This window comes from Felis catus, chromosome E1 (assembly GCF_018350175.1).
Source record: "Felis catus isolate Fca126 chromosome E1, F.catus_Fca126_mat1.0, whole genome shotgun sequence".
In the NCBI taxonomy this organism is placed as follows: domain Eukaryota; kingdom Metazoa; phylum Chordata; class Mammalia; order Carnivora; family Felidae; genus Felis; species Felis catus.
The window spans coordinates 22772567-22911001 of NC_058381.1; the positions used below are offsets into that span (position 1 = coordinate 22772567).

The following is a 138435-nucleotide window of genomic DNA, read 5'->3' on the forward strand; positions in this document are numbered from 1 at the left end:
CATGTTATTAACAAGGATCTGAAGATTAATTCACCCAAAGCCACACAGGTAGAAAAAGGCTAAGTTGAAATTTTAAACCAGGTCTTTCCACCCCCAGGAACTCATGAAAAGACTAGCCTTCTAGAGGTCTCCTACCCCTAAATTAAATGTGCTCATCTTTTTCCTACCTGACTATATTCGTAACTTTCCTTGATGGAATTCTGTCCTCTCTGCTTCTCTCCAGGGCTTTAATTCTCCCAGTGAAGGCATTTATTGTCTCTTATTTTCCCCTCTCAGGACATTGTTCATCTTCATTCTGAAATGGATTTGTGACCTGTGATTAAGGCCCAGTATTCTCCACCTGATCTCTCCTTCTCTCAGTGTTAATTATAGTCATAGAAAGTTAATAGGTTCAGAGCAAGGATAGGGTGAGGCCCAGAGATGTTTTTGTAAGCTCAGTTTACAGGCCGAATGCTCAGTTCCAAAGGGAAGTGTGCTCAATCCATGGGTTAGAGCCTAGATTCATAACATCCTATAGAGGTCATTTTTTTCCCAGGGCCCTCTGGTCCATATTATAGCTAAATCATTGGAATGCTGCTAAATAATGTGCAGATCTCTGAAGCAAGGAGGTCTCAGAGCTGCATTTACCCACACTCCTCATTTCTCCACCTTTAGCATTATCACCATCACTATTTTTCATCTTTATCGTGTCCTTCTGCAGAGGCACTCAATAATGTACCCATTGTGCAAGTAATCTAAAATCCTTTTCGGCAAGCAATAGTATTTAGTAGTAATAAAACACTAATTTGTCTATCAAGTGACATATTTATAGGAGCAGTTTACTTTGACATATTTTTATTATTTCTACTCATTTGCTAAGTACTTTCCAATACATATTTATGAAGCACATGCCTTTCCCAAAACAGTAGTGAAAAAATAAATCATATTATTTCTTTTATTAGTAGCAGCATGGTTTGTAAGTTCTAGTGCCCTGATTTTGTTACTTCTGGCAAGAGCCGAAAGAATTAATGGTGATTGAGCACCTACTAGGTGCCAGACTCTCTATGGAAGGCATTTTGCATAGATTATCTGTTAAATTCCCCTGAGACAATGTAATTTTACCAATAAGGAAAATATAATTCCCCCACAACATAGATTTTACCAATGAGACAGACACCTTACCTTGCCTGAGTAATTTGGCTAGAAAGAGCCCCGCAGCATTTTGAACCTGGATCTTTTCCTTATCCAAAACCCCAAATCATCATTCTACTTCATCAGACCCCTCTTAACTTCTCTGAACCTAGTAAATTATGTAAAATATAAAGTATTCCTTTCTGAAAGAGGCCATGTAGAATACCCCAGAATGGAACAGAGATAAGACACAAGATGTTAACCCCAATTTTTCTATAGGAGGTAACTCTCTAAGGGAGTTATTCCCTAAGAAATCAGTGGTAGGGTATTTTCCAAAGGGAAGGGCCAGTACAAGAGTTCTACTCATTGCTGGGGACAGGACTGGTTATGTAGCTTGCAGGGCACAGTGCGAAATATGGGATGCTTGTTCCAAAAGTATTAAGAATTTCAGGATGGCAACAGTAGAATATAAGCACAGGGCTCTGTGCAACTGCACTGGTCATACTTCCTTGAAGCTGGCCTTGCCCGGACAGAAGGAAGCTGTCACTAATTATCTCCCAGGCATCAGAAGCCTCATAATAATAATATGAGGTTAAGTCCCATTATAGGCCTGGAAAAGTCTTCAGTGCTTTACGTAAACCATATGAACCTAAAGCAATTATAAGCAGCAGGTCTTATTTTCCCCATTTCACAGATGAAACTGAGGCTTAAGGAGTCTAAGTCATGCAGTCTCTTGTAAATTCCCTAGTGGAAATTGGAAAGAGCTAATAAAGTAGATCTCTGATCCAGCTTTTTATGGTGAACTAAGCTGAAAAGAGCTCAGAATGTATATAGCCTTGGCTGCTCTCTGGGAAAAATATGAAAAATAATCTTTTTTTTTTTTTTTTTAGGATTTTATATTTAAGTAATCTCTACACCCAACACGGGGCGCAAACTCACAACCCCTAGATTAAGAGCTACATGCCCTTCCGACTGAGCCAGTGAGGCACCCCAACAAAGAGTTTTATCAAAACGTTTACATATTCACTGCTGAAGGCAGCATGAGGATGGACAGAAGAGTTTAGAATGAGACAGACCCGAGTTTGGATTCTGTTGCTATCACTTATTAGCCTTATGTCCTTAGCCTTGCTGGGCTCCTATTGTCTGTACAATGGAAATGATTCCCCATGCTAGAAGGGTGTCTGTTCTAAGATCTAAATGAGATGTGTACAAAGGGCCTAAGCACATGAGAGCCTTGAAAAACTTGCCTTCTGGACTTGGGGCTGCCCACTGGATGTCTAATTCCTCCATGCAACTCCCTCCTTTCTAGTAGTGCCCCATTTCCCAGAAGGCCACAGCATGTGCTTAAGAGAAGCCTGACCCCAGCCCTAAGGCTATTTTCTTGTTGGTCTCAGCCAATCACAGACCCATTTCCCTTGCCATGATTTAGGTGTGGGCTATAAGAAAGCAATTCTGTGCTAAGGTATGAGGTAAATCTGCTCTGGCTGGAAGTTGAATTTTCCTGGTTCTTAAAAGGACCCAAGGCCCGGGTTCCTGCCTATAGATACTGTCATGTCTGGATTGATGCTCAGAATGGCCACATCCAGAATTTAATGAGGAAAATGAGCTTGAAGACAAAACCAACACAAAAGGAAGGCAGAGTGGAGAAATCAAAGAGGCCTTATACCCCTTCACACTGAGCCACTGAACAAGCCAAACTCGGACTCCTTGTAACTGGAGATAATGTCCTTATTGTTTAACCCTCTTTAGGCCAGGTTTTGTTACTTGCAGTGGAGAGCAGCCTCAAGGAGACATGGACCTTTTTTTGCCTGAGAGTCTCTGGGGGCTCAGGTGCCTGACTTAACGTCATCAAGTGCCAGCCCCGGAGTAGGGACTCAACATTAATTTTTTTCTAATATCAAACCCAGGACATACAAGAATCCTCCGTAGAAAGCTCTATAAAAAGCTACTCTGGGGAATCAATAACTATCTAGATCTAGAGAAAAACATCCCTGCGTTCCTCATTTGCCATCTTTAAAATGCATTAGAGCCCACCCATTCATATAGTTAACCATTACTGAGCTCCCAGACTGCAGAGAGAACAAAAGGAAAATTGACATGGGGGCTCTTAAAATGGATCTTGAGCTCGTGGGCAGACAAGTGAACAGAAAGAGAGGCAGAGAGGGGTTATGATGTCTATCTAGACAATACTTGCTGCATAAAAAAGGGAGGATGTCAGGGTGAGTGTGCACCTGACACAGCAGATACATAAGCAAAGGGAGCAAAAGGCACTTGGGCAAAAAAGCCAGCCTGGCCCGAGGCCTGCTAGGCCAACGCACCGTGCAGCCTGTCCAGAATGGAGTGTGCAGTGGCAGCACGCAGGGTGAGGTGAAGCCCTGGTCTGAGAGCAAGATCCAGGGAGGAAGCAAGCTTGGGGGTTGGGGGGGCAGGATCCTGCAGGAATGTCACAGGGTGGTCTGGAGCAGCAGCGAATGGGGCAGCTTCCCGTGGCCAGTGAGGCCACCTGGGTGATGGCTGTGGCACCCTGAGTTGCAGTGAATTGTCCAGGGGAAGAGAAGTATGCAGATGGGAAACTAAAGGTAACAAGGAGACCCAAAGGTCTCTGGGGTCCTGGGTGCCCGCTCCTGTTCTGCCATGGGACCATCACTCCTCCTCTTTGGGCCTCAGTTTCCCTCTCTGGTTGGTCGAGACTACTTCGACTCCTGAGTTCCATAAAAAAAAGAACCCTTGAGTGATTGGGGAGACCGCTGTGCAGAAATTACCTCTGTGGGCTCAAAATGCCCAAATGTCAGGAGCGGCAGGGATTTGCAACTCCTAGCTTAACGTATTTTTCCCTGCTATGGTTGCAGAAATGCGCCAGCCCCTCAAGGTGTGAGGATACCGAACATTAATTTCTCCCAGGGTCCTCTCTGCAAGCAGCAGTGCCGGGCTCCCCCTCATCTTAGGCTCACCAACCCTGTCTTCGTTCAGGCAGATACCCCGGAGCCAGCGTGCTGCTCGTTCCTGGTCCTCCACGCTTCCTGCTTCTGCCTCGGCTACGTTCATCATCTTAATGTCCTAGCTTCCCCCTGTAACTCTGACCCCCCTTTTCCTGCAGCCAAGACACAACTAATTAATTACATGACAGGCTCTCTAACCAAGAAAGGCGACCTTCCTTTAAAAAATGTAGTCAGTAAACAATTCTGATCATTTCTCTACTTTGCCTTTTATTATTCTTTCCCTGGTGTCCTCCTCACCACCCCCTGCCCACCCCCCCAGCCATGGCTACAGCCCTCAGATGGATGGCCACAGTGCCAATAACAGACAGGGGGGTTATTTCATACACTAGGGCACCAGGCTGTGGTATAGCTGGCAGGAAGAGAAGGGTAATTATATTGCATCTCGGAGCCACTGGCAATGAATTTCTGCATAAAGGACTAGATTTGCCATGTATTATTTACGCCAGCATCAATTTTCCCAGCTGGCTCTATTTACTGTGCAAATTCTCCTCTGTCTGTTTATGGGCAAGGCCATGGTTCAGCACCTTTGGCTACTCTATACTGTAGAGGGGCCCTGCAAGGCACCGTGCATAATAAACAAGTAGCTGGATTCACTGTGGTCACATCCTCCCTTCCTGTTAGATTATATCCCTGGGACTGCAGGGAGTTCACAATCTCACCTAGTCATGGTGATGCATGCAGGTGTGTGAAACCAAATCGGCAAGAGGGAAAAAAGGAATAACCGTTCTTTGGAACCTCACTAGGAGAAAGTGAAAAACAACCTTCTGGGGGGAAATTAGGTGGCTTTGGGGCTCAGGGAATTTCGTCTTTGTATTTTTCAGAACATGACATAGATAAAGGTTTTGCATTTACAAGGGCACTTCCACCTAGTACCTCAGAGACAAAGCTAGGGGAGCTCCATCTTACGGATGGAAAAACAGAGGCCAAAAACCCCCAAACAAAAACAAACAAAACAGACAGAAGCAGGGGCAAGCCGGAGGCTTCATGGCTCAGTCACTGTGTAAGGATGGAGTGCAGGCCCAACGATGACACACAGGGTTCTGCTCAGTTACTAGCATGCCTCTTCAGAAATGCCCTAAGCCAGGGTGAACTCAGCTCCCACTGGAAACATACATGATAGAAACAAGGAAGAAAACTTGGCACCGGCATGGATTTCTGGGTCCTTCCACCACAGCACCTCTCTCGCCTGTAGCTCTGTTTCCACAGAAAGAGAGGCTGCGGAAACAGAGATGCCTCTTCTGTCCAGCCCAAGAGCTTCGACTGGAATCCCAAGCGCTGGATGGCAGTGAACAGCAGGTGTTACTGTGCACAGAGTTGGGGGGCCCATGATGGCCCTCCCTTTCCCAATCAGTAGAACAGTCACATCTGATCTCCCTGTGACGTGGGGCTCTGCTCTGGAATCCCCCAGGTTCCAATGTCTACCATCTCCTGGAAACCTGTTGGCTGGGAGAAGACAGGAAGGAAGGGTAAGTTTTTGAGTGAAGCAGCCCAAGCCGGTGGCCACTTTGGTTGCAGGGTCTCAGCATCCAAGATGTCTCTATAAGACATCTGGGCTGATTCCTGGCTTTCCCCTGGGGCTGGCTCACCAGACGGGGAGATTTGGTCAGATAGGCCCTGCGCCAACTGCCTGACATCCCTGCCCCTTCCTCAATGTCCAGGAGAATCCGGGTGCTGGGTACAAAGCTCCAGGAGCGTCCAAGGGCAGGTTTGAGCTTCCCACTGTCCCTGTCTCGGGTCATGTGATTGGTCACCTGGGAAGAAAGCATCAAAGACTTAATGCAAGTGTAGAGGACATCAGTTCCTACTGCTTCATTCTACAAGTGGTAAAACTGAGGCCTCGCACAGAGAAATGACTTCCCCAAGGCTCCATAAGTTAGTAACAGCAGGTCTTGCGTTAAGAACCGTGGGTCCTCACTTGTGCTCAACTCTTTCCATTAAATCACAATGCCTCAGGCTGGACTTGGACAGAAGGTGATGGGGCACGTGTCTGGGAAAAGCAGTGTTGTCTGTACTTTGCTGAAGGGAAGCCAGCGGCGGGCTTCCCCGACCCAGCAGACAGGCATCCTGAGACTACGTCCACCCAGCCTTTTGTGTCAGGGAGTGCCTCTGTGTGTGGGGAGGTTGGGGGAGCTTTAAAAGGGAGGTCGTAATCTGGTCAGTCCGTTCTACTTTGCCCAGGATAGTCATAGGTAGGCGACCTGAGCCTCACGGCATCCTCTTAATAAGATTCTCCCGACCAGACCCCAACCAGGGGCAGGGGATGTGGCTTATTCGTCACCGAGTCCCCACTGCCTGAGCCAGAGGCGCAAGCAGGTGATCACGTGCATTCTAAAGTCAGGAGAGGGAGGCCCTGGGACTCAAGAACACTGCTGGTGGGTGTAGAAATGAGAATACCTCCCTGGAAATTAGTTGGCATCTACACATTTAAAAATGCACACACCCTCGGGGTGCCTGGGTGGTTCGGTTGGTTAAGTGTCTGACTTCAGCTCAGGTCATGGTCTCATGGCCCCATCGGGCTCCCCGTCATGCTGTGTTGACAGCACAGATCTTGGAGCCTAATTCAGATTGTGTCTACCTCTCTCTGCCCCTCCCCTGCTTGTGTGTGCTCCTTTTCTCTCAAAAATAAGTAAATAAACATTAAAAAAAAAAAAAGAAAAAGAAAATGCATGCAACCCTGACTCAGGGAATATACTTTCAGGAGTTCGAGGAAATAATATGAAATGTGCAAAGAGATCTGGGTATCAGCGTGTTGTTCACTGGCGTCTTCCTTAAAATAAGAGGAAAACCAGGAATGACCTATAGGCCCCAAGATCATTATGGTATACGAGGGGCTGGCAAACTAATACCCAAATGTGGCCCAAAATTGTTATTGAAAATCAAATGTGACTGGAACATAGCCATGCCCTTTTGCTCAAGTATTGTCTATGGCTGCTCTCATGCTATCTAGGCAGAGTTGAGTGGTTGTGATGCAAACCGTATGGCCATAAAGCCTCAACTATTTACTGTGTGGCCCTCTACAGAAAACTTTGCTGACCCCTGTAACCTAGGTATTAGATAAAATATATAACTGCTAAAAATGGCATTCTTAAAACATCTAAATACATGGGAAATGGAATGAGTTTTTTAAAAAAACTGTTATGTATTATGAGAGAGAGAGAGAGAGAGGGAGAAAGTGAAGCCCAAGCAGGCTCCACACTGTCAGCACAGAGCCCAATATGGGGTTCGATCCCACAAACTGTACGATCATGACCTAAGCTAAAATCAAGAGTCAGACGCTTAACCAACTGAGCCACCCAGGTGCCCTGAGTTTTTTTTTTTAAACAAGGTTACAGTTTAGTTGGAAAGCTGGTTAAACGTATAGGTATATATGCAGAGAAAAAAGATCCTATGGAGATATACAAAAATATTAATATGATTTCTGTGGATGTGGAGATTTATTGCAAATTTGATTCCTATATTTAACTATTTTGCCCTATGAGAAGCATGCAGACTTAAAAGGCAAAACTATTGAGATAGAAACCAGATTGGTGGTTGTCTGGGGCTGGGTGACCTTTTTGGGGTGACCAAAATACTTGAGATCTTGATTGTGCCAGGGTAACAAGACTGGATACATTAGTATCTGTTAGCCAAACTTTAAATGAGAAGAGAGTTACTCTGTGTGAATTATACCCGAATAAACCTGTCTTAAAGTAAAAAGAAAAACAAGACTGTCCTTGACCCCTTGGCTATTTACGTCCAATCCCATCAAAATCCAGTGCTCGATGACCCAGGGAAGTTGGGCCAGGACCCTTTCCTAAAGGGCCACTTTCGGGTTTCAGAGGCTGCCATTTAAGGGAAGTAAACAGCCTAGAAACTGAATTATAAATTGAATTCATGTGCCCCCTTGGCAAAGCCCTGGGATCAGACACAAAAGCAGCAAGCTGGCCAAGCCCAGTTCCTCACCATTACCGCCACGCCAACGTCCCGGGCCAGGGTCTTCAGCTCTCGAGCCAGCTGCATCATCAAGGCCAAACCTGGAAGAGAAGCAAAGGGTGAGGGCAGCAGGGCACCCGGGACTAGGCTGGATGGGGACTGGATTTCAGAGCTGGGAGGCAAGGTCATGTCCCGGACTGTGGGCTCTGCCACACCTCTTACCTTCCCTCTGCTGACCTCCCAGAAGTGGGGAGACCACGGCAGTGACCGAGTCCACAACCACCACCTTCACAGTCGCTGAGGCACTGCTCACCTGGGGAGAAGTAGGTGCCATGAACCAGTTAGTCTCTAGGGGGTGTCCATTACAGGACAAGATTGCTCCTCTATCCGGAACTGGTAAGAAGTAAGTTCCCCAACCCCAAATATTAGCTGTGCAGGTTTCACAGACTTTCAGTTCCCCCACCCCACCTCCTATGTAGGTATGAGAGATTTTACTGAAGACTTGAGTGGAGAGAGAGGTTTTAAATCAAAGGACATCACAGATATACCAAAATATATTTGCAAAATCCCTGTTCCAAGTTCTATAGCCCTAGCCATGAATTTTCTTTTTCTTTTTTTAGGATTTTATTTTATTTTATCTTATTTTTTACAGAGCACATACACACACGTGCGAGGGGGATAAGCAGAGGAGGGAAGAGAGAGAATCTTTCTTTTTTTTTAATGTTTATTTCTTTTGAGAGAAAGCATGTGAACAGGGGAGAGGCAGAGAGAGAGAGGGACAGACAGAATCCCAAGCAGGCTCCCAGCTGTCAGCACGGAGCCCCACACAGGGTTTGATCTCACAAACTGTGAGATCATGACCTAAGCCAAAATCAAGAGTAGGGTGCTTAACTGCCTGAGCCACCCAGGTACCCCGAGAGAATCTTAAGCAAGTTCCATGCTCATGTGGAGCCCAACTCAGGGCTCGATCCCACGACCCTGGGATCACAAGCCGAGATGAAATCAAGAGCTGAACGCTCAATCGACTGACCCACCCAGGCACCCCTTAAGATTTTATTATATTTTTTAAGTGTATTTACTTATTTTGAGAGAGAGAGAAAGAAAGAGCGCATGAACAGGGGAGGGGTAGAGAGAGAGGAGAGAGAGAATCCCAAGCAGGCTCAGCATTGTCAGTGCAGACCCTCATGTGGGGCTCAGTCCCGCGAACTGTGAGATCACGACCTGAGCCGAAACCAGGAGTCAGATGCTTAACCGACTGAGCAACCCAGGCACTCCTTAAGATTTTATTTTTAAGTAATCTCTATACCCAACATGTGGCTCGAACTCACAACCTTGAGATCAAGAGTTACATGCTCTACTGACTGAGCCAGCCAGGTGCTCCAGTCCTGAATTTTCTTAGCAGCCATCTTTCTCCTGATGGCCAGCCCTCCACCATCTTTTCAGGTCCCTCTTCTCCCTCTCCTTCCTACTCCCCAAATTCCTAACTTCCTGTGCTGAAGGGTTAGCCTTCTATTTACTTCACTGTCTCTTTCCAGATCATCATGCCTCTAGGGCCTCATCTTCCGCATCTGAAGTGGTTCTAAATATAGACTATATAGACAGCCATCTGTTAAAACCATAAACTTTTGTCTTTACACAAGCATTAGCATCTTGGACCTAACTTCCCTTACTCCTTATATCCAAGTCATTTGCTGATTCTATTTCTACAGCTTTCTTTCTCACTTCATGCCGACCAGATCTTGGATATTCAGCATTATCTGGCCTGTCTTTTGCATGTCTTCGTTCATCTTCCAGTTTCTGACTCTCGGCCATCAGCTTGTCTAAGAGAAGACGGCAGAAGAGAAGCTAAAGCTGAAATCAGCTTAACTCTTCCTCACTCTGGGAGAGCAGGTTGAAATCTCTGGCTAAAATGGGGACAGCCAGGCTCTCACAACTGTCATCCGTGGCAGACAAAACCTAAAGCAGCCCCTTGACCCCCACCTCCAGGTGTACAAGCTCTCATATAATCCCCTCCCCCCAACTACAGGTGAGTCTTATGGCTTGCTTCTGACTAATACAGTGTCAAAGGTGTTGGAACGTTACTCTCTTGTCTAGGCTACGTTATACGGCAAAGGTAATGAAACATCACTCCCAAGATTACATTATGTTATATGAGACTGCGTGTTGCTCTCATTCTTGTGCTGTCTTGAAAGCAAGTGGTCATGCTGTGAACTGCTTATGGAAAGGGCCACATGGCAGACAACAGGGGGTAGTGTGCCAGCAAGAAACTGGACCCCACTAGGAAATGAATTCTGACAACAACATGAGTGAACTTATAAGTGGATTCTCCACCAGTTGAGCCTCCAGATAAGAACACAGCCCAGCTGCCATCTTGATTACAGACTACTGAGATCCTAAGCAAAGGCCCCAGCTAACTGTGCCAGACTCCTGACCCATAGAAATTGCGAGGTAGTAAACATGTGTTGTTTTAAGTCATTAAATTTATGTAATTTGTTATACAATAATAGGATACATACTATCATAACGGTCTTCCAGTAAAAAATACAGTCATTTGACTTGGGAGTTGAGAGATTTGGGTTATTCACTTAGTTCTTATCCTTATTATGTGGTGACTATAAATAACTTACTAAACTTCTCTGGCCCTCACTCTCATCTCTAGAAATAGAGGGTTGGATTAGATCAAGGCTACTTGACTTCATGTCTCAACACACATGGGTCATAATCAGCAATGGCTCCTATGGCAAGTATCTGTTCAGTACATTCTGAAGTTTGTAAAAATGATTTACTTTACATGCACATGTTATGCTTTGGGGTCAGAGTTTAACATGAATTGAGCTATTCTTTTTTTTTTTTCTTTTTTTAATGAATTGAGCTATTCTAAGATGTCTTTCTAAATCTAATAGCTCATAAATCAGTGCACCAAATCCTAAGTACCTAGGCAAGTATAGTGCAGTACCAATCCAAATGCCATTCTAAATTCCTCTTCTTTGTTAACAGGATTCTGAAGGTTTTCAGGTACTGGGCAAAAATCTCCTGACATCATGGAAAGTGGGCCCAACTCCTAGTCTGAGATACACATAAAACTCTGTTTTGGCCAACTAGATGTAAAGCAAAGTCTACTAGTGGCTTCTGAAGACAGATTTTTCTTTCCTGATAAAAGGAGAGAAGTGCAGAAAAGGGGCCATCTATTACTGCCCTGAACACCGGGGTTGATGTGTGAAGACATAAGGCTTAGAGCTATAGCAGCCACTTTGCAATCATGAGGGGAAAGAGCAAGAGAATCAGACACACCAACCTAGAGCCCTGATACTGTGGACCAGCCAACCTCCAGACTCATGTGAGATAATTAAATGTCCTCAAGGTTCATGTGTCTGTCAGGCAGACTCTATCACTTGCAGCTGAAAGTAATCCTAGCTGATCCTGTGGGGGAATGAATGCAGAAATGAGTATGACATGATCCTTGCACTCAAGGGTCTTACTGTTTAGCGGGAAAGATGGGCATGTAAACAATGAGGTACTCAGGAATGGATTTAGCACTCAGGAGTCCCATCCTGGAAGTGGCATGCACAGCTGGAGTTACCAGATTGCACATCTGCATTTCCAAACAGTCTGTCGTAGGGCACCTGCCCACATACAGATCGCCCTGGCAAGTTGGGTGAAGCAGGAAGGGACAGAATAGCAGGCTCACCTGCTGGGACATAGCGCCTCGGAGGTCCTGCAACACGTCCAACATCTGGAAGATGTCAAACGCACGAACCACCTGGATCCTCTGGAGAGCTCCTGCCTAAAGAGGTGAGAAAGAGAAGGAGGGGCTTTCAATAAGAGGGAGCAGGGGATCAAGCAAGTTAAAGAGGGATTTTAAACCTGAGCAGACGCATCTAGACATAAGGACTCAAGTCCAAGATGGCAGATGGGTTTTGTCTACTGGGCCAGTTCTCACACTGGTGGTTGCCGGGTGCTGACCTACAAAGCCAAGTCAGAGTGCAGTCGGGGAAGTATGACTGGCAGAGCTGGTTAGGAACGTCTGCTGAGGGCAAGCAATAGGAAGGAAACACAGATGCTGGGTGTTTGCCAGCCATGACTTAGGGTGCGCAAGGGTTGGATTACCTGGGAGATCAGTGCGGTAGCATCCCAGCTAGGATAATGTCATAACAGGGGAAGCTTGAAGAGTACAGGAAGTATTAATAGAAATGACTATTAATCCAAATGACCATAATTCTTGCAGTATAAGGGATACTTGGGTCTTTCTGTGTCAGAACCTCAAAGGAACTCAACCCTCCTACCCCTTACCTGCTCCTCCTCATCTGGGGTTCTAGCCTGAAGCAGCTGGAGGAGGCGGGAGGCTGTCAGTCCTCCATTGGAATCAACGTATACAACATTCTGCTGCAAGCCATAGGCCACATTTGCAGCCACACAAAGACATACCTGAAAAGACAAGGCATTGGGAGAACTTGAGCCCCCAAAATGAGAACTCCCCACCAAATCCTGTCCAAAGCCCAGTGACACGATCGAGCCAAGTTCAAGCCCCACTCCTCATCACCCATCCTCTCTCTTCCAAGTTCTGAGTCACAAGCACATTGGCAGAAGCTCCCTCAGGGATACGGAGCTATGCACCCACCTCCCCCTGTCCTCCTGGCTGCTGGCCGCACATGTACCTGGGTTTTGCCGCTACCTGGGCCTCCTACAATTTCAGTCACTTCTCCAGTGTAGAGACCAGCATCAAGCAGTTTGTCTAGGCTGATGAAAGAAGAGGAGGAAGGATGAGAATCAACCCAGGGGACTGGAGGGACAGAGGGGAGTAGGAACCAAGAAGAAAAGGAAGACATTCCTTCCCAGCACTGGTTCTGCCCAGACGATCTGAACATCTCTGGGGAAAGAGGGCACGGCTACAAGATCCTGCTTGAGGCCATCCTCATCTGTTCACTCTCAGCCTAAAGATCACTCCCCACAGAGGTCTCCGCTGCCCCATCAAAAGGTCCTCCTTCCTGATCTGAATCTCAGTCCCTTGTGGGTTTCCTTTAAACTCTGAAATAATTATAGATTCATTAGGAAGTTGCACAAAAAAAATCGTACAGGGGTGTTGCATGTACCCTTCGCCTCACTGTCCCTAACGGCAGCCTCCTGCACTGTAAGATACACTGTACCACAGTACAACATCGCCAGGCGACCCTAGTGCAATCTGCAGAGCTTATCCAGATATCCCCAGTGTTATGTGTGTGCGTGTACAGTTCTATGGAATCGTATCACACGTGGTTTATGCAACCACCACAATCAAGACACAGAATGTCTCCATCACTGTAAGGCTCCCTTTATAGCCACCCTTTTATAGCCACACCCCTCCATTCACCCCCTACTCCCCTAACCCCTGGAAACCACCAATCTGTTCTTTATCTCTATCATGTTGTTTCAAGAATGTTATGGACATAGAATCACACTGTATGCAGCCATTGTGGCTGGTTTCTTTTGCTCAGCATCATTCCCTTAAGATCCATCCAAGTTGTTGTATCCATAGCCGTTTCTTTTCATTGCTGAGAAGGAGCCCATGGTAAGGATGTACCAAGTGTGTTTAACCACCCACCCATTGAAGTCTGTTCTAGCTGTTTCCACTTTGGGGCAATTATGAATCAAACTGCTATGAACATTTGTGTACAGGTTTTTTTGTAAACCTGTTTTTGTTTCTCTGGAATAAATGTGTAAGAAAAGAACTCCTAGGGGCGCCTGGGTGGCTCAGTCGGTTGGGCATCCGACTTTGGCTCGGGTCATGATCTCACAGTTCGTGAGTTCAATCCCCACATCGGGCTCTGTGCGGACAGCTCAGAGCCTGGAACCTGCTTCGGATTCTGTGTCTCCCTCTCTCTCTCTGTCCCTCCCCCACTCGCACTCTGCCTCTCTCTCTCAAAAATAAACAAACGTTAAAAAAAAAAAAAAAGAATAGAACTCCTAGGGGGTGCTTGGCTGACTCAGTAGATCATGCAACTCTTGATCTTGGGGTTGTAAGTTCGAACCCCACGTTGGGTATAAAGATTACTTAAAAATAAAATGTAAAAAAAAAAAAAAAGAATACAACTTCGGGGTTGTGTGGTAAGCATATATTAATTTTATAAGAAACTACTAAACGATTTTCCAGAGTGGCTATGCCATTTTACTATCCCACTAAGAATGTACGAGTAATCCAGTCTCTCTATATCCTTACCAGCATTTGGTATTTATCACTGCTTTTTAAATGTTTGTTTATTTTTGAGAGAGACAGACAGAGCATGAACAGGGGAGGGGCAGAGAGACAGGGAGACACAGAATCCAAAGCACGTTCCGGGCTCTGAGCTGCCAGCACAGAGCCTCATGCAGGGCTCAAACCCACTAACCGTGAGACCATGACCTGAGCCGAAGTTGGGACAAACTGACTGAGCCACCCAGGTGCTGCTATCACTACTTTTTATTGTAGCCATTCTGGTAGGTGTGCAGTAATATCTCACTGTGGTTTTGTTTTGTTGTTTATTTTTTTAATGCTTATTTATTTATTTTTGAGAGAGAGAGGAGAGAGAGAGAGGGAGGGAAGGAAGGAGGGAGAGGGATCATGAGTGGGGGAGGGGCAGACAGAAAGGGAGACAGAACCCCAAGCAGGCTCCGTACTGTCAGTTCAGAGCCCAGCACAGGGCTTGGACTCACGAATTGTGAGATCATGACCTGAGCCGAAATCAAGAGCCAAACGCTTAACTGACTGAGCCACCCAGGTGCCCCTCATTGTGGTTTTAATTTGCATTTCCTTAATAACTAATAATGTTTGACATCTTTTCATGTGATTATTTGCCACCTGTATGTCCTCCTTGGTGAAATATCTGTTCATGTCTTTTGACCATTTGCTAACTGGATTGTTTCACCATTGAGGTTTTTTTTTAAGTTTATTTATTTATTTTGGGAGAGAGAAAACTAGTGTGCACACGTGGGAGAGGGCACAGAGAGACAGAGACAGAAAGAGAGACAGGCAGACAGACAGACAGAAAGAGAGACAGAGAGAAAATCCCAAGCAGGCTCTGTGCAGAGACTGAAGTGGGGCTCGACATGGTTCTTGAACTCATGAACCGTGAGAGATCATGACCTGAGCTGAAATCAAGAGTCAGATGCTCAACCGATTGAGATACCCAGGTGCCCCTCACCATTGAGTTTTAAGAATTCTTTATATATTCTAGATGCAAGTCCTTTGTTGAATATGTGGCTTGCAAATACTGTGCCCAGTCTATAGCTTGTCTTTTTGTCCTCTTTTGCAGGGCAGAAGTTTTACATTTTGACTAGTTTTTATTTTTTACTTTTTTGATTAAAAATTTTATCTTTTTTTAATTGATCACACGTTTGGTGTCACATCCAAGAACCCTTTGCCTCGCCCTAGTTCCAGAGATTTTCTATATTTTGTTCTAAAACCTTGACAGTCTTAGGGCACCTGGCTGGCTCAGTCGGAGGGTGCAACTCTTGATCTAGGGGTTGTGAGTTTGAGTCCCACGTACAGCACAGAGATTACTTTAAATAACATCTTGAAAAATAAAAATAAAGATAAAAGCTTGACAGTTGTACACTTAAGTCCATGATCCATTTTCAATTTTTGTGTGAGATGAGGGGTTTAGGGATACTTATTACCCCATGAGGCCCACCAGCTCCAGCACCATTGTTGAAAGATTATATCCTTCCTCCACTGAAGTGTTTTTGGACCTTTGTCAACAATCAGTTGGCCATATCTGTGAGTGTACTGCTAGGTTCTCTACACCACTCCGCTGATCTGTGTCTTTTGCGAGGCCAGTACCACACCAGTCTTGATTACTGCTTTATAGTAAGCCTTAGCATGTGGCAGACTGATTCCTCCAACTTTATCCTTTTTTAAAATTGTTTTAGTGATCCTACATCATTAGCTTTTCTGTTTAATTGTTAGAATAAGCCTTATCTCTGCCATCAAAAAAAAATCCGCTGGGACTTTGGTAAGAACTGCATGAAGTTTTTAGGGCAGTTTGTGGAGAATTGCCGTCTTTACTCTGCTAATCCACGAATATAGTGGGTCTCTCTATTTATTTGGGTCATCTTTCATTTCTTTCATCAGCAAGTTTGAATTGTCAGCATACAGCTCCCATACCTGCTTTGTTAGATTTAGACCCAAGTATTTCATTTTCTTTGGGGCAAGTGTAAATGGTATTATGTTTTAATTTTCCAATTCCACATGTTCATTTTCAGTATACAGAAATGCAATTGATTTTTATGTGCTGATCTTGTATCCTGAGGCCTTGCTGAACTCACTCAGTTCTAGGAGCTGGTAATTATTTTCTATGTGCTTGTTTTTGTCTGTCTTCCCCATTTGGCCCAGAGCACCCACGGGCAAGGACTAGGCTCCGACACTGGCATAGTACCAGAAACACAGGAGATGAACAATGAATGTTCCCAGAGAAGCAAGTGATAGAAAAGTACCAATTAGTTCCTATATTGTCAAAACCCTGGCTGCAGAAGCCTTGGGATAAACTCAAGACACAGCCAATTCCTAATCCACATCCTGTCCTTGAACCACGATGAAACAGGTCACTAACCACTTTCCACTCCCTGCCCGACCTGTGGGCTGAAGCTTCTCTATTACACCACAGCCCATACTAATGGCTCCATGTCCTGACCTCATGCATCCCTTTCCCAGCCCTGCAAACCCCTTCCCAGGCCCCAGTACTCTGCAAAGGTTCTGGAAGACCTCCCCTGACCCTCCTGTGTACTCCAAGCATCACCTCAGTAAATACCCCATCTGTTTTGACTCCAAGGACTCCATGACTATAGGCACACGTCCCTGCCAGTCAAAATGCTCTTATCACCACTCCAGTAGCCTGTGGCTTCTCCCGCTGGGACCAGACAATCCCTAGCTCCATCACGGCACCGGCAGCGGTTCTCCTGGGATGGTCCCCAGACCAGCAGCAACAGGGTCACCTGGGAACTGGTGTGTAATGCAAATTATCAGGCCCCGCCCCACATCCGCTGCATCAGAAACTGGAGACTGTATCTGATTTCAACAAGGACTCTAGGTGATCTGGATGCGTGCACATGTTTGAAAACCACCAGGCTTGACTAGTGATTCTCAATCCTGTCTGCATATTAAAGTCTCCAGAGGAGTTTTGAAAAAGAGGCCTCTGTCAGCAGTTCCCAGACTTGTCCGCACAGTGGAATCACCTGGGAACTTCAAAAACGACTGATGCCTGGGGCACCTGGGTGGCTCAGTTGGTTGAGCATCTGACTTCAGCTCGGGTCATGATCTCGCAGTTTAGGAGTTCGAGCCCCAAGTCGGGCTCTGTGCTGACAACGCGGAGCCTGGAGCCTGCTTCCTATTCTATGTCTCCCTCTCCCCCTCCCCCGCTGGTGCTCTGTGTCTCTCTCTCAAAAACAAATAGACATTAAAAAACAAAAAGTGTTAAAAAAAAAAAAAAACCTACTGATGCCTGTGTCCCATCCCCAGAGAATGTGATTTAATTGGTCTGCAGGAGGCATGGGCTTTGGAATGTTTAAAGATTCCCCAAGTGATTCTAATGCCCAGACATGTGTGGGACCCACTGACCTAGAGTAATTAAGTCAGAATTTTTCTTAACCTCCCATTTGATTCTAACGTGTAGCCTGGGCTAAACCACTGGTACTGACTCTCCAGACAAGAATCAACCTCATTCTTGGCCACGAGGACCACGCTGCATAAGGAATTCTCAAATCCCCCTCTCTGCTGACTTCTTAGCTGTGTTCCTGTGTTTTCATTTCATGCCTCCTACTGCCCACAGGACTCTCCTACCGAGCACTTCTTTTTTTTTTTTTTTAATTTTTTTTTCAATGTTTATTTATTTTTGGGACAGAGAGAGACAGAGCATGAACGGGCGAGGGGCAGAGAGAGAGGGAGACACAGAATCGGAAACAGGCTCCAGGCTCTGAGCCATCAGCCCAGAGCCCGACGCGGGGCTCGAACTCACGGACCGCGAGATCGTGACCTGGCTGAAGTCGGATGCTTAACCGACTGCACCACCCAGGCGCCCCCCGAGCACTTCTAACTCGGGGCATGCGACGTCAGAGAGAGACACCTCGCCCCGCCTGCCTGGTGCAGCAGAAGCACACCCTGCTCTTACGACTTGCTTTGAATCCGAGTGATTTCTGGGAGTTAGCCTCCCCCTTTCCCTTGGGATTGGCTTTTAGTCTTTTCTTTTCCGGCCGTTCATTCCAACATGACCTCAGTACCTCACCATTTCTTGAAGGTCTTACTCTAAAACGAGGGAGATACAGAGACACAGAGAGACCTAGCTCCAGCCTTGGAGATACAGAGATACAGAGAGACCAGCCTTCAGGGAATCACCTGTCTCCCCCAGTCAGTACAGCTTCTTACAAGGTCCACTTCACTCTCTATTGTCCTTGTAAAGACTGACATTGCACATCAGGCTCTGAGATGGCCTACAACAAAGAAACTCATTTAATTTGGGTTAATGAAGCATTTCCTCAGCGTGACAACAGAACTCCCCACCTCCCTTTTAAAAGTTACATCCATCCGTTAACTGTCCAGAGAACGTTGTGAGGAGGGCAGAAACCCAGCATATCATCTGATTCCTCACAGCCACATCCCACCAGGTAGCAAGGCCTGTTGCGCATCTTTTCAATGTGTCTCCTGCTGTCACCTGCTCTCGATGGGACTCACGCGCTCCACCGCTACTATCTCGGTCTTGGCCTCTCTCCTGCGAGCCTCCCTAGTCCGGTCCACCCTGCACACCTCTGCCTCCGTGCCCACAGCTCACTTTCACATCACGGCCTCCCTCCTGGAGGCAGGCAACAGGACAGAGCAGTCCGAGTCAGAAGTGTGACAGGTATGGCCTCAAGGGCCTGGTCTGCCACTTATTAGTTGTGTGAACTTGCCCACGTCACTTAACCGGAGTTCCGGTCTCTTCATCTAGCCAATGGTGGTTTCACCTGTGATGTGGCCATTGGTGGCCGTGGAGAACAAAGGAAATAATGTGCTGTGGAGTGCTAGCATGGTGCCGGGTTCTTGGTAGGCACTCAGAGAAGGCCCATACGTTCCTCAATGCCCACAGCCTGCCTCTGCCTCAGAGCTTTCCAGAACCACTCTGATTTCCTTTTCTTTTAAAAAAAATTTTTTTTTACATTTATTTAGTTTTGATATAGAGAGACAGAGCACAAGTGGGGAAGGGGCAGAGAGAGAAGGAGACACAGAATCCGAAGCAGGCTCCAGGCTCCGAGCTGTCAGCACAGAGCCCGACGCGGGGCTCGAACTCACAAACGGGGAGATCATGACCTGAGCCGAAGTCGGACGCTTAACCGACTGAGCCACCCAGGTGCCCCTCTGATTTCCTTTACAACACCCCACTGCAGCCACAGTCCTGACCATTTATGACTTGACTTCTCCCTAAACGCTTCCTCTGCCCATGTTGCTTTTCTAAGCTAAGTCCAGAGGCCAGGTCTGCTTCCGGTGAATCGCTCCCTCCTTATGCTGCCTCCACACATGCGTACACCTCTCTTCTGTTCACCTGCTCTCCTATCTACCCACTACACCACACATTTATTAAGTGCAGGAGCCACGCCATACTGGGACACCTATAATCCGCATGTATCTGGCACCTAGTAGGCATGCAGTCGGTGCTTGAGGGGTAAGAGACTCGGACCGCCAACCAGGAGGAACAAGCACCATGCTGTATGAATCTTGCCAAGAGAACGTGTTAGGGAAACAGCAAGGGCCAAACCAATCCAGAGACCTTTCTGGTGGCAGAGTTCCTCATCAAATTCTGCACGAACAGGCCAGGAAAGAGGTCAGACTCCCTCGGCCAGAAACTGGCTGTGGTCTTCCAACTCTTTCCCTTCCACAACCACGCAGCAGAATATAACTACTCCTCCACAGAAGCTCCCTTGGCCCCTCTTGCTGCAGGGTATGGGGCACCCACCTGGCTCCGATCAAGTGTCTCAGGGCTTTTCCCACCACTCCATGCCCCTCAATCTCTAGGGCTAAACTCAAGCTTGCTTAATCATCACTAACTCACAGGGTCACTGAAGAGATTACATAACCTAATGTCAGTGGCTGGCATGCAGGAGGCACTCAATGAGTGTCAGTCTTGCCATGTTCTCTTGCCCTATCCTTTTTGTTTTATTTATCTTTGAGAGACAGAGCACAAGTGAGAGAGGGGGCAGAGAGAGAGGGGGACAGAGGATCTGAAGCAGGCTCTGCACTTACAGCAGAAATCCTGATGTGGGGCTTGAACTCACAGATAGTGAGATCATGACCTGAGCCGAAGTCAGACGCTCAACCGACTGAGCTACTCATGTGCTCCTTGCCCTGTCCTTCAGTGAAATGGGAAGCAGGGCCAGAGAAGAACTGCTTTGCTCTGCTGAATAATAATGAAATACTGACATTTTGTGTGATAGGATAGTGGTTCTCAACCAGAAGCAATTGTGCCCCCACAGGGGTCATTTGGCAACATCTGGAGACATTTTTGATTGTCACAACATGGGGAGAAGGGAGGTACCACTGTTATCTATTGAATAGAGGCCAGAGATGCTGCCCAAAATCCTATAATGCACAGGACAGACACTCCCCCACCCCCCGCCCTGGGGCAAATAATTACAAATCCCAAAATATTAGAAATGCGAAGTCAAGAAACCCTGTCATAAGGTAAGACAACTCAGAAGTCCTGGCCATCTGCCCATGCTGCCCTCATCACAGCTTGAAAAACCCTGCTTTCTCTAGATTCAAGAGTGAAAGGCGGTACCGGAGGCAGCCCGGTCCTCCAGCCTCTCACCTTCTTCCCCAAATACAAACCTTCCGATGCCAGTGGACAGGATGGCTGTGGAGGTCTTTAGTTCCTCGTACAGATCAGCGCCATTGAAGGGGAAAGCTGAGAACTGAGCCAGCAGCACCCTTCTCAGGGCAACCAGGGCCTACGAAAGGGGCGGGGGCAACTCAAGATGGGGCCTGGATCGCTTCAACCCAAAGCAGCCCGGAGCACACAGCAATGACCCGCCAAGGGAGGGGGCATCCCAGGGTCTCATACGCTGCTGCCACCCCAGTTTTCAATCTCTGGGAGCCCTTTGCTCCTTTGACTCAGGGTTGAGCATTTAGAGACACCCAAGTTTGTAGCGTGGAGATAGCTCACCTTGTAAGACAAGCCACACTTCTGGGCTACATCCTCCAGGTCTGCAGAAACCAGGTCCACCACTGAAAACAAAGCACACGTGGTTGATTGGCAGGAAGGGAGGCGCCGGGCTTCCCACACGTGGCTTTTCCTCTTCTGTAAAGCGAGGTGACGGACGGTTCTACCCCGGGGCAGGCAGTCCCAGGCGGCCTACGTGACAGCACAGAGCCGTGGGGCCTGGCGGGGCGCCTGGCACCCAGTAGGGGTTCTGCCCTCCCCAGGGGCTCGGTTGGCCCCACTCCCGCCTTCCCGAGGCTCTGCAGAGCGGTGCGGGGCAGAGCACAGGGGTGCGGGGAGGACCCCTCCCGGGTACGCCTAGTCCGCGCTGTGCCCAGCTGGGTGGCGCGCACGCGGTCACCTGTCTTGATCCCGCGGCTCCTCAGAAGCTGGACTGTGTCCTGGGTGAGGCCCGGGCACAGCCCGGCCCTGAGAACGCCCATGTTCCCTGGGGGTCGGTCCGGGTAACGCCGGGCTCGGGGCTGGTCGTCCGCGGGCCTCCGCGGGGCCCTCTCCCTTCGCCCGGCGGCACCCTGCTGGAGAAGGGGCGCAAGGCGGCAGCGCGGAGGGGGCGCGTCCCACCGGGTCTCCGCGCCTCAGCCCAGCTGCTCGCGCCACGCCGCGCTTCCGCCTTCCAGGCGCCAGGACCTGGCTTGCAGCGCCATCTGCTGGCCGTGCGGCGACAGGGCGGTTGGGGCGGGAGCCGGCCCCCAGTCCCCAGTTCCCCGCCCCACGACGCTCCACCCCGGTGCTCCCCGGCGCCCGCCGCGCGCTGCCTACTGGACCCGCTCTCCGCCCGCCACGCCCCGCGCCCGCACACGCCTCCACCCGCCTCCGGGGGCGCGCGCGCAGGTCGTGCGGCGCGCCCCCGGGCGTCGGCTTCTGTTCTAAACGCTGGGCCGCGGAGTTCGACCCGACGGACCATCCCTACCCTCAGGCACCTACGTGTTAGTGGGGAGGACAGTGAAGAGGAGTCCAAGATACCGGGTAATTACAGATTTCTATGGTAGGTGCTCAGAAGCAGCAGAGAGGGCATCTGCGGCTCTATTTTTGAAACAACACTTTCTCTTTTGGGGGATGAATTAACAACAAAAACCCTGATGATTTGGAACACAGAAGATATGATTTGGCGTTTTTAAATATCCTTTGCTTTGCCTCGTCCTCTGGGAAACATAAAACAACTTTACAACTCCTCACAATCCAATAAGGCGGCTGCTGTTTTTATCCCCATCTTCCAGAGGAGGAAACTGAGGCTCAGCGAGGTGAAGTCACTTGCCAAAGGTTTACACAACCTGTAGGTGCAGAGCGGGACTTAGAGTGGACAGATCCACATGTGAGTGCAAACCCACTCTAACCACTCCCGGAGTTATGTGTCGGTTTTCCTACGGTAAGGTGGTTTCCTTGAGAACAGAAACATGTCTGGCCCATATTTGTATCCCTGTGCAGCATCCACCGTTGTCACTCAACACACACAGACGCTCGGGGTGAGGATGTGGCACATTTAGAGTTCTAGCAGCAAAACCTGGCTGTATGTGGGCTGTGAACCCCATGAGCCATCTGGACTTTCCCTGTGCCTACTGACATAGTTGGGGTTTGCTGCCCAGAATTTCTGGATATAGAGCCTCAGCATTCTGGAGACAAACTCCCCCCTCCCAGAGACCCATTTCAGTGCTGCCTGTCTCCCAGGGCCCCTGCCGACTCCCACCTGCCCCCGGGAGGCTTTCTCTTACCACCTGCTCCTCCTTCCCAGAGCAGCTCCAAAGGGAACAGGTGGTAAGCATTTTGAGATCTTCAGAGAAGAGAAGGACAGGGTTGCTGTAACCGCAGAGCATTAAAACTGGAAGGGGCCCAAGGGATGATGTAGCCTGTCCCTTGTACCCCACTCCCAACACTGGCCCTGGGCGGCAGCAGCCTCCGATCAAGGGGGAGGCTGGCCCCTAATTGTTACACTCTGCCGTGATTATGAAGTCAGTTCGTTGCACCCCCAGCCCACACAAACTAAGGGTGGGTCCACTGCCCCCAGTTTCTCTCTGCTTCCTGTCAGCTGTGTGGTGACGGCTGCGGTCCCCAGAGAGACAAGATGGCATCAAAGGCACTGTGTAAAGTGGGAGATGGCGGGGAGGCCATGCTGAAGAAGGAAAACCTCAATGTTCTGAATGCACTCTATCAAATGTCGAAGCCTTTTCCAAACCCCAAGTCTATGAACAGGACCGTCACTACCAAAGGACTCCCACTTTCCACAAGAGGCAGTTTGGTTAACTTCTTGGAGGAAGATACCATCAATCTACCGTAAGACACAAGTCTGGTCCTTTCCTTCTTTCTAAGGCCGGAGCTGAGGGGCAAGGAGAGGGTCCCGGAAAAGCAATGCTGCTTCCTTGACCTGTCACAGCTTGGTCCCTGAACTCCCCGGGAAGAGCACGGCACGTGTACAGGTTGCACTTTGGATGTCTGACCCCAAATCAGTTCTTGGAGGCTTGGAGGCCTCCTGCTCCAAAAGGCCTTCGAGGATTAGAGTTTTGTTGACGGTACTTTTTATCCTGCTTTGTCTAGCTGTGGTCCTCCCCACTCCCACACCCCCATACAGACACCCCTAGTCCATTCCATTCCCCATGGCTCCTCTTCCTCAGTCCCCCCTTTTGGGGTGCCTTTGCCTGCCTGATTATGTTCCCCCAATAGTCTGCCTGCTGTCAGCCTGAAGTTTATTGTTCTTCCTCAGTGATTCTGGGTTCTCTTTAGTTTGTTCCACAAAATTCTCTGAGCATCTCTAAGGTATCTGGCCTAATGTCAAGTTCTAGGAATGCAGAGTTGAAAAACCCAGCCCCTGCCTTCAAGGAGCTCTCAGTCTGGGGTGTGTGTGTGTGTGAGTGTGTGTTTGGAGATGTTCGGCAAGAATCAAGAATAATAAGCCCAATCTGTGCTATGACAGGACACCTTGAGGAACCAGACAGGGCTATCACTGTCTAGAAATTCTTAATAATTTTGAAGAAGTGGCCCCATGAACTGTGTAGCCAGTCTTGATTACATGAAAGGGATATGACGTCCAGTCCCTAAGGGACCTATAAGTAAGCAGGTGTGGCTAAAGTGACAGATACTTGCAGGAAATGTCATGTGATATGACAGGAAAAGCTTGGGCTAGGAGCCCAAGTTCAAATCCAAGTTCTATCACTTAAGATACATGACTATAGACTAATTAAGATCAGGGACCTTCAGTCCCTCATTTGCAAAATGGGGCTAACACCCATCCAGCAGAGCTGTCATGAAGAGCATAAAAAATATTTGTCCAGCATATAGCTCAATACTTAACTACTTTCTGTGCCCACTTCAGCACTGCTCTTTTGAATAAGAGAATCTAAAACAGATATTCTTGGGGTGCCTGGCTGGCTCAGTCGGTAGAGCATGTGACTCTCGATCTTGTGGTTGTGGGTTCGATCCCTGTGTTGGGTGTAGAGATTAGTTTAAAAAATTGCTTTAAATCTTATAGCTAAATATAGACTCATTAGGACAATCTGAAGTATAAGTGACCTAAATACAAGACTCCAGCCTACAAAGGACCTTGATGGGGGAGTCACCTATGGCAAATGTTCACCAAAGGCTAGCATAGAAGGTTTGGGCTGATCAGGATTTCTCAGGAGGTAGTCTTTGGGGCTGGAACTCAAGGAAAAGTTGGCATATCCATCAGCCACGAAGCCAGTGGTTGGCCTGGAGTGAGGGATCCGGGCATGTGTATTGATTGCTGGATCTGTCCGGAGCAGCTGGGGAAATGGGGTAAGAAGCAGAGGAGAGGAGCCAGAATGCACCAGAGGCAGATGAGAGCTGTGAGGCATGGGACCCAGGAGATCTGGGTTCTGGTCCAACCTCTGCCTTCAGCTCACCTTGTGACCTTGGTTAGGGTACTTGGTCCCCAAAGGCCCAGTGACTGCTCCTGCTATACCACTGCTCTTCAAAATGTGGGTTGTGGCCCATTAATGGGTGAGCAACTCATTCTAGTTGACAGAGACCAGGATTATAAAAATGAAACAGAAGAATAGAAAATTCCAGAGCACATCACACATAGAGTAATTACCGGTTCGTGAAATGTGTTTCAGTTTTACATGTATGTATGAGTATACCAGGTTTCCAGGTAGTATGTATTTCTTCCTTTTGGTCAAGGAAAAAAAAAAAAAAAGATTTGAGACCCAACCTTTTTGGATTCTGGACTACATCAGTAAAAAAAAAACCAAACAAACAAACAAACAAAAAAACAAACTAAGGAAACATGTACAAGGTTTTTCTTTGTAATAGCAAAGAATTGGTAACAAGACAAATGTCCATGTAATGGAAAGTGTACAACAGTTAAAATGTCTGAACCAGAACTGCATGTATCAATACAAATGAATCTAAAAAAACCAATGTTGAATGAAAAAAGCAAGCTGCTGACGGATATGACACCATTTATTTATATGAAGTTTTAAAATATGCAAAATAACAACTTGTGTAAGGATAGCGTACACATGTAACAAAGCTTTAGAAACACACATGAAGAATAAACACAAAATTTGGAATGTGCTGTACTGGTTACCTCTGAGCGGGAGGATGCAGACTGAGGAGGGGGACACAAGTGTCAGGGGCTTTAACTGTACTGCTGAGGCTTTAGAAGGTGTACATGATTTGATACGTGTGTGTATTATGAAGTGATTATCCCAGTAAGTTTCATTACCATCCATCACCACACGTGGTTATAGACTTATTTCTTATGATAAGAACTTTCAAGTTCTACTTTCTTAGCAACATTCTTCTTTTTGTTTAAAAAAATTTTTTTTAATGTTTATTCATTTTTGAGAGACACAGACAGAGCATGAGTGGGGAAGGGGCAGAGAGAGGGAGACACAGAATCTGAAATGGGCTCCAGGCTCTGAGCTGTCAGCACAGAGCCAGGCGCGGGGCTCGAACTCACAGTTCACAAGATCCTGACCTGAGCCGAAGTCAGACGCTCAACCGACTGAGCCACCCAGCTGCCCCTTTCTTAGCAACTTTCAAACATACAATATAGTAGTACTAACTATAATCACCATACATTATTATATATTAATATATTATTCTTGATATCTCGTGTATGTCTAAAATATTTCATAATTTAACAAAATTAGAATGGAAGAAAGGTTTTTGAGCTTTTACCCCAATATATTCATATTTACGTGTACTATTGTTAACTTTACATGCTACATATTAATAAATATTGTTAAATGTTGCAAAATCTAATTAGTAATTACTGTTCAACAGTAGCAAGTATTAGTAAAGCTTAATTATTTTTAATTTAGACACTTAGATATTTTTCCATACCCCACTAGATTGGTTTGGGCATTCCCCAGGGTATTTGCACCCTGCTGTGGAAGGAGGACTTAAGATTTTAGCAGTGTTTCTCAAATTCTGGGCCTCAGAACACATGCCTCAGAATCATCTGAAGATCTTATTAAAGATACTTTAGTAGCTTCCCCAGTCCCATCCCAAAGCGGGGCGGGGGAGGTGGGGGCAGGGACCAGGAATCTGCATCTTTCAGTAAGTGCCCTGGTGGGTTGAATGGACTGCTGCAGGGTGATAAGGATGTTCTGAGCTATTCAGAAGCATCTGGGGTTACTGGCGAGTCAGGCTCAAGGCCTGCCTTCGGGGAGCTTCCCAGCTGCATGGGCTGGGGTGGCCTCCTTCAGTGGGCTCACCTGTCTCCCTCCCACTCAGGAAGCCGATGCCAGTGGAGGATTCTGAATGCAGCTCTGACGACACCAGCATCTCCCCACTCTCATCCACCTTGTTGAATCCCATCAAACTGGCTGTGACCCAGCCCAACAGCAGCTTCTTTGCAGGGATGCTAGAGGGGGAGCTGAACAAACTCAGCCTCTCCTCGATGGGCAACGACACACACAAGAGGGACCTGGCTCTCTGCCCCCGTCCATCGAAATCCCAAATAGTCCCTGGGGGCCTGCTGGACCTTGACAACCCTGAGCTGGACACAGACACCTCCTCAACACCCTCAGAGTCCTCTGTGGTCATGGATGTGCCGGAGGCGCCCTTCATCTGCGAACACACAGTCAGCGACTCCACGGCTGTGGTGAGTTTCCCTCTTCGTGCCTTCAAGTGCAGGCTTACTGGCCGCCCCCGTGTGCCAGGCACTGAGCTGAGCTCCACAGGGAGTGCGAAGATGCCTACCACCTGCATCCTGACCTCACGCTCCTGGCACAGGAGAGAGAGCCCATGTCTGTAAAGCACTCCAGTGCAAGCTGGATTGGATGCAGTTCTATGGGCAGAGTTCAGATCAAGTGCCACCAGGAATTCAGGGGGAAAGAAAAATTACTTCCAGGTGTAGGAATAAGCTTGGTGGCTTTGGTAGCGTTTAAGCTGGGATGCAGAGGTAGGATTTAAACATCCAGGGATGGGAGAAAGACATTCCATGGAGGGGTTCACACCAGCAACACCTCACAGGTGGGAAAAAGTGGGAGCAAACAGCCAGGTCCCAATGTAGGGCTCTCGCACTTTTCTGTGCCTACAGAGCCAACCGTCTTCTTAAAAATGAGATTCCTGGGCCTCATCCCTAGAGATTCTGATTCAGTAGGTCTGGGGTGGGGCCTGAGAATTTGCACCACTAACAAATTCCCAGGTGGTGCTGATGGGCCTCATGTTGAGTAGCACTGTTCCAGGTCCAGGACAGGGAACAGAGTGGGGGAAGTTAGCCTGGAGTCATTTTTTTGGAGGTCCTGCAACGTTAGACTACTGTATAGATTTTTCTGTAGAGAAACAGTTTTTTGCAAAGCCTTCTATCTGGTGATATAAGGTGATATTTGAGCTGTATTTTAGGAAGATAAATCTGGAAGTCCCAGATGAGCAGTGTCTCTCCAAGTGTGGTTCCCAGACCACCAACGGTGTCAGCATCGTATGGCAACATGTTTGAAATTTAAATTCTCCTCTCCTCCCCCTCCACCTGGGCCTACTGAATCAGAAACTGTGGGGGCCAGCAGTCTGTTTTAACAGGTCCTCTAGGGGGTTCTGATGCACACCCAACTTTGAGAACCACTGGCCTAGATGGAGGAGAAATTGGTAATGGGAGACCTGAGAGAAGACAGCATGGCCAGGAATCTGCAGTGTTATAAAAACTCCCCCAGCTCCTTAGCCAGGCTTGGCAACCACTGTTGTAGCACAAAGTATGTGGGCTCTGGAACTACTGGTTTGAACTTTGGCTCTGTCACTCTGTGTGACCACGGGCCAGCCTCCCGCCTTCTCTGAACCCGTAATCTCATCTGCAAGGAGTGAGGTGCACAAGATGATCTCTAAGGTCCCTCTCAACTAGTCTAGAAGAAATATGGGCTGGGGGCACACCCTGAGGTGGGTGGGGCTGCCCAGGGAGAGTTGCAAGTGCTACAGGCCCGTAGCATGCCTTATCCCTTCCATCAGACCTGCCTCAGCCCCAAGGAGGGACAGGGGATGGGAGTGGGGCATTCGGACCCATGGTTGGGGGTGGGAGGTGAGGGGAGGACAGCCTGGAGCAGGTCTGAGGAAGCCTGGTGGCGGGGGGTCTCTTCTTCTAGATTTCCTGGACGTATTCCCTGGGCAAGCAGCAGGTCAGTTTCTACCAGGTCCTGTTGCAGGAGGTGGTCAAGACAAAAGACAATGAGCCGCCCAAGACAAAGAATCGCCCGTGGATCTTCAACAAGATCTTGGGCACCACTGTCAAGCTGATGGAGCTGAAGCCTAACACGAGTTACTGCCTCACCGTCCGTGCGGCCAACACAGCCGGGGTGGGGAAGTGGTGCAAGCCCTACAAAGTGAGCCCTGGGAGAAGAGGGCCGGGAGGTCAGGGGACTTGGAGGCAACTCATCTTCTTGCTGGCTGCCTTTCTGCCTGGGCGGATGAGCATGAATTCCAGGCTGCTTCCTTCTGGGAGGTTTAAGGATTACACCACTCTGGGGCCCACTGGGAATGCAAACTAATATATTCACCAGCACCTGTAATGTTCAGCTTCCAAAGCCACTACTTTTGGGATTCTTCAACTCATAATAATCGTGAGTGGGCCAGGAAGTTAAGGGCACCGAGGGAAACACAGGGAAGAGGCGAAAGGGGGACGAAGAAGGGAAGGGAGGTGGGCAGGGGCACGGGAGGAGAGGCCCAGACGACTGTGTTTGGAAACCTCACATGACAGAGAAGGCACTGGTTTGTACCTGTTTCTGGAGTCCGTGAACAGGCGGTAAGGCTACCTAAGATCCCATTTGGCAAACAACAAGGGGGTTGCAGAGATGAAGAGCTGAGCTAGGGTCAGGTCTGGGATGGAATTCTGAGGAGTTTTGTTTTATTTCAGTTTGCAACCGTGGCCACTGACTTGAACAGCTTCCCCGAGAACAACCCTATCCAGATCACCGTGCAGCGCAAGGAACCCCAACGGAAAACCGTCTCCATCGGGTTGGAGGAGATGCGGAAGCTGGAAGATCTGGAATACCTATTTCCCTACTAAGGAGGGCCCCGGGAAGCCCCTCACCTATCTTCAGCCTCAGCCCAGGGCTCTCAGGAACCAGAATCGTGAGATGTACCACCAGCACCATGCCAGGGAACTGCTGACCACCCTGCCCGGAGCCTGGTGGCGATGCTCCCAAATCTACACTCCTGGGCCCGGGCCTAGGCTAGATAGGAGCTCCATTCACCTGGAGATGCCACAGGCCAGGTCTGGTCAGCTACTGCCTACAGCTGCTCGGCATCCTCCTCCCCAGATCTGGGCTGGGTCCAGTCCCTTATTAAAGCACTGCAGGTCACCCAGCATACCGAATTGTGCTTCGTGTTGACAGCCGGGCTGGCTGCCATTCACCTTCCTAGCTTCTGCCAGGACCGAGAGTCTGGGTCGGGGGCTGGGGGGATATGGAACATATCCCCCTTTCCCTGGGGGAGGAAGAAATGTTAAAGACTAAAACGCACATACACTGGGATAAACAGCAACACTGGACAGAGGTGGTGGCAGCTCGTTGATTGTCAACAAGCTCTGGAAGGACGTGGCGCAAAGTGCACAGGTTATGGGGCAGGGTCTGCTCTAATCCTAGTTTTTCCTGGATGTGAGGGCACGGACAAACCATCTAAGATTCCTGGGCTGTTTCAGGGAGGTGAGAACCCTACGGGCAGGACAGTAGGGGTCCCATGAGGATCACGTGAGCACATAGAACGAGTGCACAGGGTAGGAACTCCGCCACTGGTGGCCCCCTTTGCCCTTCCTGCAGCCTCCCTGCAGAGACACACAAGGTGGAGACGGAGCACATCCAGATGATATGCAAAATCACAAAGGCATGGTGGGCAGGGGATAAGAGGTTAGAAATGCCGTGGCCTTGAGCAGTCCGTACAAGAATCCAACTGCCGGAGCATTGAAACGGGACAAAGGCAGGATGCATGGGAGGCAAGACTTTGTTCAAGCATTTGAGGACATCTGGTGGGGATTCCTTTCACTGTGTGACAGTCCTTATGGGGCAGAGAACCATCCTCCCATGTCACATCACACCCACTTCTGCTAGAGCCCTCACCACTGCACGCTGTTAGAGGGAGCCCCCTGGGACAGCGGTCACCTTCTGCTCTGTACCCTGAGAGCCCGGCACAGTGCTTGGTGCACTGCAGGAGCTCAGTGTGTTGTGTGAGAGAGGGGCAGACAAAAGAAGCCCTAGAACAACACTGGCCCGCACAACTCCATGGGCTGGTGAAGGTGTTCTCCATCTGTGCCGTCCGGTGCAGTGAGTAGCCTTCAGCTAGCATCACAGAACTGCACTTCTAACCATGTGGAATTCTGGTAAACACAGCCACATGTCGCTAGCATCTGCCACACTGGACAGCACAAGCTCACATCATCCTCTGGCCACTATCCTATGGCTTCCACCAGCGCCCCCAGCCCCAACGAGCCTCTCCCTTGTAGGCACAAGAGAAAGAGAAGAAAGGCCACCTCCCAGCCAGTATGGCTTTGGTATAGCCCAGAGGGAAGGGTTAGACAGACTGACTCAGCACAGCCCTTGGGTGAGCCTTGGGGACAAGGAATTAACCCGAACACACAAAATAAAAGTTATTTATTTGGTCACAGGATCCAGGGTCTGATGCTGAATAGAGAGAACATTCAGGAAAGGAGGAGGGGCAGCAGCAAGGGTCTGGTCACTGCCTGACCCCCCCCCCCCCGCCCCGCCCCAAGCAAGGTATGGAGTAACGGCCAACGTCTGAGCCCAGTGATATTTTCCCGTAACTTCGACCTCCTGCTCTGGGGAGGGACCTCACTGGGATCTGTCCAAGGACAGCTGACCACACTGGTTCACAGGGGCACCACCCTGGCCTTTGGTCTCTGTCAGGGTGGGCACTGGCAGCAGCTGAGTCCAGGTAGGAGTCCAAGAACTTGGGATTTCTCATCTCCTCCATCTGTGGAAAAGGGGAGGGAACAGCATGGGGATCCTATCTTGGGAAGGGGAGACTGCCATATAATCCCAGGAGCCCACTACGGGGGAGAACCTGTATTCACTTGGTCATTAAGAGACTGGCTACCATTTCTGCTCTGGCCACCCAAACTCACGCTGGGCACCCACTGCCTGCCCCGGCCGAGACCTCATCCCAGGGCCTGGCCTCTCAGATGCCCACCAAGGTCATCTGATAGCAAACAATGACAACATTTACAAGTACACGTGCTTTGGGTTCCCAAGTGTGTTCGCCTCCTATCTTTGATCTTCCCATCTACTGAGGCTTGACAACTCTCAGGAGGCAGGTGAACCACGCTCTTCAAAACCGCACAATGAAAGTCGGAACCAGGATTGGAACTAGGTGTGACGCCTTCAAAACCCAGTGTTCTAAGAACTACTGCCTCATGCTGGAGGGACTCTGGGCTCACCCTTCGGAGAGCACCGTCAGGGTCTCCCATAATCACTGTAATTCTGCAGTTCTCCCTCTTAACCACCGAGAGAACGTGGCACCACACGCTGTCCTAGGTACCTGGAGAACCCTTAGAATTCTACGCCAGAAGGGAAAGGTGCAAGGAGTGGCCAACTTAAGGGCAGGAGAGCCAAGCACACCAACCGCCACCTCCCCAAAACTCACATCCGGAGGCATTTGTCCTTCCCACCACTTGCCACTCTCTGGCCATCTGGACTCCAGTCGACAGCATATACCTAAACGGAGGTGGGGATGGGGAGAAGCAGGTAAGGTGTGGGGGGGGGGGGCAGCAGGGCCAGGCTTCAACCCCTACCTGCCCCACCTTTGCTCACGAGGTCAGCCATACCTCATCTGCGTGGCCTGGAAGATCAGCAGCCAGCTTCTGGCCCTTCACATCCCACACCTTCAGCGTGCTGTCACTGCTACCACTGACCAGGAGCCGGCTATCGGCTGACCACGCAATCTGGTACACAGCAGCCACGTGGCCACGCAGGGAAGCCAGGTACCTGGGCCAGGAAAGTGATGATGGGTATTAGGTCTGAAGGGGCCCCTGTGCCCTCCGTATCTGGACAACTTTGCATGACTTCGAATCCAGTGTAGTCCCTGCTCAGCCCATCTGCCTGATACCCCCCTAACACAAGTTGCTTGCTGACAAGTGGCATGGAGTAGTGAGCCAGGCTCACCTGGCACTTCCAGGTCAATACAGATTAGCTATGTCTATTTGGACAAGTCATTAGGACTTGTCATTTTGGACAAGTCTCTGAGACTCAGTTTCCTTATCTTGAAAAAGAAGGGAACGACCTATTTCAAAGACCGCTATACGGAAACCCACAATGGCCGAGACAGCAAGGCCCCAGCAAGGGTTTCCCTCGTCCCCTTTCTCTTCTTGCCCGTGCCTTTGCCTCTCTGCTGACCTGATTAACCTCAAGGGCACAGTATCTCGTTATACTGAGGCTTCTCAGACTTCAACGGGAGCAGAATCAGCTGATGACTTATATTAAGATGCAGATTCTGATTCTTAAGGTCTGGAGTGGGGCCCAAGACTCTGATTTCTATCAAGCTCCCAGGTGATGCTGCAGCAGCTGGTCTGTGGACCACACTTTGAGGGGGGCCGGAAAATGACTGCAGCTCAAGTCTACACTTCTGCTGCAATCCCGGCTGTCTTAAGGTCATTTCTCTTCTTTGATACAAAAGGAACTAGCACTTCAGTGCCCATTTATTGCCAGTCCTAAATATACCATCTCCCTTAGTCCTTGTAACAAAGCTGAGAGGTAGGTCTGCATATTACAAAAGAGGAGACAAGGCTCAGAATATCCAAATGCTTGCCAAGGCCACGCAGCAAGTAAGTGACACAGCCAAGCTCCTTCTAGAGGACCAGTGCCCTTCCTCTCCCTCCCCATGCCTCCACTCACCTGCCTGTCCTGCCATCCCACAGTTTGATGGACTTGTCAAAGGAGGCACTGGCGATGATGCGGGAGTCAGGGGAGAAGAGCACCTGGTTGATGAGGGCCTGGTGTCCCGTCATCCGTGCGAGGGGCTTCTTGTCCTCTGCTGGGGACCACAGGAATAAGGTGAAGTCGTCTGAACCAGACACTAGCCTCTCTGGGCCCTGGCCCTAGGAGAGGCAGAAAGCACACCGTGTTGGGCACGGTCTCAGACAGGAGAGCCCGACCTGGGCAGCAAACGCACCACTGACTGCCCAACACCAGCACGGAGGCCAGGACTAGGAGAAATGAGGCCCGGCCTGCTACCAACTCACATGGGACCCCTGGCAGTCACTTCCCGCAAAAGGAAATGTTATGCACCTGGGATAATTTCTAAGATACATAATCACAAGAAAAAGCAAGGTACAGAATAGTGTACTAAAAAAGGGAAAGATTTTATGTGTGGGTTTGTACACACGTGTATGTATGCTGCATCCTGTGTACACATACACGTGTATGTGGAGGTATGAAGTCTCTGGAAGGAAAGACAGGACACTAGTAGCTCTGGATGTTTCCAGAAGGAAAGGATGGATGGGCAACAGAGACGGGAGACTTCTTCACCATCTACCTTTTTGTGTTCTTTGAAGCCTCGACCATATGAATGTGCTACTTAAATTAAACACAATAAAAAATACAGAAAATGCAATAAACAGATAAGCAAGTGAACACAACAAAATCACATGGTCCTATACATTAAGATTTCAGGATTAAAAACTAGGATTTTCATGAAGAACTTTCTGGAAGAGGAACGTCTGAGCTAGGCCTAGAAGGGGGAGAGGACTGAGTGCCTGCAGAGGGTTTGAGAGACCAGTGGAGGAAGAGTAGGGAGCCGGGCATGCTGGCGGCAGGCACACACTCACCCGCACGAGGCTGTATCGGCTCAGAGCCCTTTCCTTCAACTCCTGCACTGTGGCCAGGTACCAGAGGGGAGAGGAAGAGATGAGGAACAAGGCTGATTAGAAAATCCAACACAAATGGCAAACACCCCCGGCCCAGGTTGCACACTAAGCCCAAGAACCGGCTCCTTCCCAGGTGGCCCTCTCCCACGCACTCACAGGACCCTCGGAGATCTTGGGCGTTAACCGAGGCCTCAGCTGGCTCGAAGGCGCCCGTGCGCAGGGCGTAGTCAGTGCTGAGTGCCATGGTGTTCACCCAGTGGCCGTGGCCTTGCAGGGTCCGGCACAGCACACCCTAGGGCAGAGGAAGACCGGTCAGACGCATACCCACCCTACTCTCCACCCTAGGGAACTGGTACCCCCAGATTAGCCCCAGAAGACAGCGACATGGGACTCAGAATTAGGTCCCTCGTTCATTGTGATCTTAATCAAATCTCACCGCTCTGGGCTGAAGTCTCTCCTCACTTACAAAATGCAGGTACTGGCCCAGATTGTTGTTTCCAAAAGTATGTTTCATGGAAAGGAACTTAAGTATGTGAGAAGAAAAGGGTTCCAGTCAAGTAACTATGGGATGTGGCAGGTTTAATAAAGTTAACAACAGGCTTCCTGAAGCGGCAATTTCTGAACCACGTTAATGAACACTGGAACCTCCACTATCATGCAGCACCAACCACAGGAACCCACTGTTCCTGAAGCACCTCCTGCCACCCGGATCCCAGAACACACTGGTCAACATTCCTTCCAGCCCTGGCATCTCATGGCCCGAGATTTCCCCAGGTTGCTCTCTGGACCCTCCCAGCTCTTACATCGTGAGCCCTCCAGACTTTGATGGTGCGGTCCTGGGAGGCAGAGTAGAGAAGCCCGTCCCCTCCCCACCGGAGACAGGTGACTGACTGTGTGTGCCCGGTGAGGATGCGCTCACAGCGGCCCACAGTTGTATCCCAGACCCGCACGCTGCCATCCTTGGAGCTGCTGGCCACATAGCGGCACTCGGGGTTCCTGGAGAGGGGAAGGGAGATGTGGCCCCACTTCTGATGTGGGAACAGCAATAGCACCACCCCCCCCTTCTTAGCTCAAAGGCCAGGGACAATGACTCAACAGCTTCCTGACTCCAAGACCCAGCTGCATTGCAAGGCAACTCTCAGGGCCTATGATGAACAGCCCCCTCTCAAGCAGCAACAGATTTGGAAGCCCTAGCCCACTGCCCGCCATGCCAGTACTGTCAGTCGGGCTGGCCATCCCACCCCCTGAGGCAAAACCCCTCTGCATCAAGCAAGGGAGGAGACCACCTTGAAGCCCTGGCTCCTCACTTCCCCCAGTTCTGTGAGCATCACTTACACGTGGAGGGGCTCCCAGCTCAGGCCTGTGATCCACTTGCTGTGGCCAGCGAGGGGCCTGCCCACCTGCTTCCCTGTGCTTGGGTCCCACAGGAGAATCTGAGGGACAGAAGCTTACTGAATAACCCTCTCCATCCTGTCCCTAGGTCCACCAAAGTTCCCGCCCACTGCCCCCAATCCATCTTTCCCTGAAGGCCCCAGAACCTCACTTGACCCATGTCCTAGGAAGGAAGCCCAGAGTCCCTGACTGGTTACCATGACCACCATCTACCTGGCCATTCTTGCAGCCCGAGGCCAACTTCTTGCCATCTGGGGACCAGGATATGCTAAGGACCCAGTGTCTGTGTCCTAGGAAAGCAGGGGAGGGAGAAAGCAAGGAGCACATATCTGTCTTTATCCCCAGTACCTAGCACGCCTGACACGCTGCAGAAACTCCTCAACTAGCCCGAGAATAAATGATTGGTCAAACCAAAGGGGAGACGCAGTTTTCTAGGCAAAGGAAGAATTCATCCCAAGTGCTACAGCCGTGCATCCTGCTGCATAGATAGTACTTCCGCTAATAATTCCTTCCATGATACGTGGTATAAAGTTTCAGATCCTTTTTTTTTTTTTTTTTTACCTTGACCAAAAGTAAGAAATGCATGCTACGTGGAAATCTAGGATACTCATACATACACATGAAACTAAAACACATTTCACCAACCAGTAATTACTCTACGTGTGATGTGCTCTGGAATTTGCTTAAGGGTATGGAGCAAAGCAAAAATTATTCCCAATTTTCCAGATGACAAAACTGAAGCTTAGGGAGCAGGCCCTACCCACACAAGGTCACCCAGCTAGTGTGACCTAAAACTAGCAGCATCAGCACCAGCTGGAAACTTGAAATGCAAATTCTCAGGCCTCATCCCAGAACTAAAGAGACAAAAACTCAGGGGTGGGGCCCAGCAACCTGTAGGTTAACAAGCCTCCCTGCTGATTCTGATGCTCAAGTTTGAGAACCACTGTGGTGGAGGTTGGATTTAAGGCAGGTTCTCCTTGCTACTCAGCACAACTCACAACCCCACACTGACTCTCTGGTCCAGTCTCTGGAAGTGGCTGGCTGGGTTCAAGGATAGCCTCTACCTAGAAGCAGGCAGCTGCTAACTGGGTTAAGGGGTTGAATTGGCTCTGGGCCTCCTCAGAAACTAAAGAGCTGAGTAAATGATCACCCACCTACCACTGGGTTAAGACCCTCCCTCTAAATGGCTAACTGCATACTGACCCTGGCATGTGAAATGCGGTGTCTCGGTGCTGAGATCCCAGAAGCGCACAGTGGTGTCTCCGGAGCCACTGGCCAGGTACCTGAGGAAGAAGAGAGGACACCTGACCTCTGCAGTGGGGACAAGGGGTAGGGCTTACACCAAAACAGGGCACATGTGCATTCTGGCTGCCTATTCAATTGTCTTCTGCGTGTACAGTCTGGGACTGGACTTTTCTCCCTCCCCTGAAGAGAAGTATAACACTGATACCATATGGGAGAAGAACCCCCTACCTCAAGGCAGCCATATCTCTCTTCTTCCTTTCTAAAAGGAATGGCCACAGCCATAATCAGATTTAGAGTTTCTCGTTATCTGTGTAGGATTGCGAAAAGCAAACAAACTCAGTTTCACAGATGATGAAATAAGTCAGAAAGTGATTTGTCTGGGGCACACAGCCAGGAAGCCTACAGTTCAGCTCTCCTGAGATCAAGGCCAAGAAAGGCCCTTCCAAGATGGGTGTCCTTCAAAACCAAACCCCACTGGGGAAGTCCTCTACCTGGAACCCGTGCCCTGAGCTCAGGTCTATGATAGGCAGCCTGAGGTCCCATTGATTGTTAACTTGGGGTATCTGCCCCACCCCAGCCAGAGGCTGTACCCCCACACTCTATTCCACGATTCTGCAACTGTCCTTACTTTCCTGTGGGGCTGAAGGCCACAGAAATGACTGCCTCGCTGTGACCTTCCAAAGAGCTGGTGCAGCGGGTCACAGCACGGACCCTGAAGATAGCCTGTGGCTGGTAGATGATGTCAAGGACCTTCTCTGTCTCCACTGCCTGTGACTCCAGCGTCTTCCCCAGTGATGAGACGATCTCAGCATCGTGGACAAAGAAAGCCAGCGGCACGGGATCCTCCTAGAGGGCAATGGCAAAGGGCAACTCCTCCATCAAAGGATAGGAGCCAGGGGTGCTCCCCAGTGTGCTGTGGCCAGGTGAAGCTTCATTCTCTCCAGCCATGGCGTGGGTACCCCCACCATGCCCACCCAAAAAGGCCTCTTTTATCCTCCAAGAGCAACTGCAAGATACTTAAAATAGTACTTTAAAATCCTTTATCTGCATTTCACAACAACCCTGGGAGGCAGGCATTCATATTCCCACTTGACAGATGAAAAAACTTGAGGCTCAGAGCAGCTAATTAACGCAACGTCATATTGGTAACGACTAATCCAGAAAGAAAACTGAAGTCCAGAATTAGTGTCAGTATACAGGATCATGCGGCGTTTTCTAAACTGCTACACCATGATGTACAATGTGTAAGAAGCATCCAAAACTCTGGCTGAAAACACAGACTCTGCCTTACCCCAGGGTCTGGTGTAGTAAACCTGGGGTGGGGTCTAGGTATTATATTTTTAAGCCCCCAGCCCCCCACCCCACCCCACCCCACTATAATGATGAATGGCCCCACTGATTTAGAAGACCACGGGTTTTGAACCTGACATTCGGGTTCTAATTCCCAATCTACCACCTACGACATAGCATCGTACAAATAATTTACTGCCTCTGGGCCACACTGTCAGATGGGGATATTAACGAGGAGCTGCGTCGCGGAATCTGACGAGGTACGTTCAAAACGCGCGGTCTCTCTTCCCAGGTGGACCTCGCAGGTCGAAGCGTAAAGCGCTGTCACACGAAATACATCTCCTGACCGTCCCCCGACGTAGGTGGCACTGCCACGGACGCGCGCCAGGGTGGTTCTCCCAGTGTCGGCGAGCGCTGGGACCCCCGAAACCCCAGACCTTGGATCTCCCGGTCCCCTGCAGGCCGGCCCAGAGCAGGCCCTCCCGCCCGGGGGAGGAAAGAGGCGGCCGGGCCGCCGCTCACCTGGGCCAGCAGCGCGTTGCACACGAGCTGCAGCTTGTCCGGGGTGATGTCCACGGGCACGTCGAACGGGGAGCCCAGCAGCTGCCCGCCCTCATCCTGGAACTGCACCAGCAGCCGCTGCACGTCGCGCGCCGCCGCCTCGTCCTGTGCCTACAAGCGCCGCGGGGGTCAGCCACGCCGCCGGGCTGGAAGGCCCCCACTGCCGCTTCCCTCTGAGCTCGGGGACCCCGGGCCGGAGCGCCCCCACTCCCATTCACTCACACCCACCGCCGCCGCCGCCGCCATCCCGCGTTCGCACGTGGAGGAAAAAGACTCAGGCGGGACGGAGCGCCGCCCCCGGGGGTAGGGCGGCGCTGCAGCCCGCGACAGCGCCCTCTGGTGTGGCGGAGGGGACGTGTCACGCCGTGCCGGCCAGGCTTCGGCAGTGGGAGCACCTGGTACCTGCTTCCACAGCCCCATCTTGGACAGGTGGCTGTCACCCCGACCCAGTCCATCCCAGTGTCGTGCAGGATACAAACAGCCTTTTGTCTCTGCAGAACAGGGATTTTTGCCCCACTTCATAGGTGGGGAAATCGAGGCTCTGAGCGGTTGACTTTCCCCCAAATCAGAGACCGGAAATGGCAGAAGACTAAATTGGGTTGGCTCTGACAGCAGCTCCCCTGCATGGGTGGTCTAGGAAACTAGAGACTGTTGGGTTACAGGCAAGAAATTATTATTCTTTTTTAAATGGACCAAATCGATTCATAATTCTTGAGTACAAAAGCAAAAAATGTCTGCAGTTTTCAACACTGCAAAACAATAACAATAATGATGATAACGAGAGCAGTGTGTCAGGCATTGTTCCAAGCGTGTCACACATAGAACTCGTTAAATCCCCACCTTCCTCTCCCCACATTACAGATGAGGAACTGAAGCGCAGACCCACTAACATGAGGGCTCTTACCAGAAACCTGGGGTCTTCCTTGGCAGCTCTCCCCACATCTGGACGGTATCATGCTTGGTCAGGCTGGCCTCCTTAACCTGTCCTGAATTTGTTCTCTCCATCTCCACTATTACACTTTGGACTGAGTCACCGTGGTTGCCTACAAAAGCCTCTTCACTTGCCTCTCTGTTTCCACTCTTGCCTCTTCCGATGTATCCTCCACACTGCCACTGGGGTGACGTTTTCCAACCAAAAATCTGGTCTGTCACTCTCCACCCTAAAACCCTACAATGTCTCCCATAATAAGCAGGACAAAAATCAAACTCCTTATGATGGCCCACTCAGCCTTACTTACCTCTCCAGCCACTCCTCTCTCTCTCTCTCTCTCTCTCTCAATTTTCTCTCTCTCTTTTTAATGTTTATTTATTTTTGAGAGAGAGAGAGAGCACAAGTTGGGGAGGGACAGAGAGAGAGGGAGACACAGATTCTGAAGCAGGCTCCAGGCTCTGAGCTGTCAGCACAGAGTTTGATGTGGGGCTTGAGCTCGTGAACCGCGAGATCATGACCTGAGCCGAAGCCTGACGCTTAATCAACTGAGCCACCCAGACACCCCACTCCTCTCTCTTTAAGATTAAATTCTTCTGGCTTTTGCTTAGTTCTTCTAAGGTATGACCCTTCTTACATCGGTGCCTTTGTATGTGCAGACTTCTCTGCCTGGAACTTTGATGGGCAGAGTTGTGTCCCTCCTCCCCAAATTCATATGTGGAAGCCCTAACCCCCAAGGTGACTGTATTTGGAGAGAGGACCTATATGAGAGTAATAAAGGTTAAATGAGGTCATCAGGGCAGGGCCCTAGTCTGATAGGACTGGTGTCCTCAGAAGGAAGAGATACCAGATATTACCTCTCTTTCTATTTCTCCTCCTTTCCCCTCTCCTCACATGGAGGAGAAGCCATATGAAGACACAGTGAAAAGGTGGACATCTACAAGCCAGGAAGAGAAGCCTCACCAGAAACCAATGTTGGTGGCACCTTGATCTTAAACTTCTAGACTCCAGAACTGTGGAAAAATACATTTCACTTATTCAAGCCATCCCACCTGAGGTGGTTTTTTTTTTTTTAAGTTTATTTATTTATTTCGAGAGAGAGTGAGAGACAGAGAGAGCGCAGGAGTGGGAGAGGAGCAAAAGGAGAGGGAGAGAGAGAATCCCAAGCAGGCTCCACCCTCAGTGCTGAGCCTGATGCAGGGCTCAATCTCATGACCTCCAGATCACGACCTGAGCCAAAATTAAGAGTCAGCCCTTAAGGTACTGGGCCACCCAGGCGCCTTCTGCCTGTGGTATTTTGTTATAGCAGCCTGAGCAGCTGAAGACAGGGACAATTCCTCATTCTTCAAGTCTTGCCTGAAATATACATGCATTCATTCAACAAATGTCTCTGCCAAACATTGTTCTAGGAACTCTACATATATTAATTCATTTAATCATTCACTCAGGAAGCTTTCTCTGAAACAATGCCATGTTTCCCTATTATGTGTTTTCACAACATCCTGGTATTCTTTGTATTTAGGAATCACAGATCCGTGGAATTATTTCATCCATTTATTCATCGAATATGGTTGAGTACCTACTATGTACGCACTGTGATAGCCACGTGAAATATGTAAGTGAACAAAATAGACACAAATCCTTGCCCTCATGAGTGGTCTCTGCTTTCACTGTCATTCACAGTTCCTGCTACATAGTAGATGCTTACAAATTGACATGGAGTGAATTACTGAATCAGGATTTGAATCTAAGATTCCTAGGACCTAAAGTCAGAGAACCTCAGTTTTCTTCCAGTGGCAGGATCCTTTATTCCATTGCTTCATTACTACAAGAGCACTTGCCCCACAAAGGGGCCCAGGGTTTAGGACACCATGATGGCAGGGAATCCCTTCCTCCATTCATTCCTTCATTCATTTATTCAGTCAACAAACCTGCAACAGACAAATATGCATCAGAGCTGGGCCTTGGGTCCAGCAGGACAGCAGAACTTGTCCACAGTCATAGCTGTGTGTCCAAGGTTACCGATCAAAGAGCAGAATCTTCAGTGCGTTTCTCTGCCATGGTCAGGTAGGTTTGAAGATGTATGGGGAGAGGGGGCAGAATTGTGGTAAGAAAAGCATCAACAGGAAGACATCATTCATTCATTCATTCATTCATTCAGGAAACCCGCGTTGGGCACTCACTCTGCCAGCCTCTGTGCCAGGGTACGTCAAACTTGCAATGAGATGCTGTCTTTACCCTGTGGGAGGGAGCTCACAGCCTAGGCTTGGAGACACTGGGAGGTGAGAGAGTTCTGAGTCCAACTAGGAACAGACTCAAATTTGTCTCAGGAACCCTCAGTCAGATGAGAAGAAACAAGTCCTGCCCCAGGGGAGACCTGTTTTGTTCTTCCTTCTTGTCCCAGGAAGACCCTCTTTTGATGAGGGAGACTCAGCTGATCCCAGGAGAGGTCCCAGGTGGGGGGGGGGGTACGGTCCTCGGGCTCAGGGAATTCCAGACTGACCTAGCTCTGACCAAGAAGAAGCCTATAATCTAGTGGGGGACATTAAGAGCCCACCCTCTCTGTCTACTGGGAAGGGTAGGCTGAATGCATCCACTCCACACGGATGGGGGACACAGGAGAAGGCATGCAAACCAAAACAAAGCACCCATTTCCACTAAACTTGAACTAGTAAGCCCCTCTGTCTTTCAGAAAAGGAGGGACATTTCAACAACGAGTACTGGAGGGGTTGGGGAGTTGTGGGCAAGTGGAAGAGAGGGAGGAACTCTCCTCCCTCCAGAAGGGCATTTCTGGAAGTCTCCAGTTGGTCCTGGACCTGGGCAGCTGCTCTAAGTCTGCCAGCCCCTCAGCTGTCACTCTGCTCCCAAAATAGCAGTGATTGGGGGAAGGGAGGGGAGATTGTTTATCTGGGATGGAGGGGGAGAAGGGGCATTATAGCTGTGTCTCCCTCCCTTCTGGATCTTTCTCTGCTCTTTGTGGTATGAATGCCCGAGTCCAGGACTGCCCCTGAGTAGGACGCTGGGGCATAGGTTAGTCAGCACTTCCAGGTGACTAATGACTATCCACTCTGGGGAGGAGGAAGGCCCTGAGTATCAATGACAGACTCCAGGGACACCTGACCCTGTGGCCAAATATGGTCCGGAGCTACTGGCTCAGGCGATAAAACCTCTTGGGTGGGGGAGGGAGGCAGATTAAGGCTTGGTGGCCAGGGGGTGGCTCACGAGGGAGCTCAGCCGAACAGCATCACAGGAGGACAGACCAGGAGCACCGTCCTCTGAGAAAGTGAGCCCGCGTGGAGAGTTCCTCAGACCGGGGAGGGAGAAGAGGGACTGAGAAGAACTTTCAAGGCTTGCAGTGAGAATTCAGGCCTCCGGCGTGGTGGCTTCACCCGCCCAGCTGGGAGGGAAGGAGAGGGAGGCACGGGGGCTCTAAGATTCCTTCAGCCATGCTCTTCTGCAAGCAGGTGCTATCATGTCCTTCTGAGCAATGGATTTGGGGGTGATAGGCATGGGTCCTTTCCAGGCAGAACCCTCACCTTCCATCCCAGTAGAAGGAGGCCCTGGAGCTCCAGACCCGAGGCCAGGAGTCTGGAGTGGGGGACTGGCCCGACTGAGCTGCTCCTGTCCCGACAGATGGCAGAGGCAGAAGCAGCGCAGCTGAAGGAGGAAGGGAACCGGCATTTCCAGCTCCAGGACTATAAGGCTGCAACAAAGAGCTACAGCCAGGCCCTGAAGCTGACCAAGGACAAGGCCCTGCTGGCCACGCTCTATCGGAATCGGGCAGCCTGTGGCCTGAAAACGGTCTGGAGCGGGCAGGGCGGGAGGCTGAGGGCCAGCACTCAGAGGCAGGGGTGAAGGCAGCCCCCCATCTTGCTGGGTATCAGACCCTTAAGCCGCCTTGTCCCAGCCCTTTCTGCTGGAGCCCTCAGGGCAGAGAAGGGCACCTCCCACTGCTTTCCTGGGCCCCCTGCCTGACCCACTCCTCTGGGAGACAGAAATTCCTCCAGTTGGGAATCAGCCTAATGGGAACTGGCATCACGCCGGGGGCTTTTTCCATGTTATTTCGCAGCATCTTACTAACAGCCCCGTGAGTCGGCTGCTGTTGTCGTGCCCATATAGCAGATAAAACAAACTCAGGGCTCGGGGGGCTTAGTCACTCACCAAGATCTCCCAGGTCATTAGTAGCAGAGCCTGGATTCAAACCCAAGTTTGCCTAATGTCAGAGCTCATCTGCTCTCCCATGCCCAGCCGGGGGTCCGCCCTTGGTTCCCTGACAGCCAGCAGCTCCCCAGCAAACCCTGTCTGGTTGTCTCTGCGTTGGGCCTGCATTAACCCCGGCTGCTTCCCCTTCTCCATTTCTCAGGAAAGCTATGTTCAGGCGGCGTCAGATGCCTCAAGAGGTGAGTTCCCTTTCCCCAACCACTCCCCCACCCCCAACCCCAGCATCCCTGTTTTGTCTAAGAGGCTCTTTGTCAATTGAAGAAATGACAGATTGTGGAAACGCCATCCTAGGCATTGTAGGCGGGGCTTCGGATGTCCAGAGAAGCCATCCCTAAATTGCATTTTTGCAACTCGAATTATATATTAAATCATAGGTTGAGGGAAATTAAAATTTTTTTTTCAAAAAAAATTTTTTAATATTTGGTTTTGAGAGAGAGAGTCAGAGCGTGAGTGGTGGAGGGGCAGAGAGAGAGGGAGACACAGAATCGGAAACAGGCTCCAGGCTCTGAGCCATCAGCCCAGAGCCCGACACAGGGCTTGAACTCCTGGACCGCGAGATCATGACCTGAGCTGAAGTTGGACGTTCAGCCGACTGAGCCACCCAGGCGCCTCTTAAATTTTTTTTTTTAATGTTTATTTATTTTTGAGAGAGAGAGAAAAATAGAGAGAGAGAGAGAGAGAGAGAGAGAGAGAGAGCAGTGCGAACCAGGAGGGGCAGAGAGGGCAGACAGAATCTTAAGCAGGATCCAAGCTCTGAGCTGTCAGCACAGAGCCCGATGTGGGGCTCAAACCCACGAACTGTGTGATCATGACCTGAGCCAAAGTTGGATGCCTAACTGACTGAGCCACCCAGGTGCCCCTTGGGAGATTCTTTTATTAAAAGATGTTTCCAGAAATCCTCGTGTCTTGGTAATGACACACCCTCTGTTGTAAATTAGGGTATGCTCATCCTGGGGCTCCCCAGTGGTTCTGGGCATCAGCCCATTCCACTCTGTGGGATCAGGCTTCCTGAGAGGAGGAGGGAGGCAGTAGCCTATTGCACAGAGACTAGGGAGAGAAGAACATTAAAACAAAGCAAACCTTTAAATGTAACTAATTGCAACTTGCGCTTAAGTCAATGTTGACTTAAGCGCATTGTCAAAATGGGAAGTCTTTTCTTGGCTGCAAGTGTTGGGTTTTGATCTGGGCACCATTCTTTTAGGAGAAACAGAGACAGTGTGAAGTGAGCTCAGAAGGAAGGGAACCAGCTGGAGATGGGCCTGGAAATACACCCTGTGAAGAGCAGTTGAGGGACGTGGCAATATTTAGCCCAGAGAAAGCAATTCCCAGGTGGGATGGAGAGCTGCCTTCAAACACCTAAAAGGCTGTCACAAGGAAGAAGGATCGGATTTCATCTCAGGGGTTCCAGGGCTGAACTTAGGATAAAAGGGCAAAGTTACAGGGAGATATATTTCAGGTCTGAGGAGGGGAGGGCTTTCTTGATGGAGCTGCCTGGCTGCTTTGAGAAGGAGGGAGCTCCCCATTGCTGGAGGTATGCAAGTATCCATTGGATGCGTGCTTGGCTGGGATCATGATGTAGCAGAGACTGAAATATCAGGAGCTAGACGCGATGACCCTTAACCTCCCTTGAGACTATGATTTTTACTGCCTCCCTCACAAAGAGGGAGCCCGGGGCCAGATAGTCCACATGGGTGGATAATCTCCAATGAAGACACAGTGGCCCTGGAATTGGGGACAGTGGCAGGGGAGGGAGGAAGGCGATCTGCAGCCCAGGCCCCTGAAGCCCCGTCTCCCTCATTAGCTATTGACATCAACTCCTCGGACATCAAGGCTCTCTATCGGCGGTGCCAGGCGCTGGAGCATCTGGGGAAGTTGGACCAGGCCTTCAAGGACGTGCAGCGCTGTGCCACCCTCGAGCCACGGAACCAAAACTTCCAGGAGACACTGAGGAGGCTCAACACCAGTATCCAGGAGAAGGTGAGCCGGACCCCTACCCACAAGCCTTGGCTGCCTCCTCCCACTCCTAGTGGACGAGTTAGGGAAGCAGGACACCAGAGCAGGTCTAACCCTACCTCCACACTCTTGGGTGGAGTGAATGCATGGCACAGGCAGGTGCCAGAGAACAGCCGAGCAGAGGCACCCATCTTTGAGTGATCGGAGATGCTTGTTCCAGGAGACAAGCCAGCCAGGACTAGAACACGGGTCTTTTAAATTCCAGATGGAGGCTTTAAAAAGAAATTGTAACTTAGTATGTATGCGACATGATCTTCTCTTTCTAGGAGGACAAAAGCAGTACTGAGGTTAGGGTACTGCTGGATGATAGAGCCAGTAGGGAAATCTTTTCTAGGAAAACGAAGTGGGGTGGAGGAGAACTAGGATCAGAGATGAGAAATTCTACACCCTAGTCCTGGCTTAGTTGCCAATTTTCTAAGGGATCCCTTGGGGTGTCAGTTCCTCCTCTGTAAGAGCAGGAGGGTAACTGATCACTAAGCTCCTTGCTCCAAGACTCAGCGACTCCTCTGTGTCTGGGGCAGCCCCATGGTGGGACCACAGTACACTTCCAGAGTGCAGACTCAGGGGCTGAGTAAACACAAAACTGAGGAGTGACCAGAGAGGGGGTGACAAATGAGAGACCCACTGGGAGGAAATGAGCCCCGATGGAAATAGGCAGGACTGTGGAGGAGCAAAGCAAAGTGGTGGGAGGTACGGAAGGAGCTGGCAAATGGTGGGAGTGGGGCGGTGGGGTGATGGGTGATCAGTTAGGTCATTTTATGGTAGATTCAGAGCACTGGGGTTGGGGGTGGGGGTGTGAGGGATGAGACAGCCAAACGTAATGGTTAAAATTTTTTTTTTAATGGTTATTTTTTTGAGGGAGAGAGACAGAGCATGATCAGGGGAGGGGCAGAGAGAGAGAGAGAGAGAGAGAGAGAGAGAGAGAGAGAGAGAGAGACAGAATCTGAAGCAGTCTCCAGACTCTGAGCTGTCAGCACAGAGTCTGATGTGGGGCTTGAACCCACAAACCACGAGATCATGACCTGAGCTGAAGTCGGCCGCTTAACTGACTGAGCCACCCAGGTGCCCCCAATGTAATGGTTTTAAATTGAGTGAAGAGGTGCTTGAAAACTGCTTCAGGTTTCTGATCTTAGAAATCGAGTTCTATTTTGGCCCATTTTTAAAGTATGTGATAGCTAATTATTTACTAGGCTGCCAAATTTGGGTGATGATCCAAGCCCTCCAAGTTAGCATAGCAAACTTAACTAGACTGTAAGCTTTCTGGAGTGAGGACTTGATTTTGTTCACCATTCTATCCCCAGCATCTGCAACAGTATCTGGGATGTAGTAGTTATTCAGTAAGGGTTTGTTGAATGAATGAATGAATGAATGAATGAATGAAAAAGAAAGAAAGAAAGAGAGAAAGAAAGAAAAAGAAAGAGAGAAAGAAAGAAAGAAAGAAAGAAAAAGAAAGAAAGAGAAAAAGGAAGAAAGAAAGAAAGAAAGAAAGAAAGAAAGAAAGAAAGAAAGAAAGAAAGAAAGAAAGAAAGAAAGAAAGATAGTGTAGGGGCCCAGAGTAGATACCGTAATATTTACTGAGCCGCCTGGAACGTGGACCCCTGCCTACCTCCTTCCCCACTCCCTCCTTTCTCCTCAGCTTCGTGTGCAGTTCTCCACAGACTCAAGGGTACAGAAAATGTTCGAGATCCTCCTGGATGAAAACAGTGAAGCGGACAAGCTGGAGAAGGTGAGTGCGGGACAAGCCGGCCACCAGAGGGCGCACTCAGGACCCCTCCTTCTCCTCCCCCTCCCCCTCCCCCCTCCTCCCCCTCCTCCCCCCTCCTCCCCCTCCCTCCCCTCCCCCCCCTCCTCCCCCGCCACGGCCGATCTTCCGCTGCTGGCCCCACCCGATCTCAAGACAGTAACGCCTTGACCGGTCGCGGAGGAAGAGGAGGGCGTCTCCTTGAAGAACGTGGACACAAACGGGCCAAAGATTAAGCACTTTAGAAAGCACCTGGCTATAAGGGCCAGGACTAGGGTGAGACCAATGAGGGCAGGGTTGGAGTTTTAAATTTTTGAGATTTTGTTCACTATGATTTTTTTTTTTTGCATTGCATTGATTTTGATATTTTAAAATATTGCATTAGATGTTACTCACCTTGATTGCCGAGGTTTTCGGTGTCCCTGTAAATGGTGCACCCAAGGCAAGTGCCTCACTTGCCATACCCAGGTTTCCACACTGAGAGCTGTTGAAAACAACATGTTAAAATAATGTTCTAGTCCATTATAAAATATTGTAAAAGGTCATCCTGAAATATGAGAATAGTTGCTCGTAATACCATCCTCTTAGCCAAATTTGTTGCCTTTTTTTTTTTTTTTTTAATGTTCCCTTCTGGTTTTTCTTCAGGGGGAAAAAAATTGAACATCTGAATGGTTTTTGTTATTTGTTTATTTGAGAGAGAGAGAGCTGAGTGTGAGTGGGGGAGAGGGGAAGAGACAGAGAAAATCTTTAAGCAGGCTCCATACCCAGCACAGGGTCCGAAGCGGGGCTCAATCCCACGACCCTGGGATCACGACCTCAGCTGAAATTAAGAGTCAGATAGATGCTCAATCGACTGAGCCACCCAGGTGCCCCTGAATATTTTATAGTTATAAGAATTGGGCAGACAATGCATGGAGAATTTTTGTTAGTTTTATGATCAATAAGTCCATGTAACATGCAAATACCTTTTATAACAAACTGATGTGAGGACTTAATGAGTTGCTACAGATAAATGCACTTGGCGAGTAAATGCACTTGGCGAGTACACAGCCCTTGACTGGTAGAGTGTTAGTGGTCCTGATGGTACTTGCCCGGGAGTCTCTAATCAGCCTCATACCCAGTGTCCCACTCCCTCTCTCTTTGCTCACCTTCTCCTTTCCTTCTCTCTCATGAGTTCTTCCCCCAACTCCAGGGTTTCAGGTTTTGCTGAGGCCTCCTCCCCTGATCTGGGGCCATTTAAGGTATATGTATCCTCCTCAAGGTTTTAGGGTGGGAGGACACTGGAGAACTTTCTAGCTCAACTGCCTAATTTTGCGGTCTGGGACCCAGAGAGGTACCATGACTGGGCCAAGGTCACACGGCTAGCATACAGCGGAATCAGTCCTCATACCCAGGACCCTAGAGACTCCTCTCCTCCGCTGTCTGCCCACCAACCACCACCTCCCTGAGAACGCCTGTAACTTCAGATTGCCCAGAACAGGTAAACAAGCAAACCCAAAATGCTGAAACCATATTCAAGGGAAAATTTTTAAAAGAAAACAATTCACTTCTCTTAAAAGGTAAACCGTGGCATATTCATAATTTTCAGGGTTTATTTGGGCAAAATTGATTCAAGTGGGGTAGCAGCAAAACAGGAAGTGGTTAGGAGCATTGTACCTACAGGAGCCAGGGGAAAGGCTTACTAGAAAGACATGGGTGGAAAGAAAGCAATGCAATTATTTGATTGGCTATAGCTTAAGCAGTTACATTGTTTGGGAAAGCCTAGTTGGCTGTGATTGACTGTTCTTAAGTTTCGATTTCTTAACCTTGAGACATTACAGGCTTCCATTTGGGTTTGCTTACATTAGCTACTAGGGCATTAATGCCACTCAGTCTAATGGCCTTCTTGTTTAAATAATTAAAGACTTCAATACCTTGGTTTAGTACTTATCCGTAAGCATACATACACGGTTTTGTTTAATGTAAGTGCAATCAGAGTGAACCTACTTCCTAATGTTTTTTCCAAGTTGCTGGGTGATCTCGTTTATGGCTTCGTGGCTACAGTATATCTCATCAAGTTGGGCTGTATGTCAGTTACTTTGTTTCTTCTGTTGTGTCATGTTCCTAGGCTAGGTCTCTGGGAGCAGGATTGTAGGGGAAGAACCCAGTATGAAGATGTTTTGGAAACCAAGTCCTCAACCAGCCCCTGCACTTGGCCCCTGCCTGAGGCCTTGGCAGCCAAACCTCCCCCCCTCCCCCTCATCGTGTCCTCCCTCCTCAGGCTGCCAACAACCTCATCGTCCTGGGGCGTGAAGAAGCAGGGGCTGAGAGGATCTTCCAGAACAACGGAGTGGCCCTGCTGCTGCAGCTTGTGGACACCAAGAGGCCCGAGCTGGTGCTAGCGGCTGTGCGGACCCTGTCGGGCATGTGCAGTGGCCACCGAGCTAGGGTGAGGGCCTGGGTGTGGCACAGGTGGTTGCCAGGCAGAAGATCTGGAGGGCGACATGTGGACAGTTAGTGGGTGGCATAAATAGACCCAGATGCCAGGTGGAGAGTGTCCCCCCACCCCCCGCCATCCTCGATTGTATGGTCCCGGATCAACAGAGATTGATCCTCTGCATTTCCCTTTGAGCTGGAAATGCATTTATGCAAAGATAAGGCTAGTGAAAGTTTATGAGGAAGAGCTGAATGCAAAGGTTATGACAGTTTACACTGTATCGTCCTAAGTCTTCCAAAGCCCCTGTATATTTTACGCGTAAAGCGCATCTCAACCTAGACTCACCACATTGCAAGTGCTCAACGGCCCCATGTGGCAAAGTGGCTACTATATTGGACGGCCCAGGCTTAAACCTCTGGAAAGGGGCCTGGCTTGTGTCAAGAGCCTGCCTAGACCATGGGCCCCGTGAGGCGTGGCTGCCTGGGCTTAGTTCCCTACTGCAGGGGCATGGTGGGGATGGACGTCACCCACTTCCTAACCTGCATGGCAGCTGGAAGAGAGGGGCAGGCAGCTGACTCGTTCTTGCTGGGGGTATAGGCCACAGTGATTCTCCATGCCGTCCGGATAGACAGAATCTGTAGCCTCATGGCCGTGGAGAACGAGGAGATGTCTCTGGCCGTCTGCAACCTGCTCCAGGCTGTCATCGACTCTCTGTCAGGAGAGGACAAACGAGAACATCAAGGGAAGGAGGAAGCGCTGGTCTTAGGTAGGAGGCATTCTCCAGGTTTTTTTCCACGGGGTGGGGGCCAGGGAGAGTCGGTTGCCACCTTAGACGGGTCATTCCCTGTAGGTGGAGGTGGCCTGGTTTTATTTTTATATTTATTTTCTAATTAAAAGAGTGTTAGAGGCATAGGAGCATCATTTTCAATAACTGAAAGGTGGAAGCAACTCAAGTGTCCATGTGCGGGTGAATGGATCAATAAAATGTGGTACGTCCACACAACGGAATAGTATTCAGCCTTAAAAAGGAAGGAAATTCTGACATGTGCTACAACATGGATGAACCTTGAGGACGTTATGCTAGGTGAAATAAGCCAGTGACAAAAAGATAAGTACTGTTTGATTCCACTTATGTGAGGTATCTAGAGTAGCCCAAATCATGGAGACGGAGTGCCTGGGTGGCTCGGTTCGTTAAACTTCTGACTTGGGCTCAGGTCATGATCTTGAAGTTTGCAGTTTGCATTTTGATCTTGCAGTTTGAGCCCCACATCCAGACAATGCCTCCCTGCCTGCCTCCCTCCCTGCCTCCCTCCCTCCCTGTTTGCCTCCCTCTCTTCCTCCCTGCCTGCCTCCCTCCCTGCCTGCTTCCCTCCCTGCCTCCCTTCTTGACTACCTCCCTCCATGCCTCCCTCCCTCCCTGTCTGCCTCCCTGCCTGCCTTCTTCCCTCCCTTCCTTCCTGCCTGCCTCCCTCCCTGCCTGCCTCCCTCACTGCCTGCCTCCCTCCCTGTCTCCCTGCCTCCCTGTCTCCCTGCCTCCCTGCCTGCCTCCCTCCCTGCCTGCCTTCCTCCCTCCCTGCCTCCCTGCCTCCCTGTCTCCCTGCCTCCCTCCCTGCCTGCTTCCCTCCCTGCTTGCCTCCCTCCCTCCCTGCTTGCCTCCCTCCCTCCCTGCCTGCCTCCCTCCCTGCCTGCCTCCCTCCCTGCCTCCCAGCCTCCCTGTCTCCCTGCCTCCCTGCTTGCCTCCCTCCCTGCCTGCCTTCCTCCCTCCCTGCCTCCCTGTCTCCCTGCCTCCCTGCCTCCCTGCCTGCCTCACTGCCTGCCTTCCTCCCTCCCTGCCTCCCTGCCTGCCTCCCTCCCTGCCAGCCTTCCTCCCTCTCTGCCTCCCTGCCTCCTTGCCTCCCTCCCTGCCTGCCTTCCTCCCTCCCTGCCTCCCTGCCTCCCTGTCTCCCTGCCTCCCTCCCTGCCTGCTTCCCTCCCTGCTTGCCTCCCTCCCTCCCTGCTTGCCTCCCTCCCTCCCTGCCTGCCTCCCTCCCTGCCTCCCAGCTTCCCTGTCTCCCTGCCTCCCTGCCTGCCTCCCTCCCTGCCTGCCTCCCTCCCTGCCTCCCAGCCTCCCTGTCTCCCTGCCTCCCTGCCTGCCTCTCTTCCTGCCTGCCTCCCTCCCTGCCTGCCTTCCTCCCTCCCTGCCTCCCTGTCTCCCTGCCTCCCTGCCTCCCTGCCTGCCTCACTGCCTTCCTACCTCCCTGCCTCCCTGCCTGCCTCCCTCCCTGCCAGCCTTCCTCCCTCTCTGCCTCCCTGCCTCCTTGCCTCCCTCCCTGCCTGCCTTCCTCCCTTCCTGCCTCCCTGCCTCCCTCCCTGCCTGCCTTCCTCCCTGCCTCCCTGCCTCCCTGCCTCCCTCCCTGCCTCCCTCCCTCCCTCCCTCCCTGCCTTCCTGCCTGTTTGGGATCCAACCTAGAATGAGAACAAAAATCCCTAAGATGCAGGGAAGTCAGACAGGGCAAAAGCAAGAAAAAGCATTTATCTTTTAATCCCCCAGCAGGTGGGGAAGACCTGGCATCCCTTCTGAGGCTTGAATGCAGGCTCCCAGCATGCCTGAATCTACAGGGAGTAAGATGTCTGTAAGGAGTATAAATTTCTTGTCTGGAAAACATTTTGTTAAATCAGTTTATAAAGAGCTACATGAAGTGTCCCTGGCTCTCTGCCAGTCATGCTTTGGAATAAAGAACTTTCTAAGAACCGGAGCTATTCAAGGATGGCATGGGCTGTTATAAAAGTCAGTGTGCACAGTGGCTGGAGGGCCACTGGGGGGTAATGTTTAGGGATTTGTCTCCTTTTTGGGGGGTGAGATGGGCAATTCTATACTCTCCTGGGAAATTCCAACATCCAGGATGCAGGGGATTCCATATTTCCAGAGTCCTTCTAGAAGCCTCTGCCGTTCTTGGTCCTATAGACCTGAGATTCCCTACTCTCTATTTACCCCATCCTCTCCTTCCTTAGATACCAAGAAGGACCTAAAGCAGATAACCAACCACCTGCTTGACATGCTGGTCAGTAAGAAGGTGTCTGGCCAGGGCAGGGACCAGGCCATGAACCTGCTCAATAAGAACGTCCCCAGGAAGGACCTCGCCATTCACGACAACTCACGCACCCTCTATGTGGTGGATAACGGTGAGGAGGTGGGAGGGTCTGGGGCTCACTCCAGCCTTTCACGTGGGCACCAGAGTACCTGGCACTGAGCAGATGGCAGAAGAGGTGTGGCCCTTGTCTGGGAGAAGTCTTCAGTCCCAACTGAAAAGCCAGGAAAAGGCGCTAGCAGTTAGAACCCACCAGCAGGCTGGTGGGGATACCAATCAAGACTGGGCTCTTAATTTGGGGCCCGAACACACCCGAAAACAGCTGGGCAGAGTTACCTGACAAGCGGGGGCAATGCCAAAAGCAAACAGGACCCCACCAACCATAGGATAACGTTCCTGAAGTCCCTTGGTTGGCAAAACACAGGCCTTCTGGAAGGGAGAATTGGCATCTACTGTCCCATATATAGGTTCTAGCAGATGGCCATTATATGTGTCAGCTCTGGGGGGGGGGGTTACCCTTCTCCCAAGTCAACTTTAATTGTTCAGGAATCACACCTATGGCTTTATCATCTACTGTGACGAACTCCCACAGGTTGGATGACATATAGACCATCCTTTGATCTACAAGGTTCAAATTAGCTTTCACCGGCTTGTCACGTATCCTCTTGTGATATTGTGCTTCCTTGTTTGGTTTGCACAGATCTCAGCAAAGTGCACTTTAACAAATGACTCTAGTGCTTAAACCTTCTCCCTCAACACTTCCCCTCCCCTTCCCGGTTCTGGTCTTTTCTGCATCCATTACAAAGGGTGAACAGCAGACCTCTTTCTCTCAGCGAGAGGACCTGCATCCAACCACAAGCTAATGGGTAGGGCAGGTGGGAAGTAGTATTTGTTATTCCAGGCACCAAAATAAGTAGCTCTTGGGTAAACAGAACATGGATGTACAAATCCTGTCACACTAGTGAAAAGATGCCTTGTTGAGGTTGTGTGTTGTACAAGCTGGTCTGGGAGACCTGCCTTGGGAACCATCAGGACATCCAGCCGAAAGTGAGCGTTTGGGTTCAGGGAAGGGCAATGATGGATGAGGAAGAGGTCCAGAGTGTCCTAGAGGAAGAGGAATGAGATGCTCAAAGCATGTGTGGGAATGGAAGGGAAGCGTGGGGGATGGGCATTGGGGAGGTGGTGGGAAGTGAAGCCGGTGCATTCAGTGGCTCTCTTTGAGAGCCGGGCTGGGAGTTTGGGTTGGTTCATCAACTGCTTCCCATGACTCCCCAGCCCTGCCGGTGCTTTTGTGCGGGTGGTAAAGTATGCAGGTCAGAAAACATACTGCTGACATTTTTTTTAAGTTTATTTATTTTGAGAGAGAACGTGCATGCATGCACACACAGGGCAGAGAGAGAGAGAGAGAGAGAGAGAGAGAGAGAGAGAGAGAATCCCAAGCAGGCTCCACGCTCAGCACAGAGCCCAATCTGAGGCCTGATCTCACAACAGTGAGATCATGACCTGAGCTGAAATCCAGAGCCAGATGCTTAGCCAACTGAGCCACCCAGGTGCCCTTGAGCACTTTTAATTCCCTCCTAACATCCAGAGTTTCACGCCTCCCAGCATCTACCTCTTCCCACTTATCTGCACCAGCTAAGGTCTGGAGAACTCCTAGCCACTCCTAAAACCTGGCTCCAAAGTCAAGCTCTCAGTTATCCCAGAGGCAGCATAACATAACTGTTAATATCATGGGCATTGAAATCAGACGTTGCTGGGAGAGCGCTGTTACAATGTCACTTGCCAGCTGGAAGTTGCTTTTGGGCAACTTAGTTGACTTCTCCATGCCTTGGTTTTCTGCTCTGAAAAATGGGAATTATGATTTGTAACCAGTAGTTTTTTGTTAGGATTAAACGGGGTAATGTGTATGAAGCTCTCGGCACATAGTAAGTGCTCAAAATAATTTACAACTCTTTGTTGGAGCAAATCACCCCATCTGCAGTGTTAACCACTCTGTCTTTATCACACCTGCTGTCCTCATTACACCTTACTATAATCTTTATGTGACTGTTCCTTATTGCATTTTGAACTTTTTGAGAAGAGGATTGTGTCCTTTATTTCAGTATTCAGTGCCTAAAAATTGCCCGTTGATTTATCCACTTAATCATTCATTTATTCAACAAATACGCAATGATCGAATTAACCTGATGGGTAATAGGAAGTCACTGAAGATTCTTCCACAGAAGACAGAAGAGATAGCGATCATAAATAGCAAATGTAGCATTTACTAAATAAATAAAAAATGTGTATTGGGTGATAATGATGTGTCTGGATTGGCCCCAAATGGTTACCATACATCACCTCACTGAGTCCTCAAAACTCTCTGTGGTAGGTAGCAGTGTTCCCATTTACAGAAACTGAGACCTAGGGAAGAGAGAATATCAAATAGTATTTGAGGAAGGCTATACCATCGAATGTTAACACTGGTACTCAGTCCTCTGAGATCAACTACCACAGTGGGAGGTGGATTGCTCACCTAGGGGCAGAGTTAGGTGTAGAGCCCGGGCCTCTTGGCCCCATTTCAGTGCCTTCACTCTGGATAAGCCATGTGCTGTGTAAAGGCAGGCTGGAGAGAAGGTAGCGAATGAGAGGGTGTGTTTGTGAGGAGAGACCCAGCAGGAAGCTGACATTTGCCATCATCTGCCCTGCAGGCCTGAGGAAGATCTTGAAGGTGGTGGGGCAGGTTCCAGATCTGCCATCCTGCCTGCCTCTGACTGACAACACCCGCATGCTGGCCTCTATCCTCATCAACAAGCTCTACGATGACCTGCGCTGTGACCCAGAGCGTGATCACTTCCGCAAGATCTGTGAGGAGTACATCACGTGAGTCTCCTGGATGCCCCGCGGGGTCGGGCTCTGTATTAGTTATCAATGGCTGTGTAACAAATCACCCCAACATGGAGCAGCTTAAAATAACAGCAACTGTTTATTATCTCACAGTTTGACAGCAGTTTGGGAGTGGGTAGGCTGGGTGGGTCTGGCTGTGGGGCTCTCACGAACTTACAGTCACATGTCGTCCTGGGCTGCAGTCATCTGAAGGCTTGACTGAGGCTGGAAGATCTGCTTCCAAGGTGGTGCACTCATATGGATGGCATGTTGGTGCCGCTTGTTGGCGGGAGGCCTCGGTTCCTCCCCGTGTGGACCTCCCCGTGTCATTACCACGTGGTAGCTGGTTTCCCCTAGAGTGAGTGATTCTAGAGGCCGAAGCGGCGATGTCTTCTATCACCTAGCTTCAGAAGTCACACACGATCACTCCCACCACATTCTATGCATGAGAAGCAAGTCATTAAGGATGGTCTACATTTAAGAGGGGGGGAATTTGGCTCTACCTTTTGCACAGAAGAGTGTCAAATATTTTGGGGCTTATTTTAAACCTACCACAAGCTCCTGTGGTTGAAGGAACAAATGTCCGCTTATCAAGGAGGGAGCGAGACCGGGCTCTGTCAGGTTTAAGCGCCATGTGGCCTTGCAGAGACTAGACAGGAGCCTGGGACTCTCAACAGTGGAATTCTGGGTCTCCCTACTGTCACTCAACCATCATTGTGACTCAGATGCTCTCTCTGCGTCTCCGTTTTTTTTTTTTTTCTGTGTGCCCTCTCCCATTCCCTCCCACTGCTACACGGTCTTTTAACCCTTTATTCCAATGATCCTCAGACTTGTAGATTATTCAGATTTCTGGGACCCTACTTGACTCAGTAGTCTGGGATGTGGCTCAGGAAGTTACATGTTTAAAAAGTATCCCAGGTGAGTCTTGGGAGAGTGGAGCCACTCTACTTTTCCTTTCTCCCCTCCCGGGGTTGGCACAGTTCTCCTCTAAAGGGCTGGAGGAAATATTTTATATTTGCTGGGATGTGCAGCCCTCTAGTGTATACTTTAAAAAAAAAAACCCTTTAAACCACGAAAACCATGCTCAGCCTCCTGGACTTGGCCAAGCAGCCAAGGTTTGCCAGCTCCTGCTCAATCCCGTCGCTTCACCTGACCCCCGAATGTTTCCCTGAAAGCTCTTCAGGGCTTCTCTGGTCTTTCTCTACCTCAGCTTCAGCTTTGGCAGCTAACTTCTTGAGTCTCTCATGAGGTCCCAAATTGAGTTCCAGTAACTGTCACCCAGCCAGACCTTGTGAGGGCAGAGGATTTTGAAGGAGGGCCCCTCCCAGCCAGCCTGTGGAATGTTGCCTCTGCACAAGCCTGCCCCTGGACCAGCCACCAGCCCCTGGACCAGTCATGGAGGTTGAGTGAGTCTCTGAGGCGCCTGAAGAGACCTCCCCTCGCCCCCCAGCACAAAGGGTGTAATCCCTACCCTGCTCTGTCAGGGGCCGGGGTGAGTGGAACCAGCACAGAGAGCAGACCTGACTGATTGTGAAAGGCTCTGGCTTCCCTGGCTCTGAGTGGAGACAGGAGGTACAGGATGCAGAATGTCAGAACCGGAGGGGCTCTCGGAGCTTCCAAAGCTGCCTTCTCTCCGACAGGGACTTGCTCAGGTCATCCAGCCTCGCAGAGGCAGATGTGGGACCAGAGCCCGGGTCTCCGACTCCTGCTTGATCTGAGGTTCTCCTGCCTAGTCCGGGTCGCCCTCTTTCTTTCATTTGTAACAGCTGCATTTCCACTGTGCCCGTCTGCCCTGATCCCTCCCATCAAACCAACCGTGGCAGATCACCGAAAGATCAGAGGACTTGTCATGAGTGACATCCCCATGCAGAGATTCTCCCACAGGGTAGATGGTCGTAGATTCCAAAAGCAAGGCAGAAGCCTCACCCACTGGGGGAAGGGACTGGGACCAGACGGGGGAGTCACCACCTCCGGCTACTGCGTGACTTGGTCACATCGCAGAGTGATGCAGTGTGCCGGGCTCCACGGTAGGCCCTTTTGTGTTGTTGTGGCTGCTGTTCTGTCCCACTAGACGGCCCAGCTGCTGGGAAGCCTGTTGACTGACAGCTGTCACCCGCAACCTTTCCTTGGGACTTGCCTCAGCTGGGGACAGCCGCTTCACCCTTCCCAGAGTGGCCAGCATCCAATGACTTGTCCCTTCCCCCCCCCAACTAGAAACAGCCTGGGTGTGTGTCCCAGCTGTAGCACTCATTACAGGCGGAGGTTTTCTGGTGACTGAGTTGCAGCCTAGCATGTCCCAATGCTCAGTCTTGCTTCCTTCCCTTCTCCCCCATGAGCTGATCCCAAGAACTCTCCCTAATAAACTTCTCACATGTCAATCCCCATCCCTCTGAGTGTGCTTCTTGGGGGACACAGCCCATGGCACGTCTGTTGTATCACTTGTCCTCATCATAACTCTGATAAGTAGTGAGACTACTACTGTCCGTTTATGGGTCAGGAAGCTGAGCTTCCGTGGATTGCCCAAGGTCACCTGGCACACGAGTGGTGGATCCGGGTTGTGAATTCAAGTCTGTCTGCCCCTCAGATCCCACACTCTTCCCACCCACCTTCAGCCAGTTCTCTTAACCACCTTCCCTCTATTTTAGGAGCAAGTTTGACCCCCAGGACATGGACAAGAACGTGATTGCCATTCAGACAGTGTCAGGGATCCTGCAAGGCCCCTTTGACCTGGGCAATCAGCTGCTGGGACTGAAAGGTGTGATGGAGATGATGGTAGCCCTGTGTGGCTCGGAGCGTGAGGTAGACCAGCTGGTGGCCGTGGAGGCCCTCATCCATGCCTCCACCAAGCTCAGCCGCGCCACCTTCATCATCACCAATGGTGTATCGCTGCTCAAAGAGATCTACAAGACCACCAAAAACGAGAAGATCAAGATCCGCACACTGGTGGTGAGTGTTGGTAGCAGGCTTCGTGCCGGGGCACCAGGGGCACCAAGATGAGCGAGGGGTGGCCCCATCCGTGAGAAGACCGTGCAGTAGGGGGCGCTCAGCCCTATCCATGGGCCCCCGCAGAGCAGGGTGATAAGTAGGAGGCTGTGAGAATGGAGATGCAGGAGGGTGGGCGCTGCTGTTTAACCCTGGGGACCTTTGCCTCCACGCTTTTCAACAACGCTGACACCGAGGAGCTTCTGTCCAACCGGTATTTTCAGAGCAAACTCTAAAAAGTCAGTTTGTTTCCTTAATCAGTTTCTAGGTGGCACAGATGACCGGCTTCACTTTTTCCAATTTCATTTAACAGAAAGTATTTTCGTGGGTCTTTTACTTTGCTTGTAAACCATTACAGTGAGGATCGGAGTCATTGATCTGTTTTGTGGTGGTTGTTTGTATCAGTTTTTAAAACAAGCTGGTTATAGCTTCTGCCACCGTGAGTTTTCTCTTACAGAAGGCCTGTTTTCCCAATAAGAGTGCAGTTTCTCCCTGAGGAAATTCTGCACGTCTGAGTTTGTTACATACAAGGTCTGTCTGCCAATATCTTTCACCATTGCAGTTTCTGATGAGATTAGTATTGTCTTGTGCTCATTTTGCAAGACAACAGACACAGAGCCATCTGTGGGGTCAAAATGGTGGTGGAAAGGGGCAGAGTAAAAACTCCGGCTTTTGGGAACATCTGCCCTATCCTGGAAGCCTCAGGGAAGGCATCTTGGAAGAGGTGACCCCTGAGCTGAGGTTTGTAGTATGCACAGAGGTTTATCGAGGCAAAGAAAAAGGGGCAAAGGGACGAGTTTGAGCAAGGCCTTGTCCCCAAGTGTCTCTGATTCTACCAGCGTGTCCCTTCCTCCCCAGGGGCTCTGTAAACTCGGCTCTGCAGGTGGTACAGACTATGGCCTCAGGCAGTTTGCTGAAGGGTCGACAGAGAAGCTGGCCAAACAGTGTCGCAAGTAAGGGGGTCCCATTTCCCTGGGCCCGCCATCTCCTCTCTGGGGTGTGCTCTAGTGGGGCCACATTGTGAAACGCTCCTCACCTGCTACCCACTAACCTGAAATGGCTCCACCATCTTGACCGGAGCCATGGCACTCTTCCCCAGCGCTCTTCCTCCCCGATGTCCAGGTGGCTGTGCAATGCGTCCATAGATACCCGGACCCGGCGATGGGCAGTGGAGGGCCTGGCCTACCTCACGCTGGATGCTGACGTGAAAGACGACTTTGTCCAGGACATCCCTGCCCTGCAGGCCATGTTTGAGCTAGCCAAGGCAAGCGTGGCCCTGACCTCTGGCCTCAGGAAAGGTCTACTGGATTCAGGCTCACAGGGTCCTCCCCTGAGCCTGGGAAATTGGACTCCTGTGTCTTTATCCTGGCCCTGCCCCTACTGCCCACATAAACCAGATTGGTTATTTCCCTCTGTCTGGCCCTCATTTTACCTGACCATAAAATGGGCTCATGATTCTTTGTGGCTGCCAGGCAGTGGGAAGATGAATAAGAGGACGGTGAGGTCCTGAGGGACTGACAGCCAGTGGCTAGCCCTTTCTGGGCCCCTCCCTCCTTCCCAGCGCTGGGCCAATCCCTGGCTCTTTTCCACCACCAAAGGGAGAAGGAAGTTATCACCAGGGCCAGACCAGAGGAGTCTAGCCCCCACCCCATCCCATGGCAAAGCGTGTTGGACTGGGCTTTTGAAAGAGGCACAGAGTACCAAAAGGGTGTCCATTTGTACCCCCAGGGGTGCTGTTGCAGGTGCAGGAGAAATTTCTGCCCACCCTGCTTGAGTAGAGCTGGTTCCTCCTCCCTCTGTGCCGCCTGCTTGCCTCCAAGCTGGGCAGCACCAGCCATATTCCTCCCAAGCCAACTCACCAACCAGGCCAAGGGACCGTCTTGGAAGCAGAGATTTGTTCTAAAGTTTCCTTTCTGCCTTTCCCCTCCTTCCCCTCACCCGGTAACTCCAGACCACGGACAAGACTATCCTGTATTCTGTGGCCACCACCCTGGTGAACTGCACCAACAGCTATGATGTCAAGGAGGTAATCCCCGAGCTGGTACAGCTTGCCAAGTTCTCCAAGCAGCACGTGCCTGAGGAGCACCCTAAGGTGAGGATAGGGATGATGCTGGAGGGTCACCAGGCCAGCTGAGAGGTGGAACCGAAGGACAGTGATGTCTGGGTGCTGTGTGTATGTGCTTGGGAGGATTTGGCACAGGACACAAATAATTTGAAGATGATCATGGCAAATCTCTCCCATTAGGTGACGCTCATTTCCCCCTTACTTAAAAAAATGTTTTTTAATGTTTATTTTTGAGAGAGAGAGAGACAGAGAGAGAGCGCACGCGCGAGCATGAGCGGGGGAGGAGCAGAGAGAGAGGGAGCCACAAAATCTGAAACAAACTCCAGGCTCTGAGCTGTCAGCACAGAGCCTGACGCGGGGGGCTTGAAGTCACAAACCACGAGATCATGACCTGAGCCTAAGCAGAAGGTCAACCGACTGAGCCACCCAGGCGCCCCTCCCCCTTACTTTTAATGTTCTATGGGGAGTGGGGAGTGAGGATCCAATCATTAGTCTGAAAAACCAAATGGAGCTACGATGAACATTTTGCAATTTATGTTGCTGGTTTCATGAACATCAGACCGTATATTTCATGTTCCCAATAATTACAGAAATTTTGTTTCCTGGGATATCTGGCTTTGGGGATCTGGGTGTTAAGTAGAAATAATGAGACAGGGGAGAGAGGCCTGTCAGCGGTAGCCCAGATGTTACAAAATCTCCTTGGGGCCCTCCCCAGTGATTCCCTGGACTCAAGCGTATGCTTTGTACATGGTTTGAATATGAATGTATAGATATTTCCAGCCAGCAAAAGATTTAGATTTTTGTAAATCTGTCAGCACAGAGCTCAATGTGGGGGTTGAACCCACAGACCGTGAGATCGTGACCAGGGCCGAAACCAAGAGTCGGACATTCAACTAAATGAGTCACTCAGGTGCCCCCTCCTTGCCTCCCTCTTATTGAGACCCTCATGATAATGCTGGGCCTACCCAGATAATCCAAGATTATCTCCCTATCTCAAGATTCTTGATTTAATCACATCTGCAGAGTCCTTTTTGCCATGTAAGGTAATATTCACAGGCTCTGGGGATTCGGATGTGGACATCTTTGGAGGTCATTATTCAGCCTGCCATAAGCAGTCAGAAATGCACCACCTTTAGTTCCAACATAGATTGGCCTGGTGCCTGGGCTCTTTCCCCATTGCTACCCTTTTGTCTCCCCAGGACAAGAAGGACTTTATAGACATGCGTGTGAAGCGGCTTTTGAAGGCTGGTGTCACCTCTGCCCTGGCCTGCATGGTGAAAGCAGACAGTGCCATTCTCACCGACCAGACCAAAGAGCTGCTGGCCAGGTGGGGCTGCAGTGGGCCAGGGCTGGGGTCTGAGGGAGCTGGGGATGAGAGGCTGGGCAGGGAGATAGAGATAGCAGGGAAGTCAATGAGGGAATGAGCCATTGGAGGGATCTGGAAAGGAGACGGAGGAGATCGACATTGGAGAGTGATGTGGCAGGGCAGGTCATCCCAGGTGGAGGTTTGCATTAGGAGGAAAGAGGTCACTGTCCATCCTGGTTAGCTGCCTCCCAGGCCCCGAGTGGGACCTGCTATTCCAAAGATGGGGAGGCAGACAGGCTCACAGGTACAATACGATGCATCAGGTGCCATGATGGGGCAAATACAAAGGGTTGGTTGGAGCACAAGCAGTGGCACCCACCAGCCAACTGGAGGGGAGGTGGGAGGGCAGCCAGGATAGGCCTCTTGGAGGATGTGGTAACTCAATGGAACCACGAGGTGAGAAAAGGAGCCACCTAAGTTCCAGGGAGGAAGAGTTCCAGGCAGAGGGGACGGAGGGAGAAGGAGTCAGTGAGATGAGATTCTCCTGCAGCATGTCTGGAGCATGGAGAGCACAGGAGGGAGCCATGCTAGTAGGACCAGAGAGGGGGATGAGGGTCAGATCACAGAGGTCCTGGGCTGCATCTGCACTTAAGAGTTTCTCCTGGTTGATGGGCAGCAGGGAGCCATTTGTTGCCTTCCCAAATAGGGATGGGGGCTCTTTGCTGCCTCACTTGGCTTTACTTTCTCCCCAGCTCCTTACATCCATGGCAGTATCTTGCCAAGCTGGCTAATGATGGGGCAGGTGCAGCACTTTCCAGGGCTTCACTGGGTCTGACTGGCTGGCCTGCTGATGCCTGGGAAAGGTTCACATGATGTGTCCTTTATCCTTGCCCTACAGGGTATTCCTGGCGCTGTGTGATAACCCAAAAGACCGAGGAACCATTGTGGCTCAAGGTGGTGGCAAGGTAATTGGTGGGATAAGGTTCTTGCCATCCTAAAAGATGATCCACTGGGGAGGAGCAACGGTGTGTGTGTGTGTGTGTGTGTGTGTGTGTGTGTGTGTGTATGTGTGTGTGTGTATGCTCTTTGCCTGGTCCAAAAATAAAATATGCTTGCTCCAACCTAACCTCCTTGGAACACTGTCATTCAAGTATCTGTCCTGTCTGTGCTGATGGTCCCAAATCAACTTCTGCCTGATTTTACAGTGTGTCATGGGATTTACTGTGGAATCCCATTCATGCTCCTTGCTATGGGAAGGAAGCAAGGTACAGATACACAGACCGTGGATGTTGCTGTAGAAGACTTGTCTTTGGGTCTTTGCTTGTCCCCTTTTTAGCTGGATAACTTTGGGCAAATGACTGTCTCCCTGAGCCCCAGTTTCCTCATCTGTAAAATGGGAGGGGGGATCACACATTCACTCTGCAGAATGTCACAAGGATTACAGAAATACTCTTAAAGTATTGGTTCATAGTAGGTGCTCAGTAAGTGTCTGCCGTGATGATTAGGTTTGACTTAGTCAGGAAGTAAAAAGTCAGTGTGTCGATCTATTTATTTTTCCAAAAACAAACAGTATGTATGGATGGGGAATGTGGGGGAAGACACCAAAGTGTGCTGGGAGGCAGGGGGAACCATCCATGGTTACATATTTAATCGTTTTCTGTGATGCTCAAGGGTTGTTTATGTTGTAGAGTCTTCCTGAACTCCTTTTTTTTTTTTTTAAGTTTATTTATTTTGAGAGAAAGAGAGACGGGGCAGACAGAGAGGGAGAGAGAGAATCTCAGACAGCCTCTGCGCTGTCAATGGGGCTTGATCTCATGAACCATGAGATCATGACCTGAGCCAAGACCAAGAGTCAGACACTTAACTGACTGAGTCAACCAGGCGCCCCTAGTTGTCCTGAACTTCTAATGGAATAGGCAGACAGCAGCTAGAGGAAGAGGATGGGGAGAGAGGTCTCTGGATGTCTGTGACCAAAGAGTGACCATGCCCTCTCTTGCAGGCACTGCTTCCCCTGGCTTTGGAGGGCACAGATGTGGGCAAGGTGAAGGCAGCCCATGCCCTGGCAAAGATCGCCGCCGTGTCCAATCCAGACATCGCCTTCCCGGGGGAGCGGGTGGGTGCTGGTGCCGGGGCAGCGGAGGGGTGGGGGAAGGGGGCATTGGAAGAAGTCTTCTTTGCTCCTAGGGGCCTTTGCACCCTACCCCAGGCCTGGGAGGGGGCATGGTGTTGTCACAGAGAGGACAATGAGTTGGAGGTGCCTGGCTCTGCCTCTGACTAATGGGACTGTCCTCTTGGAAACTCAGTTATCTCATCTGCAAAGTAAGGAAAGTAATCCTGCCTCTCAGGGTCATTGTGAAGCCTGAGTCAGTGGGTGGGCAAGGAATTTGGAAATTCTAAAGCCCAGCATCTATTGATGTTTGGGTCTGGGGGAACGCGGTCTCCACCCAACTCACTCCTTAACCCCTCCACACAGGTGTATGAGGTGGTGCGGCCCCTCGTGAGTCTCCTGGACACACAGCGGGATGGGCTCCAGAACTACGAGGCTCTCCTGGGCCTCACCAATCTGTCTGGGCGAAGTGACAGACTCCGGTGAGTAGGGTGGGGAGAGAGCAGCGGGGAGAGATGTGCCCCTTGCAGGGTTTGGTGGAAATTTCGTGTACACACCCTGTGTGCTTTCCTCTGAGGACAGGATTGAAGGCAATGGGCAGAAACAACAGTGGGAGGGTTTCGAGTTAGCACATAGTGAATGTAGGAAGGCAAAGGATATTATTTCTTTCTGATGGAAGTAGTAAAAAAAGATATCCAGATGGATGGGTGGGGATAAAACAGATTCCTTCTTGGGAGCCAAGGAGACGGTGGAGAGCTTTGGGTTGAGATTCTTTCAGTTGGTTGCAAGTGGCAGAAAACTCAACTCAGAATGGTTTAAGCATAGAGGGGATTTAAGGACTCATGTATATAAAAAGCCTGGGGTGACCAGAAGCAGGTGCAGCTTGATACAAGGGTTACAAAGCTTCCCCACCTCCCCACTTTTTCTTTACCACTTTCCCTACTTTTCCCACGTTCCTACTTCTGTCCACTTCTGCCTGTGTTGTCTTAATTATCAAATGGGCTCTTCCCCTCGATTGTGATCACAAGGGTTGCTCCAGACCTCACATCTTCTGGGCTTCATAGCCAGCAGGAGAGAGAGAAAGACTCTCTCTTCTGCACCAATAATACAGGAGAATCTCCAGCCTGGTGACATGTTCACCCCAGACCCCATTGCTATGGCCAGGATGTTATGCTATCATTTAGCTTATGCCCTTTGGTGCCTCTCCTGGAGCTGGGGGTGGGATCGATGTTGACCAAACCCTGATGAGGGCGTGGGAGGGAACCACCAGCAGGGTGGAGTGGCCCTTGGATGGCCCAAAACTCCAAATGCTCACTCCAGAGGACTCAGTCGCCTCCCTTCCTCCACCTCTCAAACCCTAGGCAGAAGATCTTTAAGGAGAAGGCCTTGCCAGACATTGAGAATTACATGTTTGAGAATCACGACCAGCTGAGGCAGGCGGCCACTGAATGCATGTGCAACATGGTATTGAACAAGGAGGTGAGGCGGGCTCAGGATGGGAATGGGGCAGGTGAACCCAGGAACCCCTGAATCTCTCCCAGATTGCAGTCCTCTTCCCCGTAGGGACTCTGATTGGAATATACGAACCAAGGAGACAAAGAAAAACACACAAAGTAGTATTATTCCTAGCTGGGGCTTTGACCCCACAGTTTGGGCCAGCTAAGGTGGAAGGTACCATTTCCCTAAGTTATTTATGTCAGAATAATCTCATAACAGAGAAGAATACAAGACCAGGGTCTTTTAGAGATCAAAAGAGGCTAGACCACTTACATTTATTGAAGCTCCACATATATATAAAAAAATGAGAGAAAACACAGTTGTACAAACAACTTTAGAATATTTTAAATGTTAACAGTTTAATGAACTATTGCTGTTTCTATGGAAATTGCAATGCACTATAACTGTGTTCTTCACAGAGTAATTACAGGATTTATAAAAAATAAAATGAATTCAGAACATGCCAATGGCTTCATGGTCCAGTAATGGAGACCAATTATAACCATATGGTAAATGAATGCCTTCTTTCCATCCTGCCAGAGTACTGCTATGCCTGTAGGGATAACCTCATCAGAGGTAACAGTAGGGCCAAAGTCTGAGGCCCTTCATGAACATGAGGGCCAGGCCATGCGTGAGACCCCTGTTTTCCCTTGATTCTTAACTCAGGTCTTGGATCTTCCCACTGGTATACTAGGAAAACCCAACCCATGAAAGACTGTTGAAGTAAAAAATAAATTTTTTTTCAATATATGAAATTTATTGTCAAATTGGTTTCCATACAACACCCAGTGCTCATCCCAAAAGGTGCCCTCCTCAATACCCATCACCCACCCTTCCCTCCCTCCCACCCCCCATCAACCCTCAGTTTGTTCTCAGTGTTTAAGAGTCTCTTATGCTTTGGATCTCTCCCACTCTAACCTCTTTTTTTTTTTTCCTTCCCCTCCTCCATGGGTTTCTGTTAAGTTTCTCAGGATCCACATAAGAGTGAAAACATATGGTATCTGTCTTTCTCTGTATGGCTTATTTCACTTAGCATCACACTCTCCAGTTCCATCCACGTTGCTACAAAGGGCCATATTTCGTTCTTTCTCATTGCCATGTAGTACTCCATTGTGTATATAAACCACAATTTCTTTATCCATTCATCAGTTGATGGACATTTAGGTTCTTTCCATAATTTGGCTATTGTTGAGAGTGCTGCTATAAACATTGGGGTACAAGTGCCCCTATGCATCAGTACTCCTGTATCCCTTGGGTAAATACCTAGCAGTGCTATTGCTGGGTCATAGGGTAGGTCTATTTTTAATTTTCTGAGGAACCTCCACACTGCTTTCCAGAGTGGCTGCACCAATTTGCATTCCCACCAACAGTGCAAGAGGGTTCCCGTTTCTCCACATCCTCTCCAGCATCTATAGTCTCCTGATTTGTTCATTTTGGCCACTCTGACTGGCGTGAGGTGATATCTGAGTGTGGTTTTGATTTGTATTTCCCTGATAAGGAGCGACGTTGAGCATCTTTTCATGTGCCTGTTGGCCATCCGGATGTCTTCTTTAGAGAAGTGTCTATTCATGTTTTCTGCCCATTTCTTCACTGGGTTATTTGTTTTTTGGGTGTGGAGTTTGGTGAGCTCTTTATAGATTTTGGATACTAGCCCTTTGTCCGATATGTCATTTGCAAATATCTTTTCCCATTCCGTTGGTTGCCTTTTAGTTTTGTTGGTTGTTTCCTTTGCTGTGCAGAAGCTTTTTATCTTCATAAGGTCCCAGTAATTCATTTTTGCTTTTAATTCCCTTGCCTTTGGGGATGTGTCGAGTAAGAGATTGCTACGGCTGAGGTCAGAGAGGTCTTTTCCTGCTTTCTCCTCTAGGGTTTTGATGGTTTCCTGTCTCACATTCAGGTCCATTATCCATTTTGAGTTTATTTTTGTGAATGGTGTGAGAAAATGGTCTAGTTTCAACCTTCTGCATGTTGCTGTTCAGTTCTCCCAGCACCATTTGTTAAAGAGACTGTCTTTTTTCCATTGGATGTTCTTTCCTGCTTTGTCAAAGATGAGTTGGCCATACGTTTGTGTGTCTAGTTCTGGGGTTTCTATTCTATTCCATTGGTCTATGTGTCTGTTTTTGTGCCAATACCATGCTGTCTTGATGATGACAGCTTTGTAATAGAGGCTAAAGTCTGGGATTGTGATGCCTCCTGCTTTGGTCTTCTTCTTCAAAATTACTTTGGCTATTCGGGGCCTTTTGTGGTTCCATATGAATTTTAGAATTGCTTGTTCTAGTTTTGAGAAGAGTGCTGGTGCAATTTTGATTGAGATTGCATTGAATGTGTAGATGGCTTTGGGTAGTATTGACATTTTGACAATATTTATTCTTCCAATCCATGAGCACAGAATGTCTTTCCATTTCTTTATATCTTCTTCAATTACCTTCATAAGCTTTCTATAGTTTTCAGCATACAGATCTTTCACATCTTTGGTTAGATTTATTCCTAGGTATTTTATGCTTCTTGGTGCAATTGTGAATGGGATCAGTTTCTTTATTTGTCTTTCTGTTGCTTCATTGTTAGTGTATAAGAATGCAACTGATTTCTGTACATTGATTTTGTATCCTGCAACTTTGCTGAATTCATGTATCAGTTCTAACAGACTTTTGGTGGAGTCTATCGGATTTTCCATGTATAATATCATGTCCTCTGCAAGAAGCGAAAGCTTGACTTCATCTTTGCCAATTTTGATGCTTTTGATTTCCTTTTGTTGTCTGATTGCTGATGCTAGAACTTCCAACACTATGTTAAACAACAGCGGTGAGAGTGGGCATCCCTGTCGTGTTCCTGATCTCAGGGAAAAAGCTCTCAGTTTTTCCCCATTTAGGATGATGTTAGCTGTGGGCTTTTCATAAATGGCTTTTATGATGTTTAAGTATGTTCCTTCTATCCCGACTTTCTCAAGGGTTTTTATTAAGAAAGGGTGCTGGATTTTGTCAAAGGCCTTTTCTGCATCGATTGGCAGGATCATATGGTTCTTATCTTTTCTTTTATTAATGTGATGTATCACGTTGATTGATTTGAGAATGTTGAACCAGCCCTGCATCCCAGGAATGAATCCCACTTGATCATGGTGAATAATTCTTTTTATATGCTGTTGAATTTGATTTGCTAGTATCTTATTGAGAATTTTTGCATCCATATTCATCAGGGATATTGGCCTGTAGTTCTCTTTTTTTACTGGGTCTCTGTCTGGTTTAGGAATCAAAGTAATACTGGCTTCATAGAATGAGTCTGGAAGTTTTCCTTCCCTTTCTATTTCTTGGAATAGCTTGAAAAGGATAGGTGTTATCTCTGCTTTAAACGTCTGGTAGAATTCCCCTGGGAAGCCATCTGGTCCTGGACTCTTATTTGTTGGGAGATTTTTGATAACCGATTCAATTTCTTCGCTGGCTATGGGTCTGTTCAAGCTTTCTATTTCCTCCTGATTGAGTTTTGGAAGAGTGTGGGTGTTTAGGAATTTGTCCATTTCTTCCAGGGTGTCCAATTTGTTGGCATATAATTTTTCATAGTATTCCCTGATAATTGTTTGTATCTCTGATGGATTGGTTGTAATAATTCCATTTTCATTCATGATTTTATCCATTTGGGTCATCTCCCTTTTCTTTTTGAGAAGACTGGCTAGAGGTTTGTCAATTTTGTTTATTTTTTCAAAAAACCAACTCTTGGTTTCGTTGATCTGCTCTACAGTTTTTTTAGATTCTATATTGTTTATTTCTGCTCTGATCTTTATTATTTCTCTTCTTCTGCTGGGTTTAGGCTGCCTTTGCTGTTCTCCTTCTATTTCCTTTAGGTGTGCTGTTAGATTTTGTATTTGGGATTTTTCTTGTTTCTTGAGATAGGCCTGGATTGCGATGTATTTTCCTCTCAGGACTGCCTTTGCTGCATCCCAAAGCGTTTGGATTGTTGTATTTTCATTTTCGCTTGTTTCCATATATTTTTAAATTTCTTCTCTAATTGCCTGGTTGACCCACTCATTCTTTAGTAGGGTGTTCTTTAACCTCCATGCTTTTGGAGGTTTTCCAGACTTTTTCCTGTGGTTGATTTCAAGCTTCATAGCATTGTGGTCTGAAAGTATGCATGGTATAATTTCAATTCTTGTATACTTATGAAGGGCTGTTTTGTGACCCAGTATATTATCTATCTTGGAGAATGTTCCATGTGCACTCGAGAAGAAAGTATATTCTGTTGCTTTGGGATGCAGTTCTAAATATATCTGTCAAGTCCATCTGATCCAATGTATCATTCAGGGCCCTTGTTTCTTTATTGACCATATGTCTAGATGATCTATCCATTTCTGTAAGTGGAGTGTTAAAGTCCCCTGAAATTATCACATTCTTATCAATAAGGTTGCTTATGTTTATGAGTAATTGTTTTATATATTTGGGGGCTCCGGTATTCGGCGCATAGACATTTATAATTGTTAGCTCTTCCTGGTGGATAGACCCTTCATTATGATATAATGCTCTTCTTCATCTCTTGTTACAGCCTTTAATTTAAAGTCTAGTTTTTCTGATATAAGTATGGCTACTCCAGCTTTCTTTTGGCTTCCAGTAGCATGATAAATAGTTCTCCATCCCCTCACTCTCAATCTAAAGGTGTCCTCAGATCTAAAATGAGTCTCTTGTAGACAGCAAATAGATGGGTCTTGTTTTTTTATCCATTCTGATACCCTATGTCTTTTGGTTGGCGCATTTAATCCATTTACATTCAGTGTTATTATAGAAAGATACGGGTTTGGAGTCATTGTGATGTCTGTATGATTTATGCTTGTAGTGATGTCTCTGGTACTTTGTCTCACAGGATCCCCCTTAGGATCTGGATCTCTTGTAGGGCTGGTTTAGTGGTGACGAATTCCTTCAGTTTTTGTTTGTTTGGGAAGACCTTTATCTCTCCTTCTATTCTAAATGACAGACTTGCTGGATAAAGGATTCTCGGCTGCATATTTTTTCTGTTCAGCACATTGAAGATCTCGTGCCAATCCTTTCTAGCCTGCCAAGTTTCAAAAGAGAGATCAGTCATGAGTCTTATAGATCTCCCTTTATATGTTAGGGCACGTTTATCCCTTACTGCTTTCAGAATTTTCTCTTTATCCTTGTATTTTGCCAGTTTCACTATGATATGTCATACAGAAGATCGATTCAAGTTACGTCTGAAGGGAGTTCTCTGTGCCTCTTGGATTTCAATGCCTTTTTCCTTCCCCAGTTCAGGGAAGTTCTCAGCTATTATTTCTTCAAGTACTCCTTCAGCACCTTTCCCTCTCTCTACCTCTTCTGGGATACCAATTATGCATATATTATTTCTTTTTAGTGTATCACTTAGTTCTCTAATTTTCCCCTCATACTCCTGGATTTTTTTTATCTCTCTTTTTCTCAGCTTCCTCTTTTTCCATAACTTTATCTTCTAGTTCACCTATTCTCTGCCTCTTCAATCCAAGCCGTCGTCGTTTCCATTTTGTTTTGCATTTCGTTTAAAGCGTTTTTCAGCTCCTCCTGACTGTTCCTTAGTCCCTTGATCTCTGTAGCAAGAGATTCTCTGCTGTCCTCTACTGTTTTCAAGCCCAGCGATTAATTTTATGACTATTATTCTAAATTCACTTTCTGTTATATTATTTAAATCCTTTTATATCAGTTCATTAGCTGTTGTTATTTCCTGGAGATTCTTCTGAGGGGAATTCTTCCGTTTGGTCATTTTGGATAGTCCCTGGAGTGGTGCAGACCTGCAGGGCACTTCCCCTGTGCTGTGGTGTATAACTGGAGTTGGTGGGCGGGGCCACAGTCAGACCTGATGTCTGCCCCCAGCCCACCGCTGGGGCCACAGTCAGACTGGTGTGTGCCTTCTCTTCCCCTCTCCTGGGGGCGGGATTCACTGTGGGGTGGCGTGGCCCGTCTGGGCTACTTGCACACTGCCAGGCTTGTGGTGCTGGGGATCTGTCGTATTAGCTGGGGTGGGTAGGCAAGGTGCACGGGAGCAGGAGGGGCAGGCTTAGCTCACTTCTCCTTAGGTGATCCACTTCAGGAGGGGCCCTGTGGCAGCGGGAGGGAGTCAGACCCGCTCCCGGAGGGTTGGCTCCACAGAAGCACAGCGTTGGGTGTTTGCGCGGAGCGAGCAAGTTGCCTGGCAGGAACTGGTTCCCTTTGGGATTTTGGCTGGGGGATGGGCGAGGGAGATGGCGCTGGCGAGAGCCTTTGTTCCCCGCCAAACAGCTCTGTCCTCCCGGGGCTCAGCAACTCTCCCTCCCTTTGTCCTCCAGCCTTCCCGCTTTCCGAGCAGAGCTGTTCACTTATGACCTCCCAGATGTTAAGTCCCGCTTGCTGTTGGAACACACTCTGTCTGGCCCCTCCGCTTTTGCCAGCCAGACTCGGGGGCTCTGCTTGGCCGGCAGGCCGCCCCTCCGCCCCGGCTCCCTCCCGCCAGTCCGTGCAGCACGCACCGCCTCTCCGCCCTTCCTACCCTCGTCCATGGGCCTCTCGTCTGCGCTTGGCTCCAGAGACTCCATTCTGCTAGTCTTCTGGTGGTTTTCTGGGTTAGTTAGGCAGGTGTAGGTGGAATCTAAGTGATCAGCAGGACACGCGGTGAGCCCAGCGTCCTCCTACGCCACCATCTCAATAAATTTTTAAAAAGCTAAACGGGGGGGGCGCCTGGGTGGCTCAGTTCGTTAAGCGTCTGACTTCGGCTCAGGTCATGATCTCGCAGTCCGTGAGCTCAAGCCCCACGTCGGGCTCTGTGATGGCAGCTCAGAGCTTGGAGCCTGTTTCAGATTCTGTGTCTCCCTCTCTCTGACCCTCCCCCGTTCATGCTCTGTCTCTCTCTGTCTCAAAAATAAATAAACGTTAAAAAAAAAATTTAAAGCTAAACAGGATCCACCAGGGAGCTGGCCTAAGGCTGGCCTGGAGGGCTGGCAGCCATGTGGGAGAAAAGAGTGTATCCAAAGAAAGTCGGGGGAGGGAGAGTGGGGGAGAAGGAATAGGCTTCCCCTGGGAACATCAGCTGCTGTGACACCCCAAAATCAAAATATACAGTGCTCCCACCAAGAGAGAAATTCATTTCTCACTCACCTCATTTCTTGCTTCCATTTGGATCTGCTGGCTTGCTTCTAAGCAATGACTTGGGATCCAGGCTTCTTCGACCATTGAGAACTAGCCCCCCAACTGAAAAAGAACTGTCTCCCTCTCTGCCACTCTGGGAGTGGTCTCCATTTGAACAGGGAGTGAGCCTCTGGGAAAGGCACCTGTGGTACTCCGCCATGGTGGCCTGAAGTGACACGTATCACTTCCTCTCACATTCCATCACGAGCACTGGCTTATGGCCACATCGGTGGGGAATATAGCTGCTTCCAATCACCACTGTGCCCCACGAGAGGGGACTGCAGTGACTATCTCTGCCATACTCTTGCCTCTGAGGACCTCTGCCCCAGCTTCAGTGAGATGCGGGTCATAACCTGGGCAGCTGTGACCGACCTTAGACCCCTTTCAGAGCTCTACCTCTAGGAAACCTGACCCGACAAAATACCCTTAAATTTGACCAACTGGATTTTACTGTGGAGCAGACGGTGGGGGGGCCAGTGAGCTCTGAGACATGTCAGGGCTCTGAGGCCCAGGAGGCTCTTCTGGCTTTAGGGCCCTTGGGAAGCTCATCCTTCACCCATTGAATGGTACAGCAGCTCTTGCTCTGTCCCCTGCCCTTGCCAAGCCCCTGTACCTTCCGGAACTGCAAAGCCATTTTATGGCAGACCCCGAAGGCCCATCTGTTGTGGGAGAAACATTCCAGGCTTCCCCAAAGGGAAGTGAAACACGACTCTTTGGGCAACACCTACCATCCAGGAGCCTGTGCCCTTTCCCCTGATGTGGATAGCCAAGTGCAAACAGAGATGGTGGCACACGCTCTATGGGGGAATCCCTTAGTCTCTTTAACCTTTTAGCTGGAGGAGTTTATAGCCCCTTTCTCCAGTTAATCAGAGAAGACTTCCTGGGGGAGGTGGCATGGGTGAGGTGCTCAAAGGAAAGCTCCAAAGGATCTTAGGTCAGAGAACACGGCTTCCAATGCCTCTTTCCCTCTTCACGCTGGCAGGTGGGGGCGTTTTTTTCGTTTTTTCTCTGAGCCCTGTACCTGCCTCCCACAGGTACAGGAGAGGTTCCTGGCCGATGGGAATGACCGGCTGAAGCTGGTGGTGCTGCTCTGTGGAGAGGACGATGAGAAGGTGCAGAACGCGGCCGCAGGGGCGCTGGCCATGCTGACAGCAGCACATAAGAAACTGTGCCTCAAGATGACCCAAGTGGTGAGAGCGGGCCCTGGGGGTGGAAAGGGGACTGTCTTGTGTGGTCCTCTATGGGGAGGCCGGCCTCTGTGGTAACACTTCCCAGGCCCCTGGGTACCTGTTCCTACGACCTAAGAAGGAGCGTCTATACCGTCTGGCCCCCTACCTCCACGGCTGGGACTCCCGGGTGTGCTAACTCAGGTCCCTCCCACTGTACCTTCACCCACTGCCTTTGGTGGTGCTTACAGCTCATTAGTTCAGAATGATGACGAGGATGGCCACAACACTAACTACTGTGGGGGAGCCCCCGAGCTCCCCGAGAGGAGCATGGATGTGGTTGGGGTGCCACAGGGAGCTGGCGGTTGGGCAAAGAGATGGCAGATTCTCTCACGTGAACGCGGTGATCAGATCCTTCGGTGGGACTGTGGCCATCTCAGCAAAGTGGTATAAACACAGCTGCGGACCCGGCCACGCAAGGTGCAGATGTCTTTAGCCCACCAAACAACCTAGTTTGTAGACGTCATCTCCACTGAAGGCAAAAGCTGTAAACGTCTTGGTTCAAATGTACTCAAGTCTGCTTTAAAGGAAGGCTCTTTTAGACAGTTTGTGGTGGTGGTGGTGGTGTGTGTGTGTGTGCGTGCGTGTGTTCCACAGGCGCTTATGCTGCCTGGCACCAGGGAAGGGTCTCTCAGCTGGATGGAGCTCATCCTGGTTGGTCCTTGGGCTTTAGCATTTCCCTGTAAAGCAAGTTTCTCAGAACTGAGAGGTGTGTGAGTCACCTGGAGGGCTGGTCAAAACGCTTTCCCTAGATATTCTGCATCAGTAGATGAGAGATGGGGTGCCTCCAGCCTGAGGACCACACTTGGAAACCGCTGCCCCGAGGTGGCCTCTGCTGGAGTCACTGGTCACACAACATCTGTCAACAGGCTCCCACAGGGTGCTCTGCGACTCGCCCGCTTACCGTGCTGCAGACACTCCTCTAAATGTTTACATCGATTAAGTTGTTCCATCCTTCCAACAGCCCTGTGTGGTGGATATGGTTATTATTATCCCCATTTACCGGTGAGTGCAGAAAAGTAACCCACTCAAGATCACATCGCCGGGTAGTTGGGAAGGGATTGGAATCCTTCAAGATTGCTGACCCTCTCCCGGCCACTTCTTCCTTCCGAAATCTTGGCTTCATTTCTGTGCCCGGGGAGCACTGGCACCGGACCTGTTATCAGTTACCCATCAGCATTCAACCTTCCCCCTGAACTCTACCGCAGCTAGCTGAATTTTCCTTTCCTTTCCCTGTGGTGCGCTCGGTGCAGAGTTTACCAAAATCTGCTTAGAAGCCGAAGAGCCAATAATTAGTCTGTCCTTTCCCCCTGTGCCTGTCTCCCCATCTGTGAGTGGTGCCTGTGGGAAGCTGCCCCCATTGACAAACGGAGGGTGAGGTAATAAGTATACGAGGAAGCAAAGGGGAAATCCTTGGACTACTGCATAAAATCATAATCCCCATCCACGCCTCCTTGTTGAGCACTTTACTGTGCTCCGGCCACCATGCTAAGCAATTTCTTGCACCATATCACTGCATCAGAACAATGTGAAGAAGTAGGTATATTATATGACAGAGGGGCTCTCGAGACTTGGAGAGGTTCAGAACTTACCTAAGGTCACATTTGGTTAAGGGGTTGAGCTGGGACCTGAACATTGATCTCTCTGACTCCAAGACCCATACCAATAAGTCTCCTACTCTGCTGCTCATGTGTGTCTGTTGAATGTTGTAAAGTCAAGCCTCCTGGTTCTATGCTTAGCTCCAACTCTGTCTTCTGGGCCGATCAGAATGGTCTGGAGTCCTGTCTTCCCCACGCACAGTAGTTGGGTTGCTTCACAACCAGGAATGGAGGAGAGAGATAGAGGAGGGATGGTGGAGTGCAAGCCCAGGGCATGCCTGGTGGTCATATCTCTAAGGGCACTGGGTTAGCAAGGGGTGCCTGGGTGGCTCAGTTGGGTTAAGCATCCAACTTCAGCTCAGGTCATGATCTTACAGTTCATGGGTTCAAACCCTGCGTTGGGCTTTGTGCTGACGGCTCAGAGCCTGGAGCTTGTTTCAGATTCTTGCGTCTCCCTCTCTCTCTGCGCCTCACCTGCTCACTCTCTCCTTCAAAAATAAATAAACATATATAAAAAAAGAAAATATTGCATTCTTAGCAACTATAAGAATATTTGTGGTAAGTTATGCATTGTTCTGAAAAAATTAAGAAGCCTATGTAATGACCTGATTCATGCAAATATGAGCCAGAGGAGAAAAGCAGACAAAAACCAAAATTTATGCCTGGGTGGCTCAGTCAGTTGAGCGTCCAACTTCAGCTCATGTCATGATCTCATAGCTCGTGAGTTCGAGCCCCACATCGTGGTCCGTGCTGACAGCTCGGAGCCTGGAGCCTGCTTCGGATTCTGTGTCTCCCTCTCTCTCTGTCCCTAACCCACTCACATTCTGTTTCTGCCTCTCTCAAAAATGAATAAACATTAAAAAAAAAAATAAGAGCACCTGGGTTGGCAAGAAGCAGTCATTGCCCATGTGCTCAAGGCTAGAATTCTCCTTTCTGAACACTCTCCATCCTCATTCTAATTAGGCATGCAGGGGGCTTGTCCCTTTGCTTCTCAGATGCTTAAGAAAATAAATGAATGGGTGGATGTTCATTCTCTACTATTCCCAGATGTGTGACCATAGCTAAGTTACTTCCACTTCCTAGACCTCAGTTCCCCCACTTATAAAATGAAATGGATTGGACTATGGATTAGTTTTCTAATTCTTGCCCTGGCTCTGGTAAGGAGATGGGCATCAGCCACCTAGTCCCGAGGGGCTCAGATAGGCATAAACTGAGTCCCAACAGATAACCAGACATGTGCTTGTCCTTTCAGAGCCCAGAATCTGGGCCTTACCAGCGCCTTCGGTTCATCTTGTCCCAAATATCCAGTCTCTGTGCCTCCACTGATTCCTCCAATCCTTCTTTATCCACAACTCCCCTCCAGACAACTCAGTGGTTGGAGATCCTCCAGCGGCTTTGCCTGCACGACCGGCTGTCAGTCCAACACCGGGGCCTGGTCATTGCCTACAACCTGCTGGCAGCAGATGCTGAGCTGGCCAAGAAGCTGGTGGAGAGTGAACTGCTGGAGATCCTGACTGTAGTGGGCAAACAAGAGCCAGACGAGAAGAGGGCAGAAGTGGTTCAGACAGCCCGGGAATGTCTCATCAAGTGCATGGATTATGGCTTCATTAAACCAGTGTCTTAGACAGGGGCCCACAGGGCTGCTAGGGCTGGTTCTGTACTATGAAGAGTCCTAAGCTGAGAACTCCTGGGGTGTCAGTTCAGCTAGGGATCATAGCAGTGACAATGAAGTCTCCATATAAAAGAAAAGACTTGACTGTTTCTTGAGTTGTCAGTCTTCCTCTTTTCCCTAGGAAAGTTTGGATGTTTCACTGGCTGTCTTGCTCCCTGTCTTTTACATCTGTCATGTTCCAAAAATTCCTAGAATGATTTTCATCAGTGATTGGGAAGACAAGTTGGATAATTCTTTCTGTACCCATTCCCAAAGCCAGGATAATGGGCTGAATTCTTTGTATTTTGGAAAATGGATTGTGTGGTAAGGTAGGACCTAATGGGTGTGTGAATATAAAGGTTTAGTGCTGATCTATCTGGAAGTTGAGCTGTGCTGGTTTTCATAGCCTGTCTCGCATATGTTTGAGTAAGACTGCCTAGAATTGCATGTTTTAGCTGCAGTGCCCAGCCCCATGCCCAGTCCCATCACTCAGCTGTGATGGAAATACAGTTTATGTTCAACAGCCTGATATGCATTTTTGCAATTTGCTTGGGAAAACCATCCCAGCAAGATGGGCATAATGAGTACAAATAAGATAAACTCAGAGTACTTTAAGAAAAGAAAGTTGATTGGCTCGTATAGCTTGTTTATCTAGGAAAAGTTTGACATTGTTAGATCCAGGGTTTAAATGTTGTCACCAACATTACTTTCTGTGTGGGTATCTTTCTCTCTCTCTCATACTCCCCCCCACCCATATCTTGGCTTTGATTTCCTCTGGGTTGACCTTATCTTCTGGCAGGCTCTCTCCATGTGGTAGGAAAGATATTCCCAGAAGCTCCAGACTTACATAGTTATTATAGTTCCTAATTATGGGAGAGAAGAGAGAGGATCATTCTCAATGACCCAGCAAAACTCCCAGGGATGACTCTAATATGTCTAGCGTGCATCACATTTCCATTTATTGCATTAACAGAATAGAGAAGAAAAATGATATGGTTATCTGAATAGATGCAGGAAAAACATTTGATAAAATTAAACAATTTGTGATAAAAGTTTTCAATAAACTAAAAGTAGGAGGCTTCCTTAATCGGACAAAGATCACAGAAACTCTACAGCCAGTGTCCTAGCTCATGATCTCCCTGAGATGAATGAGACAATACTTGCTATTACCAATTTTATTCAACCTTGTGCTGGAGGTTTTAACTAGGGTGATAAAGCAAAAAAGGGAAATAAAAAGCATAAAGATTGAACAATCACGAAATAGAACTTTCAACTTACTCACAGCAGGATTATACATGAATGCAACCTGAAAATATCTACAGGTAAGCTTTTAGAAATAATAAATTAATTTAGATACAAGGTCAATTTACAAAAGTCAATTGTGTTTCTGAATACCTGTACCAAGCAATGAGAAAATTGAAATTTAAAAGACAGTGCAATTTATAATAACATAAAACACATCATGGGGCTCCCAGTTGGCTCAGTCAGTTAAGCATCCGACTTCAGCTGAGCTCATGATCTCACCGTTTGTGGGTTCGAGCCCCACATCAGACTCTGTGCTGACAGCTCACAGCCTGGAGCCTGCTTCAGATTCTCTCTCTCTCTCTCTCTCTCTCTCTGCCCCTCCCCCACTCATGCTCTGTCCCTCTCTCTCAAAAATAAATAAACATTAAAAAAACCCAACATATCAGATGCCTAGGAATGAATCATGGGAAAGATTTTGAAGGACTCTGTGCAGAAAACTTTAAAGTATTATTGAGAGAAAAAATGAAAGTCAACCTATGAGAGATATTACCATGATTATAGATTAGATGACTCAACATTATAGAGATGCAAATTCTCCCCAAATTGATATATATATATATATATATATATATATATATATATATTCTGTGAAATACCAATCAAAGTTTGAGTCTTTTGGGGAATGGAGACTGATAAATTGTTTTAAAAACATATATACTTACACACACACACACACACACACACACACACACACAGAGTTAAGAATAGTAATGATTATCTTGAAGAAGAATAAAGTTGGAGCCAACTACTTGAACAGTTACTTCATAAAAGAGGCCAATACATATATAGTAAGATGCTCAATCTTACCAGACATCAGGCAAATGGAAAATGAAATTATTATGAGAAACCACAGTAGACACATCACAATGGCTAATATTTAAAACACTGACAGGGGTGCCTGGGTGGCGCAGTCGGTTAAGCGTCCGACTTCAGCCAGGTCACGATCTCGCGGTCCGTGAGTTCGAGCCCCGCGTCGGGCTCTGGGCTGACGGCTCAGAGCCTGGAGCCTGTTTCCGATTCTGTGTCTCCCTCTCTCTCTGCCCCTCCCCCGTTCATGCTCTGTCTCTCTCTATCCCAAAAATAAATAAAAAAAAAAACGTTGAAAGAAAAAATTAAAACACTGACAGGGACACCTGACTAGCTCAATCAGAAGAGCATGCAACTCTTGATTTCTAGGTTGTGGGTTCAAGTCCCACCTTGGGTGTAGAGATTACTTAAATAAATAAATAAACAAACTTTTAAAAATGTGCAACAACAACCACCAGCAAAATCAAGCACCGGTGAAACTGTGGAGTAACTGGAACTCTTATCCATTGTGGGTGGGCATGCAAATTGCTACAGCCACTTAGGAAAATGGCATTTGACAGTATCCTCTAAAAGCACAAGCACAGTCAGCATCTCCTAAGTACGCAGCCAACAGAAATATGTGCACCAAGAAAACATGTATAGCCATGAGATAACACTTTTCATCATAGTCCCTTAAGTGTAAGTAACCCCAGTGTCCACAGAAAATGGATACATTGGCATACACCAATGCACACCAATGTAAGTGTACTTACAAAAGTGCAAAGAACAAAACTATTGCTGCCTACAATGTGATGGTAACTGACATAATACTCAGTGAAAGAAGCTGGACCTCCCAGAGTCTACTGTATAGGACATAATATGGGTTTAGAACCAGGCAAAACTACCCTACCATCTTAAAAAGTCAATTTAGTGTTTACTTGTAGGGAGAAAGGAGTGGCTAGGGAGGGGGTGTGGCACAGAGAGTCTCTGGGTGTGTCCCAGGTCTGGGTGGGTGTGTCCCAGGTCTGGGATGTTCGCTTTCAGCAACCTTATTTGTGCATTTTTCTGTATAACGCTGTGTTTTTAAAGACTTTAAAAAAAGTGAATAATGTATTTCTGTTAGAGCGAGGATTACATAAAATAATGGATCCAAAGCACCTGGTTCTTTGTATATGAATAGTCAGTATTAATTAATTAATTCCCGTCCTTTAGTCTGTTTGATAGTCCCTGCTCCTTATGGGCCAGTTGGAGTGTGATACCAGGATGAGCTCCCTCATTCGTGGATCTCTACTTCCACAGGTCACTTGCGGGGAATGGGGACATGGTTCCCATTTGCAAATCCTCCCAAGGAATGGCGGCCGTCTGTCCCCAGTGTGTTTAGGCAACGTAAGGGTTCTGGTCAGGAAAGCGGGCGGTGGTGAAATGGAGAAAGTTCTGTACACCGAGGTTCCGAGGCAGATTGGCCCGAGGGCGCCTGTGAGAGCAGCAGCTGGAGCCAGGGTTGGATTAAACCGCTCAGGAACCCCCACTATGTGTGTAGTCCCCAGGACACGCGGGTTCAATCATCTCTCCACTCGGCCTGCTCTGGAGCCCCTCGTCTTCTTGGGCATGTTGGAGTCCGGGCAGGGCGCGTGGCGCGGAACCTGGAACCACGCTAGTGCCCGGAGAATACGAGCTCGACTTTGTTTTCCCTGAACCCCAACACCAGCGCCTTTCACCATCGATAGCCAAATCCTAGCTCTCCTATGCTTTAAGAATGTCAGCAATACGACAAAAAGGGGAAGGGTGTCCGTTTGCAGAATCAGAGGCGTGATTTCCTACCTCCTTCTCCCCCACGTCGCCCACACTCACTCCCTTCCCGGGGCAGGCGACAGGGCGCAAACATCTGGGCAAGTCAAATAGGAACCCACCTGCTGAAGCATCCTCTGGGGGTGGGGGCGCAGGAGCCGGAGCGGGGAGGCCACTCGGGTCCACCCGCCATAGCCACCTGTTGTCCTTCCAGGCGCGGATGCCCGCATCGGGCAGATGCTGTTGTAGCTCGGTGCCCCCACCTCCGTGCCACCCTAGCCCGGCGGCGTGCCCCAGGAATACAAGGAGCGGACACAGGCGGGGGGAGGCTGGAGGCACGCTGGTGCCTCCTCGGAGACGCCTACGCGGTGGGAGGCGAGGGGGTAGGGAGGTTCTTCCAGCAGCTTGGCTCAGGTCCTCAAAGCCTCGCTTCTCCCCATCCCTCAGGGGTCTGGTCCGCTCCCGATCACCGTCAGCAGGACGCTGACCATTGCAGCGGGCGCTGGCCCGCGCGCTGCTCTCCGGGCCCGGCGTGGTCGCTTCTCGGCTCCAGCCTCTGCAGAGACTTCCCTAGAAAGACGAGCGTGGCGGTCTCAAGGCCGGGTGACGTGGGCTGCGGGCGGGTGGGGCGGGTGGAGAGGGAGCGAAGCCAGACGTCACCACCTGCGCGCACGGGGAAGCACAGAGCACACAGAAAGGAGGGGTCTCTGGGGCGCTAGAGAGGCAGTGGCAGCCTAGTGTGACAGCGAAGGCCCCTTTGCACGGACAGGTCCAAGGACGCTCAGTCGGACGCGAGTCTCCAGAGTTCCTGGACGTCCCTCTTCCCCCAGGTTCTGAGAGCAGGCAGAGGCGTGGAGAGGGAGTTCCCAAGGCACCAGCTGTGGTGCAGACATGCGGATAGCTTACACAGTACTCTCCTTTACGATTGAACAATCTATAAAGGGGACACAGAAAGGGAAACGCCCCAGTACAGTAAAACACTAAGCCACAAAGAGGCGAAGACGTCTATCACCTCCCTTGTCTATAGGGTTCTGCCAATAGACTGACCTTTGGGGTTCCAAGATGGGTGGGCTGCTTCCCTCTCGATATTGAAGTCCAAACCGGAAGCCATGGAAATACCAAGGTAATCGATTTCCTCATAGCCAGTACATTCTTTCATAAAATGTGAAAGATTTCAGAGGCAACAGCCACACCATAAGCCAAGATTCTGGGATCCAAGTGAGGTAGTTGAGCCTTGGGTCTCCAGTACAAGCAGGTTCCTGAGATTATTTTACAAAGCGTTGTGTTTCCAATGATTGCCTTTGATCCACCGTCTTGAAAGCATGTGCGCAGCGAGGGAGCTGGGTTAGCTCATAGAGCCTGTGTATCCAAACCCAAAGATCAAGGAGACTGCTGTGGGTACAGTCCCAGAGGTTGAGGCCTTCCTGAAAAAAGACTTCCTTGGCCCTCTATTTGTGGTGGGTGTGGGAGCTCGAAAGGAATCCCCTAGGGCAGAGGAAAAGTGGGCTAAGGCTGTCCCTTGGAGTCTGGGAAGGGAAACTGCTGCCCAGCATCGTCTTTAGGATTGATTGGACCGTTCAGAGGGAGTTGGTAGCTGTTTAAAAAAAAAAAAAAAAAAAAAAAAGACAGGGATGCCTGGGTGACTCAGTCGGCTAGGCGTCCTACGTCGGCTCAGGTCATGATGTTGGGGTTCGGGGGTTCGAGCCCCACGTTGGGCTCTGTGCTGACAGCTCAGAGTCTGGAGCCTGCTTCAGATTCTGTGTCTCCCTCTCTCTCTCTCTGCCCCTCCCCTGCTTGTGCTCTGTCTCTCTCTCTCTCTCTCAAAAAAAAAAAAAAAAACATTAAAAAAACAAAACAAAACAGGCACCCGGGTGGCTCAGCTGTTCAAACTTCTGACTCTTGATTTCTGCTGAGATCTCACAGGTTCCTGAGCCCCTCATTGGGCTCTGCACTGACCACACGTGGAGCCTGCTAGGGATTGTCACTTTATCTCCCCCTTTTCCCCCCTCACACTCTCTCTCTCTCAAAATAAATAAATAAACTTAAAAAAAAAAAAAAAAGCTTGTGGTACAGACCCCAGGACACCTATGCACCCACCCCAAAAGCATAGTTCCTGTGACATTCTGCCTTCCACTAAGTTTGGGGATTTCACACCAACAAATCTAAAGAATTGTTAGGTTCCTGTTTTTGTCTTTAAGTTTGTTTATTTATTTTGAGAGAGAGCAAGCGCGCAGAGGAGGGGCAGAGAGAAAGAGAAACCCAAGCAGGCTCGAACCATCAGCACAGACCCACAAACCATGAGATGGGTCAGGGTGGAGGGGGGGTGGTGAAATCAAGAGTAGGAAGCTCAAGGGACTGAGCCACCTGGAGGTCCCAGGTTCTTATGAAAGCCTCTGGCTGTAATGTAGATGGCAGTAGTTGGTGGATGAGTCATAACCCATGTGGTAGCCACATGGCCACCAGTGACGATGAAGTTACTGCAGCACGGTTTTTTTACTCTCCGTACAAGGAAGTATAAATACTCTTACACAAATACTCAGCACAAGGGGAACAGCACCCTGGAGTTTCTTGAGGGTGGAGCGTTCCCAGCACTCGAAGGTCAGCCCCCTGGCGTGACAGCAGTTCCTGGGTAAGAAGTGTTAATTTAAAGGAAACACAAACTCCCAAACTCAAGAAACTAAGCAGAAGCCTAGGTTATTATCGCCCGGAGTGGCGTGTGGGAGAACAGAGAAAAGCTCTTCTTCCTTCTTCCGTCTTGAAAAAGCAACTTTGTAAGTGTCCAGCGCTGCCAGGAAAACAGGTGTGGCTACCAATGTTATCACAGCTGTCCATCATTGAGTTACACAACACAGCAGGATAGCAGACTTTCTAGCAGTTAGCCATTTACTTGATTTACTTTCAACCGACCTGGCACAGTCTCCAAGTCCAGGTGTTTAAACAATTCTCCTTTGCCAGAAAGGGCATTTGGAAAGACAGCTTTACCCAGCTGAGTCATACCTGGTTTTCTGCAGCTTTTAAAAATTTTTAAAAATGTTTATATAAGAGAGAGAGAGAGAGAGCGCGCACGCGAGCGCGCAAGAGTGGGGAAGGGCAGAGAGAAGGAGGCAAAGAATCTGCAGCAGGCTCCAGGCTCTGAGCTGCCAGCACAGAGCCTGACGCCGGGCTTGAACCCACGAACCTGAGATCGTGACCTGGGCCGAAGTCCCAACGCTCAACTGACTGAGCCACCCAGGCGCCCCTCTGCAGCTTTTATAAAGGGATATTATCTACTGGATTCCACTCCTGAAATCATCATTGCAGTATATGCTAACTAACTTGGATGTAAATGAAAATAAATAAATAAATAAATACTTTAAATTGCTTTGTGTTTTAAAAGAGCATATTTTTATCTCTGAATTTCAAAAGGCTCTATACTTTTAATAAGTCTCAAATGTATCTAATACATATTAACCATAAGCCATATGTGAAAATGTATTGTTCTGTAGGCATGTATTAGATATATATTAAAAAGAAAATGTCTTTATTTTTTAATCTAGTCAAACAAGTTAAAATGCCTGCGCCTCTACATTCATCATCATCTTAAAGAAAATCTTCTTGTAGGATTGACTTTTAGTTATGTAAGTTTGAGGTAGTAACTTTTGAAAAAAGAACATGTTTCTCTACCATCATTATAAATGAGTTAAAGATGCTCTGGATTAACAGAAGGAAGAGATAGCACAAGCAAGTGGGAGTTTTATTTTTATTTTTTTAATGTTTATTTATTTATTTTTGAGAGACAGTGAGAGAGAGAGAGAGAGAGAGCACAGGCAGGGGGAGGGGCAGAGAGAGAGGGAGACATAGAATCCAAAGCAGGCTCCAGGCTCTGAGCTGTCAGCATAGAGCCTGACGTGAGGCTTGAACTCACGAACCTCGAGATCATGACCTGAGCCAAAGTTGGACACTTAACCAACTGAACCACCCAGGCCCCCAATTTTTTTTTTTTAAGGGACATTTTCTGCTTATTCACTGACTGTAATTTTCAGGGCCAAGCACTGCAGTTTGACTGGTTGCTTTGGAAAGAAACAAATGCCCAATCCAAGAAACTAAAAACCTAGAATATGCAAGAAGTTCAGAATGGCATTATTATTATTGGGACTGTTGAGTGTGTGGCCTTTTACATTCAAGAATATGGGACTAGGGGCACCTGGGTGGCTCAGTTAGTTAAGTGTCAAACTCTTGGTCTCAGCTCAGGTCACGGTCTCACAGTTGGTGAGTTCGAGCCCTGTATCGGGCTCTGTGCTGACAACACAGAGTGTGCCTGGGATTCTCTCTCTGCCCCTTCCCTGCTCACTCACTCTCTCCCTCTCAAAATAAATAAACTTTAAAAAATTTAAAAAAAAAAGAATATGGGACTATAAAACATATTACATAGAGACCCAGTTTATATGGAAAAAAGCGCTCCATAATAGCAGACAACACGTTTCCTACTACTTTCCAGATAATTATATTATAATAAGAATGCTTATGAATTTAAAAAATCAGAGTTACTGTAGACGCACACAGCTAGTTGGTCAAATAGTTCTATGAGGCTTGGTTTAAAATTAGCTGTTTCCTGCCCCACCCCTCTTCCTGCTGCCCAAAGGCGACCACTTCAATATTTCTTTTGTATATACCTCTGTTTCCAAATTGTGCAGTTTTCGGCTTCATATAGATATTATCTATTTGCTTCTGAAAGATTTAGTTCAATTACACTCCCTCCCTAGCTTCCTGTCCCCACCTCCTGCCAATATGGTTTCTATCACCATTTGAGGTTAGAAGAATATTCAGTGTTTACCTTGTTATGAATTCTCTATTCACAGCTGGGCTAGGTGATATACTGAGTCTATTTTATTTCCTGTACAATTTTCTGCTTTGCTTGGAATTTACCATCATTTTGCTTTTTGTTTGTCTAGTTTTCTACACATGTAACACTAATTTATCTCCAAATCCTCTGCCTCAAGTGAGGAAACATTTTGGTCTTGTTGTTAATCATGTGAAATGTAAATACATTAAGTATACCATCAATAAACATCAATTCAAATTTCATGTCTTCAGGACATATTGCCCTTGGATCCTGACTGGGGGCTTTCTAGGGCCACCGCTCAGCTGTCATCCTGGGCTCTCCCTTCCCCTGTGTCCCCTGTTGTGTTTTGTTTTTTTCTTTTTGCTTTCCCCCAGAGTTAGATCCTCGTATTCCCGATGGAACTGCTTGCAGGAGTATATTGTGGGAACAGTATACTGTTCAGGGCAATGAATGCTTGGGGCACCAAAGTTTCCCTGCTCCACCGTGAACATGGCACAGGGTTTTATAACGACCTGTTATGAGGATTGGTGTAGCTTCCCTCTTTTCCGAGGCTAGATATTGGCAGCAGCGGGCTGGTTGTCTTGCATAGATATTTTTCGGCCCTGAAGAATGATTAGTAAAGATGATGTATGTCTTTTGCCAACCCTTGCTGTCAATCCAGAGATCCGGGAACTCCTAAAGCTCACCTCTGCCATCAGTCTGGTTGTTCAGATAACTAGTGATGGAGTTTCCTCCTCAGGCTCTATGAGCTGCTCAATGCAGAGAACTCCCTGCTTGGAGTGCTATGCCAATATCTGGAGTTGCAGATCTTCTCTCTTCGCGTCTTCTGCACTCAGCAGCCTTAGCCCTTCTTCACAAATACTGAGGTCTGCTGGCGTGCCTACTGGCATTTCATTTCTCACTCTCGCTTTAGGGCAATTTTCTTTCTTTCTTTTTTCTTTTTTAACATTTATTTCTTTATTTTAAGGGGGGAGGACAGAGAGAGGAAGAGGGAGACAGAATCCCAAGCAGGCTTTGCACATCATCGCAGAGCCCGATGTGGAGCTGGAACTTCATGAACCATGAGATCATGGCCTGAGCCAAAACCAAGAGTTGGATGCTTAACCAATGGAGCCACCCAGGCGCCCCCTGGGCAATTTTCAATAAGAGAGTAGAGACATCTTTGCCGTGGTATCTTAGAGTTGCCTCTTCCATAAGCAGCAAAAAGAAAGGTTAAAAAATCCACCATGATTTAATTGTTGACTTGCAAAAACAAAAAAAAAATTTTTTTTTAGAAAAAAAGACCAGATAGATTACATCATACTGCTAACAGTTTGTAGGTGATAAATCTATGTTACCCCCTCCTCCATTGTTTATCCAGAATTAAACAAAAAAATCGGAACATTGACAGCATAGATTTGCCAGTGGCAGAAAATAAAATGAACTGGAAAATGTAAGTAACTGAGTGTTAAAACCTTTTGATTTTGAACTAATTTAGACAGAGAAAAGTTGTAAAAATAGTACCAAGCTCCTTATAGCTCTCACTCTGATCCCCTAATATGAACATCTTAAAAAATCATAGTAGAATAAGTAAGAATAGGTATGCTATTATTAACATTGGTACATTATTATTAATTAAATTACAGACATTATTGAAATTTCACCAATTTTTCCACTAATATCCTGGTGTGTGTGTGTGTGTGTTTGTGTTTAAGAAAAGGAAAAAGTGGGACTCTGGAAAGGAGTGGTTTGCTTTTTTAATTTTAATTTTTTTCTCCAACTGGAGCTCATATTATCCAGATGATCCTTCTGCATCTATTCTCTATATCTTTTAACTTTCCTTTATATTTTCTATTTCTTTATCCTTCCCTGCTTGTTTCTGTAAGAGGTCCTGAATCTAATGCTGTAACTCGGGAATCAGTATTTTATCTCTGTCCATTCTGTGATTGATCTTATCTCCTAGGTTCTTTATTTTGCCCACTATATTTTCCATACCTAATGGTTTCCCTTGGTTCTAATTTCCAGCCTCCTTTCATATGTCTTTTTATTTATTTATTAAAGTTTATTTCTTTATTTTGAGAGAGACAGAGACACGTGAGTAAGGCAGGGGCAGAGAGAGAGGGAGGGAGGGAGAGAGAGAGAGAGAGAGAGAAAGAGAGAGAGAGAGAATCCCAAGCAGGCTCTGCACCATCAGCTCACAGCCCGATGTGGGGCTCAAACTCACAAAACTGCGAGATTATGACCTGAGCTGAAACCAAGAGTTGGACACTTAACTGACTGAGCTGCCCAGGCGCCCCTCATATGTCTTTTTAAATAATGTTTGTTTAGTTTTGAGGTGGGGGGGGGGGAGAGAGAGAGAGAGAGAGAATGGGAGTGGGGGAGGGGCAGGGAGAGATGGAGACAGAGGATCCGAAGTGGGGTCTGCACTGACAGCAGAGATCCCAATGCTGGGCTTGAACTCATGAACTCTGAGATCATGATCTGAGCCAAAGTTGGATGCTTAAGTGACTGAGCCACCCAGGCACGCCTCTCCTTTTATATTTTTAATGTCTTAACTCTTCCGGTATATTTATTACATTTATTTCAAAATCTTGGTCCATTCTTGGTCTGCTTCCTATGATATCTAACCCATTTTGTTGACTCCCTCATTAAGGAGTTTGGCACAAGGGTGTGTTGTGACTTTGGCGAGGGAGCTCAGGTTCCCCTGGAGGTACCAGACGGTCTGTGCTGGGGCAGCTCCAAGAGCCAGACCCTAGTTTACATCAACTGGATGAACTCAAAGAGAGTGAAGGAAACTAGCATTCGTGTGAACAGAACCAGACACCAGAAAATCACAGTTAAACACTTCAATTTAGTACCATTCCCCCAAGCACAGCCACTCTTCAGCTCAGGGCTCTGACCTTCAGTAGCCCAGAAAGAATCACATAGGGGAGGCACTTCCTATTTAGTAAATCGTTCACTCTGAGGGTTTGGAGGAGGGGGAAGGTAATGAAGGGCTGAGGTTAGACACTCCCTAACCCATCATCCTGGCTGCCCTGATTTTATCACTGTGACTCCTGCACCATTGCTCCTGGAGAGCGTGTGTATGGGGTGGGTAGAGGAGGCAGAGTAGAATCCAAATCTCTCTCCTCTCTCTCTTTCGGTCCCTCTCTCTTATCTATCATCAATCATCTATCATCTATTTAATCTCTTTTCCCTCTAATTACCTTCTACTGTTATGACTCCTCTACCTCGGGGTTCAGCTACCTTTACACACACACACACACACACACACACACACACACACGTACGTTCAAAATAGTCTTCTCCCAGAGGTTGCTCACAGACTTTTCCTAGTTCATTCTAGGATCCATGATGCTTCTCTCTATAATTCCTCCAGGGTTGACCTTGATGGTTGGAGGCAGAAGCTGGTGCTAAATTACCATCTTGACAGGAACTCTAGAAATCATATGATATTTTGAAGAGTTAAAAAAAATTCTCTTCAAACTCTAAAAGGCTAATGTTCCTAAAAACATTTTGGTAAGCTGATTTTTTTTTCTTTCTGTACTGCTTCATCTGAGTTCTCAATTTTTTATTAAATTAATCTGGGTTTTGTTCATGCTTTGAACATCACTCCATTTACTTTTTCAAAATTCTTTGTTTCTACTTGGATAACAAAATCTCTAACTCTTTATTTTTAAAAATAAAAATTACTGAGGCGCCTGGGTGGCTCAGCTAGTTAATCATCTGACTTCGGCTCAGGTCATGATCTCATGAGTTCGAGCCCCAAGTTGGGCTCTGTGCTGACAGCTCAGATCCTGGAGCCTAGTTAAGATTCTGTGTCTCTCTTTCTCTCTGCCCCTCTACTGTTCATGCTCACTCACTCTCTCTCTCTCTCTGTCTCTCTTTCTTTCTCTCAAAAAATAAATTAAAAAATTACATTAAAAAATTACTTATGATCAAATTGGTAATTTTCCTTTAGGCCTAAAAGGATAAGAGATGGCGATAGAGTCAGCTGAGTTTCTTCTGATAAAATAAAAGACACAAGACCTTTTATACATAGAAGAGAGTTGCCAGTATGTGGTTTTTGTTTGTCTGTTTTGGCAATGAACTGAAATGATATGTGCTTAAATTAGAAGTTCCAACACACAAGGAAAAAATTTTAAAGCTGTGAAGTTTAGATGTTCCAACTGGGACTTTTTCTAAAGAATCTTTGAATATCCCTTAGGATACAAGGTGGTCACAAATGTAACTTTTCATGAAGGGGGTCTCTATCAGACAAGGATATGATTGTGACTTCTCCGGCATTCAGTTTCATGTAGACTCTGAGAATTCACCCACCATGATACCCTGACACCCACTACCCTCTTCTTCCAGACTGGTGGAGGTCACTGATGACGTAGGGTTTAGCCATTACTTTGACACTCCTTTGTGTCAAGGACAGCTCCTTTGACACTGTTGACTCACCTGACCTTGCAACATGCCCTCTTCCCTGGACTTCCTTGATACGGTGCGAGCTCCCTCCGTCTTTGTGTCTCTGTCTTGTCTCTGTCTGTCTCTGTCCCCTCACCCTTTTCCTCTCCCTCTTCTGCTCTGTGTTCTGGGCGTTCATTCTAAGTCTTCTTTGCAGGCTATTTTGAAATTTTCACTTCATTTCCTTTTCCCATGATGGGAATATTTCTCAGCCCTTGTTTGAAAGAGGATATTCTCTTCTCATTTCTTACATGGTCTTCCTGGGTCATCTTTTCCATCTCCATTTCTCCAGATTTTGTATCTGTATCTCCATCCTCAGCCTTCCTCGTGAACTCTACACTCGTAAGTGTTTAAGTCTCTCTATCTCCTTTTACCGCATCCACTCACTCACAGCATCCTGTTCATTTTTTTTTTATTGTGGTAAAAAACAAAAATGAACCACACAACATAACATTTACCTTTTTTTTTTAAGTAGGCTCCATGCGAATATGGGGGCTTGAACTCGTGACCCTGAGATCATGAGTTGCATGTTCTATTGACTGGGCCAGCCAGTCACCCCAACATTTACCATTTTTGAACCTACAGTTCAGTAGTGGTGAGTATATTCACATCACTGTGAAACAGATCACAGCTTTTTCATCTTGTAAAACTGAAACTCTGTACCCTTAAAACAATGCCTCCACATTCCTCCCTCCCCCAGCCCCTGGCAACCAGCATTCTACTTTCCGGCTTTATGAATCTGACTACTGTAGATATCTTGCATAAGTGGGATCACACAGTATTTGTCTTTTTGTGACTAGCTTATTGCACTTTACAGTAATGTCCTCAAGTTCATCATGTAACACAACTGTCTTCATTTTCAGAGGCCGAATAGAAATCCACTGTGTATGTAGACCACATTTTGTCTATCGGTTCAACCGTTGATGGACCCTTGGGTCGCTTCCATTTCCTGGGTATTGTGAATAGTGCTGCTGTGATCATGTGTGTGCAAATATCTCTTCGAGGTCCTACTTTCAATTCTTACAGATAAATATCCAAAAGTGGGATTGCTGGATGATAGTACAGTTCTATTTTTAACTTTTTGAGGGAACTACACAATGCTTTCCATACGGCTGCACCATTTTACAATCCCATACAATGCAGAAGTGTTTCTCCTCATCTTCACCAACACTTGTTATTCCTGTTTTTTTGCTGCTGTTGTTTTTCTTATAGTGGTTATCCTAATGGGTGTGAGGTGGTACTTCATTGTGGGTTTGATTTACATTTCTCTGAAAATTAGTGATATTGAACATCTTTTCAATATGCTTGTTGGCCATTTGTATATCGTCTTTTTCCAAAGATGACATACACATCAAGTCCTTTGCCCATTTTTGAATTGGGTTATTTGGTTTTCTGGTGGTTGAGTCATAGAAGTTCTCTATACATTCTGGATATTAACCTCTTACCAGATGTATGATTTGCAAACATTTTCTCCCATTCTGTAGGCTGCCTTTTCACTCTCTTGATTGTGCCCTTTGACGTTTTAAAGTTTGATGCAATCCCATGTGTACATTTTTGCTTTCGTTTCTGTTCTGTTTATTTTGTTCCCTAAATATTTCCCGCATCTGTGCAAATGGCTCCCCACTGCCACTACTCTAGTCCAGACCACCATCTCACTACTAAATGCTCAAATGCTTCCTGTGCCTTCAGTCTTCCTTCCCTACATCTTCCCCAACCCCAAGTTAATAATATGACACTTAAAAACCTTAAAACCTTACATGAAAAGGTTTCTGACCTAAAAACCTTCATAAATGCATAAACCATGACCTCAGAACCTGTTGGTCTGACAAACAACTGGACCTAATTAAATCAAGAACAGAGAACTCCAAATAAAAAGCTTCTGCATAGCGAAGGAAACAATCAGCAAAACTAGAAGGCAACTGACAGAATGGGAGAAGATATTTGCAAATGACACATCAGATAAAGGGTTAGTATCTAAAATCTACAAAGAACTTATCAAACTCAACACCCAAAAAACAAATAATCCAGTGAAGAAATGGGCAAAAGACATGAATAGACACTTCTCCAAAGAAGACCAGATGTCCAACTGACACATGAAAAAATGCTCAACGTCACTCATCATCAGGGAAATCCAAATCAAAACCACAGTGAGATATCACCTGACACCTGTCAGAATGGCTCACATTAACAACTCAGGCAACAACAGATGTTGGCGAGGATGTGGAGAAAGAGGATCTCTTTTGCATTGTTGGTGGGAATGCAAGCTGGTGCAGCCACTCTGGAAAACAGTATGGAGGTGCCTCAAAAAACTAAAAATAGAACTACCCTATGACCCAGCAATTGCACTACCAGGCATTTATCCAAGGGATACAGGTGTGCTGTTTTGAAGGGACACATGCACCCCCATGTTTATAGCAGCACTATCAACAATAGCCAAAGTATGGAAAGAGCCCAACTGTCCATCGATGGATGAATGGATAAAGAAAATGTGGTATATATATATATATATATATATATATATATATATACACGGTGGAGTATTACTCAGCAATCAAAAAGAATGAAATCTTGCCATTTGCAACTATGTGGATGGAACTGGAGGGTATTATGCTAAGTGAAATTAGTCAGTCAGAGAAAGACAAAAATCATATGACTTCACTCATATGAGGACTTTAAGAGATAAAACAGATGAACACAAGGGAAGGGAAACAAAAATAATATAAAAACGGAGGGGGGGACAAAATAAAAGAGACTCATAAATATGGAGAACAAACTGAGGGTTGCTGGAGGGGTTGTGGGAGGGGGGATGGGCTCAATGGGTAAGGGGCATTAAGGAATCTACTGAAATCATTGCTTCACTATATACTAACTAATTTGGATGTAAATTTTAAAAAATAAAAAATAAGTTAAAAAAAAAAGAACAGAGAACTCCATCTTTTTTTTTTTTTTTAATTTAGAGAGAGAGCACGAGCAAGTTGGGGAGAGGGGCAGAGGGAGAGACAGAAAGAATACTGAGCAGGCTCCATGATCAGCATACAGCCCTACATGGGGAGATCCCACAGCCCTGAATTATGAACTGAAGTGAAATCAAGAGCTGGACACTTAATAAACTGAGCCATCCAGGTGTTCCAAGAGACTCCCATCTTGAAGAAATGAATTGTTTTTACACTGATGTTCACCAAATACTATTAGATCTCTGATGACAGAATCAGACCTGGCACATAGTAGCTATTGAATAGATTGCTGTTGAATGAATTAAGTGACTCAGAAAATGGTTTTTGAACATTCCTAACATTGTTGTCACTAAGTCAGTAATTATGTACTGAATCGTTATGTGCAGAGCCTCATGCTGTTTCTCTTCCCCAGAGCCTCGTGCAGTTTCTGTTCCCAAGAACCTTACAATCCATTCAACAAATATTTAGTGAGCACCTACTGTGTGCCAGTTCCTGTGGCAATGATGGGAGTATAGTATGGTACGATACAGATATGATACTTTGTTTCTGGAGCTTTTGATTCAGTAGGGAAGACACCCATAAAAGCAATTATGTAAATAATTATCCAACTAGAGTTGCTATAAGGGCTCTTAATGAAAAGCACTCTTAATGAAAAGCATTCCTGCTTAATGAAAAGCAGGAATCTGTGAGAACATAGGATTAGGGATAGTGGAGGTAGAAAGGAGCAGGTTGAGGGGATAAGATATATACACAGATACTAGTATAGCAAAAGAATGTGATCTGTGCCACAAGAATGTCAAGCAGAGCACGAATGCGACTTAGAGAAAGTCCAATCCTATGATTGGGAAATGTGTTTAATATCCAAAGGAACCATTCTTTCATGGTGAATCCTGGGGCATGCAGCAAAGTTATGCAGCAAAGACAGCAGTCTAGGCAAGGAAAGAGATACATGTTTGCCAAACTTCCTCTAGATTCTCCCAGCATCACTTAAGGGCTTCTCAGAAATGCAGAATCTCAGAACTGACTCCAAAACTACTTAATCAGAATCTGCATTTTTAACAAAATTCCTCAGTGGTTCATACAGACTTTACAGATACCAGGATAAATGAAGACATCCTGTCAGGGGACTGTGACACATTTTGCACCTCCATCAACAAAAGGAAATTCTACAGTTGAGCACCATACCACCAAGGTCATTTGTCTTTTTTTTTTTTAATGTTTTTATTTATTTTTGAGACAGAGAGACAGAGTATGAGCAGGGGACAGGCAGAGAGAGAGAGGGAGACACAGAATCCGAAGCAGGCTCCAGGCTCCGAGCTGTCAGCACAGAGCCCGACGCGGGGCTCGAACCCGCGGACTGTGAGATCATGACCTGAGCCGAAGTCGGACGCTTAACCGACTGAGCCACCCAGGCACCCCATTTCTCTTATCTTTAATGGGTATGGCGCAACCAGGAAGTGCATTGGCTAGGTAGTCAGTTACCCTATTACTTTTTGCTTGTATGTGCCTCACTTTTAAAAATTTACCAGGGATGCTTGGGTGGCTCGGTTGGTTGAATGCCTGACTTCAGCTCCGGTCATGATCTCACAGTTGGTGAGTTCGAGCCCCGTGCCAGGCTCTGCGCTGACAGCTCAAAGCCTGGAGCCTACTTCAGATTCTGTCTCTCTCTCTCTCTCTCTTCCCCCCCCCCCCACACACACTCTCTCTCTCTCCCCTCTCAAAAATCAATAAACATTAAAAATCTTTTTAATTTACCTTAAAATGAGTATACCTTATTTTTGGCATGGTTTTAAGTTCACGGCAGAATTGATCAGAAAATACAGAGAGTTCCCATATACCTCCTATCACTACACACACACACACATACAACCTCTCCCGCTGTGGGTATCCCGCACCACAGTGCACACTTGTTACACCCAATGAACCTACATGTACGTACACATCATGATCACCCAAAGTCCACAGTTTATATCGGGGTGCCCTCTTGGTGTTGTATAATTCATGGGTCTGGACAAATGTATAACGACCTGCGTCCACCATTATAGTATCGTACAGAGTAGTTTTGTAGCAGGATTCTCACACAGACAGTCATGACACCAAGGCTTTTTAATTTCCAGGAAGCAACTTTATTCGTGCTGGCACTGCTCAGTTGGGTTCGTAAGGGAACTGAGGCCCGGGCGTGGCATAGTTTTTATACATTTTCTATTTTTTCTTTTGTCTCCCATATATGGTAACACACACAAACATGCAGTCTGTTTAAGTAGTCTCAGTTTACAAGGTCATGAGGGATGTTGTTTTGCTGGCACTAGCCAGGTTACCTTGAAGTTTTCTCTCCTTTGTTTTCCCTCTCTCCTTAGGGAGGGGACCCTACCACAGTTTCACTGACCTAAGAATCATCTGAGGTCATTTCTTGATCTAACAGGTACAGCACATACAGGAAGTCATTCTTTAGGTAAAGTCAGTTTCTATCTCAGAAAGAATCTGAAAGCTCCTCTAGCTGTTGCAGAGCCTGACCCTGTTTTGTTTTGTTTCAAAACATCAGAGTAGGGGCACCTGGCTGGCTTAGTGGAAGGCATGGCTCTTGATCTTGGGGTCAGGACTCAAACCCCATGTTGGGCATAAAGCTACTTAAAATAATAACAAACACCAAATGTGTGTACACACACACGTACACACACACACACACACACATTTAAAAACCCTCAGAGTAAAAGCAAGTATGTGAGCTCAGAGGCAGAGAGAGGGCCAGGGAAGGGAGAGCCCATTTCAGACTCAATGTCTTGTGTCTCCTTATAAGCTTGGTCCTTTTTGCTCGTCCACTTCCTTCCACTGGTGTTTCCAACTCAATACTGCCTTAGAATTATATTCTTCTCCCTGAAGCAGTTGGTAATTTAAGCCCCAGTCACCTCCAATCCAATCTTGGATGTAATCAATTTCACTTGCTTTGGCTTTTTAAAAATCAGTTTAAAAATGAATACTTCACTATTGAGTGAATCTCTTCACACTTGACCTGGTGCAAGTGGAATCAGCTGATAAAGTATTTTCTATGAATTTTCATTACATTCTCTGCGAGGCGTGTCTGTACTATTTACAGTTGAAGAGGGAGAAACTCGAAGAAATCAGGTAATTTCCCCAAGGCTTCAGTGTCAGAAACAGTCTGAGTCCACAGACCATGGTTTTTCCACTGCACCGAGCTGTTAAGTGCTTGCAGATTGCATTTGAAAGAGCCCCTAGGTAGGCTTGTAAATCATGTATTGACTGAAGACACTAATTGACATAACGCCTTTCTTTCCCTTGCAGAGAGAGTGGTGTGGAAGACAAGTGATCAGACCCAAATGCTACCTAGCCATTCTAGGGCAAAACAACTGTGATGGTTAGTTACAAAGTAGATTTAAGAGAATACAGACAATACATAATTCAAGGCCTCAAACAGGAAACCAATATATATTGGGAAGCCTGGATGGCTCGGTCTGTCAAGCCTCTGACTCTTGATTGTAGCTTAGGCCATGATCTCATGGTTTGCGAGATCAAGCCCTGTGTACTGTTTGGGATTCTCTCTCTGCCTTCCCTCTGCCCCTACACTGTTCATGCTCGCTATCTCTCAAAATAAATAAATAAACATTTTTTTTTTAAAAAGGAAACTAATATACATGGTTCATGTTGATTAATAACATTCTGAGCCAATTTTCTACTAAAATCTCAACTGTAACAGACCATTAAAACTTACCTACAGGGATGAGCACTGGATGTTGTATGGAAACAATTTGACAATAAATTATATTTAATATAAAAAAACTTATTTACAAACTTTTCATTGGAGCTGAATCTAATTCCAGCTCAACTGTTTTTAAAGTTTTAACATGAGGATGAGCTCATACAATGCCAAAAGTGATCAAGTTTATACTTTAATACTAAGCCCCCTGGAAGTCTGGTCATAACTCTCTGAGACAATAGTAACCAATGTTTTTTCCCCAGTAAAAAAAGTAATAAAATTGGTATAGTCCTGATGTGAAGCATCTCTGCACCTTCATGGAAACATACAATGGCTACAAAATAATGTTTTTATTCAGAACTGGATGATGTGTATGTGCACGTGCGTGTGTGTGTGTGCGTGAGTGTGTGTGTGTGTGTGTGTTTCACAATTAACTGGGGTAGGGGCGCCTGGGTAGCTCAGTCGGTTAAGCATCCGACTCTTGATTTCCGTGGGGTCGTGATCCTGGGGTCATGGGATTGAGCCCCCTGTTAGGCTCTGTGCTGAGCATGGAACCTGCCTGTAGTTCTCTCTTTCTCCGTCTGACTTTGCCCCTCCCCCGCTCACACACGTGCGTCTTTCTCTCAAAAAAAATAATTAAAGTAATTATAAAAAACACAAAATTGGGGCGCCTGGGTGGCTCAGTCGGTTAAGCGGCCGACTTCGGCTCAGGTCATGATCTCGAGGTCCGTGAGTTCGAGCCCCGCGTCGGGCTCTGTGCTGACAGCTCAGAGCCTGGAGCCTGTTTCAGATTCTGTGTCTCCCTCTCTCTGACCCTCCCCCGTTCATGCTCTGTCTCTCTCTGTCTCAAAAATAAATAAACATTTTAAAAAAATTAAAAAAAAGGAAAAAACACAAAATTAACTGGGGCATATTACTATCTCTTCTAAAAATGTGTTTTTGTAGTTTTGTGGAAGGTAGAAGGAATTGTGGAAATATTCAGATGAACACAAAAGTAGAGATAATAATACAGTGAACACCCTTGCACCCATCACTCAGCTTCAACAATTACCCTTTTTTCCAATCATCTTATTTCCACTCAGTTTCATTTTCTAGATGATCTTAAAGCAAATCCTAGACAGCATATTATTTTACTTATAAACATTTCAGCATATATCTCTATCAGATAAGGACCTTTAAAAAGGTATGAGCACCATGCCATTATCACATTTAACAAAATTGCTAATAATTTCTTATTATAATCTAATACCCAGTCAGCCACGGTCAGAGTTCCCTGATCGTCACAGGTTTTTTGTTTGTTTGGTTGGTTTTTTACGTTTTGTTGTTGTTGAAGTCAGGATCCAAACAAGGTCCACACGATGCGTTTAGTTGACAGGTGACTTAAGTCTCTCATAATCAACACCATTAAGCCCCCTCTTTCCTCCCTTGTGATCTGTTAAAAAAAAAAAATCCAGTTCACTTCTCCCATTGAACTTCTCACATTAACAGTTCAGGTGATTGCCTCTTTGTGGTGCCATTGAATTTCTTCCCGCGTGCCTGTGTTTTGTCTCAGACCCGGAAGATTGACCATTTAGGCTCGGTTATGTGTGTGTGCTGGGAGGAAGAGGTGAATCGCTAGAATACCTCGTAAGTGGTGCTGCATATCTGCCAATGTACATCATGTCTCATCATAACATTCAGAATGGTGAGCAGGTTGGGTCTCCCTGGGCCAAAATCAAGGCGTCAGGAGGACGGCAGTTCTCTCTGGAGGTCTAGGGGAGAATCCATTTTCCGGCTTTGCCAGCAACTAGAGGCCTCCAGTGTTCCCTGGCTCTCAACCCCCTTCCATCTTCAAAACCAGCAGTGGCTGGTCAAGTCTTTGTCACCTTGCATCACTCTGACATGGATTCTTCTGTCTCCTTCCACCTGTAAGGCCCCTTGTGATTACAGTGAGCCCTCCCAGATAATGCAGGAGATCTCTTTATTTTAAGGTCAGTTGGTTAGCAACCTTAATTGTCTCTACAATCTTCATTCCCCCTGTCATGGAGCATAATCTCTAAGGTCCTGGGGATTAGGGTGCGGACATCTTTGGGAGGCTGTTATCCTGCCCACCATACTCATTCTCAGTGAGCTAAAGACCTGAGGGAGGGGACAGAGAGACCATTCTGAGCCACTTTCCTACACTTCCAAGAGCAAATGGAGCATTGGACTCATACCGACTGGGCACCTTTGGGGAAAGCATAATCACCCACTGGGACAGGAACATCAGGATGGTCTTGGAATTCAGGGTCAGTGCTGAGAACCCACAGAACTGAGATTCCCCCCCCCCCAGTCTTCTCTGCTGTGTGTGATTTGTATAAACACTTGTAAAGGATGCCTCATCTCTCCTCCAAGTACACTTGTTTCGGTGAGGTTTCCACCACACTTTGTCAAATGGCAAACACCATTCTTAAAAAGTCTTAAGCATGTTTATATAAAATGTATCTTTAAAAATTTGTTGTTTATTGCAAAAAAGTAAAAAGGAAGAAGGTGGCAATGTATCTTTGTCCGAAGAGTGAATATTATAAACAAGTTGCTTGGGTTTGAAAGAAAGACTGTGGAAACACTGATGAGGCTCTGTGCTAAAACTCATGGCTGCTATGACTGTCAGTCCCCCTAGTAAAAGTCTGACCAGCCACAGTGTCACTGAGCCTGGACCCCAGCATCAATCTCCCTGGGTCTCTCATGGAGAAGGCTGAATTGGGTTTATATGGACCAACCTCATGTGCTGGCAGATGTCGCCAACACATGACAGTGATACTCTGACTTTAATGCAGTATTTCTCTTTCCATGAGAGACTGCCTGAACCTTCTAAGGTGATATGTCTCTTCAATCCCTTCTAAGATGCTATGTCCCTTCTCATTAGGTTGCTCCCTGCTTAGCTCATTGAAGGAAAAAAATATATAAAGTTTGCCTTAACCTAGTGTGTGTGTGTGTGTGTGTGTGTGTGTGTGTGTGTGTGACCAATAGTGGCTCTTGGCATTGCTTGCTCGAGCAAACCCAAGTTTTACTTTTAATCTTCAGTAAATGCTAAGAATAAATCACATTCTGCCCTCGCCCACCTCCTACCCAAAAACAAACAAGCAAACATGCAAGCTTGCTAGAGGAGCAACATTTCATCAAAGCACGACTCCCTTTTCCCAGACCTTCCAGAAGCTTCCAGAGTGTAGGACGGGGAGGGGCCAGTAGAAAGGAAGATGCCGTGCTGTGGCAATTATGACCCCAAAGTGGGCGGAAGCTGAGGTCTTTTGCAGGAAAAGCTGAGGAGACCTGGATAATGTGGAGACCAAAGGGGATGGATGGAAAGGAAGGATCCAGTTATACAGCAGTGAAATGAATGATCTAGATACGTGGATACATCTTTAAAATGAAATGTTAAGGAGTTGGAAGCAAGTTCTGCAGAATATATACAATATGCTACTATCTGCACGTGCTCGCTGTGTGAAACAATTTCACGTATGAGTGACATATGCACATGTAATAAAAGTACAGAGAATTGTATGAGTGTAGTAACTTCAAATCTAGAAAATCATCTTGGGTATCAGGTGAGTAGGGGACAGGTGGGATGAGGGAATGAGCAAGAGGTACACAAAACTATTGCTGATGGTTTCTCATTTAGCTGGGTGGTGAATCCATGTGTGTTCAATGTATTATTATTTTCGTACTTTCCATACACCTTAGATATTTGACAATACGTTTAAAAATCAAAAAGCAGAACCCCAGAGATGACTACAGGTGGTGTCCTCTAGACTGTTCTCCTCGCTTTGGTTTTCTGGTAACTGGTCAGCATCCTTGTCTCCCTGGCCTGCCCCAGGTTCTACAGAGTCTCCTGCCAGGAGTGACCACATCCTTTCTGAGCATGGATTTGTTTGTTTGTTTTCGGTTTATTTATTTAGTTTAATAATCTACAATTATAAATTATAAAGTCCCAATGTGGGACTCAATCCCATGACCCTAAGATCAAGAGTCTCATGCTCCTCCCACTGAGCCAGCCAGGCGCCCCCGCTGCACGGATTTGAACGCGCTTGGGCAATGAGGCAGACTCATCAGAAACCTGTAGTCCTACATTGACATTTTTCCAGCCCATTAGCTCAAAGCTGCGGACTCTCCCCGTGCCCAAGGGTCTGGTTGGAGCTCATCCCTGCACCGGTCTTGAGAAGTGAGCGCGACAGCGAGCGCCCAAGGGGCCAGACTGCCACAGACCAGACCCTGCCTGCCCCAGGCACCATAGTTGGCCTCAGTTTCCTTAGCCCCACATCCACTGAGACCTGGAGCTCCCGGGGAGAAGGTAGGAGAGTGTTTGCTGGAAGGACTCCAGCGGTCCTTTGGGCTGGACTCGGGAGGTGGAAGTGAGGAGATGGGGAAACAAACATCTGTTTACCAGAAATTTAAGAGGCCCGAGGAAGACAGAAGGAGGTCACTCAGGAGAGGGGCAGTTGGGAGTCAAGACGGAACTGAATGCTCCAGGGGCCCCCAAATGCTACTTACGCCCCTGGGGGCGCGGGCTCGGATCAGTTCCCAGGCAGCTGACTCCTCGTCCCCTTCCCCCGGCTGCGCCGTTCCTTGGATGCCCCGAAGGGCGGTGCGCGCGGCCGGGTCCCGTTCCCCCCGGGAGCGCGGCACGGAGCCAGACCCTTCGTGAGAGCGCCCAGAACATGTTCGTAATAAAATTAGGATGAACGCCCTGAAAACTGACGGTGTCGCGTAAGACCTGGGTGTGAAGTCTGCAGGAGCAGACGAATCCAAAAGACAATTTCTGTTTTCTTTCACCAAAATGCCATCGCCGGAGCCCTCCGGGGTCCCCCCAAACGGCGACACCCGCGGCCAGTCTCGGGGTCCGGTCATCACCCCTTTACAAATTAAAACACCAGCAAAAGGAGGCCGAATGCAACTTCTCGCCTTGGGGCGGGGGCGAGGGCGGGGACGGGGCGGGGGAAGCGAGAAAGCGGAAGCTTAATTTTCTGTTTCCCGCTAAACCACCTCCTCAGTACCCTAGGACAGAGCTCGAGGCTGGTCGGGGCTAGTCGAGCTGGAATACTGGGGCTGCAGGCCTTTCGAGGAAACACCTGCGGAGCGCGCCGCCAGAGCCTGAGAGGTAGGGGGGAAGGGCTGGAGCGGGGTGGGGGAGGACTGGAGGGAGCGAGGTTGTTCCCGAAACTCCGTCCCTGTTGGCGGGGGGGGGGGGGGACCTGCCAGCTTCAAAAAATTAATCAGAAAACAGAGAAGCAACAAAAAAGATCCCCTTCTCCCTCCCCCCAAACCCCACGTGTATCCACCAAAAGTAACCAAGGTTGTTGTCCTTGCAGAACTGGGTTCCCAGGTACACAGAATTGGGACTGTTGGTTTGTCCCACTCTCTCCCGCGCGGGGCCCCTCCCCGTGAGGTATCGCCTAGTTCCCCTGGTGTAAAGCGGGCGCCTTGCAGTCAAAATCCTGGTTGCGGACTTGGGAGGTTCCGTCGCATTCTGCCGGAGGGAGGCGCTCTGCAGAGGAGAAACCTTGGCGGGTAAGGCGTCTCCCGCGCTCCTTTGCACAAATCCTGCAAGAGCTGGGCTTCTTTCCCTCCCCAGGTCTGCGCCCGTCTCCCGAGCTCCCCTGCGCTCCTTTCCCGCTCGGGAGCTTTTGCCCTGCAGTCGGTAGCAACTTCCAACGACAGGCGCACAGTGAGAGATCGGGGAGCCGGGAGGCTGGGAACGCCGAGCGAACAGGGGAGGAGCGGGAGGCGCGCAGCGTCACAGCCTAGGTCTTACCACGCTGAGCTTGATAAAATTTCCCACTGTTCAGGAGCACGAAGAACTTTAGAGGTAAGAACCACATCAGTTACCGGGGCTCCTGAAAGTGAAGCCAGCGAGGTTGTGGCCCGGGGACAAGATAGGGTCAGTGTTCATTGTATTACAAGAAGCTTCGTTCCCAGGATGCCTGTAAGCCCCTGGCTTGCAAGGTCAGTCTTCAAACAGTAACGGCGTGGGGCAGGGTAGGAGGACTCCCAGGGCAGTCCACAAAGCCCTGTATCCCCCAAAAAGTGGCTAAAAGAACTCCCGTGGATTCTGTCCAGAGAGGCTAAGCTGCGGTGAATGACTCCATTCCCCGTTTGCACATGACTGTCATAGGACGCAGAAGGGACTCCTTGCAGTGGAGTGCCTAAGAGAGGGGGATGCCTAACGGTGCCCCCCCGCCCACTGATGGCAGATCTCAGAGCGAAGCCTCTACAAGGAGATGGCGGTTCTGGCTAATGTTGGCGAGGCTATGGCTGCCTTGAAAAGAGAAACTGGTTCCTCTTCAGCCTGCAGGGGGCAGAGGTGAGAGCTCCTATGGCCAGATGAGCCGCTAAGCGTGATAACGTCCTGTGTCAGAAGTGTTCCTTAAAATGTCACAAGACTCTTCTTTTGTTTAAAGAAGAAGATGAAAAATCACTTTAAAAAATTAGAAGAAAAAAAAAGGGGACACCTGGGTGGCTCAGTCGCTTGAGCATCCGATTTTGGCCCACGTCATGATCTCACGGTTGGTGGGTTCGGGTCCTGCATCGGACTCTGTGCTGACAGCTCAGAGCCTGGAGCCTGCTTCAGATTCTGTGTCTCCCTCTCTCTGGTCACGCTCTGTCTCTCTCCCTCTCAAAAATAAATAAACATTTTAAAAAATTTAAAAAAAGAAAATGGACAATCACAAGTTTTAGTACCTTTTGCGAATCAAAGAAGAGTGAAATGTGATGATAGCCTCCTTGTCGGAATACGAAATGCACAGGTGTTTATGCCTACCAGAAAACAGAAATGGGGCACCTGGGTGGTTCAGTTGGTTAAGCCAACAATCCTTGATTTCGGCTCAGGTCATGATCCCAGGGTTGTGGAATCCAGCCCTGCAGCTGGCTCAGTGCTGAGCCTGGAACCTGATTGAAATTCTCTCTCTGCCCCTCTCCCCCGTGTGCTTTCTCTCTCTAAAATAAAATAAAATAAAATAAAATAAAATAAAATAAAATAAAACTAAACTTAAAAAAAGAAAGAAAGAAAGAAAAAAAGAAAACAGTAATCAATTGCAGTATTATTGTCATAGCAACAGGACGTTAAGTGTACAACCATTCATAGTTATAGTATCCCTCAAGGCTAATGCACATGATCACAGGCCAGAGCAACAGTCTCTGAAGACCAGGTGTCTTAAGAGGATTCCTTTGCTAGGGGAAAAAAAAAATCAAGGGGAATTTCATGAAATGGAATACTTCCTGCTTTTATGCACCCGTAATGGAAGGGACAGCATTTTCTCTTATTTTGCTGAGGTAATTTTCACTGGCAATTAGGAGTGCCTGCTGTTTTCCGTGCCAAACACTAGATTTCCACTGAGAAGGGAGTTGGCAGGCCTGAAAAGTGTAAATTCACAATTTGCAAGGGAAAAGACAGGGTGGGGTGGTGGTTACTAGCAAATGAATATGGGGCATGCCAAGGTGTCCTTTTGGAGTATGCACGATTTGGGGCTTCAATACCCTAGTCCTATCAAAGGTTTAGTTTCTATGAAAAAATATTAGTAATAACAGGCACATCAATTTCTACTGGTTTTTGAGCTAAGTATATTATAACAAAATATGTTTTACTTTGTTTTCACCATCATTCATACATGTAATTTTTTTAAGTTTATTTACTTATTGGAGAGGAGAGAGTGCATGGGGAGGAGCAGAGAGAGAGAGAGAGAGAGAGAGAGAGAGAGAGAATCCCAAGCAGGCTCTGCGCTGACAGGGCACTAACTGATCTCACTAACTGAGAGATCTTGATCTGAGCTGAAATCAAGAGTTGGATATTTAACTGACTGAGCCACCCAGGTGCCCCTCAGATATGTAATTTTTAATAGCTTTATTGGGGTGTTGTTGACACGAAATAAACTACACATATATATTTTTAAGTAAAGCTCTACACCCAACGTGGGGCATGAACTCAGACCCCAAGAACAAAAACATGTTCTACTAATTAAGCAGTCCGGTGCCCCTCAACTGCACATATTTAAAGTGTACAAGCTGGGGCACCTGGGTGGTTCAGTCAGTTAAACATCTGACTCTTGATTTCAGCTCAGGTCACGATCTCACAGTTGGTGAGTTCTAGCCCCGTGTCGGGCTCTGGGTGACAGCATGGAACGTGCTTGGGATTCTCTCTCTCTCTCCCTCCTCCTCTCTCCCTCTCGCCCCCTCTCTCTTCCCCTCCCCCACTGTTATGAACATTCAGCACAGGACTTTGTATGGAAATATGTTTTCATTTTTCATGGGTAAATACTTAGGTGTGAAATGGCTGAGTCATATGGCAAGTGTGTGAAACTATCAAAGTCTTTCCTAAAATGGTTGTATTTATGTTCCCGCCAGGAGTGTGCGAGAGTTCCCTTTTCTCCATATGCTTGCCGACACCTTGTATGGTTAGTCATTTTAGCTATTCTGATAAGTGAGTAGTGCTATCTCAGTGGAGTTTTATTTGCCATTTCCTAATAACTGATGATGTTGAACAATATTTCATGTACTTATTTGCTCTTCATATATCTTCTTTGGTGAAATATCTGCTCAAATCTTTTATCCATCAAAAAAATTAAAAAAAATTTTTTAATGTTTTTATTTTATTTTTGAGAGAGAGAGACAGAGTGCAAGTCGGGGAGGGGCAGAGAGCGAGGGAAACAGAATGTGAAGCAGGCTCCAAGCTCTGAGCTGTCAATGCAGAGCCTGACGCGGGGCTTGAACTATTGGACTGCGAAATCATGACCTGAGCCCAAGTTGGATGCCCAACCTACTGAGCCACTCAGGTGCCCCTAAAAAAATGTTTTTAAATGTTTATTTCTTTTTGAGAGAGAGAGCGAGGGAGGGGTAGAGAGAATCCCAAGCAGGCTCTGCTCTAAGAGCTGCAAGCCCGGTAAGGGGCTCAAACTTACAAATGGTGAGATCGTGACCTGACCTGAGACCAAGAGTTGGATGCTTAACCAACTGAGCTACCCAGGCACCCCATTGTGCTTTAAAAAATTTTTTTAATATAATTTATTTTCAAGTTAGCTAACATACAGTATATACAGTGTGCTCTTGGTTTCAGGGGTAGATTCCCGTAATTTGTTACTTATATACAAAACCCAGTGCTCATCCTAACAAGTGCCTATCTCAATGCCCATCATCCATTTTCTCCTCTCCCCCGCCACCCCCATTAATCCTCCATTTGTTCTCTGTATTGGGTTTGCTTCCCTCTGTTTGAAATTATTTTCCCCCTTCCGTTCCCCCATGGCCTTCTGTTAAGTTTCTCAAGTTCCACATATGAGTGAAAACATATGATATCTGTCTTTCTCTGACTGACTTACTTCACTTAGCATAATACCCTCCAGTCCCATCCACGTTGTTGCATCCATTCTCCATTTTTAAATCGGGTTGTTTTCTTATTATTGCCTTTCAAGAATTCTGTATCTAATCTAGATACAAGTGATCAGATATATCATTTGGAAATATTTTCTCCTGGTCAGGGGCTTGTATTTTCATTCTCTTAACAGGTGTCTTGCAAAAAGGTGTTCTTGAAGTCCAACATATTCATTTTTTCTTTTATGTACTGTACATTTAGTGACATCTCTAAAAAAATGTCTGCCAAGCCCAAGGTAAAAATATTTTCTCCGATGTTGTCCTCCAGAGGTTTTGAGGTCAAGAGACTGAACATACAAATGGACACTGGCCAGACCATATATGAACACAGAACTCTTGACCCGCAATACTGGAGCAACAACCTCCAGAAGCTAAACCACAGCCCATGCAGCGAAAGTGCTCAGGACTTGGTTAACAACTCCCAGATTCCCTGGTGTGTGGCCCCACTTCTAACTCAGAAGGAACCAAAGAAAGCTAAACAGGCTTCTAAACCAGTCACACAAGATGTGCCATTTCTAGTAAGCTCACTTCCAGCTTCCCTAGAAAAACAACTTAAAATCAGGGCTTACCCGGGCGAGTGCCTCCCCCCTCCTCTCTCACTATAAAGCTTCCCCAGTCCCCTGCCTGCCTCTGAGTCTCTGCCATCGCAAGTGGCTGACTCCCTTGTCACAGTGCACTCTGAATAAATAGCCTCTCATTATTCCCATTTGGGCAGTCTTCATTTATTTACACATAGTTTCACGTTTTACATTTAGACCTGTGACACATTTTAAATAAATTTTTGTAAACGGCACCAAATATGAATTGAGGTTCATTTCTGTTGTATGCGGATATCCAATTGTTCCAGTCCTCTTTGTTGAAAAAGTAATTACACTTTCTCCACTCGGCATCTTTGTTGTCCGTATATATGTGGGTCTATTTCCAGACCCTTTCTTCCCTGAATCTGTTTGTCTTTATACTGGTTCCACACTGTCTTGTTTACTATAACTGTATTATAAGGCTTGAAATCATTTAATGTTAGTGTTTCCATTTTATTCTTCTTTTAGAGAGATTTAAGTTTAAAATATCTTACGTATTTCCAGTGTTCTTTCTTGCTTCGTGTATATTCATTTTCCAACTAGTATCATTTTCCTGCTGCCTGAAGGCTGGCTTTTGCATTTCTTACATTGGAGTTCTACTACAAATAAATCCTTTCAGCTTTTATCAGTTTGAGAAAGTTTTTATATCACCTTCTTTTTTGATTAATTTTTAAAATTGAAGTGAAACTCATATAATAAAAATTAATCATTTATTTTATATTTTCTTTAAAATTTTAATGTTTATTTATTTTTGAGAGACAGAGCATGAGCGGGGGGAGGGGCAGAGTGAGAGGGGGGACACAGAATCCAAAGCAGGGTCTAGGCTCTGAGCTCTTAGCACAGAGCCCGATGTGGGGCTTGAACTCACAAACTGCAAGATCATGACCTGAGCTGAAGTCAGATGCTTAACCGACTAGGCCACCCAGGTGCCCTAGAATTAATCATTTTAAAGTGAACAAATCAGCAGCATTTAGGACATTCACAGTATTGTACAACCACCACCTCCGTCGACCTTCCAAATATTTTCATCACACCCAGATAAAACCTCATTGAACGACTATGCACCAGCTCCCTCTTCCTCTAGCACTTGGCAATCAACCCTCTTTCTGTTTCAATGACTTTATCCACTCTGTGTATTTCTCATAAGTGAAATTTTACAATATGTGACTGTCTTAGTTCAGGCTGCTATGACAAAAATACCATAGACTGGGTGGCTTAAACAGTGAATATGTATTCATCACAATTCTGGAGGCTAGGAAGTCCAAGATCAAGGTATCGGCTGATCTGGTCTGGTGAGGAAAATTCCTGGTTTGCAGATAACTGCCATGGTGGAGAGAGCAGAGAGAGAGGAAGCAAGCTCTCTTGTACTTCTTATCATGGCACTAGACTCATCATCAGGGTTCCACCCTCATGGCCTAATTACCTGCACAGAGTTCACAGCAGCTAAGACCATCCCCATGGGGATTAGGGTTTCAACATATGAATTCTGGGGGGCATATAAATATTCGGTCCATAGAGTGACCTTTTGTGTCTTGCTTCTTTCACTTAGGATAATGTTTTCAAGGTTCTCCCATGTTGAAGCATGTGTCAGTACTTAACTCCTTTTTATGGCTGAATACTGTTCTATTGTATGGTTTGTAGCACATTTTGTTTATCCATTCATGTGTTGATGGCCATTTGAGTTGTTTCCACCTTTTGGCCTTTGTGAATAGTTCTGGTATGAACATTTATGACTTATTTGAGCCTAAAGGATTTGCTGGATCAGATGCTAATTCTATGTTTAACTTTTGTTGTTTTTGTTGTTTTAGAGAGAGAGGGTGAATGGGGGAGGGGCAGAGTGAGATAGATAGATGATAGATAGATAAAAGGAAGGAAGGAAGGAAGGAAGGAAGGAAGGAAGGAAGGAAGGAAGGAAGGAAGGAAGGAAAGATAGATAGATAGATAGATAGATAGATAGATAGATAGATAGATAGATATGTAGAGAATCTTAACCTCGATCCCCTGACCCTGGGATCATGACCTGAGCTGAAATCAAGAGTTGGACACTCAATCAACTGAGCCACGCAGGTGCCTCTACATTTAACTTTTTGAAGACTCTTCAAACTGCTTTTCACAATGACTGCTTCCTTTTTACATTCCAGCAGCAGTGTTATGTGATTCCTGTTTCTCTACCTCCTCACCAATACTTGTTATTTTCCTTCTATCATCATCGTCATCATCATCATCATCACCATCCTGATAGGTGTGAAGTGGTATCTCATTGTGGTTTGGGTTTGTGTGTGCCTAATGACTAATGGTGTTGAGCATCTTTTCATATGCTTATTGGCAATTTGTAAATCTTCTTTGGAGAAACATCTATTCAAGTCCTTTGTCCATTTAAAAAATTGGATTGTTTGTCTTTTTGTTGTTAACTTAATTTGTGAAAAACATTTTCACTGGGTATAGAACTCTAGGTTCATAGTTTGTTTTTCTTTCACTGGTTTAAAGACGTTTATCCATTATCTTGTTTTGTTTCTGAAAAAGAACAAAACAAAACAACAACAACAAAAAATCCTAATGTCATCCTTTGTCCTTCTGTGTGTGTAATGTATCTTTTTCCTCTGGTTGCTTTTAAGATTTTTCTCGTAATCATTGGTTTTGGTCAATTAAATGAAGATGCACTTTGGTATTGTTTTCTTTGTATTTTTAGTGCTTGGAGCTTGTTGAATATTGTGGATCTTGATCTTAATTTTTTACAAGTTACACCAAATTTGGAAAATTTTCAGACATTTTTTCTTTTAAAATGTTTTTCTTATTTTAGAGAGGAGAATGATCTAGTCCCTGGTACTCTGTTCTGTCTGGGAGTGGGAGTCTCATGTGTGTAGTTTTGAGAGTCATAGTTTCATAAGACATAATAAGAAAATCAGTGGCCTCTTACCCTCTACTCTGCCCCCTTTTTCTGCTCTCTAGACATCCTCTTGCCTCTTTGGCTTTTTTGTTCAGGATTACTTATATATTTCTAAACAACATGCTTATGTTTACACACCTCCCCCCCCCCCTTAAATGCTGTCTGTTTCTGGAGATAATGACCTCCCTCCTCCACATTTCACAACCCTTTTTCTCCCTACATCCTGCCAGTATGATTACGTCATCATTTCCGGTCAGAACAATATTCAGAGTTGATAATATTATGACTGTCATTTTGTTTATAGCTATGCCATGTAATCAGTTACAGGTATGGTTTTTGATACTATTTTTCATTTTGTTCTTAGAGTTATTGTCTTATATTTGTATTTACATGTTTTCCCAAGTCCCTATTACTAATTCAGCCCCAAACTCTCTACCTCTTCGGCTGACTAACACATGAAGCATCCCATTGGTTGTATAGTGTCCATCCACTGAAGCCTGAAGGCATCTTGTTCCCATTTTGGATAGTGATCCTCTAGGCCTGCCCCACAGCTGTCGTTCTGGGCTCCCATCCAGAGGATTGTGTTGGCTTCTTTTTTTTTAATTTAAATTTTAGTTAGCATACAGTGCAATATTGGTTTCAGGGGTAGAATTCATCACTTACATACAACATGCAGTGCTCATCACAGGTGCCCTGCTTAATCTCCATCACCCATCTAGCCCATCTCCTACTCATCTGCCTCCATCAACCCTCAGTTTGTTCTCTACAGTTAAGGGTCTCTTGTGGTTTGTTTCTCTCTCTTCTCTTCCCCTCCTTCCCATATGTTCTTCTGTTTTTTTCCTTAAATTCCACATCTGAGGGAAATCATAGGTATTTGTCTTTCAATGATTGACTTATTTCACTTAGCGTAATACATTCTAGCTCCATCTACGACATTGCAAATGGCAAGAGTTCATTCTTTTTGATGGCTGAGTAATATTCCATTACATATATGTATACATGTACATATATATTTAAATTTTTTTTTACTGTTTATTCATTTTTTTTGATAGAGACAGAGAGTGAGTGGGGGAGGGGAAGAGAGAGAGGGAGACAGAATCTGAAGCAAGCTCCAGGCTCTGAACTAACAGCACAGAGCCCAACATGGGGCTTGAACTCATGGACCATGAGATCATGACCTGAGCTGAAGTCGGACACAACCGACTGAGCCACCCAGGCGCCCCTATATATATATATATATCTTCTTAATCCGTTCATCAGCCGATGGACATTTGGGCTCTCTCCATAGTTTGGCTATTGTTGATCATGTTGCTATAAACATTGGGGTGCATGTAGCCCTTCAAATCTGTATTTTTGTATCCTTTGGGTAAATACCTAATAGTGCAATTGCTGGATCATAGGGTAGTTCTATATTTTGTTTCTTGAGGAAACTCCCTACTGTTCTCCAGTGTGGCTGCACTAGTTTGCATTGCTACCAACAGTGCAAGAGGGTTCCCCTTTCTCCACATCCTCGCCAACACCTGTTGTATCTTGTTAATTTTAGTCATTCTGACAGGAGTGAGTTGCTATCTCATCATGGTTTTGATTTGTATTTCCCTGATGATGTTTCCCTGATGATGAGTGATGTTGAGCATCTTTTCATGTGTCTGTTAGCCATCTGTGTGTCTTCTTTGGAAAAAGGTCTATTCATGTCTTCTGCCCATTTCTTAACTGGGGTTGTTTATATTTTGGGGGTTGGGTTTGATAAGTTCTTTACAGATTTTGAGTACTAACCGTTTATCAGGTATGTCATTTGTAAATTTCTTATCCCATTTGGTAGGCTGCCTTTTAGTTTTGTTGATTGTTTCCTTCGCTGTGCAGAAGCTTTTTATCTTGGTGAAATCCTGATAGTTCATATTTGGTTTTGTTGCCCTTATCTCCAGCAATGTGTCTAGTAAGAAGATGCTACAGTTGTGGTCAAAGACGTTGCTGCCTGTGTTCTCCTCTAGAATTTTTATGTTTTCCTGTTTCACATTTAGGACTTTCATCCATTTTTAATTTATTTTTGTTTATGGTGTAAGAAGTTTCATTCTGCTGCATGCTGCCATCCAATTTTCCCAGCACCATTTGTTGAAGAGATTGTCTTTTTTTTCCATTGGATATTCTTTCCTGCTTTCTCGAAGGTGAGTTGACCATATAGTTGTGGGTTCATTTCTGGGTTTTCTATTCTGTTCCATTAATCTATGTGTCTGTTTTTGTGCCAGTACCATACTGTCTTGATGACTATAGCTTTGCAGTACAGCTTGAAATCCAGAATCGTGATACCTCCAGCTTTAATTTTCTTTTTCAGGATTGCTTTGGCTATTTGGGGTCTTTTGTGGTTCCATACAAATTTTAGGACTTTTTGTTCTAGCTCTATGAAAAATGCTGTTGGTATTTGGATAGGGACTACATTAAATGTGTAGATTACTTTGGGTAGTATAGACATTTTCACAATGTTTGTTCTTCCAATCCATGAGCATGGATTACTTTTCCATTTCTTTGTGTCCCCTTCACATTCTTTCATTAGTGTTCTATAGTTTTCAGAGTATGGATTGTGTTTTCTTCTCTCTCTCGGGTTCTGTCTTTGGTTTCCTGCAACCTGTTTTTAAGGAAGGAAGCTGGATGAGGAGATAGCAGGACATCTTGGTTCACAAAGAACTGTCTTTTGATGGAGACCTGTGTAATTATGTGTGAGTTGGTCTAGTCACTCCTTCTTTTTACTCAACTGCTACCAAAGAGTTAAAGATAAGCAGCTGCAGAAATGTTCATCCCTCACACTGCCCTTCCACCATGAGGTGTGGTTGTCAAGATGGTGTGTGCACACTTTCACTCAGCTTTACCTCTTCTGAGATTCCCTGTTGTCACTTAAAGTTTAGGAAATGCCAAAAGCCCACCTCAACCTGCCAGCTGGGTTGATCCAAACAGTCAATAATTTGTCCGTTTCTAATAAATTATGTATGTGTGTATATATGTCTATACTTACATATATGTATATACTTACACATGTATATACTTACATATGTATATACTTATATATGTATATGTATATACTTACATATATGTAAAACTTACATATACATATGTAAGTTTTCATGAGATGAGAACTTCTTGAACGAGGGAAAGCTTAAAGATCTGTTCCATAGCAACAATCCAAGAATAGCCCAGTCTCAGTGAGAGGAGAAGGAGCACCAAGAAAATCAATACACATCAGCACACCCCGGGGACACCACTGACAGTGAAAACTTTCTGGTTGCATTGCAGCCCCCGTCCTCATGTATCTTTGCACAATTTCTACTTTTCTGCAGGTGATCTGGGAGACTTTGCCACTCAGAGATTATGGCACAAACAGTTACTAAAATCACAGCATCAAAATAGGCTCTTGATCATTTCTCAGTGGCAGTGGGCTTCCAGTAGACTTAGCTCCTCCCCTTGGCCTCTGCACTTCTTTCATGCACGAAAGTGGCTTCAAACTCTGTGTGCATAAATGAGGTGACCAACTTCAGAAGAGTGGCCTCAAAGTGTCAGTTTTCCCACCTCACCTATGCTTGTCCTCTTCTAATCGTTCTGTCTTCCTGTTTCTTATATTTCAGGGTAGGAAAAGGACCTGTGCTGAGAAGATGAGTCTCAAGGTTGATTTGGAAACAAACTTTGCCGAATGTGTCTTAAATGCAGGAAAGATCATCCTTGGGGATACACAAAGGAAAGAAATGAATCCTGAATTGCGGAAAAAACAGAGGGAAAACATCTTGAAAGCAATATGTGCTCTGCTGAATTCTGGTGGCGGAGTGGTCAAAGCTGAGATTGAGAACAAAGACTACAATTATGAAATCCATGGAGTAGGCCTGACGATGCCTTCAATTTTTAAAGACTATTTAGATGAGATGCAGCAGGGAGAACTCTTTTTGATTTTTGTGAGATCCTGGAACGCAGATGCCTCTGGTGTACGAATCGCTACCTTGTGCTCCAATTTGTACTATAGATACAGAACATCTACTGATGTCATGGATTCTAAGGAAGCATTGGCATTCCTCAAAGGGAAAACTCAGACTCTTAGGAATACTGATTCCAGTTCATTAAGTCCACACAAAGTTCAGGTTGGTGTGCGAAACGAGTATAACATAAGGGCCTCAGCTGCTGCTGTATTCGCTAGAACTCAGCTTCAGTACCTAGAAAAGCTCAACTTTACTAATTCCCTCCACGTTGAATTTAAAATGTTCTCAACAGAGGAGTCACAGTGCTTTCACGAGAGTCTCCCCAGTTGTGTTTCTGCATTTGCAAACACTGAAGGAGGGTATATATTTTTTGGTGTGCATGATGAGACCCGTGAAGTCATTGGATGTGAAAAGGAGAAAATAGATTTTGACATGTTGAAGGCTTGTATTGATTCCTGTATTAGGAATCTCCCTGTCCATCATTTCTGTACACAGAAGCATGAGATAAAATATGCTGTCAAATTCCTTGAAGTACACAATCAGGGGACCCTCCATGGATATGTCTGTGCAGTCAAGGTGGAACAATTTTGCTGTGCAGTGTTTTCCAAGATGCCCAGTTCCTGGCAGGTGCAGGACAATTGTGTGAAACAGCTGGACACGAAGCAATGGATAGCTTGGATGATGGAAGCCGACCCAGGTCAGGGAGCAGAATCCACAATGATTATAATGTTCATTTGGGGGGACAGAAGGGGAGAGGTGAGGAGGGAGGAACTAGGGTATTATTTCAAGATCTAGGCAAAGAAAAGCACTGTCTTAATTGCACATGCCTGATTTGTGATTTCCGATAGATACAGTTGGTAGGTCACTGCACTTCACTCCCTCTGCCTATCTTGAATACTCTGCATTCAGCAAAAAGATGTTGCCCTGGGCTAATAGACCTACTAGAGGTTGGTGCAGGGGGCTGTCTGACCTAGTAATTTTTATTTTCACTCCCTTTCTTGTGTTCATTTTGAAGTCTCTTCTTTACCTTTCTGAATATGAACTCCTTTAATTATTCAGGAAATTCTTTTTCACGTGCACATATGTGTCATCTTTAACCCAACCATCACTTTTCCCTGCCTTTCCGTTCTTGGTCCCTGGAATAAATATTCTCCCTTTCTCATCGCCCCTCTTCCATTCTGAACCCAAACACAACTAGTCCGTGGCTAGCTCTCTCCTTTCCTACTTTTCCTTTTCAAAGTGAACATGTGCTACTCACCAAGAATGATAAGCCAGAGTAGTATTGGTGATGTACATCCCACTTGGAAAAAGAAAGTCCAAGATGAAATGAGACAAAATAAATTAATGGTAACATCTTCAAAAGTCCACAAAAATAAAGAACATTTCAGAGTCTTCTCAGAAATTTGTATCCATTGAACTTTATTCCTTCTTTTTAAAAAATTTTTATTTATTTATTTTGAGAGGGATAGAGAGAGTACATGAGCGGGGGAGAGAGGTGAGGTGGGGGGGGGGGGAGAGAGAGAGAGAAAGAGAGAGAGAGAATCTCAAGCAGGCTCCATGCTCAGTGTGAAGCCTAATGTGGGGCTCAATCTCATGACCATGAGATCATGGCCTGAGTCGAAATCAAGAGTTGGATGCTTAACCAGCTGAGTCACCCAGCACCCCAAACCTTATATACTTTCTAATTGTATTTTTAAAATGTAAGCATTCTAAAAAATAAAACATGAGTTTCAATAGAATACAATTAAATGAAAACTATTGCTCCATGTAGTACCTCACCCTGCCCAAGATATCAATAAACTTTCTTGAGTTGACTCAGAATGTATACACAAGGATCTGTGGGCCAAGGCTTTGGGTTCTAAGACAAAGTGAAAGACTACAACACAGCTTAGCTATAATTTGGAGTCTGCATTTTTGCATATTGAACTGTTACTTCTTACTTCCTAAGATCTTTCCAGATTTTCTGAGATGGTCCTTGCATTGAGTTTGTCATCCACTACACCCCGCAGCAGGACTGTGTGCACCCATAAGAATTTTGAATGTCTGGAAGCACAGCAAAAACGTTACTTTCCAGGTAATTCATGTCTGGTTGCTTTGGAACATGTTGGTTGTTCATTCATATGAAAAAAACCCTGGACTCCTATTTATACTATAGAAAAAAAAATCAATTCCAGAAGGTTTAAGGACTTAAATGTCAGAAACAAACCCTTGAAACTTTAGTAGATGTACACAAATAATTTTTCATCATTGAGGTAGGACAGGATTTCCTACACTAGACCTAAAAATATTAACCTTAAACAAGAAGATTGATAAATTTCACCACACTAAAATTAAGAACTTACGTTACTCAAAAGATACCTTAAAGAGAGTGAAAGAATCCATGACAAACTTGAAGAAGATTATGAAATCCATGCAGTTGACAAAGAACTGGTATCAAGAATATATAAAGAATTTACAAAACTTGTTAAAAGCACAAACCACCTCGTAGACAAATACACAGTGGTTATAAAGATGTATTTCTCCGAAAAGGAAACACGCATGTCCAATAAACTTAGGAAGGGCTGTTCAAGCTATCGGAATGAGTGAAACGCACTTCAAAACCACAAGTAGATACCATCCTACACTATTTAATTGAAATAACAGATGTTGGAGACGTTCTGGGTAATCAGAATCTTTTTTTTTAGCGAGATACAGAAAGAACGTGAGGGGGGAGAAGAGCAAAGGGAGAGAGAGAATCCCAAGCAGGCTCCATGCTCAGCACGTAGCCCAGTGCGGGGCTCAGTCCCACCACCCTGGGATCATGACCCAAGCAGAAATCAAGAGTTGGATGCTCAACCAATTGAGACACTCCAGCCCCCTAATCAGAATTTTTGTACATTGCTGCTATGAATTAAATTGGGTTAGGGGCTCCTGGGTGGCGCAGTCGGTTAAGCGTCCGACTTCAGCCAGGTCATGATCTCGTGGTCCGTGAGTTCGAGCCCCGCGTCAGGCTCTGGGCTGATGGCTCAGAGCCTGGAGCCTGTTTCCCATTCTGTGTCTCCCTCTCTCTCTGCCCCTCCCCCGTTCATGCTCTGTCTCTCTCTGTCCCAAAAATAAATAAACATTGAAAAAAAAATTTTTTTTTAAATAAAAAATAAATTGGGTTAATCCCTTTAGACTAAATTGGTCATTTGGATATTATACCAGTCAGTAACTTTTTCTAGTTTCTAGGGAAGCATGTGTACATATGCATCAAGAGATGTCTAAAATTGGAGAGATCCCCGTGACTGCTCTAGGTTACTATTCGTATTGTAGTATATTCACCTAGTGGAATACTATTAAGCAGTGAAAATGAATGTACTACAAATATATGCAAGCATAAGGCTGAATCTGAGTGACATAAGTATGTCTTGTCATGACTTTACTCATAGATTTACCCAATTCTTTTATTGATTGTGTAGTGTTTCCTAGTATTCCTAAACATAGATGTTACTAATTTTAGCTGCTTTTATTGTAAAATATACTCTACGTACAGAAAGTACGTTGGGTGTAGAGATTACTTAACTAAATTTAAACTTTAAAAAAGAATAATTAGTACGCAGCAAAACCTGTGTAACCACCACCTAGGTCAAAAAATAGAACTTTGCAAACTACCCTGCTACCACTTCTTTAACCAGTCCTTTCTTTGATGGAATTTTATATGACACCTAATTTTTTTCTATTTTCAACAATGCTACAATATACATTTTTCTAAAAATGCCTTGAGATGTTCCTTAAAGATAAATTCCAAGTAGTAACAATTGCTGGTACCCTTCGGTGAACGTTGCCAAATCGTAATTCAAAACATAGACCAGAATCCACCAAATGGTATTATCATGGCATTTCTCTTCTAGAAGAAGCTTGGAATCATTTTGTTCCACCTAAAAGAAAAGGACACGTGGAGATTATTTTGATGGCAACCACATGAAATTGATAAATGACTTTGGGAAGAATTGTCATTTTTACAACAGTGAATTTCCTCATAGGTGAACATGGGATGTTTGGCCATTTATTAAAGTCTTCTTTTACTATATTTCATCAAACCCAAGGAAACAATATTGTATTATTATTTTATTTACCACGAATAAAGAAAATATTGCCAATTAAATTAGAAGATGTATCTTGATTTCAGAGATATTAAAGTACACTTATAATCAGTGAAATAGGTTACATCTCTTGATTGTTTCGGTTTTATCTGTATTGTTGCTATATATGTCAAATTTTATTCCTAGAATGATAAGTCAGCCAGAGAAAGACAAATACCATATGACTTCACTCCTATGTGGAATTTAAGCAAGAAAGCAAACGAAAAAAAAAGAGGCAAGCCAAAAAACAGACTCTTAACTATAGAGAAAAACTGGCGACTATGAGAGGGAAGGGGTGGGGGGTGGGTGGAATAGGTGATGGGCGTTAAGAATCACTTATCATGATGAGCATTGAGTAATGTATAGAATTGCGAAATCACTGTATTGCACACCCGAAACTAGTGTAATACTATATTCTAACTACCCTAGAATTAAAAAGTTTAAATTTATTACTAGAAGGAGATCCTTATATGATAATAATTTCTGATTGTGAATTGCTGGCATTTAGGAAAGCTCTTAGCTTTAAAATATACATTATACCATTTCCAAACATTTTACTTAATAATCGTATTAATGTAAAACCAAAGGTAGTTTTCAACTAACCTTTCCTATGTTTATATGTTATTCCTTTACTTAGTTGAAATCGTTGCTCAATAATTTGTAAATGATGTTAAATTAAAATAGGAGGAGGAGGAGCCCTTAGTTTAGTCCATTGTATAGAAAATAACTTTAGTATTTGTCTGAGCCCAGACCAATGGTACTGGCGTGTCCAGATTACTTCCTGGATACTTGATGTACCACAGGTATCTTAAACTGAACATTTCCAAAATCAGTCTTCCATGCTGACAATCTTCTACTTGTTCTGTATATTCTGAATATTAATCTGTATGAAGTATTCTTTTTCTGCCATTTCTTCCACATTGTGTCTATGAATTGGAGAGTCCATACTCCATCCAGCCAATCACAGAAATCTGGATTCATGCTGTGTCTTCCATCTACCCTGAATTTAAAATTTAAATTTTGTGTTTATTTTTTTCCTGGGGAGAAAGTTCATAGATTTTGTTAGAGTCCCGATTTGGGCTTGTGATGCCAAAAGTTTCAAGAACCCTTTTTATACATATAAAACACCTAAATCTCTTTTATTTATTTATTTTTATTTATTTTTAATTTTTTTTAACGTTTATTTATTTTTGAGACAGAGACAGAGCATGAACGGGGGAGGGTCAGAGAGAGAGGGAGACACAGAATCTGAAACAGGCTCCAGGCTCCGAGCGGTCAGCACAGAGCCCGACGCGGGGCTCGAACTCACGGACTGTGAGATCGTGACCGGAGCCGAAGTCGGCCGCTTAACCGACTGAGCCACCCAGGCGCCCCCTAAATCTCTTTTAAAAAATACTTATAAAAATTAATTTTTAAAATTTACATATATAAAATGGGCTTTTTTCTTAAAGAATTCTAAAGGTTTTTAAAGGTATAGATTCATGTAACCACCACCAGAGTAAAGACACAGAATAGTTCCATCACCCAAAAAAGGCCCCTTCATTCTGCCCCTTTGTGGTCAGAATTCTCCAATCCCTAACCCTTAGCAGCCGTTAATCTATTTTTCATCCCTATAATTTTGCCTTTCACAAAATGTCATGTAGGACACCTCATATAGTTTATAACCAATGATAGGTGTTTTTTCCTGATTTATGGAGACATAATTGGCATATAACATCATCTATGTAAGGTGTACAGCATGGGTTTTTCCCCCTATTTTTAAAACTTTCATTTTTTAAAGTAATCTCTACACCCCACACGAGGCTCAAACTCACACCCCCAAGATCGAGTTGCATGCTCCACCACCTGAGCCAGCTGGGAGCCCCCAAAATGATTTTTTTTCAAACCTGTACATATTACACAATGATGACCACAATAAAGTTAGCTAACATACCCATCACTTCACATAATTACCATACGTGTGTGTGTGTGTGTGTGTGTGTGTGTGTGTGTGTGTGTGTGTGTGTTGAGAACATCTACGTTCTCTCTTAGCAACTTTCACATATATCACACAGTATTGTTAACCCTAGTCAGCGTTGCTAGGTGCTAAGATGGCACCATAAGGCCTTTTTCTCCATCCTCATTTCCTCCTTTGTGCCTTTCACTTTAGACATCACAACACAAACTTCTTGGAGGTGCTTGCATGAGTTTCTTGTCTTGTGCTTTACTCATGAGTCCCCTGTTGCCTAGCTCTCCATTCTCGCATCCTTCAGAGGGCTAACTCACAGCCATCCCTTAAGCAGCTCCGGTGTCTCCTTCTTCAGAAAGACTTCCACATTTTCTTTTTTCCTGAGGGCTCCCTCTCCTTGATGATTGCATAATGCTCTGTGCACTTCTTGCCCATTGCATTTACCACTTTGTATAATTATTGTTTGTCTCTGTTATGCCAGTCACTTATCATCTCCATTGGACTGGGAATTGTTTTATTTCCTATCACTAATGCATCCTTATGCTGACACGTGGTTGGGCCCAAATGTGGATTGAATCTATTACGGATAATGATGATTCTAGCTTGTTTGCAGATTCTCGAATTTATTCCAATTCTTTTCCTGTTTAGTATTACCAGACAGAATGGTGTATACACCAGAAAGCGTCTACAAGGAGCTGTTCTCAACACATAAAGGACTCAAAAACTTAATAAATAAGGAAATGCGCTCTTTCTCTCAAGGAATATTGATATTCTCTCGAAGCTGGGCTGTGGACGTGGGTCTGCAAGAGAAGCAGGGAGTCATCTGCGATGCTCTTCTGCTTTCCCAGAACAACACCCCACGCCTCTACACTATCCTCAGCGAGTGGGACCCAAGCTGGAAGGGCTACTCTAGGAAAGTCGCCCGCGTCTTAAAACAGACGCTGGTGAACACAGGTGGCTACACTGGGAAATTGTGTGTCACTCCCTTGATCTTCCTACTGAATCCTGATAATACAGCAAAGACTCTTCATGATTTGGATTTGCAAATTTACCCCAACTCCTATAACCTTAGGACCACCCAGCACATGGAAGCTCTGTTACGGTCCCTTGTGATAGTCTTGCTCGGATTCCGATCTTTCTTAAGTGAAGAGCTGGGCTCTGAGGTTTTCAGCCTCCTCACAGATAAACAGTATGAGTTGCTTTCAAAGAACATTCGCATGACTAGAGAACTGTTTGTTCATGGCTTACCTGGATCAGGGAAGACCATCCTGGCTCTTAGGATAATGGAGAAGATCAGGAATGTGTTTCACTGTCAACCAGATGATATTCTTTACATCTGTGAAAATCAGCCTCTGAAGAATTTTGTGAGGTATGCAGCCTAACTATAATGATTTTTTAAAAATAATTTTGGCTGGTGTGGTTTTAAGTTCGCATGTGAAAAGTCATATTGTAATGACTAGGTCCAGATGTGTTTAAGAGTATAATTGGATTCCTTTGTTTGAGTGGGGTAACTTGACTGTGTTTCTCTACATTTTCAGCCAGAGACATGTCTGCCAGGCAGTGACCCGGAAAACCTTCATGAAAAATGACTTCCAAAAGATTAAGCACATCATCATTGATGAAGCTCAGAATTTTCGCACTGAGGATGGAGACTGGTATGAGAAGGCAAAAGCCATCACTCAGAGAAAAAAGGATTGCCCAGGAATTCTCTGGATCTTTCTAGACTACTTTCAGACTACCCACTTGAGCTGCAGTGGCCTCCCTGCTCTCACAGCCCAGTATCCAAGAGAAGAGCTCACCAGAGTGATCCGTAATGCAGATCCAATAGCCAAATACCTACAAGAAGTAATGCAGGAGGTCAGAGAAAATCCTCCATGTAACATCCCGCCTGCGTCCCTGGAGATGGTTCATAAAGCTGAATGGGCTCAGGGTATTCCGGGCTACGTGGAGATTATGGAGTACTTGGACATGGAAGATATGGTGGTCCAAGTAGCAAAGAAATGCCACTTTCTCTTTAGGAATGGTTATTCTCCCAAGGACATTGCTGTGCTTTTCAGCAAAGCAAGTGAAGTGGAAATATATAAAGATAAGCTTCTAAGAGCAATGAGGAAAAGAAATACATCTCAGCTCGATGGGGAATCTGATCTTTTAGTACAGATCCAAGATGCATCGGATATCATGGCCAATCACATCGTGTTGGACAGTGTCCGTCGATTTTCAGGCCTGGAAAGAAACATCGTGTTTGGGTTCAACCTAACAGCTGAGCCAGATATTTTCCATAATCTTCTGCTCTGTCTGGCTTCCAGGGCAAAGAAACATCTCTATATTCTGAAGGTTCCTATTTGACAGGAAGATCCCAGGCTAAGAAACAATTAGGTAGCTCTCATCTCTAGTTAACCATGAAACTATTTGATCTAAACATTGAATTATCGAGTATTTTATGAGCACTCACTCTGAGCCATGTACTCTCCTAGGTGCTGGGGATCAGGGGTAGGGTATCAAACTAGGCAGACAAGATTTCTTCTTTAGGGCAGAGGTAAATCACAGACAAGTAAACAAATACAAGTACAAGACATTTCAGATAGGGGCACCTGGTTGGCTCAGTCAGTTAAGTCTCCAACTGTTGATTTTGGCTCAGGTCATGTTGTCATGGTTTGTGAGATGGAGCCCTCCTGTCAGGCTCCATGATGACAGCACAGAGCCTGCTTGGGATTCTCTCTCTCCCTCTCTCTGCCCCTACCTCATGTTCGCTCTCCCCCACTCCTCTCTTTCAAAATAAATAAACAAATATAAAAAAAAGAAATTTCAGATAGTAATTAGGGTCATCAGAATAGTAGAGGGCCCTGAGATGCAGACATGGGGTGTGTGTGTGTGTGTGTGTGTGTGTGTGTGTGTGAACACGTAGGCAGGTATAGAGGGAAGAGCTGGTTATTCATGGTGGCTGAGGAAGCACTCAATGAGGGAAGGAGTCACAGGAATATCTTTGAGCCATATGTGCCAGGCAGACTCAGATATTGTGACTTTTAAAAAAATATTTTCACTATTTTCAATACAGCAATGGTGCAGAAATGCTTGATATCATGTACTGGGAGAGTATGAAGGACACAGAGAGGTCATGTGTCTGGCCTTTTATGGGCCAGGAGTGGTTGTGGAATATTTCAAAATATAAGATCAGAAAGTACAAACTGCAATTTTTTAGAAACCACATTACATGATTCTTTTCCATTAAGTTTTTTTTTAATGTTTATTTATTTTTGAGAGAGAGAGAGAGAGCACAGGCTAGGGGCAGAGAGAGAGCGACACACAGCATCTGAAGCAGGCTCCAGGGTCTGAACTGCCAGCACAGAGCCCAATGCAGGGCTTGAACTAGTGAACTGTGAGATTGTGACCTGAGCTGAGGTCCGCTGCTTAACCGGCTGAGCCAACCAGGCATCCCTATGCCTTTCCATTTTTATTCTGTTAGTGATGGTAGTAATGCTGATCACTATCTTTGAAAACATTTTGTGTACCTTTTGGTTATTTGGGATCTTGAGTCCTTAGCTCTGCTTTAATATTATTCCCGTGGAGAAAATAGGTTACTGCATGAACCTATTCCCCAGGGAGACACAATTCCCCAGGGAGACACATTGTATTTTATTTCTTAATTTTAAAATAAAAGGGCCTTAAGAAGATGAATGTACTGGACTTAAAAGGTCCATTTTGCTTTTAATTTAATCTAATAGCCAATGAAATTATAAAGTAAATATACAGTATCTTTATTCTGCAGAATCTTGAGGATTTCAGCTAGTTTCTCAAAGGCTATTGCTCAAAGGTCTTTGTGTCTTGCATCATATTCCTTCTGCTCAAAGGAATTTCTTTAACATTTTTTATAGTGTAGGTGAGTTATTGATAAATTTGTTCAAATTGTGTACGCATGGAAAAAGTACTTCACCTCTGCTTTTGAAACATAGCTTTGTTGGATAGAGGCCTAGGTTGGTAGTTTTGTCTTTCAGTAACTTACATATATTCCTTCATTGTCTTTCATCTTACATCATTTCCAAAAATACGCTGTAATCCGCATCTTTGTTCCTCTGTACACAATGTGGTATTTTCTCTGACTTCTCTTAAGATTTTCTCTTTAGTCCTGGTTTAAGCAATTTAATTATAATAATGTTTGGTAGTTAATAAATGTCTTGGTGAAGGAGCCAAAATAGCACATGGAAGTTTTTTTGTGTGTCTCACATCCATGAAATACAGCCAGACCAACACTAAACCATCCTGCACACCTAGAAAACTATCCGAGGATTAACACAATAATCTGCACAATCTGAACCACAGAATTCAGCAGGTATGTGGCGCAGAAAGGTGAACTGGGGGAAAGAGAAGCCACGGAGGGCAGGGAGCCACTTTTGCATGCAGAAAGAGGACAGAGATGGGGTGGGAGAAGAATACAGGAAAAGCACTCTCCCCCCCCCCCCCCCCGCCGCCCTGAAAGCAGCTGGAGAGAAAGTGGAAAAGTGGAAACAGCCGCAGGGACTGAACAAAAAAAGGGAGAAAGGAGAAAGGAGAGGGTTTAAATTCTATTAAGATTCTAAAAACAGGGGTAGTGCAGAGCCTGAAACTCTGCCACTCAATACCTGGTGTTGCTGTCATGGGAAGGGCAAATCCCCAGGAGCAGAGAGCAAGGTCCTCAGGGTCATCAGGACTCATGGAGGAGAGGTGGTTCTCCTGATGGAAGGACATATGGTAGATGTAGGGTAGCCAACCCACAGGCAAAGTTCCCAGTGGACCCCAGAGAACAACCACATTCGGTGGTGCTGGAACAAGGACGTTAAATGGCAAGTCTGGTGCCAGATGTGTGTTGTGATGTACCATAACCCCTGAATCGCTGCCACTTCACGATCACGTGAACTTTCTCTGGGGGGGGGGGGGTGGCACCCAGCCACAGTCTCTGGGCATCAGCAGCAGCATGGTCTTGAGAATGTTCCCGGGGACAGGTGGGCACCTGGCCCTTGCTCAGTGAGACCCTCCCCCCAAAGGTCTGAACGGGTCAAGACTGCAGTCCCTCAGAAGTAAGAGGATGGGAAACAGCTGCATCTGAGATAAAACTCAGGATAAAATCCCTCCAAAACTCAGGAGGAATGTGCTGCCTGGCAAGCTGATGGCTTAGTCATGGACAGTAAAAGTGGGGAGCGGATGGAAGCTGGAGACAAAGGAGGGATAAGCGATTGCTGGTCAGAGCACAGAGTTCTAATAGAGACTGGGAAGCTGGGTGATGCCATTTTCACCCCTCCCGTGCATGTGCATACACACCCCTAGACTCCACAACAATCTACCCCAGTAAGCTAAGCAGCACCATCTGGTGGAGAATGGAGCCATTACAGTAAGCCCTGCCCATCTGGGCCAACCTCACTATTCAGGAACACCACAAGTCTCTCCATCCTTTCATTTTATTCTATTTCATTGTATTCATTTTTTTTTTCAAATTTCCAATCATTTTCCTTTTTTCCTTTCTTTTCTCATCTTTCCCTTTTTTCTGCAATCTATCAAGCTCCTTTCAACAACCAAACCAGAACACACCTAGGATATAGCATCCTTTATTTGATTTTTTATGTGTTGTTTTAAATTTTTTAATTTTAATTTTCTTAACTTATTAATTCCTTTTCTTCTTTCAAAATGACAAAATAAAGGAATTCAGCCCAAAAGAAATAACAGGAAGAAATGACAGCCAGGGTCTTAACACAGATACAAGCAAGATGTCTGAACCAGAATTTAGAATTTTAATAATAATACTAGCTGGGGTTGAAAACAGATTAGAATTCCTTTCTGCGGAGATAAAACCTAGTCAGGATGAAATAAAAAATGCTATAACTGAACTGTAATCTCGAATGGATGCCACAGTGGCAAGGACAGATGAGGCAGAGCAGCAAATCCGAGATATAGAGGACAAACTTATGGAGAACAATGAAACATAAAAAAAGAGGGAGACTAAGGCAAAAGAGCACGATTTAGGAATTAGAGAAATCAGCAACTCATTAAAAAGGAACATCATAATCACAGGGGTCCCAGAAGATGAAGAAAGCAAAGGGCGTAGAAGGATTAGGTGAGCAAATCCTAGCAGAAAACTTTCCTAATCTGGGGAAGACACAGACATCAAAATCCAGAAAGCACAGAGGACTCCCATTAGATTCAACAAAAGCTGACCATCAACAAGGCATATCATAGTCAAATTCACAAAATACTCAGGCAAGGAAAGACTCATGAAAGCAGGAAGGGAAAAAAGTCTTTAACCTACAAGGGAAGACAGATCAGGTTTGCAGCAGACCTATCCACAGAAACATGGAAGGCCATAAATGAGTGGCAGGATATTGTCAATGTGCTGAATTGGAAAAATATGCAGGCAAGAATTCTTTATCCAGCAAGGCTGCCATTCAAACTAGAATGAGAGATAAAAAGTTTCCCAAACAGAAATTGAAGGAGTTCATAACCACTAAACCCACCCTGCAAGAGATTTTAAGGGGGACTCTTTGAGGGGAGAAAAGACAAGGAAGAAAGACCAAAAACCACAAGACTAGAAAGGACCAGAGAACACCACCAGAAACTCCACCTCTACAGGCAACATAATGGCAATAAATTCATATCTTCCAATACTCACTCTAAATGTCAATGGACTAAATGCTCCAATTAAAAAACATAGGGTAACAGAATGGATAAAAAATGCTGTTTACAAGAGACCTACTTTAGACCTAAAGACACCTTCAGATTGAAAGTAAGGGGATGATCATGCTAATGGTCACCAAAAGAAAGCCGAAGTAGCCATACTTACATCAGACAATCTAGACTTTAAAATAAAGACTGTATCAAGAAATGGAGAAGGGCATTATATCATAATTAAGGGTCCTATCCACCAAGAAGTCCTAACAATTGAAAACATTTATGCGCCAAATGTGGTAGCACCCAAATACATAAATCAATTAATAACAAACATAAAGAAACTCATTGGTAATAATACCATAATAGTAGGGGACTTCAACACCCCACTCACAGCAATGGACAGGCCATCTAATCAAAACATCAACAAGGAAACAATGGCTTTGAATGACACACTGAACCATATGGACTTAACAGATATATTCAGAACATTTCATCCTAAAGCAGCATAATATACATTCTTCTCCAGTGCACATGGAACGTTGTCCAGAATAGACCACATACTGGGACACAAATCAGCCCTCAGCAAGTACAAAAAGACTGAGATCATACCGTGCATATTTTCAGACTACAACGCTATGAAATTCGAAATCAACCACAAGAAAAAATTTGGAAAGGTAACAAATGCTTGGAGACTAAAGAACATCCTACTAAAGAATGAATGGGCTAACCAAGAAGTTAAAGAGGAAATTAAAAAGTATATGGAATTCAATGAAAATAATAATACCACAACCCAAAACCTCTGGGATGCAGCAAAGACCATCATAAGAGGAAAGTATATAGCAATCCAGGCCTTCCTAAAGAAGGACGAAAGATTTCAGATACACAACCTAACCTTATGCCTTAAGGAGCTGGGAAAAGAACAGCAAATAAAACCTCAAACCAGCAGAAGACAGGAAATAATAAATATTAGAGCAGAAATCAATGCTATTGAAACAAACACAAAACCAGTAGAACAGAGCAAAAGCTGGTCCTTTGAAAGAAATAACAAAATTGATAAATCCCTAGCCACTTTGGTCAAAAAGAAAAAGGAAAGGACCCAAATAAATAAAACCAAGAATGAAAGAGGAGGGATCATAACCAACACAACAGAAATACAAACAATAAGAGAATATTAAGAGCAATTATACACCAATAAAATGGGCAATCTGGAAGAAATCGACAAATTCCTAGAAACATATAAACTCCATAAACTGAAACAGGAAGAAATAGAAAATTTGGACTGATGAATAACCAGTAAAGAAATCAAGTTAGTAATCAAAGATATCCCAAAAAACAAGAGTCCAAGGGCCAGATGGCTTTCCAGAGGAACTCTACCAAACATTTAAAGAAGAGTTAAAACCTATTCTCTTGAAGCTGTTCCAAAAAACAGAAATGGAAGGAAAACTTCCAAACTCTTTCTATGAAGCCAGCATTACCTTGATTCCAAAGCCAGACAAATACCCCCACTAAAAAGAATTATAGACCAATTTCCCTGATGAACATGGACACAAAAACCTCAACAATATACTAGCCAACTGAATCAATTAAGAAAATTATTCACCACGACCAAGTAGGATGTATACCTGGGATGCAGGGCTGGTTCAATATCTGCAAAACAATAAATGTGATACAGCACATCAATAAAAGAAAGGACAAGAGCCACATGATCCTCTCAATACATGCAGAGAAAGCATTTGGCAAATACAACATCCTTTCGTGATAAAACCCTCAAGAAAGTAGGGATAGAAGGATCATACCTCAAGATCATAAAAGCCATATATGAAAGACCCACCACTAATATCATCCTCAATGGGGTAAAACTGAGAACTTTCCCCCTAAGGTCAGGAACAAGACAGGGATGTCCACTCTCACCACTGTTATTCAATATAGTATTGGAAGTCTTAGCCTCAGCAATCAGACAACACAAAGAAATAACAGGCATTCAAACTGGCCAGAAGGAGGTCAAACTTTCACTCTTCGCAGATGACATGATACTGTATATGGAAAACCCAAAAGATTCCACCAAAAAGCTGCTATAACCGATCCATGAATTCAGCAAAGTGGCAGGATATAAAACCAATGCACAGAAATTGCTTGCATTCCTATACACCAATATGAAGCAACAGAAACAGAAGTCAAGGAATCGATCCCATTTACAATTGCACCAAAAACCATAAAATACCTAGGAATATATATAACCAAAGAGGTGAAAAATCTATACACTGAAACCTATAGAAAGTTTATGAAAGAAACGGAAGAAGACACAAAAAATGGAAAAATATTCCATGCTCCTGGATAGGAAGAACAAATATTGTTAAAATGCCAATACTACCCAAAGCAACCTACATATTCAATGCAATACGTATCAAAATAACACCAACATTCTTCACAGAGCTAGAACAAACAATCCTAAAATTTGTATGGAACCAGAAAAGACCCCAAATAGCCATAGCAATCTTGAAAAAGATTGGAAGGGGCTTGAAAAAGCTGGAGGCATTACAATCCCAGGCTTCAGTATGTATTACAAAGCATCAAGACAGTATGGTACTGGCACAAAAACAGACATTCACATCAATGGAACAGAATAGAGAACCTGCATATGGACCCAGAAAGGTATGGCCAACTAATCTTTGACAAAGCAGGAAAGAATATCCATTGGAATAAAGGCAGTCTCTTCAGCAAGTGGTGCTGGGAAAACTGGACAGCGACATGTAGAATAATGAACCTCAACCACTTTATTATACCACACACAAAAATAAACTCAAAATGGATGAAACACCTAAACGTAAGACAGGAAGCCATCAAAATCCTCAAGGAGAAGGCAGGCAAAAACCTCTTTGACCTTGGCCACAGCAACTTCTTACTCAACATGTCTCCAGAGGCAAGGGAAACAAAAGCAAAAATGAACTATTGGGACCTTGGCTAAATAAAAAGCTTCTGCACAACAAAGGAAACAATCAGCAAAACTAAAAGGCAACTGAAGGAATGGGAGAAGATATTTGCAAATGACGTATCACATAAAGGGTTAGTATCCAAAATCTAGAAAGAACTTATCAAACTCAACAACCAAAAAACAAATAATCCAGCGAAGAAATGGGCAAAAGATATGAATAGACACTTCTCCAAAGAAGACATCCTGATGGTCAACCGACACATGAAAAAATGCTCAACATCACTCAGCATCAGGGAAATCCAAATCAAAACCACGATGAGATACCACCTCACACCTGTCAGAATGGCTCACATTAACAACTCAGGCAACAACAGATGTTGGCGAGGATGTGGAGAAAGAGGATCTCTTTTGCACTGCTGGTGGGAATGCAAACTGGTGCAGCCATTCTGGAAAACAGAATGGAGGTTCCTCAAAAAATTAATGATAGAACTACCCTATGAGCCAGCAATTGCACTACTAGATATTTATCCAGGGATACAGATATCCTGTTTCAAAGGGACACATGCACTCTAATGTGTATAGCAGCACTATCAACAATAGCCAAAGTATGGAAAGACCCCAAATGTCCATCGATGGATGAATGGATCAAGAAAATGTGGTATAGGGGGCACCTGGGTGGCTTAGTCAATTGAGTGTCCGACTTTGGCTTAGGTCATGATCTCGCGGTTCATGAGTTCAAACCCCATGTCAGGCTCTGTACTGCCAGCTCAGAGCCTGGAGCCTTCTTTGCATTCTGTGTCTCCCTCTCTCTCTGCCCCTCCCCTGCTCGCACTCTGTCTCTCTCTCCCTCAAAATAAATAAAACATTGAAAAAATTAAAAAGAAAAGAAAATGTGGTATATATATATATATATATATATATATATATATATATATATACAATGGAGTATTAGTAATCCAAAAGTATGAAATCTTGCCATTTGCAACTATGTGGATGGAACTAAAGGGTATTATGCTAAGTGAAAGTTGTCAGAGAAAGACAAATATCATATGACTTCACTCATATGAGGACTTTAAGATACAAAACAGATGAACATAAGGGAAGGGAAGCAAAAATAATATAAAAACATGATGGGACAAAACATAAGAGACTCTTAAATATAGAGAACAGATAGTTGCTGGAGGGGTTGTGGGAAGGGCGATGGGGCTAAATGGGGAAGGGGCTTAAGGAATCTAGTCCTGAAATCATTGTTGCACCATGTGCTGACTTGGATGTAAATTATAAAAAGTAAATAAATTTTAGAAAAAAATAAAATATTACTATGTAGTCACACTCAAAAATAAGTAATGCACCTGTCTCTGGACCAAAAAAAAACAAACAAACCAAAAAACAAACAAAAAATCCCCACAACAACAACCCATAAGGCATTTGCAGAAGGAGGAAAGAGGGGGTAAACTATAGTAATGAACAGTGGCTGACACTACCACAAGGCCAGGTAAGCCTTGTTGCTAACTCAGGGTTGAGTCTCCAAGCCAGAAATTGTTGCTGGAAGGCTGAGGCCAATTCTGTCTGGTCCCCACTTGGTTAGACCTAGGCCTAGAATTTAAATAGCTATACTCAGGCTTTCTCGCTGTTGGCACTATTGGAAATTTGGGCTGGATAATTCTTTGCTGTGGAGGGCTTTCTGGGGATTATAACATGTTTAGCCGCAACTTACCTACCCCCAGTTACAATAAGCAAAAACATCTCTAGACATTGCCAAGTGTTTTCTGCGGGGCAAAAGCACTGCCACCATACCTCCTTTGAGTAAAATAGTTTCCAGAAGTGTGGGCAGAATATGCAAGTCAAACAAGTAACATACTACAGTCAAGATTCAGAACATTAAAGATCTTTTTAATCCAAAAGAGAAAAGACTTGGGATCATTTACTAAAAGAAGAATGAAGTTTATAGTACTTATTTCATTAGAAGACTGGATGCAAAAAGAATATGGGCAGTAGGTTCAAACTGCTATGGAACAACAATTTTGAACCTAGACTTCTCTCCCCAAATTATCATTCAAGGTTGAAGGCACAATAAATACATCTTCAGACTTGCAACAACTGGGGATTTTTTTTTTTTTATCAGTCATGGCCTGTATCTGAAAGGGATACTGAAGAATGTACCCAGCACAAGAAAAATGAACTAAGGAGAAGGTTGTGGTTTTAAGAAAGGTGAACAAGGAAATCCAACATGGCGGAGAAGTAGGGGGACCCGATGTTCCCTGGCCCCTCAAACACAGCAGTGTTGATTGAGGCCCAAGGACTTTGAATTCCAAGAGTCCAGGCTGCAGAGTGACAAAGACATCTCCAGGGGCCCACAGGGACAACCTGGTGGGCCATAGGTGCGTGATCACAAACTGGGAGAGATAAAACTGGCCATGAAGGCACAGATGGTAGGGATCCCCTTGTGTGGAGAGACAAAGGGAAGAGAAAGAGTGGCTGCGGAAGCATAGGACTGTATCTGGACAAGAGAAAAACCACATACTGGGATGGACAAAGATCCAGTCTCCAACTGCGGAGTTTTCTCTGGACTGGGGCTTGGTGCCCTGTTTGTGCACCAGGGGAAAGGGGAGCCAGCCCGGTCTTGGTAACTAGTTCAGGGGTGTAGTCCACAGTGGGAGAAAGCGATCCTCTCCCTCAAGTGCTGTGGGAAGAAGGTATATAACCACTTAAAGGACAAAGACCCCGCCTGCGCCCGCCAGCTAGAGGCCATATATCGGTGGTGGGGAGCAGCACTTCCCCAGAACCAGGGCGCACAGAGCAGGACCCTTTAGGACTTGGGGGTTTAAATCCCAGCTGACAGCCAGGGAGGTGCAGGAGTCGTGGGAGCGGAACAAACCACCTCATTCCCACTCCTGGCACTGCAAGGACAGCCTGAACAGAGTGGTTTGGGACACCCGGTCCGGGGAGGAGAGACTGGGGTGTTGCCATTTTTCTCCCCATCACCAACAAGGTGGGGCTTCAGGGAACAGACAGTGGGCCCACAGTGGAGGTAGGACCTGCCTACACCAATCCACGCCCCTCCACACCTGGTAACTGGTATCTAGGGGAGTGGGATTGACATTGATGAACCAGACAGCCCCTCCTCCAGATCAGTGCTGCCATCGGTTCCAAGTCACCCAGGGGTTTTGCATTTCCTGATTTAATTCTTGGACAATTCTTATTATATATATATATATATATATATATATATATATATATATATATACACACACACACACACACACACATATATATGTATATGTGTATATATATATTTTTCCTTCCTTTTCTCCTTATTTCTTCCCTCTGCTAGTCTGGTTACTCTGCTTGTTGGTTTGTTTAAGCAGACATATTTACTCTATTCTCTTTATACCTGTTCTATAACCCCTTTATTTTCCTCTTTCTCTCTCTGGATTAAGTCATATAGTTTCTCTGGTCAATTTTTATCCTTTCTTTTTCTCCACTCCTGTCATTTCTCTCTTTGTGTGGGATATAGCCTCTTCCATTAACAATGCCCCCACTCCATCATTATGCTGTAGCTGGTGTTTTTGCTTTTTCTGTTTTTGGTTTGTTTTCTTTTCCAGAGCTACATCAACGAACAAATCAAAGTACACCTGGTGGATGATCCAAAACATAACTACGAGTAGGGAGATAAAGCAACCAGTGTCACAACAACAGAGAGCAAGTAACACACTCCAAAAAATGCATCCTGAAGAGCCAGGGCCTGGACAGTGTAAGAAAGAAGGGAACATATAAATCAGTAAAACATAAAGTTAATCTATGTGTATTATTTTCTAATTGCCAAATAATTCAATAGCCTTCATATATGCAAACTACATCTATTAGAATATATAATGAAAGGAAAAAATCCTATAGTAATTCCAAAAAAGGATCAATTAAAAATAACTGCAGGAGGAAATATACAAACTCCCTAGGAATAAAGCCATCATATGAAACTGAAGAACCCAAAAGAGAACTCGAACTGATGAAAAGCAGACTGTTTTTGGATAAGAAGACTCAAAACCATAAATATATCCATTTTCACCAAGTAATATATAAATTCAATGTCATTCCAGTAAAATACTAATAGATCCTTCCCTGAAGCATCATAATGATTTTATAGTCATTGAAAGATAAGCAAGAATATCCAGGAAAAATTCTAAAACAGAAGAAATCTAAGGATAATCAGCATTACCAAATGTTAAAGCATATTATAAAGCTACAGTGATTAAAACAATGTGGTTCTGCTGTTTGGCAGGTCAATGGAAGAGACTACAATGTCCAAAAATGAATTCAAATATGCGTGGGAATGTAGCAAATGCTAAAGGTGGTGTTTAGATGAGCTGGGAAAGAATGGATTATTCAATAAATGATGTTAAATGACTTGGGGACCTATCTGAAAAACGCTAAGTTTGTGTCGTACTTCACACCAAAATAAATTTCAGATGGACTCATACTTACCTATGGAAAATGGAATCACAGATGTACATGGAGAAAAAGTAGGACATTTATCTTTAAATGTTAGTGTAGGGAAGGACTAAATAGGGCCATCAATCAGAAATCATCAGAGAACACGTTTGACTATTTTTGTAAACAAATATTGATTATTTTAGAGGTGCCTGGCTGGCTCAGTCGGAAGAGCATGTGATTCTTGATCTTGGGGCCATGAGTTCGAGCCCCACATTGGGTATATAGAGATTAGAAAAAAAAAATTTTAAACAAATATATTGACTATTTTAAACAGAATTATCTTTGTAGCAAAAACACCACAACTAGGTCAAGAAGCAAACAACTGGGAAGGTATTTGCAATGAAATTCAAAGACAAATAGTTAACTCCTTATTTTTAAAAAAGTGTCTACAAATTAAAGAGAAAAATAAACTCTAAGCTCCTAAAAGGAAAACGGGCAAAGGATGTGAATGTGGAATACAGAAAAGAGATTTAAAACAATTCTGTGACATCTGGAAACTTCAGTCATGATATAAAAGTATCAATTAAAAACTACAAGACAGGGGAACCTGGGTGTCCCAGTCAGTTGAGCATCCAACGCTTGAGTTCAGCTCTGGCCATGGTCACATGGTTCATGAGCCCACACTGAGCTCTGTAATGAGAGCACAGAACCTGCTTGGGATTCTCTCTCTCTTCCTCTCTCTCTCACTGCCCCTCCCCCACTGGCACACGCGCGCACACATACACACACACGCTTGCTCTCTCTCAAAAAACTTTAATAAAAAAACCACAAGCCATTACTCATTTTCACTCATTAGGTTGAAAAATCATTGACTTCAAACCTAATGGTTTTACTGTTTGACAGGGGGAAAGCCTTATCACTCATTGCCATAAAGTAGTACAACTTCTATCAAGAACAATCTGGTAAAAGCTCAGAAAATTTTTAATGTTCAAATCCCTTTATCTAGCAATTCCTCTTTTAGGAATTTATTCTACATAATGTTCAAACATGTGTGAAATTATTTCTGTACAGTTAATTGAAGTTCGCTTTATTTCATTTCTTTTTTTTTTTAAGTAGGCTCCACGCCTAATGTGGGGCTTGACTTCAAAACCCTGAGATCTAGAGTCACATGCTCTAGCAACTGAGCCAGCTCAGCACCCCAAGTTCACTTTATTTCTAATAGCAGAAGACGGCAAAATAATAGATACCCATCTTACAGGATCAACTTGATTAACTTATGGCATATCAACACACTATAATACTATGAAGCTATACAGAACCAGAGATCTCTATATGTATTAACAAGATCAATTCTATATTTCATGTTGAACAAAGCAACATGTTGAAAAATGCCTCCCTTTTGCCTAGAGAATTGGTAAAGTATGTGCTTGTAAATGCATTAAATATCTTTTCAGGCATACTAAGAAATTGGTAATAGTGTTTGGCTCTAAGGAAGGACAAATGAGCATCAGTGAGACACAGTTGAGTAAACAACAGTTTTTGCATTGTGTGGCTTTTGGATGTTTTTTAAAAGTTTATTTATTTATTTTGAGAGAGAGAGAGAGAGCACAAGTGGAAAAGGGGCAGATGGAGAGAGAGAATCCCAAGCAGGCTCCGCACCACCAGGGTAGAGTCAAATGTGGGGCTCGAACTCATGAACCCACGAGATCGTGACCTGAGCCAAAGGCAGCAGCTTAACTGACTGAGCCACCCAGGCGTCCGGCTTTTTTTCATACAAATGTAACAATTTTGGGTATTTACTGATGTGATTTTGCCCTGTGTGTTTGTGTTTGTGTGTGTGTATGTCCGTGTTAATTTTTGATGTAACAGTATTTGGACTTAATTTCTTAGTTTTATATAGGGAGTGGGGAGGGATAAATTTGGAAAAATACAAAAAGTTAAAAAATAATATAATAAAGCTTTCCCAACTAGGATTTGTAAGTATTAACATTTTTTTTCATAATTGCTTCAATCTTTAAAAAAATTTTTTAATGTTTATTTTTGAGACAGAGAGAGACAGAGCATGAACAGGGGAGGGTCAGAGAGAGAGGGAGACACAAAATCTGAAGCAGGCTCCAAGCTCCACGCTGTCAGCACAGAGCTGGATGTGGGGCTTGAACTCACGCCACGCACCGTGAGATCATGACCTGAGCCGAAGTCCGACGCTCAACTGACTGAGGCACCCCTCAATATTTATTTTTAATAAAAGAAATAAAATGCCTTCACAAACTTTGAATTCCTCTTTCTTCTCTTTTCCATCTAATTTCTCTCCTCTTTCCCCAGCAGCAAAAGCCATCGTGATTTCAGTGGGCATGCTTTCAAGCTATCTGTTAATAGTTTTACATATGCACATGGTGGCGCCATTCGCTCAGGAGTGGTGGAGGATGAAGGAAGGTGGAGGGCAAGGCTCTGGAAAATCATGTGACTGTGGCATTTAGGCTCTGTGGGAACAATAATAATTATAAAAATTGAAGAGGAGAGTGGCTTTTTCCTTTTCTATTTTTATTTTTAATTTAATTAATTCATTTCTGTCTTTATTTTTAATTAATTAATTTTTAAATTCACATCCCAGTTAGTTAGCATCTATGCAACAATGATTTCAGCAGTAGATTCCTTAATGTCCCTTACCCATATAGCCCATCCTCGCTCCCACAACCCCTCCAGCAACCCTCTGTTTGTTCTCTATATTTGAGTCTCTTATGCTTTGTCCCCCTTCCTGTTTTGGTATTATTTTTGCCTCCCTTCCCTTATGTTCATCTGTTTTGAATCTTAAAGTCCTCATATGCGTGAAGTCATATGATATTTGTCTTTCTCTGACTAACTTCGCTTAGCATAATACCCTCTAGTTCCATCCACGTAGTTAAAAATGGCAAGATTTCATTCTTTCTGATGGCTGAGTAAAACTCCATTGTATATAGATACCACATCTTTGCCCATTCATCCGTCGATGGATTTTTGGGCTCTTTCCATACTTTGGCTATTGACGATAGTGTTGCTATACACATTGGGATGCATGTGCCCCTTCAAAACAGCATACCTGTATCCCTTGGATAAATACCTAGTAGTGCAATTGCTTGGTTGTAGAGTAGTTCTACTTTTAATTTTTAAAGGACTCTCCATACTGTTTTCCAGAAACAATCAGCAATATGGATGAATTTGCATTCCCACCAGCAGTGCAAAAGAGATCCTCTTTCTCCACATCCTCGCCAACATCTGTTGTTGCCTGAGTTGTTAATGTGAGCCATTCTGACAGGTGTGAGGTGGTATCTCATCGTGGTTTTGATTTGGATTTCCCTGATGCTGAGTGATGTTGAGCATTTTTTCATGTGTCGGTTGACCATCAGGATGTCTTCTTTGGAGAAGTGTCTATTCATATCTTTTGCCCATTTCTTCGCTGGATTATTTGTTTTTTGGTTGTTGAGTTTGATAAGTTCTTTCTAGATTTTGGATACTAACCCTTTATGTGATACGTCATTTGCAAATATCTTCTCCCATTCCTTCAGTTGCCTTTTAGTTTTGCTGATTGTTTCCTTTGTTGTGCAGAAGCTTTTTATTTAGCCAAGGTCCCAATAGTTCATTTTTGCTTTTGTTTCCCTTGCCTCTGGAGACATGTTGAGTAAGAAGTTGCTGTGGCCAAGGTCAAACAGGTTTTTGCCTGCTTTCTCCTTGAGGATTTTGATGGCTTCCTGTCTTACGTTTAGGTCTTTCATCCATTTTGAGTTTATTTTTGTGTGTGGTGTAAGAAAGTGGTACAGGTTCATTTTTCTGCATATCGCTGTCCAGTTTTCCCAGTACCATTTGCTTAATAGACTATCTTTATTCCATTGGATATTCTTTCCTGCTTTGTCAAAGATTAGTTGGCCATAGGTTTGTGGGTCCATTTCTGGGTTCTCTATTCTGTTCCCCTGATCTGAGTGTCTGTTTTTATGCCATTAAAAACTTTTTTAATGTTTATTTATTTTTGAGAGAGAGAAACAGAGTGCCAGC

General features: G+C 46.1%; 5 protein-coding genes and 1 non-coding gene across 25 annotated transcripts; 4 read left to right on the forward strand and 2 right to left on the reverse strand.

Annotated features, from left to right (window-relative positions):
* Positions 1-4901: 4901 nt before the first annotated feature.
* Positions 4902-21870, reverse strand: RAD51D (RAD51 paralog D). Its single transcript, XM_003996572.6, has 10 exons — positions 21555-21870; positions 21158-21219; positions 20824-20942; positions 12677-12758; positions 12312-12446; positions 11710-11805; positions 8244-8334; positions 8052-8122; positions 5696-5860; positions 4902-5552 (listed from the first exon to the last, which is right to left on the reverse strand). The coding sequence occupies exons 1-10, from the start codon at positions 21634-21636 to the stop codon at positions 5469-5471; spliced, it is 987 nt and encodes a 328-aa protein (XP_003996621.2). The 5' UTR covers positions 21637-21870; the 3' UTR covers positions 4902-5468.
* A 674-nt stretch (positions 21871-22544) lies between these two features.
* Positions 22545-29968, forward strand: FNDC8 (fibronectin type III domain containing 8). Of its 2 annotated transcripts, none has more exons than XM_019817519.3 (4): positions 22545-23482; positions 26906-27275; positions 28747-28956; positions 29514-29968. In XM_019817519.3, exons 1-4 carry the CDS (start codon positions 23274-23276, stop codon positions 29664-29666), a joined length of 942 nt encoding a protein of 313 aa, XP_019673078.1. In that variant the 5' UTR covers positions 22545-23273; the 3' UTR covers positions 29667-29968. The 2 variants fall into 2 exon arrangements, with proteins under 2 accessions (XP_019673078.1, XP_003996614.1); XM_003996565.6 differs by having other exon boundaries at positions 23181-23482; positions 28747-28983.
* On the forward strand, positions 24565-24637 carry TRNAE-CUC. The gene has a single exon. It is a non-coding gene; the product is annotated as a tRNA-Glu (tRNA).
* Positions 29969-31228: 1260 nt separating the features above from the next.
* Positions 31229-39395, reverse strand: NLE1 (notchless homolog 1). 2 transcript variants are annotated; one of them, XM_006940090.4, is made up of 13 exons: positions 39189-39395; positions 38922-39071; positions 37738-37955; positions 37068-37147; positions 36078-36154; positions 35808-35905; positions 35276-35468; positions 34629-34764; positions 34434-34480; positions 33502-33704; positions 32436-32595; positions 32255-32325; positions 31229-31585 (listed from the first exon to the last, which is right to left on the reverse strand). In XM_006940090.4, the coding sequence occupies exons 1-13, from the start codon at positions 39378-39380 to the stop codon at positions 31573-31575; spliced, it is 1638 nt and encodes a 545-aa protein (XP_006940152.2). In that variant the 5' UTR covers positions 39381-39395; the 3' UTR covers positions 31229-31572. The 2 variants fall into 2 exon arrangements, with proteins under 2 accessions (XP_006940152.2, XP_006940151.2); XM_006940089.4 differs by having other exon boundaries at positions 39183-39395.
* Positions 39396-42782: 3387 nt separating this feature from the next.
* UNC45B (unc-45 myosin chaperone B) lies at positions 42783-78149 on the forward strand. 3 transcript variants are annotated; one of them, XM_019817521.3, is made up of 20 exons: positions 42783-42918; positions 43522-43689; positions 44252-44288; positions 45911-46086; positions 47759-47848; positions 50124-50291; positions 50877-51045; positions 53271-53441; positions 56038-56209; positions 58858-59158; positions 60053-60147; positions 60317-60458; positions 61146-61286; positions 62459-62586; positions 63464-63530; positions 64565-64678; positions 65039-65154; positions 66034-66151; positions 74334-74489; positions 77487-78149. In XM_019817521.3, the coding sequence occupies exons 2-20, from the start codon at positions 43522-43524 to the stop codon at positions 77745-77747; spliced, it is 2790 nt and encodes a 929-aa protein (XP_019673080.1). In that variant the 5' UTR covers positions 42783-42918; the 3' UTR covers positions 77748-78149. The 3 variants fall into 3 exon arrangements, with proteins under 3 accessions (XP_019673080.1, XP_003996616.1, XP_006940153.1); XM_003996567.6 differs by lacking the exon at positions 42783-42918 and adding an exon at positions 43038-43171; XM_006940091.5 differs by lacking the exon at positions 42783-42918 and adding an exon at positions 43130-43243.
* Positions 78150-102542: 24393 nt separating this feature from the next.
* Positions 102543-123081, forward strand: LOC101100766 (schlafen family member 5). Of its 16 annotated transcripts, none has more exons than XM_045044532.1 (8): positions 102543-102685; positions 102897-103095; positions 103700-103888; positions 112428-112571; positions 114021-115059; positions 116311-116436; positions 121062-121782; positions 121952-123081. In XM_045044532.1, exons 5-8 carry the CDS (start codon positions 114048-114050, stop codon positions 122757-122759), a joined length of 2667 nt encoding a protein of 888 aa, XP_044900467.1. In that variant the 5' UTR covers positions 102543-102685; positions 102897-103095; positions 103700-103888; positions 112428-112571; positions 114021-114047; the 3' UTR covers positions 122760-123081. The 16 variants fall into 16 exon arrangements, with proteins under 16 accessions (XP_044900467.1, XP_044900470.1, XP_044900471.1 ...); XM_045044535.1 differs by having other exon boundaries at positions 112470-112571; XM_045044536.1 differs by having other exon boundaries at positions 103779-103888; positions 112470-112571.
* The last annotated feature ends 15354 nt before the right edge of the window (positions 123082-138435 follow it).

Bases quoted from the DNA above. Each gene is read 5' to 3' on its own strand.
- RAD51D (XM_003996572.6), bottom strand. From the start codon at position 21,636: ATGGGCGTTCTCAGGGCCGGGCTGTGCCCGGGCCTCACCCAGGACACA. The intron at 12,759-20,823 runs GTTTGTATTTGG...TTCTTTCATCAG, and splicing joins CTGTCCACTGGCATCGGAAG to CCTAGACAAACTGCTTGATG. The intron at 8,123-8,243 runs GTAAGAGGTGTG...CTTCTCTTCCAG, and splicing joins GGGAGGTCAGCAGAGGGAAG to GTTTGGCCTTGATGATGCAG.
- FNDC8 (XM_003996565.6), top strand. From the start codon at position 23,274: ATGGCATCAAAGGCACTGTGTAAAGTGGGAGATGGCGGGGAGGCCATG. The intron at 23,483-26,905 runs GTAAGACACAAG...CCTCCCACTCAG, and splicing joins GAAGATACCATCAATCTACC to GAAGCCGATGCCAGTGGAGG. The intron at 27,276-28,746 runs GTGAGTTTCCCT...CTCTTCTTCTAG, and splicing joins TCAGCGACTCCACGGCTGTG to ATTTCCTGGACGTATTCCCT.
- NLE1 (XM_006940089.4), bottom strand. From the start codon at position 39,380: ATGGGGCTGTGGAAGCAGGTACCAGGTGCTCCCACTGCCGAAGCCTGG. The intron at 37,148-37,737 runs GTAAGGACAGTT...CTTCTTCCTCAG, and splicing joins GCCTTCAGCCCCACAGGAAA to GTACCTGGCCAGTGGCTCCG. The intron at 36,155-37,067 runs GTCAGTATGCAG...CTGCTTTCCTAG, and splicing joins ACCGCATTTCACATGCCAGG to GACACAGACACTGGGTCCTT.
- UNC45B (XM_019817521.3), top strand. From the start codon at position 43,522: ATGGCAGAGGCAGAAGCAGCGCAGCTGAAGGAGGAAGGGAACCGGCAT. The intron at 59,159-60,052 runs GTGAGTGTTGGT...CTTCCTCCCCAG, and splicing joins TCAAGATCCGCACACTGGTG to GGGCTCTGTAAACTCGGCTC. The intron at 74,490-77,486 runs GTGAGAGCGGGC...ACTCCCCTCCAG, and splicing joins GCCTCAAGATGACCCAAGTG to ACAACTCAGTGGTTGGAGAT.
- LOC101100766 (XM_045044532.1), top strand. From the start codon at position 114,048: ATGAGTCTCAAGGTTGATTTGGAAACAAACTTTGCCGAATGTGTCTTA. The intron at 115,060-116,310 runs GTCAGGGAGCAG...TTACTTCCTAAG, and splicing joins GATGATGGAAGCCGACCCAG to ATCTTTCCAGATTTTCTGAG. The intron at 121,783-121,951 runs GTATGCAGCCTA...CTACATTTTCAG, and splicing joins CCTCTGAAGAATTTTGTGAG to CCAGAGACATGTCTGCCAGG.